This window comes from Carassius auratus, chromosome 19, assembly GCF_003368295.1.
Source record: "Carassius auratus strain Wakin chromosome 19, ASM336829v1, whole genome shotgun sequence".
Classification (NCBI taxonomy): Eukaryota; Metazoa; Chordata; class Actinopteri; order Cypriniformes; family Cyprinidae; genus Carassius; species Carassius auratus.
This window is the reverse complement of record NC_039261.1, coordinates 25,141,798-25,285,976: the sequence shown is the minus strand read 5'-3', so window position 1 is coordinate 25,285,976 and position 144,179 is coordinate 25,141,798. Positions and strand designations below refer to the sequence as shown.

General features: G+C 35.6%; 8 protein-coding genes and 1 pseudogene across 12 annotated transcripts in view; 4 read left to right on the top strand and 5 right to left on the bottom strand.

Moving 5' to 3' along the window:
• Positions 1 to 8,416, bottom strand: part of LOC113119939 (transmembrane protein 170B-like) — a 16,245-nt gene extending 7,829 nt beyond the window's left edge. The window contains exons 1-2 of one of the 2 annotated variants that reach the window (XM_026289688.1): positions 7,909 to 8,416; positions 159 to 329 (exon numbers count right to left, since the gene is read on the bottom strand). In XM_026289688.1, coding sequence (XP_026145473.1) covers positions 159 to 329; positions 7,909 to 8,182 — 445 coding nt within the window. In that variant the 5' untranslated portion in view covers positions 8,183 to 8,416. The remainder of the gene's footprint in view (positions 1 to 158; positions 330 to 7,908) is intronic. The other variant, XM_026289689.1, reaches the window with a different exon arrangement.
• A 37,085-nt stretch (positions 8,417 to 45,501) lies between these two features.
• On the top strand, positions 45,502 to 77,967 carry LOC113119937 (enhancer of filamentation 1-like). Its single transcript, XM_026289686.1, has 7 exons — positions 45,502 to 45,721; positions 59,498 to 59,869; positions 66,977 to 67,075; positions 67,152 to 67,283; positions 68,913 to 70,019; positions 70,956 to 71,045; positions 72,612 to 77,967. Exons 1-7 carry the CDS (start codon positions 45,710 to 45,712, stop codon positions 73,158 to 73,160), a joined length of 2,361 nt encoding a protein of 786 aa, XP_026145471.1. The 5' UTR covers positions 45,502 to 45,709; the 3' UTR covers positions 73,161 to 77,967.
• On the bottom strand, positions 77,856 to 82,111 carry LOC113119938 (small integral membrane protein 13). Its single transcript, XM_026289687.1, has 3 exons — positions 81,913 to 82,111; positions 80,966 to 81,055; positions 77,856 to 79,135 (listed from the first exon to the last, which is right to left on the bottom strand). The coding sequence occupies exons 2-3, from the start codon at positions 81,039 to 81,041 to the stop codon at positions 78,945 to 78,947; spliced, it is 267 nt and encodes an 88-aa protein (XP_026145472.1). The 5' UTR covers positions 81,042 to 81,055; positions 81,913 to 82,111; the 3' UTR covers positions 77,856 to 78,944.
• Positions 82,112 to 84,382: 2,271 nt separating this feature from the next.
• Positions 84,383 to 91,375, bottom strand: LOC113119936 (E3 ubiquitin-protein ligase TRIM39-like). The gene is made up of 8 exons (XM_026289685.1): positions 91,284 to 91,375; positions 90,453 to 90,527; positions 89,664 to 90,217; positions 89,419 to 89,514; positions 88,311 to 88,544; positions 88,081 to 88,219; positions 87,575 to 87,610; positions 84,383 to 87,431 (listed from the first exon to the last, which is right to left on the bottom strand). The coding sequence occupies exons 2-8, from the start codon at positions 90,505 to 90,507 to the stop codon at positions 86,884 to 86,886; spliced, it is 1,662 nt and encodes a 553-aa protein (XP_026145470.1). The 5' UTR covers positions 90,508 to 90,527; positions 91,284 to 91,375; the 3' UTR covers positions 84,383 to 86,883.
• Positions 91,376 to 97,452: 6,077 nt separating this feature from the next.
• On the bottom strand, positions 97,453 to 105,509 carry LOC113119935 (endoribonuclease ZC3H12A-like). The gene is made up of 6 exons (XM_026289684.1): positions 105,349 to 105,509; positions 104,010 to 104,580; positions 101,720 to 101,859; positions 100,344 to 100,578; positions 100,156 to 100,256; positions 97,453 to 99,588 (listed from the first exon to the last, which is right to left on the bottom strand). The coding sequence occupies exons 2-6, from the start codon at positions 104,543 to 104,545 to the stop codon at positions 98,669 to 98,671; spliced, it is 1,932 nt and encodes a 643-aa protein (XP_026145469.1). The 5' UTR covers positions 104,546 to 104,580; positions 105,349 to 105,509; the 3' UTR covers positions 97,453 to 98,668.
• Positions 105,510 to 109,748: 4,239 nt separating this feature from the next.
• Positions 109,749 to 114,928, top strand: LOC113120225 (protein OSCP1-like; annotated as a pseudogene).
• A 139-nt stretch (positions 114,929 to 115,067) lies between these two features.
• On the top strand, positions 115,068 to 117,078 carry LOC113119934 (U7 snRNA-associated Sm-like protein LSm10). 2 transcript variants are annotated; one of them, XM_026289682.1, is made up of 2 exons: positions 115,068 to 115,194; positions 116,008 to 117,078. In XM_026289682.1, exon 2 carries the CDS (start codon positions 116,014 to 116,016, stop codon positions 116,374 to 116,376), a length of 363 nt encoding a protein of 120 aa, XP_026145467.1. In that variant the 5' UTR covers positions 115,068 to 115,194; positions 116,008 to 116,013; the 3' UTR covers positions 116,377 to 117,078. The 2 variants fall into 2 exon arrangements, with proteins under 2 accessions (XP_026145467.1, XP_026145468.1); XM_026289683.1 differs by lacking the exon at positions 115,068 to 115,194 and adding an exon at positions 115,250 to 115,435.
• Positions 117,079 to 119,792: 2,714 nt separating this feature from the next.
• On the top strand, positions 119,793 to 125,266 carry LOC113119933 (protein eva-1 homolog B-like). The gene is made up of 3 exons (XM_026289680.1): positions 119,793 to 120,021; positions 123,863 to 123,990; positions 124,525 to 125,266. Exons 2-3 carry the CDS (start codon positions 123,924 to 123,926, stop codon positions 124,950 to 124,952), a joined length of 495 nt encoding a protein of 164 aa, XP_026145465.1. The 5' UTR covers positions 119,793 to 120,021; positions 123,863 to 123,923; the 3' UTR covers positions 124,953 to 125,266.
• A 1,318-nt stretch (positions 125,267 to 126,584) lies between these two features.
• On the bottom strand, positions 126,585 to 141,668 carry LOC113119931 (thyroid hormone receptor-associated protein 3-like). Of its 3 annotated transcripts, none has more exons than XM_026289678.1 (11): positions 141,645 to 141,668; positions 136,865 to 137,003; positions 135,391 to 136,164; positions 134,372 to 134,932; positions 134,098 to 134,273; positions 133,781 to 133,892; positions 133,586 to 133,661; positions 132,351 to 132,502; positions 129,763 to 130,057; positions 128,046 to 128,180; positions 126,585 to 127,854 (listed from the first exon to the last, which is right to left on the bottom strand). In XM_026289678.1, the coding sequence occupies exons 2-11, from the start codon at positions 136,984 to 136,986 to the stop codon at positions 127,627 to 127,629; spliced, it is 2,631 nt and encodes an 876-aa protein (XP_026145463.1). In that variant the 5' UTR covers positions 136,987 to 137,003; positions 141,645 to 141,668; the 3' UTR covers positions 126,585 to 127,626. The 3 variants fall into 3 exon arrangements, with proteins under 3 accessions (XP_026145463.1, XP_026145462.1, XP_026145464.1); XM_026289677.1 differs by lacking the exon at positions 141,645 to 141,668 and adding an exon at positions 139,537 to 139,802; XM_026289679.1 differs by lacking the exons at positions 136,865 to 137,003; positions 141,645 to 141,668 and adding an exon at positions 136,563 to 136,698.
• Between the last annotated feature and the right edge of the window lie 2,511 nt (positions 141,669 to 144,179).

Sequence of the window (144,179 nt, the reverse complement as noted above, 5' to 3'; positions counted from 1 at the left end):
AGCTTTTTAAAACTATGCATTAATGAATCATGCACAAAACAACCAGGGACATTTAATAATATCAATGTTATATTAATTTTAGGAACATGCACACTTATTTCTAAAATAGCTTAGACCACAAAAGCTGATAAGAAAAGCAGAAGTGAGCAAGTACTGACTTGTGATGACCCCGCCGGTGAGAGAGGCCAGGAACCCCACGCTGATGAGCACCACTGTGATGAGCCGTCCTCTCTTATGACGCTGTAGAGTCACACACATCAGCAGACCCACGGCACCGTGAACGAACAGAGACGAAAATAGACACCACAGGAAGACCCAGTACCACATTTCTGCAGACAGAACACACAGACATATAAAGAGATTAGAACAAACCGATTAGAAAGTTAGCTGGTTTCCAAAAATGCACATGAGCAGCATTTCTTTTAGGAAGCTTATGCATGACTATGTCAGCTGCGTGTTTCATTCAGCAAGTGGCAGCCAGTTAAATATTGTGTAAAACAGTTATTACTGATGATTCACACTGGAAATAGATCGTAAAACACAGCAGAGATACAGCACACTGCAAATGTAATATGGTAGAGAACAATTTTGAACAAAATCATGCATAGTTATGATTTTCTGTGTCACTGTCACATAAACTAATAACAAAATACAAGACACATTCTGGTTTCTTGTTTGTTCTTATTTCTTTAAAAAAAATAAAAAATGTTCTGCTTTCATGAGTGAAGAGGAACTGAGGAACTTTGCGGAACTGCTGCTAAAGGAACACTAATGGCTCGTTTCCACCGAATGATACAGGTCAGTACAGTACAGTACAGTACAATAGGGTATGATTGGGACCAAACACCCTGGTCCAGCTTGTGTTTCCACCGCCAACAGTACCCTTAGACTTGCGATAAAGCGTGACTATAAGCACAACTCTGCCTCTTTTTGTGAAATGTCCGTTTTAATGTACAATAATAAAATATAAGAGGCTTATATAAGAGGAAATAAAGACAAAAGCAAACAATTCCATAAAATATAGGCTAAACAGTAATTGCTGTACTACGGTGAAGTTTAATGTATATACACATACACATACACAAGTTAAACATAACTTTGTGCTCAGCCAAAGCGATATGACCAGGAACAAATAATAGATTCATGAGACTACCAATGCATGTTAATTCTACCCAATATGAATTGTATCTCATGTTTAATCTAATAAATAAAGAGCCGGCGGGAAATGTCGGAAGGACTAGCCGAGCTAAGGCTGCTCTAGGCGTATACATTTATATAAGTATAAATGTACGCTACATTTCATGACAAAATAACAGTAATATTTTGACAATTACGCGGGTTTTTGGGCAATGTCATATAATATTAAAATATAAATAACTGTATTTTTAAATACAACGCTGAATTATTGAACACTTTTTTTATAGTAAACTAGTAAAACTACACATTCTGAACAATGATAGTTTTGGGCAGTGTATTATCAGTTAGTTAGTATGCTGCACAAGAAAATAAATAGGGCACAATCTACTATGTTAATATGAAGGAATTTTCCATATTGATTTTTCACAGGTTGTTTACCTGCATTTTAAATTATGCTTTGCATTTTGTACAGGGTAACAATGGATAATGAAAAATGAAAAATGGATAATGGATTTTTTTTTACTGACAGAGTACTAACTGATCAACAACCACAGGTACAAGCTACTAACAAGGTCTATCATAAATTAACAAATCAAACATAAAGTACTTGTACACTTCATATGTTAATTTATTAAATGCAACCTTTTTGTTACATCATATTAATTTTACTGAGAAACTAAGGTTTTACTGTATTTATACACTGTTTCACTGTATTTATAATCAAATAATGAAGCCTTGGTGAGCATAAGATACTTTCAAAAACATTAAAATGTTTTGCCAAAATCCCATTAGCAATGAAGGAATGAAATAGTATCATCTGTGAACAATCTTTTACTGCGTGTCATTTTCAGTCAAGCTGTAATTTAGTCCAATTATGCAAAAAGCATGAAAATATATGTCATTGTGTATGTTTAGGATACGCAGAATGCTGGAAATTAAATTAGCCTTGGCAAGACAAAAGAATCAGTCAGTCCAAAAAAATTATAAAATGTCATTTTCTCATAATGCCATTAAACAATTTCACATGTGGTGCACATGATATATGTTGGCTAAAAAATACAAAAAAGACAGAATTCTGTATGGATATGCACTACTGAAACAAATAAAAATAAAATAAATGCAAACTGTATTAAAGTCAACATGGCCAAATATGCCAGTATTTGAAGAAGTACTTCTGAGTCTTGAGTCAGAACACATCAGAACAGAGCAGAACACCACGTACTTAAAACAGTGAAGCTCAATAAATACTCTGTGTCTCACTGTCTCCAACCTCGCTTTCTCATAAACTGTCCATTCTACTTTCATTTACTCTCTCTTTCACACTCCATATACCTCTCTCCATCTACTGTACCATGAGCTTGGAGACTGTTATTATTTAAGTGTCTTGTCCACACAGCTCTGAGGGGAGTAAATGGGCAGTTTGGCTCCGCTGATAAGAATGAGTCGGCTCTGGAGCTTTCCAGAAGATTCCAGGACATGGACGAGCCTCGTACTGTAGCTCAACCACCAAACCGATCATCACACTGTTGTTGTCATGAATTCTGGGCAATGCAGCTCCACATAAATGAGAAATGCTTGAGAAACCACACGCTTAGGCAGAAATACTGCTGACAGCCGTAATTTAACATGTCAAAGCGAACGCGTCAAATAACAAACTGCATATTTGCACTTGCAACGCTATACAGTGCTGATTATAGCTTTTGTTTACCCTGAAGCATGAAGAGATGTTATGCCATTAGATCCTTAGGATCTGTACATTTGTAAATTAACACATTTATATTATATTTACAGTACATGTACATTATCTAGTACACACATCCATTGAAACATTTGGACTTTTTTCTTTTAAAGAAGACACCAAGACTGCAAACAGTAATATAAAAAAAAACTGTGAAATAGTGAAATGTAATTAAAAAATTACTGTTTATTTTTATTGTAAAAATATTTGACTGTTTTACAATAATTTTGATCAAATCAAAGCAACCTCACTCACCTATATATCACCTATGTCTCAGTAACCCTGACACACAGACACAATGCATTGATTAAGCTATAAACTGCCATTCACATGATAAGTGAGACATAGCATCCAGACTGAGAGGCCTGTAAACCGTACATGCAGGCACACACACACACACACACACCACTATAAACAGATCAACAATAGCAACACAGAGAGTCTTCCATTAAACTGTGTTATCAGTAAACTGAGGCAGACGGACACAAAAGCCTCAGAGCCACGCTGTGCCAGGAATGAGGTGGCACTGCCTACTGCAAAAAGCACGGATAGCACACAAATACTGGACAACAGACACTTCAGCACTGAGATGCAGGAAGACAGACATTTTAGAACAAATGGACTGGAAGAGAGACTGAGAAAGACTTTAGCGCAGAGGAGTAAAACTAAAGCACAGAGATCCAAGAACAGAGAGAATAGCATTGATGGAAATAATCCAATCAATGAATGTACTACTGACCCACATTACCAGCTACAGAGACACTTAGTCATTATTTCAACACTCACAGACTCACATTTTACTCACTAAAGGATATAGAGTAAGGATACTGGGGCTAAAGGCACACACTGATGCACACAGATTGATTTAACACGGATGGAGCAATCGCTTTGTTTAAAAATCGTATAAATGACAGTCTGGGGAAAAATGCTATAGTAATAATACAGTTGCAATATATATATGATACAAGAAATATTGGATCTGATTTGTGCAGAATCAACTTCAAGGATCATCCAAATATTTTCACAGTTACACAACAACATAGACCATCAGGATATATTTGCAAGGTCATATTGTTGCAAAGAAAAAGGAGAGTTTAATGTAAAGCTTTCAGCATTTGAAAGGCCCCATTATATACCCTGGGCGCTGGTTGTGTCAACAAAGCAGTTTCCGAGGTGACAAAAAAACTCTTTTGTCAGGCTGTCAACGGTCACAGTGAGAAACATTGTTCTCCAGCATCAGCATACAGTATAATGATGCACAGCACATGCAAACAGCCAAAACTCTTCTTCTAATTAAGCAAGCGAACGAGTAAACAAGCCTACTATCATAAAGCACTGTCTTACACTGTCTCACCACAATAAACAGGACCGAATTTGAAAAACAAGATGCTAAATGAGATCACCAAATGAAAACACCACGGATCTTTACCAATAATATACTGTAGTTAAAACTTTGTTTTCATGACGGTTTAAAGTTTCTAATGTACTTCTGCAAAGAAAACTAAGCCACTGATTATTGAGACATGCTATATTAATATTAGCAGTGTCTGGCAGATGACAAAACAACAATAAACCTACAGACTTACAACAGAGAAGAACTTAACAAAGAACCCATTTACACCCACAACCATTTGTAATAGCAAATCTTTCATTCGAATTTACATCAGAAATATTTATTCTTGTAATATACACTAACATGAAATAAATATTTAATTGCATGAAATTGATCAAATGTGACAGTAAAAACATTTATAATTTACAAAATATTTATTTTTCATATAAATATTGTTCTTCAGAATTTTGTATAATCCTGGAAAAAAGAGACATAGTCTCCACAAAAAAATATTAATCAATATAACTGTCCTCAACACTGATAATAATAATAATAATAGTAATAATAATAATAATAATAATAATAATAATAATAATAATAAGTGAATCAGCATATTGGAATGATTTCTGAAGGATCATGTGACACAAAAGGCAGGAGAAATTATGCTGAAAATTCAGCAAAAATCAATTACACTTTATCATATATTAAAACAGAAAACTTCTATTTTAAATAGTAATAATATTTCACAATATTAGTGTTTTTACTGTATCAAATAAATGTAACCTTGGTTTGTAATTTAAAACTTTTGAATGGTAGTGTTTACAATATTTATTTAGTTGTAATACAACAACCTCTTATTCGCTGCCTAATAATGATGTTTTGGCTTCATTAATTGTTGACCAGTTCATAATGGTGAACTCGCAGAAGTCAAATGAATCTCCTATTTTTGACCCAGACAAACTAAAGTTTCTAAGAGTGCACTATTCACCCAAAGGCACAAAAAACTGCTAAGTATGCAGAAGTCTGTCTCCTCCCTAAACAGCAGAAGGAAATGAAATGACTAAATAGGCATGTTGCACTGACCAAAACAGGAAACGCCATTAACTTTCCTCCCAAGTGGGAATTTGTCATAATCTGATCCATTCTCTTTGAGTCTCTGTGCTTCTGCACCTGTGCTGTTCCTCCACATCAGCACAAAGAGAGATGTCTATTGCATCAGAGTCATCTGAACACAGCTGTCTCATTATCTGTTCTGATGGGGGATTGAAGCCACAGCTGATGTGCAACCTCATCCTATCATTCTTCAGCCAAAATTGATATTCTGTCATTGTTTACTCACCCTTTAAGTTTTTCCAAACCCATATACAGTTGCACAAATAGATGCGTAGTACTTTTTTTGGTGCTTGACTGTTGTGAACTGGTTTTATTTAGAAAAGAGTTACAAAGAAAGAACTTCTTCAAAATGTATTTTTTGATGACACACACACAAATAGCACACTGCTTTGGAATGGCATGATGGTGAGTAATAATGACAGAGGGGTTCGTTGGGGAGGGGTGAATTTCTTCATCAGTCCTCACATGCTACCTGTCCCGCAGTTGTCGCACAAATTGCATCATGTGTTGCGTCATGCCAGATGTCCACGAAGTTGCAGAAATGATCATCTGGCCAAATCTCGGAAGTGAAAGGGCGTGTCATGTGCCTCACGTACCGTAAAACCGGCCTACCCTTGTTAAATGCTTCATGCTGACTTCCAACATCCACTTACTTGTGGTCTGGCTTTTATATTATATCAAATTGTTCACTGCAGTGTTTAGCCAGTATTTCAGCGGTTCTCAACTCGTTTTGACCCACCCAGATTGTAAATCATATGACCTAACACAATACCAAATTTTTGTAAATACTATACTAGACATATATATATTGTGTGTGTGTGTGTGTGTTATACATATATACATTATACTATATGTCATAGAGAGAGAGAGAGAGCTTTTATATATGTGTGTGTGTGTGTGTGTGTGTGTGTGTGCTCTTGTTTTTGTGACATATCAGGACACAACTGTGTATAATGACATGGGTATGACACAGGTATTACAAGGAGAGGGTGACTTATGAGGATATAACCCATGTCCCCATTTTTCAAAACGCTTATAAATCATACAGAATGAGTTTTTTTGAGAAAGTAAAAATGCACAAAGTTTCCTGTGTGTGAAGGTTAAGGTTTGGTGTAGGGTTGGTGTAGGGCGATAGAATATACAATTTGTACAGTATAAAAACCATTACGCCTATATAGAGAGAGAGACGTATCTGATAATAAGCAAATTAATCAATTTTTAATAACATCCATTTCATATATGCACCATTGATTTCTAACACATTAAAAGAAAAAAAAAACACTTTCATACAATTTCATAGAGTTGATCATACAATTATGGGTGCTGCTACCTTATCTACGTAGAGCTCTAAAAAGGAAATGAACTAGTTTTGGTACTAAACTGCCCTATATGGGGCAGTTTTTCCATAGCAGGTTACACCCTTGACACTGAATAGATGTTTTTACACAGTGGTGTTGACTAACAGCCTGCTCGAAATCAAATATGACTGTATGTCACCAGTGTTGTGTAAAGATCAGAACAAGCACACAATCTACAAGGCAAAAGACTGTATAAAGCTGCACAAAAAAAGCCTACGAGCATGGTATCATGTGGAGACCAATATGGTGACGGCAAATACTAACGATTACTCCACTAAACAAGCAGAGAGCCGCCAGAAACGGTGCGACGACTCAAGATTAACTAAAGATTAATGAGTGGTACGATGCTTTTCAAAGCTTCACACTAGACTGGCATTAGTGCTCTACAGTCTAGACAAGCACGGCTTTTACTTCAAAGTACACAAAAACTGACACTTCACAGTCAGGTGCACGAGAAACTCTCGTTACTTTGGACTCAACTACGACATCAATACTATAGTATTCATATAGTAAATATACTTAATCTTTTGAGTACTATAAATATCACAGTATATGAAAATGATTCACGATATCCATATCTTGATTCTGAATTATACCATATTAATGTTATTTATAAAAACTGCCACTCTTATACAACATCCTTATTGCAGTACCATAGTATCACCATGTTTTATGAATATGGTCCAAGGTAAAATCCTGTTTTGTCCACATTTACTATGGTAATAATGTGTATTTTACATTACTGTGATGTAATCGATTAATATCATGCATTACTATAATAGGGTATATCAAAGTACCATGGTGCCATGGAAGAGATGTAGTTCACTGGCAAAACACACTTAAAATATAACACAACAGATATTGAGTATTGCATGCAATACTATACCTTAATACCAAAATATTAATATATTAACGTATGTTGTTTAATAAAAAACTGCCACCCTTACAAAAAGTACTTTGGCATGTTGCCATGTTTTATGAACATGCTTCAAAGTAAAATTATGGTTATACTGTATATTTTAAAATACTATGATGTTAGTAGCACAACAGATGAATATGGTAGGGTAAGCTACAGTATATATCAAAGTACCACAGTATTGTTATTTTAAGGAACTGGAAATACACACTCAATATATAATATAATAATAATTAAGTATAATGCATGCAATACTAAACACTCTGCATTATTAATTTGCCATGTAAGCACACAGTGTGTTGTGAAGTGTGACCTTGTTCAGATGGGATGCTCGTGCGTCTGCCGGTGTTGAAGAGGCGTGTGCGCGCGGCAGGATGAGACACATGAACCCGTTTCACCGGGTCTTTCTCCTCGTGTGAACGTAGCCTACCTGTAAAGTGCTGTAGGGTCGGTACCGTGCCTTGGACCCACAGGCTGAGCACTTGCTGCACCGATAGATTAATGGAATAATCCTTATTCATGTTCGCGCTGGGCGGCTGGAGCGCGGCCCTCTTGCTCAGATATCTGACCGAGGACGGGGGACACATGGAGCCTCCTCACCGGTGCCGCTGCTCGCTGGAGGAGGACGGCGGAGCGGCGGTCCGTCTGATCAGCTGCAGCTCAGGGGCCATGATGGGTACGGCTGACACACACTTACACTTACACATACACACACACACTCTCTTTCTCACTCACTCGCTCACTCACTCACACACAGGCACACACACACACACACACGCCAATGCTTCTGCATGGCTCTTAAAGGCGCAGCACTCTTAAAGGGAGGTGAACGTCACATTCACATTACGATTAAATACAGCAGTTTATGAATGAATATCATATATTGAATTTGTTCTGTGTTAAATTTAGAATTAGATAGAGAGAGCGTGCAATTCTAAATTCAATATATGCATGCTAGACAGAACCTATACAAATATAAATATATATTTGAAAGTCAATGCATAATATTACATTGTATAAATGTATATTTAAATGTCAGTAACATATTTAATATTAAATAAATACTAAAACCTAATGATAAAAATATGTTTTTAATTATGTGATATTAAATTAATATGAATAAATATATCGTAATTAATATTATTAATAATAATGCTTTGATTGTGCACAGTTTAAGTTAAACCAGATTCTATACAAAATAATATGAATTTGTATATTTAAATATCAATTAAATATAAATTATTGTTATTATTATTATTAATAATTGTGGTAATTTATATCATTATAAATAATTTAGAAATATTATATATATATATATATATATATATATATATATATATATATACTTTGAATTTTTATATTTAAAAAGCGTTTAAATTCTTCATAATAAATAGTAATTAAACATAATTTAATCATATGAATAATTAAACAATACACTTTTATTGTTATTAATATTATTGATAATAATTATGTTTAGAGAATGCATGATGTAAATTAATTCAGATTCTATTTAAAATAATATGAATCTGTATAGTTAAATATCAATTAAATATTTAATATTAAATCAGAATTGTGATGATGATGATGATGATGATGATGATGATGATGATGATTATAAGTAGCTCATACCACACATAATTAACCACATAATGTTATTTACATTGATCATCATAATTAGGTGGATTTTTTACAGTCACTGTTGAAACTGCACTAGAATATTTTCTGCTAGTCTCATCTCCTCTCGATGTTGCCTTGCCGAATGAGATAAGGTGTTGCTGTTCTGGAAAATTCTGCCAGGGTTTACATTTAAATGTTGTCTAGGAAGCGTAGACATTAAGAAGTAATATTAATGTTTTGAGCTTTCCTAAGCTCCTGCACTTCGTGGAAGAGATCACAAGCTTAAATATGTTCACATATATAATATTACATGAACCACAGCACTGAAATGTATCAAGCCAAAATGTGCCAACTATCAGAAAAGATGCAACCTCACATTAAATGTCTATTAACTAATATGTAGTATTGAACCTAAAATTCAAATGAGCCAATGAAGCAGGTTCCCAGAACAGGTTTACTGGACTCTGAGAATGAACTAATGGGATTTTCAATGGGACAGTGACATAAGCAGAGCAGCTTCTGTTCCTCAAACACACACCCAGATCATTTTTCCACTATTTATCGGCCTGACATTTAAGCCTATACGCTTGTTGTATTACCTTACAAACCCAAACTTCTCAGCTTCTGCTTTCTCATTGTAAATGCTCCATTGTAGGGACAATATCAAATAATGGCATACAGCAGGTCACGTGAGAACACCACACCAAAGGACTGGATCAAATACTCTGATGGCAAACACATGACTGACACTGGACCTTTTGTGAAAAAATCCCAGCTCCTCTAAAGGGCCAAAGGGTGTGTTTTCCTAAAGGCAGAGGGAATAATTCAGCTCCAAGAGCACTGTGGGACTGCATGTACACAAACTTAAAACCGACAGAAATTAATTCAAGCATCAGTGAGTACAGAGTATCAGTCATTCAGTTTTGTGAAAATAAGGAACAAAAAGTGTAGCTAAATAATATGTGGATAATAAAGCAATACCATTTATTACTTACATAATGTAATCATCATTTATCTCTAATAGCACAGTCAGTAATTTGGTCTTGGTCAGTTTAGAGGTACAAATTACCATAACAAACAACTATTCAATTTGCATATCACAAACACAACTCTGCCACGTGGTTCCTTTGAATTTAATGAGGTGTGCTGAAAGGCAAAATAAATAAACAACCATCATACTTTACTGTGATATTCCATGTGTCTTTTCTGACAATAAAAATTGCTTGTGGAAAATTCCATGTAGTAAAAGCAGTTGTTCGTTTTCACTGTATCCAGCAGATGGCGCTGTGAATTTACATTGTACAGATTGACCCAGTAGTTTTCCAGTGTCCAACAGGTCTGTGTAATATAATCCAAGTACGTTTATATAATAATCCGAGTACGTTTATATAATAATCTTGAAACATCGTAGGTCATTCGATAGTATATATATAAATATTTATATTAATCTGTCTGTCTGTCTGTCTGTCTGTCTGTCTTTGTTTTTTGCAAGCACTCAGTCTGACTGTAAAAGCTCTCACCCTTTCATCAGTATGGCCTCAGGTGTTTAAGTGTGAATGATTCTCGCAGGTGTTGTGTCTAAATCTGTATATGTGCATCGGCTGATGTTAGTGTGTAATTGAATCTAAGGGAGTGACATAGCTGGAAGCGTGCACTATCTATCTATTCATACTTTTTTTCCAGGTTCCTCACAATGTCTGTTTCTTGATCTCTTCATTGTGAGCAGCTCATCTGAATATTACAGCTATCAGAGTGACCCGATTCACCAGAGCAATCAAGTTCCAGCCTTAATTTCCCCTTTCATTTACATTTTTTTTCAGCCCAACCCCCACCCACCCCATAATAAAATTAAAAATACATTTAATAAAACATATTCCCTACAGTTTGACCCAAACGTATTCTTCAAAGACTCACCTGTTTCCATAAGGGACACATCAAAGCAATCACTCTCTCTGCCAAAGAGAAAAGAGAAGGATTCAAAAGTTCATTCAGAAAAGTTCAAACAGAAAGCAGCTCGCTTTGTTACTCACTGATAGGCGACATTCACGTGAGTCTCTCCTGAGGTCGTTGAACAAATAACAGGCTGAAAACGCTACTGATGTGGGACTTTAAAGCTTTAACCCTGTTTGACCTGTTAGCTTATCAGTCGTAAGATCATTCCAGATGAAATCGGTTGTAGTACAGACACCTGTGGGAGACCTGTTCATACCTGTCTGAGACTAAAACACAGGCCTAAGGCTACGGAAACTAAACCCTTTCACAGATTACTCGTTTACACTTAAACCTGCTCTAATCTTAATGAAGGGAATTTCTCATAAGACGCTGCAAGACATATCAAATCACACACTTAATAGAAAGCATCCTTTATATCCCATTTTTTCCAAGGAACTTGTTGTACATTCACTTTTGGTTTCAAAATAAGCAAGAACCGCTTACCGCTTGCGGTCTGTTATTCATTCAGACAGAAGCTAACAATACAAATCCTGTACCATTCAAAAGATTTTGAATGCAGTTAAAACATTAATATTGAGAAATATTTGTATTATATATATATATATATATATATATATATATATATATATATATGTGTGTGTGTGTGTGTGTGTGTGTTTGTATTATTTAAAGGGGGGTACAATTTTGTTTCGTGTATTCAGAGTTGTTCACGGTGTAAAAGAGATGGATTCTCATGCTAAACATGGCCGACGTTTTAAAAAAATCATTTTGACGAATGACAGAGAATATCTGTGCTGAAAATCTTACTTCTGGGTTGGTACAAGTTTCGGGTGTTTTTTTGATCATATCTAATGACATAGACAATGGTGGAACTCCTTATATGGGCATTTCTCTCAGAAAAGTGTGGCCGCGCACACGTCGACCAGAGGAGAGCGAGATCAACGTGCTTCATCGGGAAATCGTCGGATGCCCTGCATAGGATTTGTTTGAGAATGTCTCCAAATAAGTGTGTTTTTGGATGTGAGGGAAAGTTTACCTTGTTCAGCTTCCCAAAAAACCCAGCGTTACATGAACAGTTGATGCATTTTGTTTTTCCGGGGCTGCAACGGAGTGTATCACGTGCGTTTGTGTGTTTTCCTCATTTCAGTGACGGCATGCCTCCAGGAGCTCAGCTTTTTCCGGAGAGAATCGGAAAGCTGTATTTTTCTTTTATAAATATGATAAAACTTTTAAGACTTTTTGGAGATATGAAGGATGCAGTACTACTCTATAGATACTCTGTGAAACTGTGTATGTTATGTACCTTTTAAGAAAGAAGAACTAACCCCAAACTGCCTTAATTATAGTTCACTGTTATGGAATCTCATAATTACACACATCATAAAGACAACTGAATGACTACAGTGTCTTTGTTAGTCTGTTTCTTCGACAATGACCTGTCCATTTGACAAAGTGTCTGTGACATCAAACAGACCCTCCTGTCAATCAAAAATCAGCCTCCACAGGAAGCGGTGCATGGTCTAGAATTTGCTCCAGGCATCCTAGAGTTAAAATAGGAGGTGTAACTGACATTTTTTCCTGGTTCCGAGAATATCACATTAATTAGAATGATACATAGCTTTTGAGCAAGGCCTATTATTTTCTTGTCACAACGTGAAGGTGTAAGTCCTCCTGGCTTTCATGAACGGCCCCTAGGGGGGTGGATTTTCGAACGCAGAATTCCCCTCATTCAGTCAGACATGACTAAGATCCACGCACGATAGATGTCATCATCGAGGGACTTCGCAGACATCCAGTTTCACATTTAAATCACAATCATGTCTGATCTTATGTTTTGACAACTTATCCAGAATTACAGTTGACATAATATCAGGAGAGTAAAAAATGACCTGCACGTATGACGTTAATCACAAAGATCTGTCCTAAACATCACCGCTCTATCTGAGGCGCCTCTGCCTTTGATGCATTTGCTAAAACAATTTAATGATTCAATTCAGACATCTACTATAACCGCAGCTAAAACATGCATTTAAAACTTTTACTAGTTTTAAGATGGTTGCTGATAAGGTAGTTTTTTTTAGCATGTCAGCATAAGATGGTTAAGTTGTTCTGAGTGGTTGTGAACATGTCATTCGGTGTTTCATAAGGTGTTTATAATAGTGTTTAGCATATTGCTATGCAGTTGACAGGGTATTTTTTCTTGATATGCAAAGTTGCTTATAAAAGTGACATTATTTTGATGAGTATGATGAGTTACACATCAGAGTTTATTACTCAGGGTAAGGGGTTTGTTCTAATCGCTTACCGTAAGTCTGAGCAGTAACAGTGATGCTTGATTTACCAAACACACACCGTGTCCTTCAGATGGAGGTTCTCCAGTCAGCAGCTGTGATGATCACACAGGAACACGGACACGGCTGACTGAAATACCGTCAGCTCAGGTTCCTCTCATCTCAGCTCAGATGAAGAGTGAAGAATTACAAAGACAGGTTTCAAAGACATTCGTGCGAACCGAGTTCATCTGATTCTGTCGACCGGAGGGTGAAATTGAGGTGTATTTATTTCATATGGAATAACAGAACCTGTTCGTCCTCAGAATAAGGACAGATGTCCTGCCAGAATCACACATCGGCAGGTCAATTAACAATTTTGTTTCAAGGGGTTTCATGTGTTCTGGCTTCATGAGATCTGAACAAGGTTTTGCTGAAATTTAGTAAACCATAGATGATTTGAGCCACAAAAGAGGCTTTGAAACTTTCCACACGAGCAACGTAAAGTCACACATCACAAAGGTTAACTTTATTAGATATTCTACAAGTATCTTTGTAATAATCAATAGATTACACTGAGATCTCTGAACTTTGAATTCAGTTATCTTGGAATATGTAAGAACAATTTGAGAGCATGTTGAGACCTCTTCTGAAACAGATTTATGGCATCTGAAACATCTAAAGGAGACACCATACATCTCCATTTACTCTCATTGCAGCTCATTGCTATGAGAAACATTTGAGACATTAAAGAGATATTAAACATCGCACTTGTTTATTAAACATTGCATTTATGTTTCTTTTCAGGTGCCCCTGAAAATAAAATAATAAAAAGGCAAATAAATAAATAAATAGGACATAAAGAAGTGGCTAAATAAATTAAAGGCAGCTAAATAAAATAATTATTTAATTAATACATTAATAAATAAACAGCAAAAAATAAATGAATAATAAAAAATAGTACAAATTAAAAGCGCACAATTAAAAAAGCAAATAAATAAATAGCACTGATTGCAATGCAAGAAAACCTAATAAATAAACATCAAAAAAATAAACAAATAATAAAAGAATAGTACAAATTAAAAGCGCACAATTAAAAAAGCTAATAAATAAATAGCACTGATTGCAATGCAAGAAAACCTAATAAATAAACAGCAAAATAATAAAAAAAATAGTACAACAATTTAACAAATAAATATATAAAGATATAGCAAACAGTTAAAAAAATAAATAAATAGTACAAATTTAAAAGAAAATCTAAAAAGCAAATAAATAAATAAATAAATTACAAACTAATTAATTAATTACAAGCAAACAAACAAATAACTAAATAAATTGTAACTCAAATAAATACATAAATAAGCACAAATTATAAAGCAAATAAATAACTTAATTTTCTTTTTTGAGGTATCACATGGTGTCAGTGGTCATCCACAAGGCAGAAGGTCTCTTACATGCTGTGTGTTTTTGGTAATTACATGCTGGGTTGAAGGTACGAGTTCAGCGGTACTAGCTCTAGTGATAAAGTTCTGTAATCATGTCATGAAGGTTGTGTGTTTGATCCCAGATCACACTTCTCTTGTGATCTTAAACAAAACCCTTAACTTAACAAGAAGTTCCAGTGCAGTGTGCGTTCCTCACATGCGGATAAATAAATAAACCACAGAGAAATGACTCTCATACTGAGATCACATTTAGGTTCATGACAGAATGATCTGCTCATGATGAGTCACTACCATGGTATGCTCACACATACTGTATTTATCTCTTTTTAATTTGCTTTGTATTGCATCATTGCCTAATGGAACTGATACAACTTCTAGCGAAATTACCACGAAAACGGAAATAACAATTTAAGCAATCACTCTAAAACTATGATAAGTTATTATAGCACAAATGTTGTACAGTTAGCCTTAATCTTAGACACTACTATGCACGTTTACAAGAAACCCAAGCTGCAAATATTAGCACATCTGAGGAAGAACTAATCACTGGGTTAATCATTGAAGACACTGAATCTATGGAGTCTATCTTTCAGTTCATCAGTCACAAAAGATTTTATAGCACCTAGTACCTACTGATCATGCTGCATCAGAAACTGCTGCAAACCGAACAATGTCAGTAATCGCAAGGACACAGAGGAAAATGTGCTAGAGTTCGCAAAAGTGATGCTCTGTCATGTGATCAAAAGTTGCACAATTTTAAACTTTTGCTGCAAAACAGTCATTCATTGACCAATGAGAATTTCAGAGTGGTGTGTCATCTTATGTTCTATTGATATTTTGCATTCCTCCAATTTCTCTTTAAAAAAAAGCCAGGGATAAAAAGTAAAGTAAAGTAAAGTAATGGAACCTTCCCAAAAGTTCTAATAAAATAGTTAGAATATTAGAATAGTAACTGTTTAAAAGTTTGCGGTCTGCAAGGTTTTTTTTCTTCAAGTTTTTGATGTTTTAATTCAAACCAAGGCTGTGTTTATTTGATAAAAGAAACAGTAACTACATAAATATTATAAAATATTATCACAATTTAAAATGGTTGTTTTCACATTTATTATTTTTAAAAATTTAATTTATTGCAGTGATGCAATGCTAAATTTTCAACATCTTTACTCCAGTTTCTTCAGTGTCACATGATCATTCTAACATACTCTAATATTTTAATATATATTTGTAGAAACCATTATACTGTCTTTATAACAATGACATATACATTTTTTAAGGATTGTTTGATTAATAGAATGAACAGAATTTAATAATATTACTATTTAGTCATATTAAAAATGTCTTCACTGTCACATTTGATCAAATTACTGCACCCCTTGCTCATTAAAAGTATTGATTAATAATATATATATATATATATATATATATATATATATATATATATATATATACTGACCACAACTGACTGTTTAAAATTGTATTAAAATAAATATATTATGTGCACATGAACCTCACATGTTTGTTCATTGAATAATACATCGCAAACCACCATTTCAGTCAAGCGGATCCTCTCAGACAGTGTTAAAAGGTGTAGCACACCTCTTCCAGGACACAAACAAGGTCGATCAGGATGCTGCTGTCTAGATTTTCTTATCAGCCCGTGTCTCACACCCCTGCTGTGCTTATAGCTTGATGACTTCCTCGCAACTCTCTCCACCAGACAATGACCTAGTGCTTCTATCTGAGATTCTTATCAGCACACGGGACAAACCTGACCATTTCCTGTAAATAAACCCCGGCAGAAGAGACGAAACCTCCGTCTGCAGCCAGCGTATGAACCGAAGTGTTCGTCTGAGACGTTATCTTGTTTTCTAGATCGCTATATTTGAATTACTGCAGCATGATGTCACGTTGAGTAAACACGTCTGCTCACGCTCGTGTCCAGGTTTCCCTCGGCAAACAAACACACAATGACAGCACACCTGTGAAAACACTTCCGCTCAATGAACATATTCAGACTTCTCAAAGACATAACTAACTGCATAAGATAACCTGTCTTATCTACAAATAACTACACTGCTTTTCTGTGCTGGCTGGACGTTTATTTGATGGGAACAAATACATTTTCTGTCTGTTCCTCATATGAAACTATCATACTGCCTCAGACGACTTGAAATATTGTATGGACTACTTTCAGGGTTTCTATATTTCTATAATAAGCCTAAATTACATAGAAAAGAGGCATGTTTACGCTGAAGACAAAAAAAGATTTAATTGAATTACACATACTGCTGGGCTATTCCGGCTCATTTTGAGGTTGCTTAAACTGGATTGCGAGACTTTGAAGTTCTGCTACACTGTTTAGTAAATTTGCCTTGGAAGTTTATGTGAGTTTTTCATTTATAAAGAACACAGCCATTTTGTTTATTGCATCTATGAAATGCATCTCTGTTTTATAAATATTACTGTAAGCTGTGATACACCCACAGCCTGCCTCTGACTCTTTGAAACAGTCATTATTGGATATAAAACTCAATCTGCATTGAGCTTGTATCGTTTTCATCTGTTTGTTTATTAGCTCAGCAAACTAAAGACACACCTTGGCACCTGGATACCATACACAATGCTTCTATTCATGCACAATGAATTCAGGGATGCCCCCCTCTTCACGTCCGATACAATGGTTAAAAGAAAAGCACAGATTTTTCAAGATAGTAGTTTTGCTGTACTGTGACTGAGGAGTATTTATTGTGTTGCTATACTTCTCAGAAATTAATACTAAGGTGTTCTGGGACGCCACATTCTTCATTCTTCAATGCAATTTAGATTTAATGCACAAGCAATTAATAATAAACAAAAAAATATATAATTTTATAGTTTGTAATTGTGATTAGAAATGTGACTGAAATAATAAATGTGCATTTTTTTAATGTAATGTTTTTATTTTCATTTTGGTTAATGTTCTAGAGCTTGGGGTTAGTAATATTAAAAAATAAGAATGAATAAATTTCATTCATGAATGATGCATTAAATCGATCATACTATTTTATAATGTTACAAAAGATTTCTATTTTATCAACTTTATCAAGAAGAATCTGTATGTTTCCTTGTAAAATATGAAGCAGTGCATCTACTTTTTAACATCGACAATAATATCTGATATGGTATGAAATATTATATCACTTCAGCAGCAAATCAGCATATTAGCATGATTTCTGAAGGATCATGTGACACTGTAGAAATGATGCTGAAAATTCAGCTTTGATTTTTAAATAACACCAAATAGAAATCGGTTCTTTGAAATTGTAAGAATATTATAAAATATTATTGCTTTTACTGTGTTTTATTGAATTAATGCAGCTTTGGTGATCATCAGAGAATTATCTTAATCATTCCAAAAAGTTTGACCATTATGTGTTATAATTAATTTTATACACATAGTTCTTAATTTTCTCATTCCTGTGAGTGTGTGCATCTGTGTATTGTACCAGTTTCTCATTTGGTTATTCAACGTCTTGTCTACGGCTAATGTAACAATCCATCTGTGCCACATGCTAAATGTTCTGGTAAACACAATTATTCCACGCCTGAGAAAAACAAGGCTCAGTCTGGGCGCTCACGCTGACGTCAGCGGCCAGAAAAAGCACTCCAGTATCTGCATGGCTGCAAATTACAGGCTGCAGCAACCAACACTAAAGCTGGCAGGGCCTAAAGCCTCCTAAATGAAGCTCTTTTATGGCAGGGCTTGGCATGACGGATGAGGGCAAGATTCCTCTTTTCCCTTTGTGCTCCTGAAGTGCGAGCCAGGAATGAGACCTTTTGCGAGGCGTCCAACAGAAAGGTGCACAGAAGCATGCTATGTTCGTGCACGACAGTCATGCTGCAGTCTCAGCAGGCAGCTCAAACAATCCGTATATAATGTCATCATTAAAATATGAATGATTTTCTCTAATGAGACGTGTCTGTTTCATTTTATTTGAAGACTGGGAATGGTTTTCTGTTAATCTACGATGCATATAGCACTTTTCACAATGTATTCTTTCAAATGAACCAAACTTGATCTGATGGTCATCTTGAAGTCTTAAAGGCACAGTAGCATATGGACACTTACTAAAAAGGAAATGTCCTCTCAGATTCGACATTTATCTCAGAATTCTGTGTTTACATCTTGCAGTTCTGTTTTTCTGTGTCTGTCTGTCAAAGCCAATTGCAGCTTTATACAATTTCACAGTTCAGACTTCTTTTAGATTTGTGAGTTCATTTCTCAAAATGTTGACAATTTCCAAAGAATTGCAAGTTATATACTCACAATTGCAAATTTACATATTATAATTCAGACTTTTTATCCCTTAGAATTCTGAATTCACATCTGAATTCACAATTCTGTTTCTGAATTGCAGGTTTATCTCACAATTTTGAACTTTTCTCCCCTCAGAATTCTGAGTTCTCAACTTGTGATTCTGTTTTTCTGTTTCTGCCACAAAAAAAATGACAATTCTCATGCTTGTTTCTGCCATTAAATATAACAAATAAAAAGTTACCTGTGTAATTTATCTCACAATTCAGACTTTTTTTTACCTCACAACTGCAGGTTTATCTCACAATTTTAAGATTTTTTTTCTGAATTGTGACTTTAAATCTAACAATTCTGGCCCTTTTTTTCCCCTCAGAATTCACATCTTGCAATTTTGACATTTCTCAGAATTCGCTGTTTTCATCATTCAATTCTTTTCCGCAGAACAGCAAGTTATATACTCGCAATTGCAAGTTAAAAAATATTGCAATTCTGTTTTTCTGTTTCTGTCATGGAACAAAATTAAAAAGGTAATTGGAACTTTTTATCTCACTATTCTGATTTTATCTGAATTCAATCTCAGAAAAAATGTCTGAATTGTAAAATGTCAACAATAAGAAATAAGAATAGCCAGATTAAACATTGCAGTTACCTTTTTTATTATAAGAAGCTCCCATAGTAGCAAAAACAGGCCGTTTAATTCTGAATGTCAAAAAGGGTGTAAATGATTTTGGTCAGTGGGCCTGCAGTGGCAAAATCCCTTCTGAAATGTTATTCTCCTCACCTGCTATCTTTGTCCTCTCACCATGGGCTCTCTTTTTTGCTCTCAGTACCAGGTCCAATGTGCTGCTTAAAATAACCTCACAGTCTCACATCTTCAGCAGGAAGGGCATCCCAGGGGTCCGGAGTCATGGTTCTGTCGAATGTTCTCTCCCTTTCTCTCTTTGTCTCTGTTTGTCCTTGTGGTGTTCGATTGCATCCTGAAGAATAAGGATAAAAAGCACAGGGGAGAGTTGCAGAGATTACTGGATGAACTGATACTTCACCTGAAATACAAATAAATTATCTACATTTATTCATTTAGCAGACACTTTTATTTAATATCAATATGTGATTTCAGGCAAAGTTGCTTAGAAATATTCCACATTATTACATCCACAAAGCTTCACAAATCTTTGTATGTTTTTGAGTAACTTGGTTTGAGATTTTGTGACCATAGTTAATATTACGTATATTTCAAATAAATGCTGTTCTTTCTTTTCACCCCCCCCCCCCAAAAAAAAAGCCATGCTTTAAGCAGAACTACAACAAAACAATTATTTTAATAATATTTATTTCATAATATTACTGTTTTATTGTATTTTTAATTTCATTTTTTATTTAATTTTATTTTCAAATAAATGAGAAGCGCACTTACCAATCACAAACTTTTGAATAAAAGTGTAACAATGATATTCATGCATTTTTATTTGTCTACAAATGTTTTCTAATTACAACATTTTTGGAGACATTGCACTTGTGATCAGATCGTCTAAGATGGATGTTCATACCAGGTGTAGAAGGGGATTAATCAGCAAACCTCAAATATACAGTGCTGGAACACTGAAACAGAACAGCACTGTGTGTGCGTGTGTTGGAAAAAGTCATGGTGTGCGTTTTGGAACAGTAGCTCTCATTCTGGGCTGATTGATTTTACAGGAGTCCTAGCTCAGAGCTCCACACTGCTGCTCCGCATATAAAGAAAGATCCACTGCTAGATTTAAAGCAATAGCTCACCAGAAACGAACTTCTGTCACCATTTACTCACCATCATATATTTTGCATGAAGTCCAAGCTGCTCTTTGCCACAGAATGAAAGTGAATGGGTGTTATCAATCTGCAAAAAAAAAAAAAAAAAACACACAATAAAATATTAAGCAGCACAACTGTTTCTGACAGTGCTAATAATATAAGAAATGTTTCTTGGGCAGCAAGTCAGCATATTAGATTGACTTCTGAAGGATCATGTGACACTAAAACTGGAGTAATGCCTTACATCACAGGAATAAATTGCTTAAACATGCAATAAAACAGAGCGCATGCATGCCATCATCTTAAATGGACGTCAAAGATGGCACTTGCATGAAACTGTGCATAAGACTTCAAGGGTACAGCAAAGAGGAGGATTTATAGAGACTTACGGAAAAACACATTTTCATACTTTTGAGATGCTTCAGCACTGACTTGCAATTAAGTAACAAAGCTGTCAGATATCAAACACACACTAAACTCTTGGGCATGTGTGTTGGACGGTGTGGCTTGTTTCTCCCTGGCATCTGAAACGAGTCGAGCAGCCCAGTGACTCACACAGTGAAATATGAAGGTTTTAAGCAGCCCGCCACAGAGGATCACTTACACTCAACTATGCCTCATTTTTGGGAGTTCAGTATGTATTTAGTCATCCTATAAAAAAGGGAGTCGAACAGCAGTGAATGTGATTAAAAGAGAGTTTTTGCCATGTCAGTTTGGCTCAGTCGAAGAAATCAACACCATTAGGTCATTCATCACCTTCAGACAAACGTTTCTAAACACATTTAGCCAATCCATGGGAGAGGAATTCAAAGTACTATTTGTGGCCTTTTACAAGCCATCTTTGGATTTAGCTGTTCCGGAACAATCCGTGCGGTGAGGAAGAGGAGGGCCAGAGCCCTTCTCAAAGCAGAATCATCTGGACTTGGACTGTTTGGGTCTAACCAAACTCTTTCAAGTGGGGTATTCTGGTCGCTCCACACCACTGCCAGAGGACCAAATGTGCTTCTTTCAAACGGCTGGGGAAAGTAAACACATCAGAACCATATCAAAACCCATGGTAGACGAGAATTGGCTTTAGTTGTTTAGAAGGCGTCTGCAATTTGATGAGCTATTGTTTCACAGCTTGATAGATGAACCTCACCTGACAGAGACGGATGAGGAGGTTGTTTTATTGGTTTAGCAGCCGGGGCAAAAGCAAGAGACTTGGATGAAAAGATCATTTAAAAACAGAATAAGGAGTGAATAATGTGCTGACAAGTCTTTGGTTGATTGTTAATTATGCTCATTACGAGCATTGATTAGACCACACAATGATGAGATGTACAGAGATGCTCGCATACACAGATGCACACATCCACCACACCAGATGTTCACATCAAGAAACAAGAAACTGTATTTATTTTAGGATGTGAAACCAATCCAATACAGTATATGAACAACGGACACACATTTTAATAATAAAAAATAATAAGCAAATTGTTCCGCATATAGCAACTTATATGACATGATGTTCGTTTTTGTGAAAAGTAGGGGACATCCCATATAAGCGTAGTGTAGAAAATTTATATTCTATGGCCCTTCACCAACCCTACACCTAACCCTAACCCTCACAGGCAACTTTGTGCATTTTTACCTTCTCAAAAAAACTCATTCTGTATGATTTATAAGAGTTTTGAAAATGGGTTATGTCCTCATAAGTCACCCTCTCCTTGTAATACCTGTGTCATACCCATGCCATTATACTCTTGTGTCCTCATATGTCACAAAAACATGCAAATACACACACACACACACACACACACACACACACACACATACACACACCCATATATATACAGTATCCAATATCAACCAAAAACACTTTCATATTGAAAAAAAGATTTGAAAAGATTTGTTTTACAAGAACACACTATTTCAGTTTTCCTACCTTAAAATTTAGTGGTGTGTTCATTTTTAATCAACTGTGAATTTAACCAAGTTTCGAGTGAAATTATTTTCTATAACAATTTCTTCTCACAGTTTACTGATTAAAAAACAGCAATATCAGCTGATAAACAATAATTTGGTGCTTTCCTTTTTTAAATAATGCAATTTTTTTTAATTTAACAAAAACACTTATTGTAATACTTTAAACAAACAAATATTGTTTTATAAAAATATTTACCATATATTGAATTTTTAAATATTGATGATCACTGATATCAGCCACTAATCAACAAGGTCCAATTACAGCGCATCTTTAATAAGTTCCAAATTATTTAATCAAAAATAATATTAAATAGAAATACATTATTTTAATATAAAATACTTTTAAAAATAATAATGTTTTTATTTTAATTATAATAATAACAATAAATTTAATAATAATAATTAAAATTTTTATTATTATCAATGAAAAAGAAGCTAATTGAAATGAAAGAAATAATAATCAAAGACACGTAAGACCTAGACAAACTACATGCACATATACAACACACACACACACACACACTCAATAATGAGCAGATTAGACAGGATCAGGTGGTCTGTGTAATTAGTGTGAGATTAATTAGCATTTGTTCAGCAGCTTTAGCGGTTGGTGATTCTTTTCTCATTAATTTGAGATTAAACTCATTCCAAAAACAAACAAAAGTAAATATTTGTAAAGCTATACTTCCACATAAATACCATGGCATCTTCTCCAGGTCATTTGGCTCAACTGTGGAAGATCTTTCACAAAAGCAGCAGCTCCAGTGAGTCTAAGCTAGTGCTGGTTTTGCTTACGGGTCATAAGCTGCAAATGAAGAGTAACAGAAATTCACAGTCCTGAGACACATCAGACGGTACTCCAACCCAGGAAACATACAGTGACAGTAGTGTAGTTTATCTGTCTGGGATTGTAAAACAGTCACACATTACTTACTGTAAAAGCCATATGCTCACATGCATATACTGACAAATACACACTAATGTATGTGCAGTATATACCTGCAAGTCATCCAAAGTTATATCATTGTTTCTTTACTGCAGAGGAGAGCCGGTGGTAATATTTCACATGTCATTAGCAGCATTTGGGAGCTGCCGATTGGAAATAAACTGCAGTGTTCAACTAATAGAAAATGGAAAATAGTAGGACATCTGCGGCAGTTAATTTAAGTTTTCCATTCCTCGCCATCTCTGATGAATGAAGATCTGGCACTCACATTTTTTGGTATAGCACCTGCAACGACATCATCATTCAGAATTAACAGCGCAATAAATCATTTTGACAGGACTTTCCCTCAACGTCTCAAGATCACACAAACCTTTCCAATACGACGTGCCGTCCCTCCATTCCTTCAGGATGATCTAGACGTAAATCCAGGCCTCTTGTGCATGTGTTTGTTGAGTACTACAGGGCAGGGTGGAGGCCGCCATTCTGCACTGGAGTGTGAATTACACAAAACGGCATAACATGCACATCTAAACTCACTTTCTCAAAGACAAACCTGCCCTTGAGCTCATTGGAAAGCTCACAGAGAGGCTCCTCACGCACACTAGAGCAACAAAGGTGTCTTGTGTCACCTGTTTCCACAGTCCCAGAGGCCTTATGAACCCTTGCGAATCCAGGATAGAGTTCACATTGTAGAATATTCTTTTAAGTACAACCCACTGAAAGAAGCCCCTCTGTAGCTCTGCAACACGACACATTACACAAAACGTGACAAACGCATTCACACACTGACCACATTATAGCACCGAGTGTGTTTTCACAAGTACTCACAGTTGTGATGCTGTTATACTTTCACATTTTCTATCCCACAGCGGTTTAAGATCTGGCTGTTTAGATGAAAGGTTAAAGCTTTAACCAAGATTCAACCTTGAAAACCAGCCATAATGCTTAAGAAGGTGCTTGCAGTCAACAGGAAGTTAAAATAGACCCAGTTTTCCGTTTTACAGCTTTCTGATGTGATAGGCTATATTAATATAATATTTAAATTATTTCATATTTAATGTAATTCAGTATTTAATTTTATTAAATATTTAGTATGATATAATAGTTAAAAAATATGTTAAATATGTAGATATTTGTAGATTTCATTTATTTAAATTGAAATGGTTTTTAATAAAAATTTAATAAAATTTTAATAAAATAAATTTAAATGTTAAATGATTTTAAAATGAAATGAAATTAAACTAACTTTAATTTAAATTAAGTTATTGTTATTTAATTACATTTAAAAAGCAATTAATACATAATTGCCATTATTTATATTTTTTCTTTGTTAATTTGTTAAAATAATAACAGTTTAAATGCAATAATTTGATATTCTTATCATTTTACCTCACAATTAATTTTTTCTTTCAAAGGTCAGATAAATTGTTCCATTCTAAAACTTAATCTAAAGATATGCACTTTTCATGGTGTGTAAAAATAGTATAAGTATTGTGGTAGTATATCACTTTATCAATTTATCAGTGGTTATATTCTTGTGCATTAAATAGAAAAGATTAAAGCCACTGATCCAGAAAAGAAACAAAAGTTTTCCTTCCACATCCTGATTACAAAAACAGTATTATCTGATGGTCAGGAGATTTACAATGTAACTGCACATAATTTACATTTTCTATAACTCATGATTTCGCAGGAAGCCACACCAAAAGGACACAGAGGTCACGAGTGCCACCACACAGCTGATGGGGAAAATACTCCATTGCATCGGTGCAGAAAGTGAAAGAGCTAAAATTACAGCTGTGATTACACACGGCAGGTGAAGTCACTCGAATCATGTGCAATGGGAATTTTATGAGGGAAATGAAAGAGATCTGATTTTACAAGACTGATCTGGGTAATGCAAATGGATTGCGGGTAAAGTCTGGTCATGTTTTTTTAGCTCAAGTTGTTAGATATAATTCGTTTTATTTTATCAGATTTTTGTGGTGTTATTTTTAAGATCTTAAAATGTTTCCCTCATCTGGAACATGAAGGTCTATATATATACAAAAAATAAAATCCAATATAAAATTCTTTTGGGAATCAGGGCCAACTACACCAGGTGTTTTTATCATCTCAGCTGATCTGACAAAGTATATATATATATGTCTTTGGGCTGGCTGTCCTCTGCGTGTGTGTGTGTGTGTGTGTCCAGAGTGTGAGTACATGATCAAGTCTTCACGTGATCTAATGGCATGAGCAGATATCCTGGGCCTGTATAGACATTATTACACATGATGACCAAAACGCATTCTCACTGCAGACCATGCTGTCAGAAACACAACACTCACCTCTCATAACGCATGTCAGCATTATTTATGAGGATCCAAAAACTGCTCAAAGTAACTACACATGCTGCTCGAGTCATTAGCCATATGTACTACTGTAAGCGATCTTTGCTTTACAGTTGGAATACACATTGTACATTGACCAAACTACGAAAACCTCTAATGGAGAACAATAATATTGTTTATGAAAAGTATTTCTGAAAAATAAAATGTGACTAAATTAAAAGAGTAGTTCACCCCAATATAAAAAGGCATTGAAAATGTCCAAGATGTAGATGAGTTTCTTTCTTCATCTGATCAGTTTTGGAGACATTTAGCATCACATCTCTTGCTCACCAGTGAGTCCTCTGCAGTGAATGGGTGCCGTCAGATTGAGAATCCAAAAAGGCTGATAAAAACATCACAATGATTCATAAGTAATCCACACGACTCCAGACCACCAGTTACTGTTTTGCTAACTGAAAAGCTGCATATTTTTAAGAAACTAACCCATCAAGATGCTTTTTAAACCCACCATTGCTTCTGGCTAAAATATGAATCCTTTATCCATAATATTGCTTTCTCCAGTGCAAAGTCATCTTGTCTGAATCAGTAGAGAAATATGCACTGATCAAACACTGTTATAAACAAATATGTCGGTGGATTTTTATGTGGGATGACAACTGGGAATTGACTTTTCTCACTGGAGGAAGCATTTTTATGAATTATGGTGAAATAGTTTTTTGCTTCATAAGATGAGCTGGAGTCATTTTTGTGGATTACTGATGTTGTTAATCAGCTGTTTGGAATCTCATTCTGACGGCACCCATTCACTGCAGAGGATCTGTGAGCAAGTGACGTAATGCTGAATGTCTCTGAAACTCTTCAGATGAAGAAATAAACTCATCTAGATCTTAAATGCAAATTTTAAAAAAGTACCATGGCACTGGCACATGCTGACACATATTCAATTTGTTATAATTTCAAAGTTAATTAAAATAGAATTCAGATGTCTTGAAAATTACCATCGAAGTGCCTATTTTCGATAGATTTGAAGTAACACTTTGTTTTATTATGCCTGTAACTGGGATTTCTTAAACTAATTAGTTTTATATGTTTGTAGACAAAACTTCAGATGGCATGAGGAGTTGTCCTGACGTATGGAAGACTGACAAACAGCACCTGGCATGGGCCGCATTGTACGCTTGATTATCTTCAGGAAATCTTCAAATAAAGCACAATAGGTTGTTTTTGTTTCTCTTTCAACTTTCCTCCCTCCTTTTCCTCCTCCTCCTTTTTTCTATCCAAACATAGCTGAACATGGCTGTTGAGAGTATTCAGTGATTCACCACCTGTAAGTGTGTAGATACAGGTCACATATTTAAATGGCTGTAAAAACAGCCCAAAAGTGGAGTTTTTCTGCTGGCAAGATGTCAAGCGGCTGTCAGTTTCCAGAAGAGAGGCATATTTTTAGTTTGGAGCTACACAAAGCGGAGTACACAGTGTCACCCTGCCACACAGATGTGAAATTCCGGCTGTCTGTCAAACTTTAGCTGCAGTTTCCGTAACTAACTTCGCATTTCAATGATCTACAAGGTAAAAAAATAATAATAATAACAATTCAATAGAAAGAGTTAAGCAGAAGTTAGTGTATTCACATGCTAATGTGCATTGTATTATATTACATTTGCCTTGAATGCAAAAAAAAAAAAAAACCTATTTGACATCCAACCTAGACTTTTTTTTCTTTCAAAAATAAACCTAATGCTGAAAACAAAACAATATCTGTTTTCAGATATTATGCAATAAATGCAAGCTGAAAAGTAAGTAATCCTATTCTTGTGTGTTTACGATAAAACGCAACATGACACCACAGGTATAGCCTATCCTTTATCTGAGCGGAGATGTATTTCCTGACTACTGCCTTTTGTTAAGTCATTTCAAGGTTTTCAGTTTTCCATTCACTAATCTTTAACTGAACGATTAGTTTACTCGGTTTGCAAGTTTTCACCTAGCAACCACCCACAACACCCTAGAAACAACCTAGCAACTCCTAGCAACCACCCAGAACACCATGCAAAACGACTGGGTTTGGTAATGTTTCTGAAAGAAGAGCCTGTATTTATTTCATCAAATATTATATTATATATTTTTAAATATGATTTATTCCTGTGATGCAAAGCTGAATTTTCAGCATCATGACTCCAGGCTTCAGTGTCACATGATCCTTCAGAAATCATTCTGATATGCTCAGTAGCTGTTCAAGAAACATATCCTATTATTACCAATGCTAAAAACAGTTGTGCATTTATTTTAAATGGTAATGTTATAAAAGGTCACTTCTGGTCAATTGAATGCATCCTCACTCTTTTTTTCTGATCCAAAAACTTCACATGATAAAAATCAATCCTCTTGCATACTATTGATTTTCAGGGTCAGCTTACTTTCCATATTTTTGTGGTTGTACCAGCCAGATCATCTTGCATCATTCCAAATGATTATACATGTTTTACCAAGCAGTTTAAAAGTGTTGACAAAATAACTCATGATAAGGCAGACAGAGCATTAGATAAAAGTTTTTATGTCCTGTTTTAACAACACGCATCTCAACTGGTTGAATAAAACAATGTCAAGTTCATAAATCTGATTCCCAGACAACATGCAAGCTGACATGAAAATGCACTTTAATGTCTGCCATTTTTAATAAATGTGTCTAGCTTTTATTAAGAAGAAAGCAGATTACATCGTGTGGTACTTGTGATGTTCTGTCAGTGGTCCAGTCCCTTATGCGAGGCACGCAGCGCACGTTTTCCCTGGCAGTTAAAACTCATTGTGAAATTCTTGAGGAGCTCTGTATTTTCCCCACAACACAAAAAATGTCTGACAAACAGCCATCAACTATATATGGATTATTCACATGGTTTGGGGAGAGTAAAATATTCCCAATTCAAGGTCCTGCGGTTTGGCATGGGACGGGTCCAGATGAACTAAACTAAGCAGGACAAAGTGTGGAAACACAATGTTCATAAAATAGGAAATCATTGGTGACGTCTGATAGGTGGCGACTGGTCTTGAGCAAATCTCGGCTGTTTTCTTAGAGAAGAGGGGTTCAATTCAAAAGTGGTCTGTCTGCCAAATGGAACAAGCTGAAAGACCGGAGAGTGTCCGTCACCAGGGAAACCGCAGATCCGATCGAACTCACAGCGAGGGGCGAAGTCAACATGGCCAGTCTGACCCAGATTTCACGTTCCTCACAGACAGCTTTTTGGTTTCTTGCTTTTTTTGATCGGTTCGGTGAGGGGAGCAGATCCAGACATTAAGGCAGCTTTACACATATGTTTTGTCTATGCTTAAACCTCTATAGGCCTGGAGGAATATTTCAAAGCAGACTATTGGGTTATAAACACACACACACACACATACACACACAATGATCTCTGCGTGCTGCTTCCTATTTAATAGAGGAAGCAAGGAAATTTCTTTTGTTCCTGTTGTTTCCTCACTATAGAATGTGTCTGTCAATGTAAATTCATATTATAATGGAGTTGAGAACTAAACCACAGCTTCTGTTCGCTAATCTGAAAACATTCGATTAATTAACAAACACGGCCTTCAAAAGACTGGAGTTGGAAATGTATTTAGAATGTTTTTGTAAGAAGTTTCTTATGTTCATCAAGGCTACATTAATCGGATCAAAAATACAGTAAAACAGTTCTATTGTGAAATATTATTCCAATTTATAATAACTGTTTTCTATGTTAATATATTTTAAAATGTAATTTATTCCTGTGATGCAAGGCTGAATTTTCAGCATCATTACTCCAGTCTTCAGTGCTACATGATCCTTCAGAAAGCCTTCTAATATGCTGATTTGATCCAACCTTTAGCATGTTTTTCAGGATTCGTTGAGGTATAGAAAAATAGTAGCATTCATTTAAAACAATTTGCAGTCACTTTTTTATATATAAATCTAACCCATCCTAGCATAATAAAAGTATAGTATAAAACAGTTAATTAGAGTTAGTTAAACACGACCAGTCTACATTTAGTCATTTTGCAGGTGCTAAATATTAATGATTACATCACTGGTCCTGAATCAGTTCTGAAAGAGATTTCATAGTGACTGGGCCAAACTTATGCTACAGGAAGTTGCATGAAGAAAAAACAAGATCCAACATTAGTGTTCAATTTGTGTATGTCGGCTACATTAATATAGCAATTGTCTGTGTCAATAATGTGAGCAGATTTGGCGGAGGAAAGAGAAAAGCTACTTTCACTGATGGTGAGAATCATGTCTGTGCATTAATGGGTGCCTTGCTGGGTTTGTGTGTGTTATAATCAGCATATCCTGCATAATAAAGGGATTAGTTCTGCTCTGTCTTTCTAAATATTAGCTGTGAGTGTGTTACACGGAGAATTCAGTGTGATTCAGACATTTTCTCCCATGATACATTTCAAACGGCAGACTTGCTTTGTTCGAAGACTCCAGGTGCAGACATATCCATCTGTGAGTGACCTAATTCTGGGCAATCACGAGAGACCACAATCATAAAAGCACATACAAGCGCTAATGCACAAACCACAACACAGTACGGCAAACAACCAGTCTTTTTATGTGTGTTTTTACGCTAATGTACCTCTATGATTACTGTCTTTTATTTAATGCTCAAGTCTTGTATATAATCTAAGCAGGTTTTATTAAATACATAATTTTCTTGTTTCTATTTACAATTTACATAAATGTAAATAAACGTTATTTTATATATATATATAGGCTATTATATAATAGGCTCCATTTATTTAAGTATATTTGATAAAAAATATGTATTATATTAGATTATATATACATATATATATATATATATATATATATATGTTATGACGATAAAATATTTAAATTATAGATAGATAGACCTACATAGAATATTCTAAGTATATATTATATTATATTATATTATATTATATTATATTATATTATATTATATACTGTATATGGAAATTATATTTACATATTAATATATACTACATATATTTATATATATATATATATATATTTATTATATGTAAATTGTAAAATTTCAAATTCTATCTATCTATCTATTTTAGAGTTTCTAAAACATTTATTTAAACTTAAAAAAAATACTAAAATAAATATTATATAAAGTAAACAGTATATTTAAAAAAGTATTAGTATCAATATTGTATGTTTTATTCTAAAGATTACGGTATATGTCCAGCTAAGTTATGGTCCAATCGTGTTGTTTGTAACTGTAAATATTTTGTCATGACTGTAACTACTGTTTCTCCACGCTGAAGTCCCAAGCTGATGTTAGAGTGAGTACAGTAGAGACTTATCTGACCCCCCTGACCTGTTTCGATGACCTCTTAATCTGTCTAGACTCTCTCCAGCGTTACATAATGAGAATATTTCATCCTCAGACAGCTCTGTTTCTTTGCTCTTCCCTGCAAACGATGTCCAGACTACAACAAACAAAACACAGCAGCAAACACTATAAACAAACAGGGCTGGAATTCACGATGAGCCGCAGCACTACATTACGTCCAATCCAACTTTACCCTGGAGACCAAATATGGATGAGCGTCTGTATCTCCCCTTTGGCAGACATTAGTGAACAATGAAATGCGGTTTTATAAATCCTCAGTGTTCCTCAGAGAATTTCCATCTGCTGCAGGCGAGCAACATACAGACTAGGGGTGTAACGATACGCGTATTCGTATTGAACCGTTCGGTACGACGCTTTCGGTTCGGTACGCGGTACGCATTATGTATACCGAACGGTTCGTTGGAGTAATTAATTATATTTGGAAAAAAAAAAAAAAAGAGAGAGATAGAAATATAATGATATGCGTTCAACAAGGTAGCCCAATAACCCAAACAACGTAACAGGCAACGCCCCTGACACTCCCGAAGAAGAAAAAAACACCATCTTATATGTTTATGTTAGGCTACTCAGCAGGCGCTCGCTCACTCAGTACGCGCTGAAGGCTCGTTGCAAAATAGCCAATGCGTTTAACAGACTAGAAATTAGAAGATCCTCCAATAACCAACAGGTCTGGTGTTTGGGTGCACTTTGGATTCCCTTTAAGCTATAATGGTGATGGCAAGAGAGCGCTCGGGCAGAAGCGCTCGGGCTCGCTCATGAGGCGTCTGTCTTTGCTAAGCAACAATGACGTGCTCTCTCCATGAGACGCGGAAATTTCAGCGAAGGATAAATGGATTTCCTGCTCTAAAAATCGCTTGCAGTAGCTCTGCTACTAAATTTATTTCAAAATTGCAATCCATATACAACTATGATCAGCTGTTCCTTCATCTTGGCTGAGCTCTCAACCTTGTTACGGGAAAGGATGAAGCTGATTGGTTGGTTCTTGTCACATGACCCGCGGTGCGCTTGCGGCATTCTGAAAAGTTGAGATGTTTTTACATTTTGCTGTATCTAAAACGTATCGAACCGAACCGAACCGAACCGTGACATCAGTGTATCGTATCGAACCGAACCGTGAATTTTGTGAACCGTTACACCCCTAATACAGACACAAGCTTCTACTGATTTGAGATGTGCTATTTTAGTTTGAGGGTTATAGTGGAGTACACAAATGGCATAACATATCTACATACTGACGGGAAACCTTGCAGGCAGGTGAAGGGGGCACTGGAGCACAGAAGCTCAAACAAGCCGCAAGCAGAAAGCATTCTGGGAGTTTGTATTTGGGTAGTGGGGGTAAATGTGGCTCAGATCCCACTGTAGATTTGCAAGCGTCTGTTCTGCTTTTGTCTGAGCTCTGCTGAAGGAAAACTTTTCAGTTAATTAAGAAATAATAGCTGTGAAGTAACTTTGTAGCAGTACAGATGTGTTTCATTTCCTTAATTTGACATTTTGTTGTTGATTTAAATATTTAAAAAGTTTAATTATGAAGTTAAAGTAAAAAAAAAAAAACGGCATCTGCGTATTTAATTTGGTATGAAAGGTAATGAAAACAACAGAAATGTGGGATTTTTTACCACTGTCATCAACTAATCAATTGAATAGCAACACCATGTCTTAACTAGGTAAGATGCAACAGCTTTCCAATATCAATTAATATGTCTGTCCTCACTGACTATCGTCTCGTGTAGGCAACCTTCAATACAACTTAAACTGTCAAGCAACACCTACGTAAGAGACTGTCTGACCAACATGTAAAAACAGGAATTTAACTGCTTTTGTTATTAATCTGAAAGAATACAACACAATAAAAGATCTAATTGCTACTAAGTGTTTTCAACAAAACTGAGTAGACATCAAAGCCAAAGACTTCCTGCCACTAACCTGGAAATCCGGCCTTGAAAAGTATAGCTACATAAGAAATAATGGAATTCAACTGCAGATGCCTACAGTTTTTATGCTCCCTAAACATGAATTTTACATATGCATTGCAAGAATTGCATGTGCACGTCACCATGAGATAGATATGAATCTGTAAGCAACCGAGCAGCATCACACTGGTGTGCAACACTGTAACATACTGTAACCAGAAATAATCTTCTTAATCAACTGAGGTGCTAAGACTTTCATTTCAGATTTTATTAAGCTATCAACTGCATTATTTACAGAGTACTTGGCCGCATACAAACATAGCCACCAAAATAACATATTAGGCAGCCAATCAGAACATTTTAATGTCTAATATACACTTACACTACCGGTCAAAAGTTTGGAATAATTCAGATATTTTTATGTTTTTGAAAAAATCTCTTATGCTTACTGAAGTGGCAGTTGTTTGATTAGAAATACAGTAAAAAAAAAAAAAATTATATATATATATATATATATATATATATATATATATATATATATATATATATATATATATATATATATATATATATATATATATATATATATATATATATATTTATATTATGAATTAAAATAACGGTTTCTATGTAGATATTTTAACATATCTTATAATTTAATTTAATCCTGTGATATATACAGTCTTCTGTATACAGTATACAGTATACAGTCTTCTGTGTCATATGATTGTTCAGAAATCATGTTCTTAATTATTATCAGTTATTACTGGTACTCATTTATTAATAACGGTTTCAATTATTTTCAATGTTGTACATAGTTTTTGCTGCTTTAATATTTTTTTGTGGAAATCATGTTACAGCACAGTATTTATTTGAAATAGAAATCATTAGTAACATTATACGTTTCTTTACTGTCACTTTTGATTACTTTAATGCATCCTTGCCGAATAAAAAAATAAAATAAATGTTTTGGTAGTGTATTATGGTTTCCATAAAAATAAGTAGCAAAAACTGATTATTAATAAAAAGACATTTTTCTTGAGCAGCAAAAGCAATCAACATAACAGAAGGATCAAAGTAATGGTTGCTTCCTTCAAATTTTAATAATATTTATTATTAAAATATTTTTCTGTATTTTAAGATCAAATAAACGCCACCTTAGCATCAGTGACTATATTCCAAACTTTAGAAGTGTATTTGAAGTGGGTGCATACTGCATACTACAATAGAAACCAAACAATAGTCAAAAAGTCCCTTTATCTTGGATTAGATATAGCATACATGCAGACAGTAAGAGCACAGTACTTACTATCTATCGTCACTGCAGCCATATTGTTAAAACAGGCATAAAAATAAAAATATCTGGCTTTGGCACTGTGTTCTAGAATGTGGTGATAATGGCACAAGCATTAATGAAAAAGGAACAGATGGGGAATTATTCCACTGCCAAACCAAAATCATGCACACATACTATGAATATGTTTCCCTACTGTCCAGATACATTCAATAAAACACAGGATTTGGATGAAAAAAGAGAGATCTGAATTCCAGAGATGATGATTTTTTCATCTGCGGAAGGGTTTTGTATAGTTCTCCTCTCCTTTTGGAAACGCTAAGACAGCTGAGTTATGTTTCAGACCGAATCTTGTCTGGGGATTTGTTTTAGTACTTATTTTTAAATGTGGATTTCTATGAATGAATGGTTGTTGAGACAGTCTCATGCTGCTATGAGCGACAAATAATGGATGATCGTACCGTTCCACTGATGAACAGAGCGGTCGAAGGAGAGGGTTTTTATAAGTTTGGAGTGCAGGTCAGGGTTGATTTGTTTGCTCAGATGTTTTCAGATGGCAATCTGGAGAGAGAGAAAATGATCAGTAGGTGTGACAGATCAGGTGGTCAGATTTAACTATACTTCAGTTAAAAACTAAAGTTACTATGACTTCTTAATCATATAATTTTTTTTTTTTTACAGTGTCCATTTAAGGTGCTTTACTGAATAGTAATTAATGGAACATAACGAAAACTGAAGAAAAATAAAGTTTTTCACATTTATAATATACATTTTCACATTATAAATTGGGTATAATAGCTATATACAATAATAGCTGCCTTTAAATTTTAAGATGGGTTTCCTCAGGCTGATTATATTTGGGAGTTTGTGGCATCTAAAAGACTGAAAACCCTATTTCTAAAGTTATATATGTTTTTTTTTGTTGTTGTTTTTTTAAGTCATGGTAAAAAGGTAATTTCAAACATTAGCACAGCATTTGTAGGCAGGTTAATCTAAAAATTTGTTTTGGGAAACCGTTTTCCCGTACAATATGTGCTTTGAAAAGGAGACAAAATAGATTTAGTGTTATCATTTTATGGCCTTCAGATTTACAAAACAGAAAGACAGACAGCATGTACTGTCTGTTTCTCAAGCCAGAGTTCGGACTGAGAGCAACTGGAGAGAAAAAGACGTAGATTCCAGTGTAGCCCTGATCTATCTGTATGTGTGTGTGTGTGTGTGTGTGTGTGTGTGTGTGTGTAGGTCACTATTAACTGGAAATGATGAGGTCACCTATTTGTTTCCAGAGTATTGATACAGCATTGTGTGTGTGTGTTTCCAGGTAGCAGGAGTGTCATTACAGTGTCCCACTCAACAACTGAAATATTCTGAACTCAGATGAGAGGTCTTCAACTTACCTGAGCGTGTACAATGACGTTCATCTCTCTGATACGTAGCTAAAATGTGTCTCACCCTCAAATCAACTGGCTCTTCTAGTTCACTAAAAAGAACCTGTTCAAAAGAATGTGTTTGCAAACTGGATTACAAGTAATGATGTTCAGTTTCTTGCACAGACTGATCGTTTTGCTTCATAAGACCTCAATATATGGTTAGGAGTCCTCGTTATTAATTTGGTATTCCCTGATATACTTTTTTTTTTACTTTCAAAGTGATGGTAGCCACTGACTTGCATTTCATGAATCACTAAGGACAATGGTTTCAGCGAATAATCTTCTTTACTATTCTACTGAAAAGTAACCTACACCTTGGACGGCCTAAGGGTGGGTTAACTGACAGCAGCTTTACATCTTTGGGTGCTCTATCCCATTAAAACTTGCATACTTACAATACAAAACTGATTTTCAAAGCTGTCATGAGCTATTTTGCTCATTTTTAAACATCAACTCTCTTCTTTTATGCTCACTTGGCCCTGCAGAGTGTTTCACTGAACACATTGTGTTACTGTTTTCGATGGGTTTTACCTTGTGTTGAGGCCATATTGAATATCAACTGCCCCAAAAAGGGTTAATAACTTCAACCATGTACACAGCTGGTGCCAAAGAGACAAAAGTAGGTCAGTGAACAAGCCACAGCACAACCCAACACAACATTATGCTTGTCTTCAAATAATAAGGGGGCCTAATGAAAGAAAATACATTTTCAGTGGTAAGGAACTGTTTTGTGATGGTCTGTACAGCACAAATTCAGTATCATAAGAAGCATTTAATTTTGTGAAGGGTTTGGTTCAGGACTTTCAAGGTGTTTGAGTGTCCTGGTAATTCAGTGTGTACATGTGCATGCTGTTCATCCTAACACACACTGAAATATCCAGAATGCATTGCTGTCTTTCTTTAAAATGCCCCAAAGTACACCACAACCAGATGGCCCAACAGCACAATGGATCCTCTCCATGAATAACCAAACCAAAACCGCACTTCTCCATCTCGGGCCCAACATCTCTGTACTAGACATTTCCCTCAGCTCTGTCCACAAGCTCTGCTCTCAAATGGGAAAAGCAGACTAGACGCAGAGCAAAAATCTGAAAATCTGTGTTTGGCTTCCACTAATCAACAAATCATGAGAAATTGTATGTTCTTTGATGTTTTTAGATTAAAGAACTGCACTTTGTATACTTTCACAGCTTCCTCATAGGAATCTATTTAAAACAAGCTGTAAAATATAATCATTCTAAACTTCCCCAAAGTTCTGACATAATTAACTGTTCATGCTTACACATGATACAATACAAATTAGTCACAGCGAATTAAGAAAGAACCGGGATAGATATATTATTCATAAAGACCAAAAAAAAAACTGACAATTATGGTCAAATAAGTAAAAGTTGGACAAACCTTGAGTGGGTGAGAGAGTGGAAATTAGTAATAAGAAACAAAATTATTATTGTTTTGGATAAAATAAAATAAAATTACTGCAGGGAGAAAAAACTAACAAACCATAAACAAAAGATATTTTGTAAATAAATAAATACAGAATGACATCTACTGTATATCTGTATCTAGGTGGAATCTGAAGACTCTCTTCAATGTTTTCTGAAAATCTGCAGAATTTCACATTATCAAAATGGCGAAATGTTTAAACACTTTGAAATCATAATAAATTACCAAAATTATTATGATATGAACATGCAAAATTAAAGACAAAATGAAATTCTATGAATATTTCTCTGGTTCTGTGGGCACACATTCAGTATGTGCATCTCCATATCCAGCTACTTCTTAACAAAAGGTACAGTATCTGAAGGCAAAATTCATTTGAATTGTTGATGCATCAGTCTGACAGGTTTCAGGGCACTGAAAAAACATGTGGGGTTTTTGCACCAATTTCACTATGGGGGGAGGAACAAAGTGACCAGTACCAGCCAGGCTTTTAAAAATGGACCAAAAAGAGAGAGATCAGATCGGGCTCAGTGCTCATTGTAAAGGGATGTAGTGATGAAGGAAAGCCTGAAGAACAGAAGAGGGGGAAGAGCTGAGTGTGTGCAACCAGTATTCCAGACATGTAGGGCGTCTCGCACTGGAAATGGAACTGTCAACACCCCACCACACATCATCACTCACATCACACACACACACACACACACACACACACACACACACACACACACACACACACACACACGCACACACGCACACACACACACACACAGTGTTGTCCCCATTGCATTGCAATTAAAGTTCTAGAGAAAAAAATAGGGACAGAGAGGGGGATGTGCAGTGTTGTGTCCAACTAAATCTAATTTTTCTCTCCAAGCATTTATTGTTCTGTTTTTGATTTTATCCTGTGGGGATTGATTGGATCATAAAAACAGGTAGATGTAGAAGGGCTGAAACAGGGACTGGTGACATAAGCTGAAACAATCAAGTTGTTACATTGATAAAAGAAAATAAACAAGGTCAATTTTAATTTCAAGTCGACTTCAAAGATTCTGTCTTGTAGAGCATTTGATCCAGTTGTAGCTCTCAGAGGTTGACGGGATAGAAGTTATTTCTTATGAATTAAGAGGTCTAGAAATTGGGGTCAAACCAATTTGGGGTCACAAACATTAACAGACATTCACTGTGTTGTGAGAAATGTGTGTCTTGACACAAAATGCACAGGAAGTGGATGAAATGGGTGTCACAGCCCATCATGACCATTTTCATCTTTTCAGCTATATCTATTCAGAATCACGCAGACTTTCACATGACAAAAACCATCATTCAAAAGAGAGACTTTGGGGGTCTGTCTATTAATAAAAAATAATTATCTACTTTTTAAATTAAATATTAAATCTAAAATACAATATTAAAATGTTCTTTAATAAATATACAGACAGACCGGACACATTTTCTTTCTTTTATGCATTCATATAAAATAGAACCTAAAATCTTCTATTTATAATAAATATACATAAATAGTTTGATCAGATATTGAATCACATAAGAGAACCATGACCTATTCATCTGTAAAATCCAAGTTAAAAACTGATTTTTTATGCACTGCAGGGTGTCCCTTACATGTCCATCTTATCTATAGATATGATCTTCAAAGACATGGTGTTTTTTTTTTTTTTTTTGTGATAACTCTTAAGAAAACCCCTCCATCTTGGAACAGGAAAGGTTTTGTAGCTCTTCATTTCATTCCCTTGGCCTTCACATTGCCTGGATTCTGACATAATGCTCCACAGCTACAGGGTCACCAAAGGTCAGTGTGATTATAAAGGACCTGGAGAGACATATACAGGGAGAGAATGAGAGGGGCTGTCAAGACTTTGCTGATGCCACAGGAAGCTCTGCTGATTACTGGTGTTGATGGATTAGATGGGCGGAAACTTCACAGTATCCTGAAGGACCTGGGATACTAACACAATGCCTTCAGTTTCATTCTCAAGTAGAAGAGTTACTGAGAGCCAAGTTAAATCCTCATTGTGTCTTTGAACAAAGCAGTTAGCCTAGATTTACCCCTGATGAAAATGTCCCCACATGAAAATTTCATTGCTCAGAAGCTGCTCTTTTGTATAAGTATAAGTATAATCAAGTAAACCTAATGTCACAAGTTTGTCACATGGGTTAAAAAAAGAGAGAGACCCAGATGCAGAATGATCAAGGGAGTCAGGTTTTTTGACAAGACAGGGATTAATATGGCGGATGTGAGAGTCCAAACTGTAAGAAGTGGCAGTCTGCTGGTCCTTGGTCGGACCTGGACAAAGCTTTGCTGGAGAACAAAGGCGATAGAGCATCACCAGTCAGTGAGAACTCTGGAGATCAGGCAGCAGCTTGAGAAACAAGGGCTTGATACTTTGAGCAGTAGTGAAACCAGTCCAGTCAGATCACCAGGTCTTGAGAACAGCAGCCAAGAGGGAATCAGGACACAACACAGAAACACACACAAGACATAATGACACAAGACAAGACCACAAGAGAGAACAAGCGGCAGCAAAATAAGACACTGACTATACACTAGGACTAGAAAAAATAAAAATAAAAAAAGATATAAAAATTGCAGAGAGCAAATAACAAAAGAATGAACCAAAGGGCAAATTCTAGGAATCAGTGACCGGAAATAAAAACTGGGCAAACACAAAATCAAAATAAAGAAAAAGAAAAAAAAAACAGAGGCTTGAGAAAAATAAAGAGAAACAAGACTAGAGCAAAATAAATTCAAAGAAAGCCTTACAAACTTAAAGATCACTAAATGAGTAAATGAGGAATAGACTAGGACTAAACAGGGGGCGGGGTATCTTGAAACAAGGAAGCAGGCCAGGACAAGAGGAGCACATGGCCAACATAAACAAAGACAAATCCATGTCCTCAGACACAAGACAAACAAAGACAGAACAGATATGACTGTCAGGGCCGGATCCTGACACTCCAGTCCAGGAAACGTTCATCTTTAAATATTATGAACCATATAAAAGTTATTGCCATGTTTACTTTATAAAACATAAAGATTAAGACATAAGAGACGCTCGGAAGGGGGAAGTTTTAAAAAATGATAAACTATCAGTTTTACGGCAGACTGAAAACAACAGGTTTTTGAGTCAAGTTTTGATCATGTAGAGGCCTTAGAAATCTGTGTATCAAAATGATACTGTAGATTTTATCAAAGAGAAACCAAAGAGATATTGAAGAGCTCTCTTTTGTGGTTCTTCTTTCCTTAAGCTTATTGCACCAGCTGGTCTGCATTAAATACTTCTACATTTCGTCCAAACTTCCTACCTAAAACACAAACACACACAACACAGAAGGCCATGGTTTTACATTAAAATGCACCAGTGATTGTTTTCTAAAACTCCCTAAACACAAATTTCTCTTTCAGTTCAACTCACAAGACTAAGTGCAGTTCACTGACTGACTACTCATGGTAGAGGAAACATTTGTTACTCACATGGTGGTGCCTCTAGAGTCAAACAGGATGATCCCATTATACCAAACCATGTGTATTGTGAGTTTTTATTGTCGAGCCCAGCTGTTAAACACAAAAATAGTTCAAGCGTCACCCACCTTCAGTACAGAACAACCACAAATCTCTCGGCTTTGGAAACCAACGTTATGGCAACAGCTGGTATAGAACATTGTGCAGCTCAGAGTTTGCAAAAACGTATAACTTTCTTTTCCTGTTATTTCATATCTTGACTGAAACTGCAAACTAATGACTTTTGTTATACAAAAAGAGCTCTCTCGTCTTGTAAATTTTCTAACAACCAAGGCAGAAGTTATAAACAACAGAGTTAAAGTTCCCATCTAAACATGCAAATTACAGTTTTAACAGCAACGTGTCACAATTAAGTTTTTATATTTTCTAACATTGTTTATATAAGACACATAAATGTGTGTCATTTGCCTACATGCAACTTCCACTATAACACAACTTGTAGAAGTTCTATAAATTTTACAAAGTAATTGTAATTTTAATAATAAAAATATGTTAAAATGGTTAACTGTTAGTTAAAAAAAACTGTGATAGATATATTGTGACATTCCATGCAGTCTTACAGTGAAAGGTTCTAATGCGATGGTCAATGTATTATAAAGGTAAAAACTGATTTTTGTGGTATTATTTGGTATATTTACCAAATAATACCACAATATATTTATATTTATAAGCCTGCATCTCTGATGAGTGCGTGTGGCATGGGCAGCTTACACATCTAGAAAGGAACCATCAATGCTGAAAGGTATATCCAAGTTCTAGAACAACATATGCTCCCATCCAGAAGTCATCTCTTTTAGGGAAGACTTTGCATTTTCCAACATGACAATGCCGGACCACATACTGCATCAATTACAACATTATGGCTGTGTAGAAGGAGGATCCGGGTATTAAAATGGCCAGCCTGCAGTCCAGATCTTTCACCCATAGAAAACATTTGGCGCATCATAAAGAGGAAGATGCGACAAAGAAGACCTAAGACAGTTGAGCAGCTAGAAGCCTGTATTAGACAAGAATGGGACAACATTCCTACTCCTAAACTTAAGGAACTTGTCTCCTCAGTCCTCAGATGTTTGCAGACTGTTATAAAAAGAAACAATATCTTTTTTAAGATGTGTTGATGCCATGAAATTTTAAATCAACTTATTTTTTGCTTAAAATGATACATTTTCTCAGTTTAAACATTTGATATGTCATCTATGTTGCATTCTGAATAAAATATTGAAATTTGAAATTTCCACATCATTGCATTCTGTTCTTATTCACAACTTTGTACAGTGTCCCAGCTTTTTTGGAATCGGTTTGTAAATTGTTTTTAATATATATATATATATATATATATATATATATATATATATATATATATATGTGTGTGTGTGTGTGTGTGTGTGTGTGTGTGTGTATGTGTGTGTGTGTTTTTAATATATATATAGTTAATTATGTATAGTTATATAAGTTGAATACTTAGGATATAGTTATAATGTAGTAACAGTGCTTAAATATAACACTAATTAACCAAATGATTCCTAAAGTAGATAAAGAAAAAATCTCTGTTGCGTTCTAGCTCAGCCTTCTTATAATGAGAAAAATGAGGAAGTCATTTAAAGGATGTTTGTGAAGGAAGCAGGTGCACAAAAACACTGCGTGTCACAGAAAGCTCCGTCTAACCCAGCTGCCATTAATGTATGACAAATGTTTGTTTTGAGATGCATGATTGCAGATAATATGATTGTGGTCCTGGAACAAAGAGCGGGGCTCTGAGTCTGCAGGAACTTCTCAAGAGACCTGTAGAAATGAGATGCAGGCAAACATAGGCCTGTGCTTGGAATAGCATGCTACTAAACGACTATTCTGTATGGTATATATATGTATACTATATATATGCAAATGTTCAGCATGCACTGAATACCCATTTAATCAACTACATTTGTCAAAATGTGTTAAAGTAATTATATATTTCCATAATGTAATAATCTACCAGCAGGGGCAAACAAGGCTATAATTACCATCCGAACATCACTGGATGACCTGTACTACAAGGTTGACTATACATCCTTTTATCCTGGACATGAACTAGTCGGGCTTTCTAAATTGCCTAAAATGTCCAGGTTTTGGCTTCGTTTTCTTAGATTGACATGCTTTCTAAGATCTCACCTACTCACATGCCACGGCTGATCAATTTTGCTCAATGCCTGAACACTTCTGGTCAAACTACTTTTCAGCCTTACTTCAGGAAGTAAGAAAACAATAGGAAAATTAAGCCAAATTCCAGACATTTTAAGCAACTAAGAAACCCTGGCCAGAACAAGTCCAGCAAAAAGAAAAAATATGTATAGTCACCCTATACTGTTACACTTGCCAAATATCTACAGTACACTTAAAATGCATTATTCTCTAAATGCAATGCACAATTCTCTAAATGCAATGCAACTTAAACTGAAAATAATACTAGCTGCTATTTAATATCTCATTTTTAACTTTAACTTAAAAAAAAAATACTGTTAAAACAAAATTAAATTGTTTTCCATGCAAAACAACTTTTTTATTTCCAAACTGGATGCCCAAATAAACATGCAACATGAGGCCATATGACAGTAACTGGATGTTCACAACCTTACAGTAAATTAACTGAAATAGAAACTAAATACAGCAAAAGTGGAATAAAAGAGAAATTGGTTGTGCATTTGTAGTAAAGCTTCAGTGGAGTATCTAACGTTCAGTATAAACTGAAAGACCCTCATGTTCTGCATGTTTTTTAAGCCAGTATTCATAACTGCTTCAAAGCATGTGCATGCATACACTGCAAGCTCAAACTCACATAAACAGACAGTCACACCCCGGCCTACTGTTAGATCAGGCCATCCAGGGCGTTTCCTCTCACTTCTTTTCTATCATCTTTTCTTTACTGTCAATAGCTCTCTTAAACACACTGACACCCAGCATACCGGTGAGTACATTACCTCTTTTATACCTGTTTTGTGTATAAGGTTGTGTGAGGTGTGTAATGAATCTTTCTGGAAGCAGAGCATCTTTCATACAGTACATTTGATTTCAGATGCACATTTACCAAAAAACAGCACATTTCATATGAGGAACCTGAACTCAGAAATCGAACTCTCAGTCATCTCCTAGTTGTTTTAACTAAAGAGGTTGTTTACACATCAGAGTTGTAAAATCAGACTTATTATTATTAATATAGATATTAATATAAACAAAATCTGCATCGTTATCATTTCCCACAACTTATTACTTTGTTTTAAATTTAAGATCGATATGAAACATGTACAGTGAGACCTTACATATATATATATACATATTATATTAGATATTTAAAAAATATATCGGTAACATATCTTCTAAAAAATAAGCAAGCAAACAAGCTACACTGTTCATGGCTTATGATCAACCTCATTTCACAACAGGAAACCACAATATGAATGTAGTTCGTAGTTCAACTGCTAAATTTTTTTGTCTCTTAAATGACATGGCAAATTAAAAACCAGCAAAAACAAAGCGTTCATTAGCGAGAATTTAAACAGTCCAGTCAATAAAAGGTCATCTGGAACCATGTTAGTATTTAGAATTCAAGAATGACTGGAAAAAATAAACCAAAATCCTTCTTGCATCAATCCCAGCCACATCCACATTTGAATAATCATCTTGGATCTTATGTAATAGTCTCATTATTCTAGTGCCTGTGGTCATGGTTGGTACATTCACCACTCATGTAATGCCTGCCTACAGTGATGACTTAAAGTTTGACAAATAAACCTATTAAAGCTGTTTGACATCAAGGGCTAAAAGATCTTGATCAAAATCCCCAGGCAGTACATTTGTATCCATTACTTCAGGTCAAAAATGTTTATTAAAGAATTCCATGTATAAGTGTGTGTGTGTGTGTGTGTGTATATAAAACATATGGAAACCTTGATCTTATTGGTCTGGAGTAAAATCATTTACCAGGTGGTGTACAGAAGTGTTTATCAAAGTTGTAAACAAACTGAAAAACACAAAGCCAAGATGCGTTTTGGTCAAAGTGTACGTGTGTCATCACTTAATTTATCCCTTCCTTAATATCTAGGACAGTGAGCTCATACTATAATCTGTTAATAACTGCGCTGTATTATTTCCGAGGAAATATCGACGCCGCCTTTTATGGCTTATAAAAAGTTTTCACTCTTTGAATTCCGCAGCGTCTAGTCCGCTGACTGCGGTGACATCACGATCCACGAGTGGAAGGTCCTGACCAATCAGTGTGCGTTATGCAAATGAGCTCGCGCAGGTTAGCAGAGAGTAGTGCGCGCTCCTCCCGCTCGCGATAGATGAATACACAGACCCTCGAGCGCGCAGCACATTCACCGTTATCACTCCGTTCCTGCGATACACAGTGAACATGGGCATAATACGCGTCTAGTCTCGTTTAAACGCTAAAAGAAGAGTTTCTCCTGACCTTGAACACGGATTTTGTTTCTTACTGGAGTTACTGAAGAGCGAAAGACGTGTAAAAATGAAGTACAAAGTAAGTGACTGTCCATTCATGCGAGCTATTTCCGTAAACTAACGTTATAATGGAACTCATATGTTTACTAAAGTAAAATGTGTAGAGTTTACATGTTTATCAAACTTAGAAGGGATTTCTATGACTCTTTAAATGAAAGCGCAACTGTGATAGATAGATAGATAGATAGATAGATAGATAGATAGATAGATAGATAGATAGATAGATAGATAGATAGATAGATAGATAGATAGATAGATAGATAGATAATATGCAAAGAGGTATAAATTGTACATTGTACATTATGTTACCTTTATTTATATGTGCCATTATTGTGTGAATGTTTATTATACTGGGGCAAATTATGTAAATTCAATAGAGGATGTGATTAAGCATCCTTCCCTTTTAGTACCAATGGTATCTCACTAGTTAAATACTCCTCAACTTGACAACAAGGCTGGCTCCAGCTCTGAACAGCAGTCATTTGTGTGCGTAACCAACCATTCATTTATTGCATGGCTGGTATGATCCAAAAGCAAAGTGCAAATCACATCATTTATTACAACCATGACACAAAAGCACTCTTTGAGCTCTATTGTAGCAAGACTTGTAATAAATGATGTGATTTACACTCTGCATTTTCAACTCAGGTTACTCGGAGCCACTTGAGGATATATGGGGCCATTCATTAGCCCAGTCTCCAGCCCCTTTTCCAATTTGAGCCTCACTGCGATTGTGTAATGTGTTGTCCTAAAGCAAACAGCATGCATTTTGTTCAAAGTAACAGGGTTGCTGTTATACTAAGTGTTCCTGGTGGAGACAGAAAATAAAACCACTCCAGGATTTTATGTGCACGTCCATGTTTGATTTGTGCATAGATTGCCCTTTACACTGGGACTGTTTTCTGAGAGTGATTTTATAGCCGTCATTCGAAAATGATGAATAGACTCATTAATGAATTCTATATCTTTATACTTGTACTTATTCTATTGTTATTAAAATTTGATTTGATCATTTTTTTGTGTGATATACAGGATGAATATATGGCTTTAGATCACTTAGAATATTGTGCATGAGTCTTATCACTTTAATGATACTTTTATGGTGCTTATTTAATAATTTTATAGTTTGACAGTCTCAGACCCCATTCACTTTCATTATATATATATTAAAATTGACTTTTTAAGTAAAATGACCTTTTGTGTAAAACAGAACTCCGCCATACTTTCAAAGGTTTTCCCAGCTGATTTTGGGGCACTCAAAAGTGTGCCTAAACTTTGGCTAAATCTGTATTTCCAATCCAAGTGCACATTGCATGAGGGCAGATTTTCATTCAGGAGAAACTTGGCCCTTGTGTGCGATTCCCTCTCACATTTGCATAGTCTTTGAGGCTTTCAGCCCTTTGGGAAGATTTGCTTCCTACTTTGGTAGGAGGATCGAGTGGCTCTTCCTGAATGGAATGCTTTTGTCTGCTTCACACTATCTGGGGAATGTGGAGTACTTGGCAAGACACGGACTGTTAGCGCATATCAGACTGTTTGGATCCCTCTACAGTATGGCAATGAGCCTCTATTGCGATCTCTCTCAAATATGCTAACCAAAGCTGCATTTATTGTCTTTATCTGCAAGAATATATTAATAATGTGAAATAAAAATGAAAAAAAAAAAAATCATTAAAAAAATTTCAGAAGCCAATAGTCTTCAGTGTCACATGATCATGTGGAATCATTGAATGGTGATTTGGTGCTTATGAAACACTTCTTATTGTCAGTTTTAAAGTTATGCTGCTTAATTTTGTGGATATTTGAAAATTCTTTATTGAAAATTCTAAATAACTTTATTTAAAAAATATATATATATATATTGTACACTCTAAAAAAATGCTAGGTTGTTTCAAATAACCCAGTTGTTGGGTTAAATTTTTAAAATACCTTTTTTTAACCCAAAAGTTTGGTTAGTCCACATTTGACCCAAAGATGGGTTTAAACATTCCAGCATTTTTTTAGAGTGTAACATTATAAATGTTTATTTTAAAAGAAAAGATTATTTTGACTAATCTATATAAAACATGTTTTTTTAATTAATTATTATTATATATTAAAAAAAATCTATATAAATAAAAAAATAAGAACATAAATACATTAATTAATAAATAATAAATACTTATTAAAAAAGTCAGAAAGTTTTTGTGAGTTTCACCGCATAACTTCAGAGGAAGTTACATCAAAACAGATCCAATTTCCTTTCATCTCCTGTTGACACAGAGAGCTCCTTTGTTTTGCTGGCATTTCTGAAACTTTTAAAGCATCTTTGCCTCAGAGACTGGTTTACTTTGTGGAGGACTTTTACCGGAGGGAATTAGAGGGTCAGGGCCGCAGGGGCAAACTGGTCACGCTGGTGTGGTTTCTGACGCAGAACAACTGATGTACATCACCCTGAGTGACACACAGGCTGTTTTCGGTTCACGGTCTGATAACTATCTGCCAAACAGAGTGGACAGACAGCTGACAGAATAACTAAGGCCATGCTTCCTCAGTTTAACCTGTTTACTTGCACAAGCACTCTTAAAAAACAAAGGTTTCTTAACTGGTTCTTTTGGGGTATCAAGGAAGTCCCTCACACAGTCCATGAGGGGGATGTACGTTAAACATGAAGTTCTCACCAGAGCCAGTTTTCCACCTTTGGAGCAATGAAGACACTGAACAGACCTCATCTTTCAGTCACGTGGTCCATATCTTGACGTCACACATCCCAAAAGTCAGTCAAAACCAGGCCTATGTTTTCCAGCAGGTGCGCAGGTGGGAGGATATACATAACACACAAATAATCCTCAAACAAGCAGACCTGTATGCCCTCTTATTAGATTTCGGAGCTCATGCAGCCTGTTTTAACAGACATGGGGATCTGGGAACAGTTTGAGACTGTTACGCCATCGATTTTCCTTCAGGAGCACATCGAAATGAGAGCCAACCCCTCCTTCTAAACACCCAGCCACACTCAAACATCTGTACCCTGCTTTCCTGCTTTCTTTTCACTCTTATGTAACTGTGGCACAAATAGCCTGACAGGCACAAAGAACTGATTAGGTGAAGTAAACGTTCTGGGATTTGTTTTTCTTTCTCTTTTCTCTAGGCTGTAGTCTAAGTAGAGGGTTCTGTTTGGAAATGTACATTGTTCTCAATGTGTCTGATGGGAAAAAAATAGGGGGTTGCCCCACTGAAATGAACAGAAATGGCAAATGCAAGGCAGAGAAAGGGTAGAATGTGATTTTGTGAGTCTGAAAGAGAAAATTAACATCAGTGATTTTTATTTGACAGCAAAATCAAAGAAAGGAATGATCTATCTCATTCCTAGATTAAACGGAGACCACAATAAAAATTGTGCTTAAGTCTCCCTATTTTCGGAATTTAATATTTCCCTAGCAATCAAATGGTAACTTAATTTCCAATATGGAATAAAAAAAAGAAAAAAGGTAATTGCAAGTTTTTAATCTCTCTCTCTTTTTCTTTTTTTTTCTACAATTGAGAGCTTATATCTCACAAATTAGAATATTTGAGAGTTTATATAGGAATTTTCTTCTCAGAATTGTGTTCATATCTCACAATTGCTAGTTCTAAACTTACAATTTTAAGTTAAAAAGACATCATTCAGATTCTTTTTATCCTGATTCTGTTTATACTAGAATCTATACCTTGCAATTCTAAGTTTCTGAAATGAGTTACGAGTTAACCTCATAATTCTGAGTTTTTGTTTTTTGAAATATTTTTATATCTCACTTTTTTTTCTTCTCAAAGTTGCAAGAAAACAATTAGATTTGTGAGATATAAACTTGCAATTGTGAGTGAACTTGCAAATTATTTATTTTTTATTCCAATGGCAGAAATAAGCTTCCCACACCTGGTGTTTCGGAAACATTTGTCAAAATAGTCAATCAAAGTGAGAGTTCTTATATGAACTCGATATAACACATTTCTAATCAGATTTTGCCTAATTATACAGAAAACATAATTATATAGATAACCTAATTATCTTAATGATTCAATCCATATTACTTTACACTATTAACAAAAATCTTGTTTGCATTATTTCTCTAGAATTTTAGCCAACGATAAGACAGGATTGATAACGTAGCTGAGAACTCAAACTCAATGAAGAGCAATAACATTTATCTTTAGGTGTGTGGGAAGTTATTAAATATAAAGGAACTCACTGAAAGGTCTTTCAATTTAAAATCACTTCTCGTTTCCATCTATTGGAGAACACTGGAGTATGAAGACTTTTGTGTGAGTGAATGTGTGTGTCTGTATATTCATGTGTTTGGTCTGTGTGTGTGTGTGTGTTGGCCACGTCAGGGTGGTATTGTGGATAAAGAACACTTCTCAGCAGGCATTCCACATTCCCCAGGGTAAGAACAAGGGCTATTCAGAGAGCAGGTCTCAACCAGCGCTCCACAGCACAGCTCTGCTCTGTTTGAAAGGCACGGACAAAGAAAAGAGATGATTCTGAAGGAGCCGAGAACCCTCCTGCATATACGAACATGGGGGGTTGCAAAGATGCATCAAATAAGAAACTGTGAACCTTTCAGAACCGTAACCCGCAAAGATGTTAAAGAGCACACCGACCCCCAATATTCAGATTAGTGACCCATATATGAGATTCAAAAGTTTATTCATCAAGCCTGGATTGTGGGATTATATTCACAAACAAATCTTCAGAATTCAGATCATCATTCTTCCACAATTGCCGACAAACTAAGAAAGCCAAGAGTTTGTTTGCATCCAATGAAAGGTAAACTAGATTAGATTGATCCATTTGAAATCCGAAGGAGGATAGTTTGCCTTTTGTGGTGATTTAGAGCGATTATCTGCAGTCAAAAGGTGGGATGGCAAACTGTCAGATAAGAGGAACTTTGACAGCTGCTAACGAGGGAAGCAAATAAGGTTGGCGTGATAGTGTGGGACTGTTTCCCTTGAACTTTGTGACTTCTCTTTATTTGTAGTCATCACTATTTAAAGACTGACCTCATTCTTCTGGAAATATTTTAATGGATTTGTCATTCATTGTTAATTTCCAGTGTTTCATTTAGTTACTTTTTTATATTTATGTAGTTGTATTTATTTGATTATTTATTATTTATTTCTTTGTATTTAAAAATGGCAATGAAAATAATTTTTAAATATATTTTCATAAGATCTTTTGTCATCTTTTGTCCTAGTCAATACACACACACACAGACACACCATAAACTACATTTCTCTTTTAAAACATTTTTAGAATGTAAATATTTTTAGTGTTGTGAGCTCACTGCTAAGAAATAACAGGTGTTGTTTTTCTAGTGTTAGTCTCGTGACACACAGCGGTTTCTGAGGACATATGTTTTTCTGCTTCATTTAGACATGTCAGAGCGAAACAGGCTTGCCCTATTGACCCAAAATCCTTTGAAAGTAATTTACAGCGAGCTCATGTACTACTTATCTGTGCCCGACCACTACAGACTTTCACGAGAAGTGTGAAATTGAGATGACATTTCCCGCTCTTGTCCCTGCTGTGACATCATAAATCTATCCCACATCCAAGTCGCTAGCTGGTTTGGGGGGGATTATGGCTTAAACTATCTCCCACAGGATGAGTGAACCCGATTACCTCTCTGTTCATTTACACTGTCTCCTTCAGTATTTGGAGGCCTTACAAATGCAGCATTATGCAGTTTTCATTGCCAGCAGCTATACCTAATGATTAAATAAAATTACAACCAGTGAAATTTTAGTGCCTTTGGGATAGTTTTTATTAATTTGTAAAATTAGTTTTTATTTTTACATTTTTTAGTTAGTTTTTATTAATAGATGGTGAAATTACTTTATATGTCCATATTTTATTTTAGTAATTTTTTTGTAATTTTGTTGCATTTCATATTTTTTTAATTATGTATTTTAGTACACAAGTTAAACTAAATTAAAATGAGAAATGTTTTGTTGGGAATAATCTGAAATAAAATAAAATACTGTAATCCTGACATCAACAGGACATTAAGGTCAAGGTCAAGTCAAGAGCTATAGCAGTCTATTTCTCTTATATAGCTTTTTGCTTTGTTTAAATATATAGATTTTTATATTTATTTACATTTCCACATTATTTATTAATATATTCGTTTTTATTAATTAATTTATCTATTTATTTATTTATTTTTTAAAAATTAAGATGCCATGCTGAAGACAAGCTTCAAGCTGAAGGTAAAAAAATGTCTAGTTCCAACAAGTCTTGTAATGATAGAATAAAAAAGCCAAATAACTTACTGTCACTCACATTTTTGAACATAGATTTATAGTGCACGATCCAAACTTACATTTTTATAATTCATGAATGAATTGATACATTTTTGATGTACTATTTACATGGTAATGTCTGATTTCAAAATAGGTTTTAAAGGATGAATTTTGAGATTTTAAGTTTTCAGTTTATATATAATTTCTGATGATTTAAAAAATGTGACAGAGAAAAAGGCAACAAAGAAGTATTTTTTTAAAACAAAGGTCAAAACTCGTTTTATAATGTAGATTTTTGAGGGTGCACTCTTGTCATAAATTAATCTATTACTTTTCCTACATAATTTTTTTTTTTACAAAAAACATTGGTAAAATATATATTTGGGAGCCTTAGACCTTTCCAATGATATATAGTTTGTCAATATTAGATTAGATTTAATTGTAATATAGTGAGGTAAATGTAGGCATCCCGTATACGGGACGGGGTGACAGTTAAAGGGTTATTAAGACTCCCTGTGGTTTTCTTAATAAGCAGTTATGATGTAAAATTTGCATTTTATTGCAATGATTATAAGCGTAAATGTCATTACGCCCCACCTACAACAATCTGGTTCTGGTTTTCAGAAATTATGCTGAGAGGTTGCCAGTTTTTGGCAACCACAAGTCTTATTTTGTCAATGCCTACAGCATTTGAACACCAAACTAACCGTAGATTTGTGCAAATGCTCAGAAATGCTAGTGTGGTCTAAAGGTGTTAAAGGAAAAGTCTGCGCTGTATGATTCTTTGAGGTTGTCATGTTGGCTGGGCTGTGTTTGTTAGGTGGTTGGTGGGCGGGGGGTTTTTGCTGGTGTTGTAATTCGTGTTGTCGGCATTAGTGTGGGCGATCACTGATTCACAGTGCTGAGGGAAAGGGAGGGATAACTAATACTAACATCACACCACCACTGAAATGAGACAACCCTTTTTTTGTGTCTCCTGCCAGCCTTTTATTGATTGGTCAAATGCAAAGAGAAACATGGCACAACTACTACAACATAGTCAAAATATGTGTCACTATGAAATCAGCCCCCCGGTGGGAGTTTCCAGAGTGTCAGCGTTCAAACCACCAGATTTAAAGCTAATTTTACTCTCGTGCTTGGCTTGTGATCATTCTGCAGCTGCAGATCAATTTGTTGCATTTGTTTTATACTCTATCACTGCATTGTGATGAGCTGCTGTTTGCAGTTAACTGAATATTCTGTATTTTTATGCCAGAATTGTTCAATCTTTTTTTTTTATTGTCAGTAGAATCTCATAAAACCAATCAAGAACATGTCCAGATTATTTTGAAGATTGAAATTCACCATATCAGCATAGAGACTGAATTCAACATTTCGCTGCAGTGATGTTAGCTACATGGTATATGACAAATGAAAAATGACTTTAATTCACAATGTGTTATGTAAAGTTTTCTGAAAAAATCCCCAGTCTCTTTGATGCATGTTCTAGTTACCAGTTGTTCATGTGTAACTTACTGTACGTAAGAGAGCATTGATCGAGCACTCCATTGTGTTTTGGCTTCAGGCATGAAATTATCGATTAAGTTTTGCTGCTATTATTGTTATCGTCTGTTTGCTAAAGGCGGTTTAATTGCAAGTAAACTCAGCAGCTATAATTTCTGCCAAAGCATGACATATTGCATTAAGGTGTCAAGACAGACAAACCAGCTCAAGAATTACCTAAAGTAAACGCAACCCTTCATAGCCAGTCTCTCGTTCATTCAGTGCAATGGCCAAGTTGAGTCATCAGGTAGTATTAGAGTTATTATGGTAATTATCTTCTATATTTATTTGAGTGAAATTAGGGTAAAAGGTCCTGGTTCACTAGTCCTATCCACACCACCCTCCCTCCAGGGGAATGTTAAAGTGAGCTGGCCTTAATTCTCACACCACTCCATTTCACTGGAGGAACACACCACTTTTCGCAAGGTAGGGGGTTTGCTTATTGGCCATTTAATAATCTTTTTTTGCATAGTGCTTTTTTGCACCCTGAGGGTTTAGATTTCTGCAGTGTTTTGGTGACTTTGGCAGCGTTGTTGGGGGAATTGTGTTTTTTACGTGCTCATTTACCTACATAATCAGCCTTGATGATTTTACTGGGGCAAAGCCAAAAACCACCCAATGAGAGTGTTCTTGAGAAGCAGGGAGGCTTTACCATACACTAGTCATTTTTGTTGTGCAATGGTTTCAAGTTCTGTGCTGGTTAGCACGTATTCCTCAACATACAGGTTTACTATATAAACACAAACTGTCTAGCCACAAAAAATAAAAAATAGTAAAAATATTTTTCTTTAGGACTGGCCAAATGAAATTCCATTTGCATTTCATCCAATTTATAATGTAAGCATTCAGTGTTTTATCATGCAAATGTAAATTAAAAAATATATATATATATATATATATATATATATATATATATATATATATATATATATATATATATATATATATATTGATTAAAGGATCAAGTTTTCATGTTTCATGTCATTTTCAAGCGATTAATTGATCATGCTTTTATCACGGTATATGGTATTATCATGATGTTGAAATTTATTTGCAAAAAAGTGTTGTCACAATACAGTATAACTGGTTTAATAACTTTTTTTCCTTATAACAAAAATAACTGGACATTTAAATGCAATAAAGAAATATACAAAAATGTATTAAGTGCCAATGATAACAATAGCATGCATATAATTAATTATTGTTATATATCGCATTACCGAATACCGGCACATGTCTAATTTATTACAATGCATATTGTATGTCTCACTCGTTAATTATATAAAAATAAAACATTATATCGGCCATCATGCTCATTGAATATGTATCATTGGTAGATTTTAATATAATTTCAGTTTCATCATTTAAATTGAACAAGTCTGAATTTCTTTATCCTAAATCAATGTTGTTTTAGTATCATTGTATTAATTTTACAGTTGTTATAAATAATTTGAATGTTTTTCAGTATTAATTTAAAATCAGTTCTATTTTTGTTGTTAACTATAATAGCCCTTTCCTGAATTTGTGGTTAATTGTTTTTATAAGAAGGCCAAACCGTTCATGAGTCCAGAAAAATACCCTATGTCATGTAACTTTACAGCTCAATTACAAACCACTTTCTGGACGTTGTTTTAACATTAAAGGGTTGGGGCTTCCCAGACCATCAGGGCAGGTAATGTGTGTAGTGGGACAAGAATAAACCAATGATTAGATCACTTTATAATGCTTTGCATCCACAATATCCAGATACACCTGTGGTTTATATGCACGCACTGAAAAACCTAAACCTTAAAAAAATCTAATCAGAGTTACTGTTACTGCATTGATTTATCTCTGTTTGTTTAAGTCTGTTGCCATCCAATGATATTACAGATAGATTTATCACAACAAAGGACTGGAATTTTAATTTTGGATGTAGATAACATGTTTTCTTATACAGTCATCTCTGAAGTGGAAGGTAGTTGATGGCTAATTTGGTTTTACAGATCAGGGTTCATTCTAAGATGCACGTCAAATGTTTGTGAAATGTAGTAACCTACTTCTTCTAAAAGTGTTGCACTGTAGTTGTAGTGAAGTTAATTTCTTCTTTTTGCACAGAAACCTTGCACAAGAGGAAACATGTTGCCGTGATAGTGAATGCTTTGAATGGACTATTTCCAGATCAGTTCTGCTTGCAGACTTCACTTTGCATGTGTGTGTGGAGGTGATAATACCAAAAATGGCTTGAATGATTCATGTGCTTTATCTACACACCATCACATACATTTTTGACACTTTGCTTCTTCTTAGAATTGGTCTTCTGAGTAAAAACTACTTAGTGATGTTTGCTAAGGCTATCGAGAATACCATGGCTGATAATAAGCATCAGGGCTTTTTTAAAGTGTTGTTACGTGTTACTACTTTCATAACATTCAATGAAGCGCCATTTTAAGCTTTGGACACTCTACAACTAAATTTAGAAGTAAAATAAAGTGGTTATGTGACTTTCTCATCAACGATTTTCTCATGCCTTTTTTGATTTTCTGACTTGTTTCCTTTTAAGTGAACTGTTTTTGTATTATTTTTGAGCAAATAAGCCCTAAACGGGCTGAATGCTCAGAGCTGAACACAAAACGCTCCTATTAGACAATGGTGACCCTAAAGGTCATGTTCTTAAGCTCACTGTATTAGCATGTCGTGGTTTTCTCGGCGGGGGTTGTTGTCATGCCCTAATGCGGGTGACCGAGGCCTTGAATGTGAGACAATAGCCATGCGACCAGACGCCCAATCACAGATAGTGATGCTTCTCAGACAGGAAGGTTCACGTGGGAACCAGTTTACTTAGCACTGTGGAAAAGCAGACGAAGGCACACAATGTCAGCTGAGACAGAACTCAAGGAAAAGTTGATAGACGCACTGTTCAAAGCGTTTGTAGGACTGTTTGTGTTCGGCCCATGGGAGCGTTAGTGATAGACTGATATGTTGGCCAAGATAACTATATTACATCCCAAATGACCTTAGAACTGAATTATTTTCTTTTTTTTATGATTTGGATACATCTAAATCTAGTTGTAAACCATATCTGTCCTAAATATTTACAATGGTGCTGTATGATTGCCATATTGATATGGAACTTCAAAATTATATTAACCATGTAAAGCCAGAAATAAGATATAATAGGCGAAAAAAAAAACTGAAATGGAACTGTTAATTGAATCTTTAGAAAAAATATTTTGTTAAAAGTGTTGTAAAAATGAGTGTATTAAATGTGGTACAGTAGGCTTAAGTGTTATGCTATCACAATAATAAAAAATACAATTGTGTAATTTAATAAGACCATCCTTAAAAATATTTTGGTTTGCAGTAACAGTAAAATTTTTTTTAAAAAGGGTCGGTAGGTAGGTCTACATATTTTTTTTTTTTCAGATTTCAATGTAAAAAAAAAAAAAAAAAAAAAAAAAAGTTAATTTTGGTGATGGAGATTACGTAGGTATGAATTTAAACAAATTAGCATATCGTGACGTCACTGACTGTGTCTTCAACCCGTGCCTTCGGGCGCATAATTGCAAACCTCATTTTGATACAGGCTATATAGACCACAAACAAATTAGAATCTTTGCCAAAAACATGTTTATTGCATGAATTTCAGGTGAGAAAGAAAAAAATGAGGTAATGTTATACTGTTTTACTTGCATCCACCACTAGGTGTCAATGCAACCTACAAATGAGAGACCGTTTACTTTGCTTTCTTGGGTTGTCACTTTTGTGAAAAAAAATCGTTTGATTTGAGTGACAAGTGTTCATTGAATCGATTGTAAAATCGATTTTGCATGTCTAGATGCATTTTATACAGCAAATAACACCAATCCACGGACAACAGGCAGGACAAATGTAAAGACCAAGGCCGGTGACACACTGGCTGCGTGGCGTGAGCGCCGCGTGTCTGAAGCGTCCCAGAAGCGTCCCAGAAGCGTGGCGGATTCTGTGTCTTTACATACCAGAAGCGTGCCTGACGTGGCGCTGGCGCGCTGTTGCTGTAGAGGGAGACCGTGCGTTGACAGACCAGGCTCTTGTCTTCATGACAATATCAACTTTTTTTACACACCTACACCTACGCCTACTGATAAAGGACCCCGTCAAAAGTATTGACGGCGAAATAGATTGTGTTTGACAGGTGCAATATTTTAAAATCGATAATTATTTATTTATTATTTAAATTACATTTATATCTGAATTTATGTCAACCTAAGACTTTCAAATATCAAAATATCATGAATTCATATGTATTTGTGTACAAAATGACATTTAAACACATTTTCCTATTATATTTAGCCTGGAAAAGCTTCCAACACGCGTGCGTGTCGCGGTAAAAATAGGCGTCGGTTCTATTTCTAGCAAGCAAGCGTTTGCCGTGCGGCTCGAGCCGCGCCTGAGACGCGCGGCTCACGCAGGCGGTCTGTAAGCTCTAACCTGTTAACATGGGAGCCGAATTAAAAACCGACACGCCACGCGGCTGAGACGCTTGCGCCACGCATCCAGTGTGTCACCGGCCCAATATTTCTGATGATTTATTGGCGTGAAGTTACGAGCACAATGACAAACAGGAATGCAACATTCTAGAAAAACAATAAGCAGAGTGGACTGCCATAACAATGCAAAACTTAACTGCAGGCTTCAACATGGCTGTGTTTACGATTAGAAATGTCAACAACAACAAAAAAATCGCGTACGTAGGTGATTCTAGCCCGAATATCTGTAGGCATGAGTCTGAATACTGGCAGAAATCTGCTCAGAGAGAAGGCCGTTAAAATCAATTTCCTATTTTCGTTTTCTAAACTTGTGTTGGTTGGTCCAATCGATTTGTGCAATAGATTTTCGAAGTTTTAGACTAGACGGGAGAAAGGATGGAAAAAGATCTGGATAGTTTTTCCAGAACTTCGTGCCAAGTTAAAGCAGTGTCGAGCTGTTTTAATGAATTATTTTTGATGTATTATGGTGCCCAAACCCGTATGACTTTGAACAGCGACCACAAATATTTTGTTTACTGCAGCCGCAGCCATCATTACCAAGCGCGAACCGTTGACTCTGACAGTGAATGATAGCATGAGATGAAGCGAACGCACAGGCCACAGTGTGACATCCGTGTAAACATGTCACAGGGGTTTTTTTTAAAGAAAGAACGTAGTCTTCGTTTGTTTGTAGGCCTAGGCAATTTATATATTTATATACTTACTCAAATATAATTCATATTATTTTATTGCTTTTGTATTAGTTGTTTGAAGAGTAAAACTTATTAATTTCTATTTTAAATACTTTTCCTTCCTGATTTGCAGGTAGCTAGGTAGCTTTTAGCTAAAATATAATTCAAATAGGCTACATTAGACCTATGGAATATTTTTTTTCTAAAAGTTTAAACTCTAGTTTTACAAGAGAGAGTGTGATATGAAATATCCTGTGGACTGGCACAATATGAACTATATTCTGCCAGCACTGTTCTGTTTTATTTTTTTCTTCCTCAAAGTGGTTTCTAAATGATTGACAGAAAAATGGTTTTCCAGCATAGCCCCTCTGAGAAATATGTTTTGGCTATGGAGTCAGCAAGAAGATTTTATGATTATTTTCCTAGTCCAACGTGGGTCAACTCGGCCAGACGTTCAGTTTGAGTTTGAGTTATTATTGAGACGCAGTGGATGAAAAGCCTTCTTTTGAAGGTAACTCCCAGCAGGCCACCGAACTACACAGATAGAGTTACACGGATGTTTTTTAGACATCTAATTCTGATATTATAGGGAACCGTTTAATATTCCAGCCCACAAGAACCTTCTGAATGAGTCCAAAAATCACTGCTTGTAATCATATAATAAGCCTAGATCATGCCTCAATGGTTGTGATAATACTGAACATGAATATGATACTTGAGCTGGCTAGCGTTTAGGGTGAGTGTTTTCTTTTGTAAAATCTGGAATGTTTAGTGCAACAGCATCATAAATTGTTGTAACTTCATTCTTTACAGAATCTAATGGCTAAAGCGCTTTACGACAATGTCCCGGAATCTCCAGAAGAGCTGGCGTTCCGGAAAGGCGACATCCTGACCGTCATCGAGCAGAACACTGGCGGTCTGGAGGGATGGTGGCTCTGTTCGCTCCACGGCCGTCAGGGCATCGCACCCGGCAACCGCCTCAAACTGCTTATCGGACCAATGTTTGAAGGACAGACGCCTGCATCCCTCTCCCCTCCACAGGGTCACTCACCTCAAGGTGTGTACCAGGTGCCACCGTCCCACCAGAGCCCACAGGGACAGGGCATCTACCAGATCCCTCCATCTCAAGAAGTGTACCAGGTTCCACAGAGAAGCGCACTGAAAGCTGATGGGACTCCCAGCAAGGTAAACTGAACTACAGAAAAGATGTTCACTTCGCACTTTATGGTAACACTTGCACTTGCATTTTTCACTCTTACAAAGAAGTACTGTGGTAAAGTATTGGAAATACCATTGCATTTTTATATGTCAAAAGTTTGGACACGACTACTTTTTCTACGCACATTTTAGAACACTTGAAATCATCAAAATGATAAATTAACTCAAATGTAAGTATGGGGATTCCAGCTTTACACTCTTTGGAGATTAAATCATTTTACGGAAGTGCATTTTAGGATGAATTATGCATTCTATAAGTTTAAATTAAATGTTATATAACATAAGAAATAATATTCCTAGCTATTTACAGTGGCTGGTTAACCCATAAGCCTGTTTTATAGTCCAGATTAAAAGCGTCTCCATGTCCAGCCAAAAACCAGTTTGGATGGAAGTTGTGTGCACACCCTGCCCTGCCCTGCCCTCCACCGCAGCGATGAGGCTTTATGTTTAAGGGCTTTATAATGTCCTGTCGATGCATTGGGCTGCACCGGTGCACTGAATAGGAAAGCCACAGCATGGATGGAAAAATAAATAGAGGAGATCAGGCTTCTGCACATGCTGAGAAAGCATACAAAATCAAGTGTATGTCAGCAGGAGGAAAGGGATTTCGGTGTCATTATTAAAAGATCTCTGCTTATTTTCATGTAAAACTTAAAGTTGCATATCTATGGCACACCATATGGCTGCGTGATGGTCCAAAAACAAGTCATATTTGAGAAATACTGTTATATATGATAAAAATGCATATTATATTATATTATATTATATTATATTATATTATTGTTTTTAGTTTTATATACAAATTTATTTAAATTAAAAAATATGTTTAATAAAAAATATATTTGTTTTTATTATTTATTTCATACTATATAACACTGTTTAAAATATTAATTTTTATTTAAATATTTAATATTTCATTTGAAGAACTGTAGTATAATAAACATGTAAGATTTCATATTTTGGATGATAATTAAAGACGGATATTATTCAGATTCAGCTGTTTTTCCAACTATACAGACACATATCTTGTGTTCATAAACACTCGATGAAAACATCACTCAGGCAAACTCATAACACTGAGGTCATGTCTGAGATTGTCGCTTTAAAGTAGAGGTTCTGCTTCTGAAATTAAGCGTTTAGAGGGTTACTAGTCTCTGACGTCAGGGGTGTTGATGTTAAGGTTCGGTCCGTTCACCTCAAATGATCTAGAGATGGATGATCACATGGATATAGGGCTGTCTTGTCTTGTCTTCAGCGAGGTTTATCTGGCTGTTTTGTTTGGTGGGGTTCGGAGTGATAGCACACATTGTTTGTTGTTTTCCTGAGGTTGGCATAACCGTTGGCCAGTAAGAGTGAGGTAAGAGGGTGTTCCTAGATCTGTAAATGCTGTGTTCAGTTGACGTACTTCAGACATAAAGTTTGGCACACAAAGGTGTGGCATAGCGGAAAGTGCAACAAAAATAACAGTTTCCTTCCTGCTCTCGCTTCCTGTGCCGAAAAAATAAAAGTGATCCCTTTTTTCTGATCTATCGCTAAAAATGGTGATCAGAATTTTGTACGATGCAAATCCTGACTTTCACAACTTCGCCAAATCAAAAGTTTAAGTACAATACAAGTTTAAGACTAGTAAAAACACTTAATCTTTGACAAACAATTTCTTTACATTTATTATTGTGAATGACTGTTAAAAAATAACAACGGTTACACTATGTAGGTCAAAACACTCACAGTATTCCTGTTAAAAATGCCATTTTATTAAATTCAATTAATATTTAATGAGCACATGTATAGATAAAATGACCCTTGGGCTGAAAATCTTAGATTTTTTATTATATAGCCGATCAAAAATGACCTTTTAAAACTTGCATGTATCAATCAATAAGGCCTATTATCAGTTATTTCCAAAAGAAATACATAACCTATGATATTTACATTTATACATTTAGCTGATGCTTTTATCCAAAGAATATTTTGAAAGAAAACAAGATAAATAAATAAAAAAAATATGAAATGTTTGTCATAATGCAGTTCTTTAAAATTCTATATACAATTCTATATATATATATATATATATATATATATTTATTTATTTTTTTTATTTTTTACAACATTATATAGTATATAGTATTTTTTATTAAATATATATTTAAAAAAAATATCAAAAAGAAGGTTTTAGTCCAGTGCAACATCATTAACTAGCATTGTCTTTTTTTTTTTTTTTTTTTTTTTTTATCAACATAAAATTGCACATGGATCCATTTTGGCTTTTTAAACTTACCAAACAACTAATATCTAAGGACCTGAACTGCTCTGAGTTGTCATCTTGTAATTATGGTCGTGCCGAAACGACATGAACATAGTGTTTCTTACTAGGCTTAATTCTAGAACATAAAGTTCTCGAATGTTTAATTTGATTCCAGAAAGTGTCTATTTGTGCTGTAGTGCAGTTATGCTCCTGGATGATGTGTTTGTTGCTGGCACAGAGCAGGATTTGGGCACATAATGACACACTGTAAGGTTTGGTTGCTGGAGCGAGGCTCTGTCCCTGTCTGACCTGAAGAGTACAGTGATCTAAAGCTGCTCACAGCTGCACTATTCATGCCAGCCAGAGCCTGGCTCGAGCGAGGGCCGGCGAGCGAGATTTGCACAACCACACAATGTCCTTCACAGAGACGGGACTTATGGGTAGAGATGAGATCTCTCGTCCCATTGGTGCCCGAGTCTGGTTGACACCACAAATTGACGCTGTTTGTGAAGTAAAGCAGTTTTGTGACTTCATACTCGCCTTTCCAGAAAATTCTGAGCTTTGAAGTTTCCAGACTTAAGAGCAATGTTTGTTTTTAGGCGTTTTTTTTTTACGTTTCTTCATAAGTCACATTATAAATCATAATTTACTTCCCACTCAATGTGTCGAGGCTGACTGTTATCACCAGGTTTAACCAGGTTTTGTTCTCCTCCTCCCGTCTTGTTTGAGACGGCTAAGCCAGAAGTTTTTGTTTGTAGGTCTACACCTCAGTCTCCAGGAGATATTGTAAAGATTTGTTGGAAGTGTAGGCAGGTCTCATGTCACCGCACCCTTCTGTGGAAAAGTTAGAAAAAAGTAGTGGAGCATTATTTGTGTGACTCATACTTGCTAGTTTATTAGCAACTAGATTTGACGTCTTCATTTCTACTATGTATTATTTAAAAAAATATATTAATTCATTTATAATTGTATATTATTTAATAGAAAATATAAATACTTTTTGTCTAAAACTAAAAATTAATTATATTAATAAAAATAGATGACTAATATATATTTTAAAATTAATTGTACTGGTTCAAATATAATATAATATAATATAATATAATATAATATAATATCATATATCATATCATATCATATCATATAATATAATTTTTTATATAATAATAATGTAATTTTAAATTGTATGTGCATACACAAATATAACCGTATATTTTATTTTATACAGTTTATATTTAATTTTATTTTAATGTAAATATTCATGCATAAATATACACTTATATTTTATTTAGAAAATAATTTAAATAATGAAATGAAAAAATGTATGTAATTTTATATTTAATTGTATTTAAAAGTAAATATTTATTTTAGTTTTAAATGAATAAAAATAATTAAGAATACATTTTATAAAAAAAATGTTTTTAAATTTAAAGTTATGTAATTTATTTTTATACATTTGTAAAAACATATTAAATTATTTAATATTATTACAAATAAATAATATAATATTAAAAATATTACAAATAAATGTAATGTAATATTAGATATAGATTAGGTGTGAAGTTGTTCCACCTGTTTTTAGTTTGGATGTGTCACAAGCCCCTGTGATCTGACCCAGAAGAGATGTCATGACCCCTTTAGTGTGAGATGCATGGCTGTGTTTTCCCTCCTGCAGAGATAACAGGAAATGCTCAGCGGAGAGGTAACTTATTTCCAAATGACCACTGGACTCTTTCAGCACAATTCATTCCAGTTTCCGCATTTCAAGTCAGAAATCCTGTTTTTGCTGCCGCCCACTTGTTATTAATCAAGTACAAACTATTGAAATCAGGGTCACTGCTTAATTGATGCATCTCATTTAAATAATCACCCAACCCCATCTTCTCAATGCACATCTATAAATCACGGGGTGTGTATGAATGCTTCTGTGTGATGTAAAATTAATTACGGCTCCTTGCATTACGTTAATACTCCTAAATTAGCAGGAAGTCTTTGCACTTTTCAGTTTTATAGCTGTCATGTTGGAGATCCCTGAGGGTTTGACATTTAATTGCCTTCGTTGATGAGTTCGACTTATTAATAGGACAGAGCTTTTTCTGTCACAGGAACAGAACAGATGTAAAGGGACTGGAGAGAGAGAGACGTAGCAGATCAAGACGGAAGATTCCAGATGATTCTTGAGATTAGTTTTTCTATTCTTTTTATCCAGATGATAAATAAAATGATTTTCCAGCTCTATTTACTTGTTAAACGTGACTCAGAGCTGCTAAGTGAAGTCACTGTTTACTCAAACAGCTTTCGCCTAAATGCTGAACACCAAAAACTGAGGCTGGCAAGAAAAACACGCTTATGTCATGCTGCTTTTTTAGTGCTGTTATTCTCCAAGGACAAAAAAAAAGAGGCTCCTGCAGCAATCAGATCGGTCTCAGGTTCAGATGTGATCCGGTTTTAGTCACGCACTGCCAGCCAGGGTGTAACCGAATCCAGAGAAGGAGTCACCTGAGTGTTTGCCTAAAGTCACAGTTCACACCTCACACTGCCACACACTTACTCATTTCTGATTAGACGCTTCAGGACTCAAAGAAGTGATTTGGGTAATTTAGGATGGATTTATATCTTATCATATTTTCCTAAAATTAATAGAACATATAATATTAAAATATAATATAATATATATCAAGATTCTAATATATTATATGTAATAATAATAATATCTACTAATATATATATATATATATATATATATATATATATATATATATATATATATATATATATATATATATATATATAAACTATAGTATAGGTCTATATGTATATAGATTTATACTATAAGATTTCATAAAATGTTATAATATAACTTATTTCAAGATTATAATAAAGATTTAATAATAGTAGTATTACTAATATTTTTTTATCCCTGAAAACTGTAATTAGGTAAGGGGGAATATCCTAAACATGTAAGTGTGAGATTGATCAGATCACTGACGTGTCCCGTTCTCCATTTATTCCCACTTCATTTTCCCAGGATTTCTGGGATTTTATGACTGGTGATTTATGACTGACGGGAACAAGCCGGGAGATCTGGGTAATTGGTGAACTATGCTGAACCTGGAGTTCCAGAATGCTGATTTATGAACAGGAATGTCATTGATGTGCACCTAAACTCACAGAGTAAAAATGAGAGTGTGACGGTCGCACTTATAAAAACCATCTGGACGTTCCCATCTCTGGAACTCTGTGTGTCTGGAGGGGGTGCTTTATATGAGTGCGAGTCTTCGAAGAAAGACATTTTTCCAGTTTAACACAGCTTGGATAAATAGATAGGATGAGGAGTTCCCAACCTCACTTATGAAGATACCGCTGTTCATACATCCTACATGCCACAATTATTACGATAGAGAGAGAGAGAGAACTAGGATTGAGAAAATTCTTCCTCTTAAAGAGGCTTTGCTCTAAAACCTAACTTAAATCTAAACAATATTTATTGTTTTTATTATTTAAAAATATGCAATACATTTAATATATTTAAATCTGTGTTTTTATTTAATATGTATGTCATTTTAAATTAAATAAATATATGATGTAATGAAATATATAATGTGCTAATAAATAATGCAATCATAATGCTAAGAAATAATCACACAAATATATTTTGTATTAGACATTTTTGTGCTTAGAAATGAGAATCACTATTTCTTTGAGTTCCTGCCTATGAAGATCATTCCCAATCAGTCACTTATGAGGTCTCAGTTGGGCTGGAAGGCAGCTGTCTATGTAGGTGGTAGACAGCAAGGCAGCCCACTAGCTTTTGGAACAGATCTAGAGTCTCTCAGGCAGGAAGCAGTATGGTTCCCATTTTCGAGACCTGTCAGTGACCCGTGTGTGTTCTCGTGTGGTGACAGCGGTGTGCGGTGTATTAGCGGAGCGTTTGGGATGAAGAGGGGGGCGGATTTTGGAGAAGAACAAATGGAAACCAAGTACATTCCAATGATGCTTTTGTCTGTCTGATGCAGAAGATGGAAAGAAAACTGGAGGAATATAGAGAAAACTGATAGATTAAAAACGTACATGATGACACAAATATTATTTGGAACCGAGGAGGCATGTAAGACAGAGCACCCCATTAGCGTCTCTGTTTGCAGTTGCATTAATCTAGTCACGTACACAATGCACCATATTTTCACCGTAGCCATTTTGCATGTTGCCTGTTGTTTCTGAACAACAACAGCTTTTTGTGATTTAAAAGTGAGTTTAAATGAGGCATTATTATTCACTATAACAGAAAGGTTTATAATATAAATTCAAAAAAATAGAAGATTTTTTATATATATATATATATATATATATATATATATGTGTGTGTGTGTGTGTGTTAAAAAACCGATTTAAATATATTTCTCATATATAATTTTTATATAATAATATAATTTAGTAATATACAAAATATTATTTATTAATTAAATAATTAAATATTCCATTACTTATGATAAATTATGTTGTTTATATTACGCATTATATCATATATAATTTTAAATAAATAATCAAAATCTTCATATATTGAGTATGTATATATATTTATATATATATATATATATATATATATATATATATATATATATATATATATATATATTGTATGTAGATAGTATATATTTTATTAAGTAAACATTTGAATAATACTTTTTTTATTATTTTGTAGGGTGTTCTGAGCCTCAGTTTCTCCTACATGTCAAGTTATCCTCAACTAATGACGCTTTTTTATGACATATTTCATATACGAAAAAACATTTTTGGCTCTAACTTTTAACATATGTGTTCTTGTTCAGGTGGTGACCCCAATCCGTGTAGGGCAAACATATGCTTACAGTCCTGCGGCAGATACATCTCATGACCTCTACGATGTTCCTCCAGTTCGTCAACAGGGGGTGAGTGTCATGATCAATAACACACGCTCATGTAGATGTCTGCATACATGTATTTATATTTTAAACACCCACACAGGTGTACGATATTCCAGCGAGCAAACAAACTGGACCGCACGGCATCTCCAGAGCCCAGGGCCTCTACGACACCCCCCCTTCCCAGGACCTGCGATCAAAAGGACTGTATGACATACCACCAGCTTCACAAGGGGTATATAATCTTCAGCACATTATATTCATTATGATGTCATGATAATTAGCACATGCAAATTAAGAATTTGTATATATATATAATTTTTTTTATTAGCTTTAAGTTTGTTTTCTATGCAGTATATTTATTTATATATATTTGTCTGTATAGTTTAATTTTTAGTTCAGTTTTATTATTTTAGTACTGTTAATACAGTTCAGTCTTAGCTAATGTAGTTAAACTAAATTAAAACGAGAAATATTGCCTTTGCAACTCGCTGAAAAAGTATGTATATTTAAGTTTAATTCATTAAATGTTACTTCAAGTAGCAAAAAAAAAAAAAGTTATTGCTTTCGTTTTAGTTAACTTTAATAACCCTGATGCAGCCCTTGTTCTTTGTCTTGTAACCGAACGCTGTTATTTCCCAGAAATCTTACAAAGAAATAAATACTCCAATCTTTATTACTTTCCCCTGGTTAGCAAATGAAAGCCTAGCTTGCCAGTAATGTTGGAGTCAAACTCAGAGTAGTGCTCTTAACTCTGCTGAGAGGTCAAAACAGAAATAATTGTGCTGAAGCCCCGCTTATGTTTCACCGCTGATCCTGGCGAAATGTGGCGCAGCACACTGAGTTTGTTTGAAATAAACTGGATGTATGTGGAAGCTTATTATTAGAGTCCTATTTAATTAGGGTTTGAGGAAACACGGACTCGCTTTGAAAGATAGATTCTACACTTGACAGAAATCACTTACAGGCCACTGTGTTTATTTATTGACCTGTGTCCTGTTGGCATGCCCCATGTACTCCCATTACAGTCAGGTCAATGCTTGGTTTTATCCTTTAGCTAGATGGCAGGATTTTCTATGTACTATTCAGAACTTCCATAAAATGCAGAATTAGACTTATTAGACTGTCAATGGCTCATACTTGGTGCTTATTAGTGTTGTCAAGATATTGGGATTTCCAATACTATTTTCAATACCACACGGAAAAGTTACGCAATATTAAGGGCATAAAATAAACAGTATCTAATGGTTACTACTGACCACAGAAATACAAATTTGAGTAATGCATCAGTTGTGAAATGGTTCAAATGTAGCTGTAAAGCAGCATAAAAGGCAATGGTGTCATTATTCAGCTCAGTTTAGTTCGGTGTTGATTACATTTTTATTTAACAACAGTAAAGTTTATCAGTTATGAAAAGTGTCGATTCAGCTGTAAAGCAGCTTTACAGAAGACGTGAGAAGAGAAGAAGTGTGTTGTTCAGTTCAAGTCTCTGTTGTTTCAGTTCAGTTCAATAAGTGTCAACGCTAATCAACTATGAATCAATTCCAAAAGCAGCTCTACAGAATATAGTGTAATTATCCAGCTCAATTAGGTTCAAGCTTTTGTTCTCATCCGATTGGGTCAGTGAAGTCAATCAAAACATTTTCTGAACATCAACTGTCTTTTAGATGAGATGGGTATAGTAAAACCGATCAGTGGCAAGACACAAAACATTTATCACCAGTGTACGTGTACCAGTACTGCAGAAAATGATTGCTTAATCCATTTCAAATATTCAATATTGGATAAGCAATTGATGTTTTTGCCAACACTTGTCCTTATAAGCACATGCACTTCATGTTTAACCAAACTCCCTTTTCCACAGGTGTACTCAACGCCACCTTACAAGAATAACATTGCACAAGACGAAGGGAGTTACGACTTTCCACAGCCTTCGAAGCACAAGCAAGAAGGTATATATGACGTTCCACCACCGTCGCTCTCCAAAGGTTCCCCATGCTCCAACTACGACTTCCCACCCAGCTCTGAACAGATGTCCCGAAAGGGCATGAACAACAGCGCTGGCATCTACGACGTTCCCGCCAGCCAACTGGCCGCAGGTGGATCTCAAGACTTGTACGATATTCCACGTGGAATGCCGCAGAATCGACACGCTTCTTCTGAAAGAGACAGAAATAAATCAGTTTACGATATTCCTCCAGGAGACGCTCGGTTACTCGGTGACGTGACTGAAGGCGTCAACCGCTTGTCGTTTTCCAGCACGGGAAGCACTCGCAGTAGTATGTCGACTTCCTCTTCTTCCGCAGGATCGCCCGCCGAGGCCCGGCTAACATTGGATCTAGACTCTGCGGTCCAGAGGTTAAGTCGTCTTCAGCAAGGTCTGGATTCTTCAGTTTGTGTGCTGCAAACTCTTGCGGCATCGCCTCACTGGCGAACGTACAGCTTCATGGAGCGTCATGCCAACGAGGTCCGTGTTTCATTGGAGCGCGTCAAGTGTGCGCTCACAGAGTTTCTCGCATTTGGCCGTGGAGCAGCTGCGAATTGCACCACGTTGTCCGATCCAGGTTTGCACTCCAAGTTGCGACGCCAGTTGCAACGTCTAGAAGATTCCCATCAGATTCTTCAACAAACACACCAAACTTTAGAAAACAATAGCTGGGCGCTTAATATACTAGTAACGGGTGCCAAGCATCAGAACAAGACTGATGAACTGGAACGTTTTGTAATGGTGTCGCGGACAGTGCCTGATGATGCCAAGCAGCTGGCTTCAACAATAGGGGGCAGTGCAGAGCTGCTTTTCCGAAGAGCACCAATAGAGGGCATCGTTCATCCCTTTACTTGCACCCCAACGGAGGATGACAGCTACGGAGCCAAGACCAAACCTTTCCCCGTATCTCAGGACAAAGCAAACATGAACAGAGAGAAGTGCGTTAAAAGCTGGATGGAAGATTATGACTACGTCCACCTACAGGTGAGAATCATATCTATCTATCTATCTATCTATCTATCTATCTACTTTATCTATCTATCTGTCTATCTATCTAATTATCTATCTTCATATTTTAATGCAGATTCTTAAAAGCAATTAACAGGTATTTAACTAAAAAAACGAATTAATGAAATTTACCTGCACACGAATAGTTTAACCCAAAAAATTTGAATATAGAAAAACTTTTTGTTCAAAATTGGAGTTATTCATTCACTCTCATTTATAACTCACAAATTTACCAGCATTAGTTAATTTCAGTTAAATAATATTAATGACATTTTATTTTACATTTTATTTTAAGAGTAAATACATTGCATTGCTCAACTGTTTATTGTGATATTAGCATTGTTTGCTATTGTTCATGTTTTTGTGACTGGACTTTTATGATGTTTGCATAGCAGACAACACAACAAACGAAAATAAAATGAATGTAAAAACAAAAATGAATGCTACAAAATAAGGCTTAATCCTGAATGCAGAGATTAGGAATGAGATCCCTAACATTTGAGCATGCAGAAAGTGACATTTACATGTGCATTTAGCAGACACTTTTATCCAAAGCAATTTACAGTGCATTCAGCACATACTATTTATTATTTTTTTTTAATCAGTATTTTTTTTTATCAGGCATGCTGTTGGGATCCAGATCTAAGCATGTATTTCAATCTCATGCAAAAGGCTAAAAGAGGATAGATTAGATGCTGCCAGAACAGGGTTTTAAAGAAAACAAAAAGAAAAGATTGCTTATTCAGATTCAGTTCACAAGACAAATAAAGATAGACTTTCTAATTTGAATTAAAAATGGATTTGTTTAAAACCACAGTGGCCTTTGGCTGCTCACTGGGGCATTGAGGTGCTAGTTTCTGCTTTGAACCAAATTGTTTCGACTTGCTGAACGACCTTTTGTTATTTTTGCAGGGAAAAGATGAATTTGAACGTCAACAGAAGGAACTTTTAGAGAAGGAGAACATCACCAAACAAAGCAAAGTCCAACTCGAACAAGAACAGGTAAAGGACACGTGCACATAAACATCATCGGCTTGTGCATTAGTCATCAATAAACATGGATGTAGCTTAAGAATCATACAGAAATACAGAGTGACAGATGCTTTATCAACCTCAGAATGGATAAGAATAGAAACAGAAGAACACAGTTCAGTTGTGAACACATTAGGTGAAAGATCATGGTGGTGAAACCATTTGTTTCTGTTGCATATAAACTTAAGCCTAGAGAGCTGCTCATATAAACTAGAAGATATTTACACATTCTTGTCCAAATCAGCCGAAGAAATGTTTTCAGGCAAAGAAGGTTTTCTTTTTTTTTTTTGCAAAGAGTAGTTTGTATGATTTTGAGATGGACACAAACTACATAAGATATCTTCAGTGCATCTTTAGCATATTGTTTAGCATATATACACTACTGGTCAGAAGTGTGGGATCAGTAAGACTTGTAATGTTTTTTAAAGAAGTCTCTTCTGCTCATCAAAGCTGCATTTATTTGATAAAAAAATATAGAAAAAACAGTAACCTAGCTAAATGTTATTACAATATAAAATAATGGTTTCTATTTAAATATCCTTTAAAAATATAATTTATTTTTGTGATGCAAAGCTGAATTTCCATCAGCCATTACTGCAGTATAAAGTGTTACATGACCCTTTTAGAAATCATTCTAATATGCTGATTTGTTCATAGAATTATCCATGTTTGCAACAGTTGTGCTTGCCAAATATTTTTTGGAGACTGTGATACTTTTTTCAGGATTCTTTGATGAATAAAAAGTTTAAAAGAACAGCATTTATTCAAAATATAAATCTTTTCTAATAATATAAATCTTTGCTATCACTCCTTAATCATTTAACACATCCTCGCTGAATAAAAGTTTTCATTTCTTTCAAAAAAGAAAGAATAAAAATGTACTGAAACCCAAACTGGTATTGTATATTGTTAGAAAAGATTTATATTTTAAATAAATGCTCTTATTTTTTAACTTTTTATTCTTTAAAGAATCCTGAAAAAAGTATCACAGGGTTCCAAATAAAATATTAAGCAGCACAAGAGTTTCCAGCACTGATAATAAATCAGCATATTAGAATGATTTCTGAAGGATCAAGTGACACTGAAGACTGGAGTAATGATGCTGAAAATACAGCTTTGGATCATAGAAATACATTAGATTTGAATGTATATTAAAATATAAAAACTATATTTTTATCATAATAATATTTCACAATATTATATTTTTTTAATACATTTTTGATTAAATAAATGCAGCCTTGATGAGCATTAGAAACTCCTGTAAAAAAAAATATATATATATATACAAAAAAAAAATACAAATAAATAAAAAATCATTCTGATTCCAAATATTTGACCGGTAGTGTAATATAGTATTTTTATACCTGAAAATTACTATATTAGAGTTATTTATAAATAAACTATACCTATATTTTTTTTTTTCCTATTTTATTATTTAAAAAGTTCCACCAGAAAAGACATGCACTACTTACATGGATTTGTTTATGATAATGATCATTTGAAATAGCTCTAACTCAGAATGTCTTTCTCTCACAGCTGAACCAGTTCAAACAGCTCGAACAGGAAGTGATCAAACCTGTAGAGAATGACATCACCAAATGGATCTCCCACCAACATTCATCAGGCTCCTCATCTTCAGACTCCTCCTCTAATATCTCCACGGGAGGCGGCGCTCCGATGAGTTTGCGTGATCGCCAACTGTTGGGCTTCTACGCGGACCAATGCGAACAGCACTTTGTGACACTGTTGAATGCGGTGGATGCTTTTTTCGGCTGCGTAAAGGCTGGGCAACCTCCACGAATCTTCGTTGCGCATGGCAAGTTCGTCATTCTGAGTGCCCACAAACTTGTGTTTATCGGGGACACTCTGTCGAGACAAGCCTCGGCGGCTGAAGTGGCGAATCGCGTCATGAACTTAAGTAACATGCTGTGTGAGATGCTAAAGACAGTCGTGGGCGCCACCAAAATAGCGGCCCTTCACTATCCCAACACGGCCGCTGTGCAGGAAATGGTAGATCGCGTGACGGACCTCTCGCACTTGGCGCAACAATTTAAAGTGCAGCTCTCGCAGATGGCGGGATTGTGATGTCATCAGCATAATGTCACTAACTTCTGAACAAAGACTGTCATTTTAACATATATATTTATACTCCTATAGATGCATCACTGAAAGTTGTCTTTTGTAAATAGTCCTGCTTTCTGTAAATATTTGGCTCTATATTTTGTGTAGATTTGTTTTATATAATATTAATAATGCTAATAATATTAACTGAATAAATAGAAATGATTGAGACTTGCATTTGTAGAGTGACCGTTAACTTTCCTGATCGTTTTGTGTATTAGGCACCTTACAAGTTGTCCTTAACTGCTAATTATTGTGTATTGCTGAACTCCAGAACCCCCAAAATGGAAATAGTTTGTTTTGAAAATGTGCTGTATTGTGTGACAAACTCTGCCGAGAGAACAAAGTAAAATATTTCTCTGTCTTTGCTATAAAAATTGTTTCACTTGTTTTTGTTTGAATATTGTGGTAGGGGAATCTCACCAAAAAAAAAAAAAAAAAAAAATGTGTTACAGGTCATATTTTACCCCCAAATGAAAAAGAAATCTTATTTAGTTGATGCTTACTTTAGTCATTAATATTTTCTGCATTGTGCCATTTTTTATTATTTTTTACAATTAAACACTGTTTGTATTACTGTAATGCATAAAAAGGCATTTTCAGTAATGTATTATGACAAAAATAAATGTACATATACAACACATATAAAGTATTTATACATCATGGCAGTATTTGTTTTACTACTTTTATGCTTATTAAAAAAATAGTGAATTACAGTATTTTATTACAGTAAAAAAAAATCAATTAACATTTTATTAAAATGGCACAATGCAATAAAAAAAGAATCTCAATGCAGCTAAAAATAATTTTCTTCTCACAAAATGTTCCTTTGCGTGGTGAAATGTGACCCAAACATGTTTCGGTGAGATTCATTTTGCTATCGCAGCAAAGCTACCCAAGTAAACCATGTTAAACGAACGTGAAATCTGCCAGAAGCGAGGAAGATGTTTTCCCAAGAGCTTTTACCCCTCCATTAACATAACTTAATGTCCCACCGATCCATAATTCCCAAAGTATTATCACATGATCCAATTGGACAGATATAATCTGATAAAAATAAAAAAAAACCTTAGATGGATGCGAGCGTCCCAAACCATCTCTTTGGACCTTAGTGACTAATACTTTCCATTCCAGGCTGTAATGAAATGAGCATGTATCATGGCTCATGTGGGTTAGCGGCGATGATGAGGGGCCATCCAAAGGGGATTGAAGAGTAATACGAGCACAGTCTGAACAGAGTGCCACACCATATTATCATGAACATTAACCTGCTGGAACATTCGGAGCACCACATGTCTGCCCAATCTAATTTGGTAGGTTTTTTTTTTTGCCATCATTCGGGTAATTTGGCTTTTTCTCATCTAGCAATGTTTTTAACAGATGCACATGATGATTTAGTGATCATGTGGCCTGCGGTGAGATGAAGGACATTAGTTCATGCAGCAGGTGCGCTGCGGCTCTATTCAACTGTGCACCAGTTTCACCAACCATTACCAGTGGCTAATGGGCACATTTTTTGATGGATCATTCCCTGCACACTGCAGGCACATAATACAGACATGTGTTATACGGCAGAATTATATTGTGTGTGTATTTTTTTTTCTTTTTTTACATAAGAAATAATCTATATTGTGTACAAGATAATATAGTTTGCAACTGTTGCATGTTGTTGATTACCACTAACAATAATCCCAATGTGTCCCATAGTTCATGCAACTGTAGGTTTGTATTAATACTCTTACAAATGAACAAACTGCTGTAATTGTCCATTTAATCAACACTCAGAGTTAAAAGACACAGAGATGAACTGCAAAACGTCTTCAAACACCACATAAATCATCTTGCATTTACATTTCACATGCCATCGGTCATTCTTTTGTGCTTCTATCTAGAACATTCTCCCTCTTTTAGGCTTGGTAACAAAAGCAACGAATCTCGCTGGGAACCAAGCAATCTCTGTGAAACCATCAGCATCCACTGACTGGCATTTACTCATAATTAACGATTTAAACATTTTCCGCATTCAGGACTAAGTTCTCCTCGGGGAAAGAAAGAGAAAGCCTTTTTAAAAAAAGAAAAAAGTTCATTAAACATGTTGATAGAGCGGTAAATTCTTACCATCGCTCTCTCCAGACCCTTTCCTAGTGATTTATCTCCCCCTTGTAATGGCATCAGGGGGAGTTCTGCGGTCTTGGATGTGTCTTGAGTTGGATCTGCACTGAATTAAAGAGCCTGAGGAGGGAGGGATGAGTTAGTTATCCAATCCCTGCTTCACAGCTCACACTAAATAAGTCTACCAACTAGATTCACCTCGACAAGTGAACTTAATAGAGATGACATATTTCATTAAGTATTCAGGGAGCTCAAAAAGCACAAACATCATTTGCAACTTGCAAAATCCAAAATGTGACAACAGGAAAACAAAATAGTTCCTATTGATTTTTAAAAAACTCCTGCTGTGTCAATTTGACCCAGACACACTTTTCAATCTGCTTAAAACACTGGTTAACTATTTATTTCTTAAATACGTCTCTTTTAGGGTCACGAATGTGCATGCAAAGTTTGACACATGGAAAAGCTTTAGAAACACACTGTTTTTGTGTTGATTTTCATGCAACTTGCTAAAAATCAACACTTTGAGGAACAGGAAAGAGTCATACAAAAACAACTTGTCAAACACTTAAAATACTCAAAGTTGACTCCACATTGAGACTGCTCTTCTGAATCACCCATGAACAACAACAAAAAAATCAGTTTTTGTCTAATTGAGTTTCACGTCTGTCAAAGGTTATGTTTTTTGGTTGTTTTTGTTTATTAGCTCAATTACTAGACTGTTGCAGCACTGAAAAGAAGTGTGAAAAACCAATTTAACCCTTCCCAGGGCTGAAGAACCAGACGGAATAAAAAGACGGAGGAGGTACAAATAACAATAAATGTATGGCCTAAATACATAAAACAGTTAATTTGAAACATATGTTAGTCAGAGTAACCCCTAACTTGAATATTTGCACTCTGAAGCATTCATTCCAAACACCTTGCATAACTTTTACTGATGTTGACATGCAACAGCAGAAAGGTCCGTTACACTGCAGAATATGTTTGTTGTGTCTCAAACAATGGCACCACATGTTTGCAGAGATGATGTTGTAACCCTGATGCAGAAAAGCAAGACTGAAGAGAAGGGGGGAAGAGAACTGGAAGATCTGACCTGTGAATACAGTGGCGACCAGAGCAGCGCTGGCGATGTCATTTCCGTGGCTGACCACAACCATTTCCTGTGAAGTATTCTAAGGCCTCAAAATTACAGCTTCTGTGCACAGCAAAGTCTCTCTTACCTCTTTCATTTCGTAAAAGCTGCATATATTTTAATAGATTTTAAAACGTTGTGGACTGACAAAGGGGTACCTCACTTTAAAAATATATTGTTTAAAAATATAACCAAAAGTGCAATTATAAATCATTCATACATATTAATTAATTAATACCGCCCAAGCAAATCTCTATAAATGTTTAGGCCTAAATAAAATACCCTGTACAGTAATCACAAACGACTCTGATTGGTCGATTATTATCAGCGCTGGGAAAAGTCAGAGGTATGATGTGACAATGATGTTAATCTGACTCTTCCGTAGATGTACGGATATTATTTTATACCCGGGAAATGACAGTAATTAAAGTTAATAACAATATATAACGTTAGTCTTAAAATACAGGTTAAAATCGGAAAATTATTGTTTAGACTCAAGGCAGCCTCTGAGCTTTGCCTTTTTCATGAGCAGCACGTGCACAAAAGAAAGTAAGAGTACTATTGCATTTCTTAATAACACTTAATGTGACATTAAAGTATTTTATTAATAAATCTATCTGTCTATCTATCTATCTATCTGTCTATCTATCTATCTATCTATCTATCATCACGTCTTCGGTTTCTAGTGTTATTTTATTCGCATTTACTGCCACCTGGTGGACTTTTTTGTAGTGCACAAGTGTTATCCATTTTAAGTTCTAATTTAGAAGCAGTTGTTGTTATTGTTAAAGTAGTTGAAGCTCACAACTTTGAGGCCCTGCTGTGTGATTTTATTCGCCTTTTACTGCCACCTTGTGGACATTTTCAATGGAGAAGAAAAGTTTGCTGACGCAGAAAAAGGTGATTAGGGTGCTTTTGCATTTGTTAATAAATAATAATAATAATGCTATTTACTTAAAATTAATGCAATATGGTATTAAATTATGACACACCATTAATAAAAGACAAAAGCAGGCCTTACTTATACTATAATAGGGTTTTAATGTCAACACACCTACTTATATGTTAAAATATGCAGTAAATATTAATTCTGTTTCTCTCTCTCTCTCTCTGATTAAAGACAGTCAGTTTTACGCTTTACTGTGTTACTGTATTCGCATTTTACTGCCATCCAGAGGAAATGATTTGTACTACAGCAAAATCACTACAGTCGTACCAGGTAAATAAATTCGTGTGGCCACCAAACCCAAGTGTTTTATGAGTAAGTACTGATTACTGAAGTACAAAACAATACCTGAGAAAAGAACAGCAATAAGCCTCCTGAGACTATCAGAGTTACGTTTTAAAAGTATAATTAAAATAATCATTAAAAATGTGCACTGAAGTCAGAGTCCACATAAACAACTCAAATGTTTTATGAAATATATTTATTATGAAGGGAAAACATCTACTGTCATAAAAGGGACCAAAAAAAAGACAGAAAAAGACCATGTGACCGTCTACACTGGTGATCATTTCTACAGAAGCTGCCCTGTGGACAGTGTCAGGCAGTTCTAGCTCTAATGCTTCTCTAAAGATGGGAGTCTCCCAGATCCATCCGCTCAAACAGGACGACTTCAACCCAAGCCGGAGCGGAGGGGACTGATGGCTGCCATCATAAAGCACTACGCTGTGTTGGGAGCGAAGGAAATTTGACAACAACATCATCCTAATGTGCCTATTCTTAACATTGTTAGGGTGTGCAGTCCTGTCAAAATGATGATTACTTTGTGGCAAATAAAGAAGCGGTCATTGCACTTGTTGGACAAATTGTTATGGAAGCCTGTTTCAGTTATGAAAAATAAATAAATGAATTAAAAAGTAATTACGACCTGAATTTTTAAATACAATTGTGAGTTTTTTTTTCTCCACAATTTACACATTTGTCTTTTTGTTTATGCCATGAAATTCTAAAAAATTGTATGAAAATTGTATGAAAAAAGTCAGAGTTGTGAAACAAAAATGCAATTAGCATTTTTATGTAAACTGAAAAAAATAAGTAATATTTGTTAAATGTTTATATCTTTCAATTCAGTTTTTCCATCAGAATTGTGAGATAAAAAGTCAGAATTACCTTTTATTTTTACTATGATTATTCTTTGGCAGAAACAGCTTCCAGACATTGTGAACAGTAGTGCTGTTAGCTCCCAGAAACACTGGACCTTCAGTCATCAGCTTGTTTTTTTGTGAGCTTGAGTCATTAACAGATTGGTTAAACAATAACAAATACATATGGATGCACTCTCACGTAAACATACTATACGTCCGGAGTGGAGGGTAGCAGCGTGTTAGTCGGGACATGAACATGTGACTCAGCCCCTGCCTTCAGACCGACTGTGAACGAGTGTGACCATGATGAGAGGATGTGAGGGAGAGCACAGTGACTGATGCATGACCTCACGTCCAGCCTAAAACAGCATAAGGGTTCTGACGGTGAACTGGAGGAGATCTGGCTCAGGGCTCTATGTAGTGCTGTCAGGAGGGACGATCCTTTGGCGAGCGCTTTTGGGTCTGTGGCGGGGCGTCGGGGGCGAGCTGCGTTCACTCTCGGACTCGGAGGGCTCGGTCTCAGCCTGAGGAGAACCGGTGTCTCCCACCAACTCCCGCAGGAACTTAAACTTAGACAGGAAGAGCTGCCACACCACGTACCACCCTACAAACACAACACAAACATACGTTTAATGTCTGGCTGTCACTGGAACTAGGAGTGAGAGGACTCTGGTTCAGACCGAAGCATTTGCACTGACTGTATGATAGAGCACAGAGTCAGATGGGTCTTGCCAAATTAAGTGAACTAATGCACTTCAGATCCCTGACCAATCTGACTTACCTTTCATTTCACTGAGAAATGTTTAGCCATTTTTCTAGAGAGCAGTTAAAAGTTTTTGTTTTAATCCAACTGCGCTTAAATGTTACAAACTATGTAACATCAAAATTTAATAAGAATCAAATGTGAATTATCTGAATGCATTATGGTTATAAGAATTTAAGATTTTCTCAATATTACTTTTATTCAAAATAATAATTTGGTAAATTGGGTAAAATATGAAAAGTAAAGCAATTATTCAAATGAGAATAAAAAATAGAATCAAATGTAAAACATACAAACCATTATGGTATTAACACTTTACAAGAAAAATGTAAATAATACTTACGTAAATTCAAAATATCCTTAAAATCTTAAAATCACAGTTTTTTTTTTCTTTGGGAATAAATATTAATTCATAAAATAATCTGGATGCGTTATGGTAATGATAAATTGGTGGGAAAATAGCAGACATTTCATAATATCTTATTTCTGCAAAATATTTTTTTTTTGTTCCTCTTTTCGTCTCGTTGGTACAATATAAAAAGCTGAATAATTCAAATGAAAACAGAACAGAAAGTGGAAATGTAAAAAATATGGAAGATTATATAATAAGGCTTAACCAGGGACATGTAAATAATACCAGTAATAATCATGTCAATGGAAAAATATCCTAAAAATCTTAAAAACAACTTTTCAGAAGAAATATGAATTCATAATATATTTGAATGCATTATGGTAATGAGAATTTAGTGAGAAAATGCCATGCAAATAACGTCAATTTAAAATAGTAGTTTTCTTAATGCAAAAAAAAAAATGATCAAATTGTCTTTTGATTTTGGGATACAATATGAAATGATAAAAAAAAAAAAAAATCAAAAGTTGAATTTTTTTACCATTTGTTAATGTATTATGTACTAACATTATTAAGCAATGAACAATTGTCTTTTTTATAAACTATTATCAATAAATTAATGTGCTCATTGTTTAACTTTGCATTAATTGTATTGGTAAAATAGAACCTAGGTTCATTGTTGGCAGAATTTGTATTTTAATTCATAACATATTCTGACACTTTAGTTAACCCAGAAAAAGCATCTTCATCATAACTAGCAATACACACGAGTGTAGACCTTCACAGATCTGATCCAAGCCTGCGTCTGACAGGATGACACAACTTCTCCAATGACATACTGAACATTGCACACTTATGTAACAGCTGAGCACTGTCCACAGAACAGAAACCCATTTTACTGCTCCTGTGCCTTTAACAGATGTGAGTCAGTCTGAGAAACCTTGACTAAAGTCAACACTCAACTCTCAGTGAACTCTGTATCACTGACCGTCAGCAAACCTGCTCTATTTCTGTGGTCCTGACTAACCGAGCACATTCTCACACACAAGCCCATAATTCAAGGCTGTGAAGTCCCTGTAGAGAAATCCTGTAACTGAAGGTGTTGCTTTTTCCTCAGAAATGTGACAAGGATCATGACCATCAGATCCCAGAAGAAGCAACCACTGCAACAGACTTCACACAATCATGCAGTCCCTCGAATATCTAGTTTAAGATACACTACAGTGACCCAAAAGTATTCAGACAATCCAGTCAGTTAAAAATGGCATCGCATTCGATGAAGGATTGCAGGATCTTTTCTCAGGCTGTTTGTCTGTACTTACCGAAGAGCATGAAGAGGAGGACACATATCAGCGTGGCCACGATCACCAACACGGTCAAACCAACACTCTGCCACATCCTCCTCTTCTTCCCTAACAAACAAACAAACAGAAAAAAACACACCTTCACTTCTGCATGTGCTCTATAAGCTCACCATGTTCTCTATTTAATATCATAAATCCTGTAGCACCCGCATTAATTATATCTGATACATCATACATGATTTGCATGCCTAATAGAATACGCTGATAAAGATTTCAAAAATCATGTTAAAAAAAGCTTCATCATAGGATCAAATGTATCTGCTCAGAACTGCAGGTAACTTTTTTTTGAAAATGAAAACCTGTTGATATGAATGTATGGTGAATTATTGTAAATCATAAAATTAAAAAAACAGAACAGAAACAGAACTCTAAATATATATATATATTTTTTATTCAGCATTAGCTTAAATATTTACAAATATATGAATATTTTATTAACTTACAGTTCTGCTTTCTTTTAGTTTAATCATTATAAAAAAAAAAGCTAATCTTAATTTACATTTGCAAGGTCCTTGCATCATACACACACACACACACACATAAATACATAAATATATAATATGCAATGTCATACTTCACAAAGCTACAATGTAACAATGCAATCAATGTACTATGACATTAATATGTTTTAGACAGTGCCACTAATATGGTAATGCCATCTGTAACGTTACCAGATAACAGTTATGGTATCCAATGGTAATACTTTGGTACTCTGAATTATAACGTTACCATGATTAGTAATTTGTAGAAATACAAGATATTATGATTTTTTGAAATCATATAGTAATGTATTTTGTGCATGTGTGATATCAGTATTAAATGATTGTAATAATACGCAGAGTAACGTTAGTCTGTGTCTAATATGAGTCATGCAGATGAAAGTGTTTGTTTATGGTCAGACTTACAGACGTTCACGCCTCAGTCTTCAGGCCGAATCTCGCGGGACGGAGGCCGGTAGCGCATGTCATGGAGATCCTCAAATGTTCTCCTTATTTACATCATTGCGCCGTTAACAGAGAAAAGAGAAGAACAAGAAAACAGCGAACTCAATCCTCAACAACACGCTCAATCTCGGGGTGACCCGGAAGCGGTCATTCTTACCATTCCGCCGCGTGGTCTTGTGGGAATTGTAGTGTCGTGTACTGCCTTGATTTAATGATGGTTGCCAAATGAACTCTTGTGTGTGTGTGTGTGTGTGTGTGTGTGTGTGTGTGTGTGTGTGTGTGTGTGTGTGTGTGTGTGTGTGTGTGTGTGTGTGTGTATTTGGCCTCGTCCAGATTGGAGTGTGAAGAAGCATGAATAAGAAATGAATAAAAAAATATGCAATGTAATAATACATGTTCAGTGTCTCTTCTTTCTATATACTTTTTTATTGTAGAGGTATCTGCCCTTTGTTTCCCTGTCCCACAATATTTATATTTGTATTATAAACTTGTACATAATTGGTCTTCTGAATATATACAGCATATCAAGATTATCATAGTTAGATTTATTTTGATGTAAACATTTTACAGATCTTTTCATGTTGTCAGGTATCAGGTGAGAGAGAAAAAAAAGGCAAATATTTATGAAATACTGAAAAAGGTTTTTAGCATAAAATTTTTACACAATGATGTGTAATGATCAGTGGGATTAAATTTGTACCTTCATTGTGTAGGCATGGGCATATATGGATAGAGTTTTTCTGTGAAAGACAGACCGGCATAAAAGTATATATGAGAGCCAGACTCCACATCATAAAAAGAGACCAGATCCTCCTCGTAATCCACAAACACACCGATCCGCTGTGGCTTCATTGTACCTATATACAGAGGCAGATACAAATCATTACAAGCGGTGTATTTATTGCCATTCCTCAGAGCCACAGGGATGAAACACAGACTGAGAATCTGAACAAACAGACAAGTGGAGTGATACAAACTGTCAAAAGTCCCAGTACTGTTGGAATGTATATTTTAGGACTCCTGGAGGAGCAAAACAAAATAATCCAAATACATGTTAAATGAACTGAATGCAATTACGTGTTTGATATGTTGAAGATGTTTATTTTTCAGGATCATCTCCTTCTATGACTTCATCAGTTGAGTCTATAGACAAAGAAAAACAAAGACACATTTATCATTACAAACATTTCCTGTGTGTTCTTCTGTGCATGTTTCTTTTAGGATTTTGGTTGAAATGGGCCGATAAAATTCACTTTAAAATCAGTTGTCATTAACTTTTACCTTCTTCTCTTGACTCTCTTCTTCTAGAGGAACAGTGTGGTGGTTCTTGTGGTCTGTCGCAGTGCACATTGAACACACACTCGTCTGATCATCTCTACAGAACAGCTCCAGAGGTCTCTCATGTTTCTGACATATATAGTCCTCCAGATTTCTCACAGGATCCATCAGTTTGTGTTTCTTTAAACCTGCCACTCTTAAATGAGGCTCCAGGTGAGTTTCACAGTAAGAGCTCACACACAAAATCCATCTTTTTGTTCCTCTTTTTTTGTGTAGATTTTGTTGATGATTGTCCTTGACCTCTTCAAGCGTTTTCATAAAAAAAAAAAAAAAAAAAAAAAAAAAAATATCTTATTTATAAGTATAAATTAGTGGATTGATGAGTGTCAAATGAGTTTCAATGAAATCTTACCTTCTGGAGATGAATAGTTCCTTTCATAATACAATGAGTAAATTAGCACGCAAGTTGCTGTTGTACATTCCACAGTATATGCTAACTGTAAATTTTATCACAGTAACTATGATTTCTTACTGTGATTTCTATCACAGCGAATGTAAGACTACTGTTAAAAGGCATAACTGCATTAGTTTTGTGTACTGTAAATTTAAGTGACTATTTTTGACACAAAAATGACATTTATTAAAAACTCACAAAATGTTACATTTGAAAAAAACATGCATTTTATTAAATAAACATTTGCATTATTTTGTAAACAACACTATTACCCTAAACACATCCAACATCCATCTTCCTTATTTAAATAAAGCCCCATTAAAATTGCTAATTGTTAAACCGAAATTTATATCGATACAGAATTTTTTGTTCAGAAACCAAGAATGGATTTGCTCTGAAATGAAATTTTTTTGGTGAGCTGGAGTCTTCTTATAAAAAAATAGTCAATGATGTAGAAGATTGCAGGTAAAACTGATGGCTTGACAAAAATGTACAGATTATATGTTGACCAAGAAGGTAGTGTTCAGTTCACTTAGTTTAGTCATTTTGCTCCGGATTCCGGTTTAAACAACATGTTTCCTGGATACAGTATAAAATGGTGTGCAACAGGGTTTGAGATGCGTTTTCTCTTGTCTGGTCCGTGTGTCAAACATGTCAGCCCAATCACCAGCAACATGTATACAGTATATACCACGCGGTATTAAAAAGACAACTCTCACAATGTAATTAACATCAAAATAAATTCACAAGAGCAAGTATATTGTTTGCACATGTTTATTTACAACGCAAATAACTAAAATAATAAGAGTATAGATCTGGAACTTCAAGTATGTCTAAATATCATTTAATAATTGCAATTTTTTTTTGGTCCATATCCTTTCCTATAGGAAGGTGTGCTAGACTGTTTAATGTAACAAAAATACTCGACATATTTATATATTTTGCTATTGTATTATGGAGTGACACTTTCATGAACTTTTCTATACCCCTCTAATTATATAATGGTAAATATTATGTATCATAGCACAACAACAGTGATCAGCAATATTGCTAAGCCTAAAACTCACAATAAAAATAATAAAGTCATATCGATCATAACACAGTCTCGGAGGTAAGGAGTGGATTATCCTTCACCAGAAATATTTGTCTTTTCATCCTGATCACAAAAATTAGGAATCACAAATCCCTTCACTCGATTGGGATGTTCTCTTTTATTCTGGACAGCAAGGTCAGTGACTGTAACATCAGGTGTATTTTGCAGTATTAAACACCTATTTATACTGATTTCATCAGCCTCTGGAAATTCTTCAAAAAGAACACAAAGAATGGCCTTCTCAGCTGCCATAGTTGCAACTCTTGTCTCAGCAGAACAGGGTGTTCAATGCGCCAATCTTTCCATTTAAAAACTGTTTTGCACTATTTTGTTGGCACTGAACGCAGCCCAGGAATGTTTGTTGGAGCAAGGCTGGAACTAAACTCTGTAAAGTTAGTAGACTGTGGCCCTCTAGGAGCTGAGTTTAATATATTGTGGCCACAACAAATGGACCATGGTGCGTTCTAAATGGGATATTTCACCCTCCGGCCTTCAGAGTGAAAACAGTCATTGGCCGCCATATTTAAGGGTCATTCCAAAGCGAAGGTCTCAAAACTGGCCTCTTCAAAGGGCCATTCTGTCAGAATGAAGGATTTCAATGGGTACAACTGATGGACACTGCAGGCCCCCATGATCCTTTGCACAGGGAAGCTGTTTGGCATCACTTCCACGTTCCATTCGGAAGGGCTCATCCCCTGCAAACAATCCTGCACTGGCCCTTTACAGGCCCCAGTGGGCTGCCAGTGCAAGGCATCTGTGATTTTTCTCATTGGCAAAACTTTGGCCCCTTAGTGCTGGCCCTGTCTCTGGCCCAAACACACCTGAAATAATTAATTAAGATGTGAAGGAGCACTTGGAAATTACAGACAGGTTTGTTTAATCAGGGTTGGAACTGAACTCTGTGGGAAGGTATATCTCCATGAACAGGATTCGCCCCAATCTATAACAATAAAACTGTTTCACTTAAAATACATTTCAGCTACTATGGCTACTAAAGCTAAGTCTTTGGGAAAAACAGTTATTATACATCTGAAATTAATGCAGTCACCACATACTAATGTCTATATTGTCAAAAATGTACAGTAGTCAAGGGGATTTCAGTTCAGTGGATTTATTAAATACAAAAGTATATCAATGTCCAATCACTGTCCATAGCTGAAGATGGCTAATAGCAAATTATTAAACCAGCCTCTTGAAATGAAAACAATTAAGCCACATCTCTCAAACACCAGACTCTTCCTAACCAGGAACAATCAAAAAATAGTCCAGACTATGGTCTCATGTTGAATGTTAAATCCATTTTCTAAAATGGCAACAAATACACTGACACTATCTTCTGGGTCAGCCGCGCTGTAGGGATGCACTGTTTTCATTCAAAAACAAAGCATAAATACACTTAGAAAACCTATCCATGTGTCGCCGCTGAAAGAATAGCGTACGCCGTTTGCTTTCAGGTGATATAAAGTACAACTTTTATGAATTATAACAATGCAATGAAGTGAAAACAACAGCCAGTTTTTAAAGAGATTTGCTGTTTCTGATATAAGTGAATAAAATCATATTTTCCGAAGACAATATCATCGTGATTAGCTGTTCTGTCGTAATTGACGAGAGCAAATCAAATAATAGGATACAAATGGACTGATAAAGTCAGAGCAGTGATGGCCAGCTGGTCCCTAGACACGGTTCTAATAACTTTTACCTGAGAAGATTTTGCCGCTTCATTTCGGAAGATTAACTTTTCCCTTCTTTATTCTTCATAACCCGAGAATTCGGCGACACATACCTGGGGTCACGCCGCCTAAACAGTGCAGTGAAGTATAGTCTGAAAGGCTGCGCATTTGGCTGCATCCTGAGCCACTTTAGACAGTGCACCAGTAGAGCTTAAATGCACTAAAACACACACAATTATGTCAAATTTCTCAGTCTTGTTGAGTTACCTTGTAAACGTGGTCTTAAATGATTTATAAAGTCTTAAATGACCGTAAAATGTTTGGACAAAAGTTAGTCTTAGCCCCTTGCCTGCAGACATGCTCAACTTTATCTTCTTTCAAATGTTCAGGTTCAAGGAAATAAGCATCAGTATTTATGACATTTTTGGAAAAAATCATTTATAGTAATTGACAGGAGTGATGATCAATGGGCTTGAGTTATTACCCTTGTAGTTTAAGGAGGGGCTAAAATATGGATAGAGTTTTCCAGTGAAAGACTGACCAGTGAAAGAGTATATATGAGAGCTGGACTCCACATCATAAAATGAGATCAGACCCTCCTCATAATCCACAAACACACCGATCCGCTGTGGCTTCACTCTTAGAGACAGAGGGACATAAGGACCAGCACCAGCCTTATATTCATTCCCATACCTCAGAACCACAGTCCAGAATCCAGTTTTCGGACTAGCAGTGATCTTTCCCTTCCTGTTAATGGATTCACTGACCACTCCTAAATCCCATTCAGTCTTTTCCTTCACCTGCACCTCAAAATAAAATCTCCCTGAGGATAATCCCTGCTTTCCCAGGACATTTACGCATGTATCAAATCTTTCCGGTTTGTCTAGGATTTTTTGATAAACGTTTCCGTCTCTCACTTGTTTTCCATCATCAGACAGGATGAGTCTAGGATGAGCTGTATCAGGATCCAGAGTCACGTCCACTGAGGAAACAGAGAATATCAATCACAATTTCACCATACACAGATTTTGTGATTGAATATTTAATAAATCGTTAATCAGATTGTAGTGCAGTAATGAAGCTGAGAATATCTGAATGTAAAATAGTGTAGTTCAGACAACATACCTGCGTACTGCTGCATCCACTTCAGCTCTGTGGAAACTAATGACAATTAAAAATCATGAGATATTCAGGCTGTTTATTAACTATGCCTATATAAACAGCTACAGGTCAGAAATTTCACATACACTCTTTGTCTTCTGAGCAACAAATGTGCCTCTTGACTGATGTTAGATATCATGACCCTGATATCAGTCAATTAGATTTTCTAAAACATTAAAAATCTTTTCTTCAACTGATTTAATCTTACAGGTATTCACAAGGGCATAATAAAATCAGTTATTAGAAGTTAATATTAAATTATTTTTTTCTCTGTGTAGTTTCTTATCTAAACATGTTCACATATGCACTAATGTCTCATATTTGTGGTTACAGGGATGAAGTTTTTAGTACAAGATTAATTTGACATTAGAGATAAAAAAAAATTACCTGTCCTCTTTACCATCTGATAATGAGCCACAAACACGACCACATACTTCTCTTATTTCAGCTTGACATAGACTCATTCTTACCAGTTTGCGTCAGTTTCTCATCTAGAGTTTCCTGCAGTTGAGTCAGAGCTCTCCTCAGAGTCTTCAGATTCTCATGAGTCTTCACACTGATCTCAGGCCAGTTCCTGGTGTTTTTAAGACTGCGCAGGGATGAGGAAATCTACAGCAGGAGAGAGGAGAAATCCTTCAGCATTGGGAGTGTTCTGGTGTCATAAACTGCATTATCATTGATCAGAGAGATGTTGAATGACCTGTAGGAGGTGGAGGTGATCTTCAGTGTGTGAGAGCTGCTCCAGCTCAGTGTTTCTCATCTTTAGCTCAGTGATCTCCTGCTCCAGATCTTTAATGATCTCTTGCTCCTGTTTCTCTGCTGATTTCTGCTGCTCCTCCATCATCTCCAGTAGTTCAGTCTGACATCTCTCAATGGAGCGGATGAGATCAGTAAAGAGCTCAGCACAAGCTGCTTTCTCCTTCTCTGTGTTTCTCTGCTCAAGCAGTTCAATTAACAAATTATTACGTTTCTTTGCTAAAACAATAATCATTGTTACTATTGTTCATTTATCAGTGGTTTAAACACAAAACATATTATTTTGCATAAAACATTACCAATAGAATTTGTAGCTTTATATTTTATCATTGAAATGCATGCACAAATTTCACAACCTGGCACACAATTAAAGTCAAGAGGTTCCTGCTGAATTCATTCAAGACCTGATGTCCATTGTGTTGGTTAGCCAGGACTTTCTTTTTGATGCCTGAAGTTCAGTCAGGGAAGGAAACCTAAACACTTCTGGGAAACGAACCCCATGGTTAGGGTTTGTTGTTGATCAGGGACCAACGAGTGACCAGATATTACTTAAATTATAAAAACACAAAATTATATTGGTTTAAACCATAGACTGTATGAAAACACGGACATAGTGTCCGTGACGTCACCCACTTCAGCGGTAATCCACCTGTCACTCAAGTGGCCACACCCTTAATCATGCAGAACTTTAAGTCTTAATACAATACAAACGGATGAGCTACAAAAAAAAAAATCACCCCCCTCACAGTTTTCATGAAGAGAACAATTAGCTATTTAGACCAAAATAATTTTTTTAACCAGGCTATAAACTTTTTTTTTTCTGCTGTAAAGTTGGGCATTTTAACATGGGGAGTCTGTGGGACTGACTCCCCTTTTGCAGCTAGCCTCAAGCGGCCAGTCAATGAATTTAGTCACTGGCCACAGGTTTAGTAAATTCCTTATTGGCCTTATTGGAGAGAGAGCGGGAGGTTGGCGCTCGGTTTAAACCAGGAACCATGATGTCCATTCCAATGTAAGCAGAGTCTGAATGGGTTACATTTTTTTAAACTCACTTTTCTGGCTTCTGCTGAGTGTTTGATGTCTTGAATCTTCTGAATTCTGTCCTGGATCATCTGCTGCACATCTTTCTGTGTCTTCATCAGTTGAGTCTATAGATAGAGAACAAAACACACACATTTTTAACATAACAGAGATTTTCTGTCTTCTGAAGATAATTTTCAGTACGTTTACATTTTAAACTTACTTCACAAGATAAAAAAATATTTGATTCTTCAGGATATGAGACATTATAAACTACCTTCTTCTCTTGACTCTCTTCTTCTAGAGGAACAGTGTTGTGGTTCTTGTGGTCTTTCGCAGTGCACATCAGACACACACTCGTCTGATCATCTCTACAGAACAGCTCCAGAGGTCTCTCATGTTTCTGACATATATAGTCCTCCAGATTTCTCACAGGATCCATCAGTTTGTGTTTCTTTAAACCTGCCACTCTTAAATGAGGCTGCAGGTGAGTTTCACAGTAAGAGCTCTGACACACCAGACATGACTTCAGGGCTTTCAGCTTTCTTTCCTCACAGAAATCACACAGAACTTCAGGTTTTTCCTCAGGACGTTTCTGTTTATAGTGATCTACGATCTCTCTGAGTGTAGTATTAATTTTGAGATCAGGTCTTTGCTTGAATGTATATTTACAGTATGGACAGCTGCAGGTCTGACTGTTGTCCCAGCACTTATTCAGACAGGTCTTGCAGAAGTTGTGTCCACATGGAGTGCTGACTGGATCAGTGAACACATCCAGACATATAGAGCACTGAAGCTCCTCAGTCAATGGACCACTGGAGGATGACATGACTAGAAAAATAAATGATGAAGATAAATCACTCTACTTGTCAAAGGGCAAAATGTTCACAAAGGTTTCTGCATAAATAATGAAATTAATATATTAACAGTATCATTAAGTATGTACAGTCAGCTGGTCATCAACATCAGCAACCACCAGGTGATCAATAAACAATGTTAAAATAAAAATAGTTAGGAGTGTTCAAACATTTGACTGCCTGCGACTTTTGGGGTTGTATTGTCTTACCTGGATGTATAGAGTCTATACTCTTTCTCTTTGTTTCTTCAATTGATTCTGCCATTGCTCATGCCCTCTTCAAGTCTTTTTAGGACAGAAAATACACAATTTATAAGTTATTTCACAATATAAATTATGATCAATGGTCAATTATCATAAATAAAAAAATAAGCCAATTTTCTTGTGGCAATAATGAGTATGTTTTTGATCACTGAGGTATAAACAAATAAGTGAATGGATCAAAACCATTAAAAAAAGTTATCATATAAATATTGATTGTACATGGAGGAAATATAATCACGGCTCTTAAATCATCACAGTGACTCATAAAATGCTGTTGCTTTGATTAAATATTTATTTATTTATTTCATAGTATGTTAATGTGATTTTCCTACTGTGTAGCAGATACTTCCTGTTAGTCAAAGGTTTCTTAGTTTTGGCCTGTCAGGTCAATTTTCCTGCAAAATTAAGCTTCCGTCCTGATCAAACACACCTGAACAAGTTAATCAAGGTTTTCAGGATTACTATAAACTATATACAGGTTGGTGTGTTTTATTAGGGTTGACTAACTAAACTGTAAAGCAGTAAAGTGGATCTCGCTTACCACAGACGAGAAACCCTTCTTAGTCTTTAGGTTGTGCAAAAAGGGACAGAAACACCAAACTTCTCTTTGCCACCGATCAAATTACTTTTAACACAATTCTGATACCATTTCAATGCAGAAAACAGCTAGAGTATATGATTAATTTACATGTTTAAATATGATTATGTTAAACTAAATCAGACCACCTCCATTAGAAACCTATTTAGGACAATCTCTCTTATATTTCCATCACTTACCCGTGAGAGTCAGATGTGTCCACAAAGGTCTTTGGCTGAAAAAATATTCTGTTTTCTAAAGAGTTTGATCGTTTCGGGTATTTATATTGTTGTTAATCGTGTAACTTTATCTCTCAATGAACTGCAATAAGGTCACAGTCCATCTCTTATCAATATCCAGAACAAAGGCTACCCATAAAAGATCAGTATAGCAACAGCAGACTACTGGAGCATTTAGCTCCAGAATAAAACAATACTTGAAGAATAAAAACAACATTTGTTATGTCTTGTTTTGTGATCTCCTGCGCCAGCTCTTTCTCCTGTTTATTTGCTGCTTTCTGCTGCTTCTCTATCAACCCCAGCAGTTCAGTATGAAGTCTCAAAGGCAAGAATCAGTGATACGTTAATAGTCACCATAAGACTTTCAACCAAAGTATTAAACTTCATCTTGCAGCGTTTGCACTGTAGTACTCTTATTGAGGAGAGGTGTGCTATAAGTTTACTAAGAGATCAGGTAATGACAGTCATGTTGATATTCAGAACAACAGTGTGACTGCGAGTGTGACAGTATTTTCAAATCACAATTCAATAAAATGTATTCAAATAACTTGCATTAAAGCATTGGCCTAATTTGCAGATGGGATATGTGGTACCATGGGACATGTCCCCACCACTTTTTTTCAGGTTCGATTTTGTCCCCATCGCTTTTGAGAAGGCATTAAAAAAACATGCGGAAGGCTAACAATTAAAAAAAAAAATCACCTTTTGGGCTTTCAGCTTTCTTTCAACACAGAAATCACTCAGTCTTCTGTTTTCTCTTCCTTTTGTTGATGTTGATGAAGATTCTACCATTATTCTTCACCTCTTTTTAAGAAAAAAAAGCATTGTTTCTGACAAACAAATATTGACCAATAGACTAAACTGATGAACATCAAACAATTAAGGCCATTTGCTTCTTGTAATATTTTTGATTACTCAAGTGTAAATACAATTTGTCCTAACCAAGAATGAAGTTAAAGTGATAAGTGATTTTAATATTTGCGTATTCCAGACATTCCTGTCGAGAAGGGTCTGGCTGCAGACTTGCACTTGTACTCTCAGACACTTGTGCTTCCGCTAGCGACGTCACTTGCAGTCTTTATTTATTTTTATTTTTTTGTTCTATTTATTGATCAATTTTTGTTCGAATCTTTCAACATTTTACAACAGTAGCCAGGTGATGAAGACAAGAAAAAAGAAACTAAATTACAAGGTCACTTGCAATCGCTTACTTGCACACCTGTGACGTCACTTGCAATCAACATGCATGTTGCCAATGGAGACAAGACGCTGTGGTGGTGATTAAATGATTAAAACTAAATTAGTAGGCCTACTACTATACACAAAGTCTTTCGTAAAGCGTTTTCCTCCTGTAGAAAAAAAACAAAAACTTAATATGGCATAATGTATTAGGATACGTTACGTTCAATTAAAAGACCAAATTCGATATATAATTATTCACAACAACAGCTTTTGTCTCTATTGGCAACACGCACGATTTGTGTCGATTAGCCTTTCGCCGAGCCCCGCCCCCCTTAGTAACTGTTGCTACCTCCGACAAACAAATGGTCAAACACGACCAGCGCGACATATTGCCATTACGGGAAGAGGTATACCAGTGCGTGTCAGTGACCTTTTTGGAGCAATACCTATTGATTATTGTCATTTGCGAGTAGCGATTTTGTTCAAATACAAGGGCTAGCTAAACCTACATGCGTGTCAAAGCTAACTAACATTTCTCTGTTGTTTTGAGAATCAAAAGAGAAATAAAATGAAATGCATAAAATAAAATATAAGGCATTCACATATCCATTTTTTTTTATTATCTGTAATGTTCGACGCATTTAACTGGGAGTGGGGCCGTCCACACTGTTTTATCCATTGTAGGCACCGCTCACGTTGTGTTTTCGGCTTTGGGAATGGTAACGGTTGCTATGATGTCTGTTTGGACAATGGGCGTTCTGGTGGCGGGGGGGTGGGGGGGTGTTACAATGTTACAAGCGACATTGTAATTTAGTTTATTGTTTCTTGTCTTCGCCACCTGGCTACTGTTATAAAATGTTGGGAAATTCAAACAAAACTTGATCAAGTGAGTTTCACTTTCTCTGAATTTCTCACTGAACAGTAATGAGCTCCTCAGGACTAGTAGACTTTCCGTAGACTATCCTGGACTCCTCATTGGATCTGGTGCTTCATAATGTATCTGCTGCAAGTTTTTTTTTCTTTTTCTGCAATTTTCCATAATTATCAGTAAACTACTGCGAAACGGAAATTTCTCAGTGGATATGGAAATATTTGTCCTAACCAAGAATGAAGTGAAAGTGATAAGTGATGCATTCCCAAACGTGTCCAGTAGAGGCCACCGTTCTCTCGCAGTGACGGTTCTTATCGGATGTGACGTGGCCACACCTTCTTCTCGAAAGTTGTTTTTAAGAACATGACGTATGGTTATTGTTGTTTACTTTAGCACACAGGGAGTTGGACAGATTTATTATCTGTGATCTTATTTGAAAGTTGAGTATCCATTTAAGTGAATTTCATTGTTGCTTAAGTGGCAGATGGCAGAATGCTGTTTACATAAAGAGATAAGCCTAACTGTCACCCCCCCCCCCCCCCGCCTACGTTTTATATAATTATATATCACTTTAAGACCTAAAATCCCAAAATTCATCCTTTAAAACCCATTTTAAATTCAAACATTGCATTGCCATGAAAATGGTACATCAAAATCATGTAACAAAATGTTTTCAGTAATTAATTATAAAAATTTAGGTTTGTGTCATGCACATTCAAGCCTTCAAATATGTGAGTGACAGTTAAGGGGTTTTAAATTCCACCATATGTATATTACAATGATCTTCATACAACTAATACCATTATTTTATCCAAATGAAACAGAGCATGTAAAACCATCTGAGGATGAATCAGTATAGGGCTAAAATATTTATAAGCTAATATATTTGACATGACAGTAGCCTATCTGTTCATGTTGACAAAACTAGAGTAACAAACCCATTTTTAAACATAAGATTTATCCAAATGAACTATATTTCACACAGCCTCCTTTTCATTCCTGTCAATTATTAAATTGTGCTACCTTAATAGGGTGACATTTGTTGCTTCAGGCTAATCCGTCAAAGTCGCTAATGTCTAGCAAAGAGCTACAGATAAGAATCACAAATCTGAGCTTCTGACAGAATCGTTCACGTCTCTGTGCACTTGAGAAGGCCTGAATGACTCTGATTATCTACTCCTGTATGTTTATTTGCTCTGTTTGACAGCAGATTTTGAGGACAATCAAGCACAAGATAAAATCTAGAAGCCACAAAAATGCTAGTGTTGGTTTCTGCAGACACGTGTTCCTGTCTTCTGTTTGTTCTGCGCTGAGGCGAGCTCAGACTTGCATCCATGTGCAGAAAATAAAGTTATGAGTCAATATTTGAGTCAGATCAGACCATTCTGAAGCCCAGTACAGCACAGGCAGGCCAGATCCAAATCTATGATCTGCAGATAGCAAATATACATTTCCATACACTTCCATTACTTTTATACTGACCAAACTATATTTTCTATACCCTATTCCTTAACCTACCCCTTACAGAAAACCTGTTTGAATTGTTATACTTTTAGATCACAACTTATTTACTATTTTTAATACCCCCCCCCCCCCCTTGTTGGGACCACCCACAATGTCGAAAATGTCAGGGATTACTATCCTTGTGGGCACATTTGGTAATAAACAAGTACACCCACACACACACACACACACATAAGGCTATGAGTAATGTACGTAATAGTGATGCTTGCACTTTTTTTATTTGGTTTTGTCTTTGACAATTGCAAAATTCCATCCTGTGAATGTCAAAGACAGAAATGAAATAGTGGAAACCATTTAAAAAAAATTCTGTCCACCAAAACATTTTTGATTACAGAAAATTAAGATTAGTCTCGAAATGGTCTTCATAGGAAATTTCGGTACATCCCCTTCATAGTGAGCGCAGGGAGATAAGCTTGCTGTTTCATAACAATGATGTCTGATAAGACACGCAGGTGTTACTGCCTATGACTGCATATTGTTTTGCAATTAAAAAAGACAAAAATACAAACACACGCAAACGTTGGTACATGTGGTTTACAGAGATTCTCTAACGGCATAATGGTCTAAACTGTATTGCGTTTTCTATGTCCTTACCCTTAATCTATCCCTCACACAAAACCTTCAGCATTTTTAGATTTTCAACACACACACACACACACACACACACACACACACACACACACATTTATACAGAGAGAGATAGCTAGATAGATGTAGAAGTTATGTAATTGGTTATATCAATAAATTTTTACAAACTAGTAGATCTTAGTTGTGAATGGATCAAAAACTAAGTACTTAACTCACTAAATAAAATAAAAAATGAATAAAATAGCATGAGCGCTAGGTCTAAGAATCATGCATAAAAGTAATAATTAAAATAAATAAAAAAATATGTTATTTTCTACTGTTTATTTTATCAATTAACTTCTGAAGAAATCATAGTTCTGAATTGAAAGGTACATCAAACAAACCTTAGTACTCAACCAACCAATTTAACTAACTCAGTGAATAAATAAACTAGTATTAGTGCAAGGACTAAAAATCATGCAAATCAAATAAATAAATAATATAAATATTTCAAAAAGAAGTTTGTCATGTCTTTGGTTTTATTAATTAGGTCTAAGTAAAAAATAGATCTGATTTTAAAGGCTTATCAAAAAATAAGTACTTAACTAACTGAATATACTAGTAACTAAATTTAGTTCAAAATTTCTCCCAAAAGGTACTGTATGAGACTTGTATAGTCCAGTTAAAGTTTGGGGCATTTTGTATCACACAAACCAGGGGAAGTGAAACAGACAGTGTTCTACATCGTGGTATTTTCACTGCATTTTAGAGTTCCATCTTTCGGCATATGACCCCAATAGCAGACAAAAAAAGTAAGATTACAGATGAATTTCACAGTTTTGGGGAAATCCAAATCCACTGACCATGCACACTAGAGGCATGATCTGAACCACAGAAAGATGCTGTATCAGATGTCACATCTCATGAGTCATGATGGCTGTTAGTCCTGAAAGTAGCTTCGTCACATATAATATTAATAAAAAGCTTACTAAATTTAGTCAGGAAAATAATTAGCATGTTGTTTTCCCACTCAAACCTTTAATTCCTCTGAAATCCTCACCCCCACAGACCACTTCCGTTGATATCTATTAAGGACATCTACAGTACTTCCCGTAGACTGTCTTTTCTGACGCCTGTGCTGCTGTGTGGTGTGGTTTGTATTTTTCCAGTTGAAATGAAAAACGTTAAACCATAGATTCAAGAAATCCCATAGAAAAGGTATTATTCTGTAATCTAACATGTTATTAAATGCATCGTTTTTGCATTGAATTTGTTATATTATTTGTATTATATAAACAATGTCATTCTAGTCTATTCTATAATTTTTTTATAGCATTCATTAATTTTATTACATTTTTTAATACAAGTGCATGGTTTAACAAGTACCATGCTAATAATAAAAATAATTTAAAACGAACAAAAGTTAAATACTAAATAACAAAAAAAGATCTGCATTTCATGTCATTTTTTTATTTTTTTTTTATTTTGAGAATTTCACTGCAACTATACTATAGTTGTGAAGTATGCTGAACAAAAGTTGTCCTGTATGACTACTAATGCCAATTATATGTCAATAAATACCACCAGCTTTTCCAGGAGAAGAAAATTTGCCCTTTCAATATGAAATCTTGATAGATACTTCTGATGTTGGTGGATTATATCTCTACTAGGCTAATTAATCGCTGAGTCAAAATGCCTGTCATTACGTTTCTGTGGTTGGGGGGGGGGGGGGATGCTTCTTTCAAAAATGAGGCCGCCGCCTGTAGCATGAAAGCTTCTGAAGGTCAGGTCTGATCTTTATTGTCATAAACAAACGTTCATTTATGCAGAGGAACAACACAAGTCGAATAAAGGTAAAAGACTGATTTGTGTATATAAATATGGCATTTTATTTTCAGAATATGAGATACAGCATAAAAAGCAAATGCATATTTAAATGGGCAAAGAACATACAACTTAAAAAATAAAAATAAAAAGGCAAAAAAATGCCTACTTAGTATTGCCGACTCCCTTTTTAAACTCTGAACAGCTTCAATAAAAACTAACAGAGTCACCAAAAGTTCCACGACTTTCCATGTTTTCGGCAATTACCTTTGAGAACTTTGAAAAATATGTCAAGTTACAATGGTGATGCTTGCATTCATGAGGACATTTAAGTTATAGAAAAATACACCAAAGGGTGCATACTCTTCTACCTTTGTGGTAGTTCTGCTTGACAAATGTCAGTTACGGCACACGGTGCCAACACATTCAACATACACAGTACTGCGAATCGTGCAGAAACACAAAAAAAGAGTTTTTTCCACAAATAAATCTGCAATTTTGTCATTCCATTATCAGATATGATTGCATATTTTGTAAAAACTATGAAACCCAAACTGATATTATACTCTTGAGAACCACAGCAAGATAATAATTATATAATACAACAAATAGTGATTTCACCATAGTTGAGGTCAAATAACAATATTCAAAATACAACAGAAATAAAATCTTCTGAATGGCTTGAATTGAGTCCATTTCATCACAAAAATTACACATCTACTAAACTATAACTCTATTTTTAACATTAACATTAATCAAATCTTATTTCAAAATGTGCCCTGATTAGGAATCACAACATTTTTTAAAAGTCAAGTCATTTTTCTGGCCTTGCTAAAAGCAAAACGCTGTATGTCTTGACAAAAACAGCCAATCAGAACATAAAATCTGATGCGAATCGGAACATTGGACCACTGAGATTCTACTGTGGGCGGAGCTACACCACTTGCTTGACACAAACAGCCAATCAGAATATATCTGACATAGTTGCAGCTACTCTGCATTATGTGACAGACTCCAACGAAAATTATTTTTGTGTTCTCGCTAATCGAAAAAACGCTGCATGACTCAACAAAAACAGTCAATCAGAACATCTCTGATATAAAGTGGGACTGTGGACCAATGAGATTTCACTGTGGGCGGGGATACACTGCATTACATGACAGTCTCCTACAAAAAAGTAATTTTTATGTCCTCGTTAAAAAGCAAAACACTGCACAACAAAAACAGCGGGATTGTAGACCAATGAGATTTCACTATGGGCAGAGCTACACTGAATTACACAACAAACTCCAGTTTAATCACTTTCGGCTGAGAACTTATTGTAACACTTTGGTGCCAGAATCTTTGTCTTGTCACCTAGTCCTTCAAAAAAGATAAACTAAAAAGCCCCATCCTGAGACTGAAGGGTCAAAATCTCTGCGGCCAGTCTTTGTGGGTCCAGGAGATATGGGAACATGTCCATGGCTCTGTCCACCAAACGTGCATTGAAAATTGCTAGTAATTTCTTTCTTACCTGCTCCCGTTCAGAGCACTGAGGATTGTGATTGGAGGGTGACCAGTGGCCATGTCCTCTCTCTGGCAGCATGGCATTATGGGATGCTGGAGGATAGCCATCATAATGGTCAGACCAGTAGCCCCGTTGACAAGGAGGCCCTCTGTTGTGTGGAAATGAATACTGGGACATGTTAACAGGTGGGTAAACTGGACCTCCTCCATAGGAGTGATATCGGGGTTGAGTGTAACCCGGGTTTGTTGAACTGGACAGGTCCATGCTATGGTGCTGACCGACTCCACCAGTGCTGAGGGGTTGGTAAGGACAGCAACTGCAGGGTTGGCTATTGGCTGGAACGTAACGATGCCGCCCATTGTTGGATGGTTTGGACTTCCTGTGGTCGCAGTAGCGATCACAATGGGACGCTTCAGGAGAATGGCATTCGTAGGAACCCAAGCCAGAATCCAAACGCTCCTGAGATCCCCTGGGAAAGGAATCTAGACTTGTTGGCGAATGCCGACGCTCTTTTTTCAAAGGAAACTTCCTTTGAGTCGGCTGGGGGGCTGCTTTAATGACAAGGACATTTTCACTGGCGTAACTCTTCTTAAGAGATCCAGCATCCAGGGAGAGTTTCTGTTCCATTACTTCCTCCAGAGGTGGACTCTGACTGGACACTGGCTGAGGTTTGTGCGGTGTGGATGAAATTTTGGCTTTGTCTCTGAGCTCATCGGCCAGGGCACGCTGGGATTGCTTGGTTCGCTCCGGATGATGGAACTTGCACTTGATTCCATAAGTGCACTTCTTTCCTGCATTGAAAACAGGAGATTTGAATTCTTGTTCAAATAACACATGCTATCCTTGTGTGGTCAGAAGAATATGGGATATAACACCATTCAAAAGTTTGGGTGTCAATCAAAAGATATTTATAATGTAATGAAAGAGTCCTTTTATCAAATAACTGTTGCTTTTCTATTTTGTTTATTCATTGTATCATGGTTTCCACAAAAATATTAAGCAGCACAACTGTATCTAATATTGATAATAATATATAAAATATTTCTTGAGCAAATCAGCATTATTAGAGTGATTTCTGAAGGATCATTCTGAAGTTGCTGAAAATTCAGCTTTGCATTACAGGAATAAACGACAAGTCAAAACATATTAACAAAGAAAACCGTCTTAACGACCCAAAACTTGAACAGCCGTGTATATTGTTTATTAATTCCTTATATCTGGGTTATACTTTTTATATGGGCCATGGCAAATAAAAATGTCAAGCCACACCCTGATAATTACACTAACATGTTACTGCATCAACTCACTTCAATGTTAATCATTCATGAAAGCTGGAGAAAAATGTTTTTGATTCTTACCATAAGGACAGGGTTGTTTCTTAGGTATACGTGGAGTTTTCCTAAGAAAGTTGTCTAAGGTGGGTCCATGTCTTCCCAAAGGGTCATCTGGAGGCATAAACCTACATAAAAGCATTGTAAATTTAATCAAATTGGGCTATCAAACAACTTGACCTATGCTGCAAACACCAAAATGCAATGGCACTTACTTGTCATTGACGAACGAATACATCAGAAGCCTCCCCTCTATAAAACGCTTCCACTCAGGACGTTCTCCTTGTAGATCTCGGTAAGTATCATTGGAAACAATGATGCCGTCGGATTCGTATGCCAGCTTTACGATGAAACGGTCATCATAGCAAACCACTCGTTTTCCTGCCACCCTTCTGGATGGTGTGAATACCAAGAGCTTCCTCCGCTCTAATTCACGTAGAATGTGCTGATCTGAGAAAAACATTCATGAAATCTCAACTTTGTTGCTTTACTTTGTCAATTTTTACAAATCTGTACAATAAATAAACATATTTAGTCACTTAACACTTAAATGCATGTTTGCGCTTGTAGAATTAAATGCATAATAATTAGTTTTTCACACTAGTTTGACCTTGATTAAAAGTTCAATATGTTAAAACAAAACATTGAGCTATGCAATGGCTAAAGATCTTGTGCAAACCTTGGACAGAATGAAAAACTACGTTTATGTTCTTTTTGCCATATCAAATTAAATGTTTTTGTCTGCCACAATTATGTAATATCCTTAAACGTGTTTTCTAAGCAAATATTGATAAACGTAATTACTAGTATAACGCAATTAATCTGACATCACCATTGATTGACGGATCTTCTTGGAACATGGTCTCTATTCTGTTAAAAGTAAACATGGTTTTCTTGGTATTCAGTTACCCTTCGCACCAGCCGGAACAAACAGCCTGAGGGAAAAAAGATTCTTGGCCTATTCATTTGCTTGTGATTTTCATTGGACGAGTGCCCATTTACACATAGACAATTTAGCAGGAATATAAAACATACATGTTTGCATAGTTAAATGTCAACTGTTAAGACCGATCAACATCACAACTATTTTTTGGATGCTGAGAATTATCGCCAACCACATTATCCTCTAGACAGGTCAAACTTAGGAGGGTTTGGCAAACAATGCAGATCAAACAGGCTGGAACATCTTACCAGGCAAAAGCAGCGGTTGTATTATTCCACTGTGGCCTTCTTTATGATATAAGGAAGTTGCAATGGTTTTAAAAACCCCAGGTACTTGCCAATATATCTTATGACATACTTCATTCAAACAGCTACACAAATAAAACCAATCTGGGGTTTTCCCATACTTCCAGTTCTATTATTTGAGACCTGAGGTTGAAGACCAGACATAAAACCAGAAATGTATTTCCTGTATTCCAAGTGTAATTTAGTTGGACATTCATACATCATTTGGCTTCCAATATACTGCAAATCTCTTTTTAGCAGTTTTGCTGGTAAGAGGAAACAGACCTCACTTATGGGAATGTGATTCCCTCTGGAAAGCAGGAATTGTTTCTGACAGACGGTGCATGCATTCCCTGTTCCTCACCTGTTATAGGCACATCAGGTCGCGGCTGTTCTTTTCTCCAGGAAGGCACAAACACTGTGATGTCAACGTGACCCCGCTCCAGGAAGAAGTTCACCGCCAACTGAATTCCCAGACAGGAAAAAACTTCCTTGTTCCCGTGACTACAAAACAGAAAATGTTTTGTACGTGTAAATTTCAATTCGTATAGAATTTGCATAAGGAAACTGTATGGCTTGCGAAGACATTAATTTAACAGATGCTTTTGATCAAACAAAGAATATCATATCAAACTTGTTTAAGTGTTATTTTTTGGAAAATATTTTTCTAGTTATCTCTCTTCAGATTTGCTGGAAACAGTTTCTGCATTAAGATCATTATAATCACATTTGTTATGCTCCTTTCTTAGTTGAAGGTGAAAATGGGCAGGAATACACATTCCAGTTTTTGTGTTTAATGCCATTCAAGCTTCTGTGGCTATTTTCACGGCGAGATTAATTATGGCTGAATTATATCATGTTTTCACATTCCAGTGAAATCACTAAATAAAATGCAACTAAATAAAGCACCATTACTGATATAAGGCATGCAAGGTTTCTTTGATAGTTTATTTTGACATTTTAATTATAATGGTATGAAAAAAACGCACATTTTTTTTTTTTTTGTTATGCTAGATTACTGCTAAGTATTGGATTCTATCTTTCTATTAAAATGTTTTCTTTCAATAAGCAGTTTTTGTATTTCTTTTTGGAACGAACTCATCGTAGGCCTCATTTAACTGAGCTACTGCACATTAGTTTTTGAATGAACATTGCCAAAATCTTTCACAAATGAGGATGCGTATACGTTGACAATTGCCAAAGATTGAATCTAAGATTTGATTAGCATAATGACAGCTTTACAAAGATTTTTTTTTAACAGCCTTGTCATTTTTGACAGGGAACACCAAGGATTTTCGGCACCGCAAAGGAGTTCAAAATCAATTTAATTGTATGAACAAGTCTATTCAAGCCAGGATCTTTTAAAAGTGCCTGGGATAAACAGAACTGGGTGTTTGAAAACAGTCTGTTCTGGGAGGTAATTAAAAACGTCTGATTTATAGGAGCAAAAATAGCAAAGGTGGGCAGAGTTATCCAATCAGAAGCGGTGTTGCAATGCTGTCGGGCCTGTTCTGTTACACAGCGTTCTTTTCACATACATTCTCCTTTAGGATAGTAAGAGAAGGAAGGGAGGGGACGGGAAACGACGATGATTTGCATATAAGATTATTTGCATACTGGAGTGATGACCCATACAGGAGCCTGCAGGTGCAAACCTGGACTCCACTTGCAGATGCACGTGAAATACAAAGGGAGGGTTTTTAAAAGATCATTAAACACATAGGTGTTGATAAATAAGTACTCTCTCTCGCTCTCTCTCTCTCACACACACACACCAAAAAAAACCCCCCTTGTCTATCAATATAATTTGTACTGGCAACATATGATCTAACTTCTCCTAATAACTTCCTGATGTTCTGGTCTGACATTTAGAATGAATTACTCAGCAAATCATATGCGAAACATTTGAGGATAAAAATAATATTGTGCCATGGGTAAAAAGAGTTTAAGTGTATACTATAAATAAGATAAGTTGAGTGTTAAAACAAGATCCAGTCTGTCCCGTGAATAGCAAATAATGTTCCATCCATTTCTTGTAACATGAAAACCAGATATTCAGTCAAGTTGCACACATTCACATAAACACAAATCCATCTCCGTTTTCAGCAAGAAAAGATGTTTCATTTTTGGCAAAGCTGTTTCTTAAAAACAGAAAGTCTCAATTTTAAAACTCCATTCATCTATTTTACTGTAAACAAACATGCTTAACCATAACATGATGAATATTCCCTGACTGTTTTATCATCTTGTAACTATACTTGTAACTATAACTACAATCAACTGCGGTCTATTCTTGAGGTCTAAATTAACAGTTTTCTATTTCTATACATTTTCAAACATAATGTATTCATGTGATATTGAAGATAACTTTTCAGCAGAATAAGAGACATCTGTCAAAACCATTAAATCCAAATGACTCCAAATTCAAAGTTTATGTTCAGTTTTACTTTTACCAAAAAAAAGTGCTATCTTGTGATTTTTCAAATTTAAACATCTGACACGAAGAAAAAGGTCAAAAAAAACCTTTAAAGGTTAAGGACCTTTAAATTTACCGTAAACAACTTCAATAGTAAAGTGGTAGAAGACGGACTTAAATGTCACTGTAAATACTTCTTTAAAAATCTTAGAGCATGCCAGGTTTACAGTAAACTTACCTCATGGCTACATTAGACCCATCAATGACAATGGGTCTGAGTGCGTCCTCATCCTCTACCAGCTCTTCTGGAGCACCTGACACTGCTGGAACATTGTGACAGTGATTTTGGGCACTTTGGACTTTATTGGAAGCATCCCCACGTGAAACCAGCACCGTGGAGGCTGTAGGTTCCTCTCTCTCCTCTGATTCCCCAGCAGCCTGGATAAGCTCACCCAAAACCCTGTTGGTGTCTGCATTGAGGCCAAGTTTCAGGAAAGTGGCACGGATCTGTGTTTGGGAAAATCCCAGCTTGAGGAACAGGTCGAGCTGAGCCTGAAATTCAGAGCAGGGTTCTGAGGATTCGTCTGGAGTCGGGCTGGACTGGGCCGGGTCCATTATAATGCTGCTGGAAACAGGAGGGCTGTACGAAGATTTGGGTGCTGTTACCCATGCGTTGGTGGTGTTTATGTCAGAACTGTGGGATCCTATGCTGGAAGACCAAAAGGAATCCAAATACAATTGTAACGTGGGAATGGTGCTGATTTCAGCACTCATCTCTTCATCCGGAAAAACGTCTTTGTCAGTCACACCTGTTTAGAGAATGTGTAATAATAGATATGATAAATCAATCATAACTCCTTTTTTTTTTATAGCCTCAGATTACATTACAACATCTAATTATCTAAATATCACATGGCAATGTGGTTATGTGTTGTGACAATCTGGTAAATATTTCAAAAAACATTTCTGAATTTAATTATGATTTTTAAACTACGGTTCAATAGATTATTTTATTAATATTTTATTAAAATCTATAAAAAATAAAGAACTTAAACATGAATGAGTTTGCATTATATTAAAACGTATAAAATATAGAAATTCTTAAAAATATAAAAATAATAAATATGTACTAAATCGCTTCAATCTATAAACAAGCTATAAAATCAAAGTCTGCTAGTGCACAGGAAATGTAATTTCCATACGTTAAACTTTAAAATGAGCCGGTTTCATTTCTCATTTTTTATTTATAGATTATGAACTACTGACAGTAATAACAGCAACATCACATTATTTCATTGTTTCCATATTCTTTACTTGCGGCGCGTTCCCGCATTTCAGCACATGGACGAGCGCTGTCCCCTTACTGAACCTCAACACTTTGTTTACCAAGTTAAATTCAACATAAGATCACAATATAAGCAGACATTAAACCGTTTACTATCAGGTTACTAAATAAATGTCTATGTCAACTATTAGAAACGTTAATATGCCGAGACTATCGCTTGGTGCGCGTTTATGTAGGCTAGTACAAATATACAAGTAGGAAAAGTTACAAACAGAATAAAAGTTAAACGTACCTTTACTTGATCCGTTCTCTTTGTGTTTCGAGCTGCTGTCCTCTTGTGATAATGTTGATAAGATCGTAAGTTTCGCCCCAGTTGAATCCAAAGCAGCAAAATACCGGAGAGAGAATCGGCACACCTTTAAGTTTCAAACGCAAAACCAGGAAGCGTTGACGTCACGGAGACCTTTGTTTTTCAAAGGCAAACGCTATCTAAAAATAATTAACTTTAAAAATAAGGAAGTTTTCAAATGATGTTGCTACTATTTTTAGTCATGTTAGCGTTTTTATTTAACTTTTGTATTTCTATAAAAAATATTTGTTTTGGTCACAATGTACCCACTTGCGTATGTAAATACGGGTATTAAAAGAATGCTGTTGATACTACAGTACCTGTTATTTTTTCCCTTCTTAACTCGTTTAAAAATAAAAGTCCATTAGAATCAAGTGTTTAACACATCATATGAGAGCTGATGTCATATGAGAAGAACATTAAATTGTATTTCCTCTTAAATAAGCCCATACTTGATCTAAAGAAACTGTAGCCTAGTGAAACATCCCAAACTATTTTAATTTATTTATATAATAGTTCTTTATAGGAATATAAAAGTAACATAATAATAATAATAATAACAGTAACAACATTAACTTATTTATATATATTAAAAAATACGAGAAACTGTTCTAAGGATTGGTTTCTTCAATTAAACTGAAACAGGCCAAAAGTTATTGAGCATTAATTCACATGTTCTACATTTGTAAATTTCACTTCCTCTATATTCCCCTATATTTCTATATGCAGCATATGACAGTGAGAAAGGAGGGTGTACTCTTGGTGCTTTTTTAAATTCTCACTATTACTCCAGGTTATTGTTTCCTCACCAACACAGTTCACTTTATTAGCCATTTGCAGTGTAAAACCACATTGGAAAAAATGTACAAGAAGCTCAAAGTATAACGTCAAACACATAAAGGACATAACATAAAACAGACAAGCAGGCCACATATTTTCACACTGTCACATTTGGTTGCTGTTATCTTGGGATCAAGAAATGCAAATGTCAAGAAAACAAAAATTACAGAATCGTTAACATTTTGGTATGTGTTAAAAGTTATTTCTTTTGTGGTTTGCAAAAAAGGGAAACCCCTAAGTGAACACTGACTCAGACCACAGTTAGATGCATAGAGTGCAACTATAGTTTCCTCTCACCTGCCTTCTCGTTTCAGTCTTTTTTCACTTGTTTGTATACTTTATTTGACTGACAGGATGTGCTTGAGTGCTGCTTATATGTTATATATGTTGTAGTTAAAAAACTATAACTGTTCAATATTTAAGTGGTAAGTATTTATTCTATAAAGAGTTTATTCCACTTAAAGTCATTCCACTAATACTGTTTAAAGTAAAGAGGTGGATGGAGACTTGCATTAACTTTGTGGCAATTTCTCTTAATAATCGATTTTCTGGGATGTTGGCCACTTTGGGCAAGATGTTCCTCGCCCAAAGAGTGAGATTCTTGCTCTTGTGCTGAAGTTTCTTCACCTTCTGAATGATGTTCCTCATCTTCAGATTGAGATTCTTCTCGTGCTGAATTTTCTCCACCTTCTGCGGACTGAGATTCTTCTTGTGCTAAAGTTTCTCCATCTGTGGACAGAGATTCTTCTTGTGCTAAAGTTTCTCCATCTGTGGACAGAGATTCTTCTTGTGCTAAAGTTTCTCCATCTGTGGACAGAGATTCTTCTTGTGCTAAAGTTTCTCCATCTGTGGACAGAGATTCTTCTTGTGCTAAAGTTTCTCCACCTTCTGTGGACTGAGATTCTTCACCTTCTGCTTTATGTTCCCCTCCTGTGAATTAAGATTATTCTTAGCTGAAGTTTAGCCCCCTTCTGCAGACTGAGATTCTTCATTGTTACCTTAGTCACCTACAATCTGTGAACCCCTTCCATAATTTGCCAATCAATCAGAGTAGATCATTGTTAAGCCCGCCCCCACGAGAAGTTTGTGTCAAAACACCAAACGAAAAATTGTGAACCGTAAGCGAAATCTGTGGCAATGCATTCAGAATCCACGATTGAAAATGAATTTTTGAAAAACATTAACAAAAAATGAAGCATATTTGAAGAGCCTGTTAAATTTGTGCCACTGAGTTAATTTTTTTTTTCAATTTCATTGTGTTTTTCTTCTTTTGTAATGGCATATTTGTGATAGTTTCTTAAAAAGTTATGTTCGGTTTTATAACGTTTCCATAAAAACCCGCCCGCTCCCGCGAGATTTGCAGTGGGTCCCGCGGGAGCCCAAACCCAATGCACCCCTCTAGTTCCAGGTACTGATATAGGCAAATAGAAGTGTGCTATTTTCTACATCCATTTGTGACTGACATACATGATGTGACTAAGAGTTTCAGAGAATATATAAAAAAAAATATAATAATTATATAATTATATTTTCAATATATGAAAATATAATGGCACTCATATACATTACTCTCAGAATCAATCAGTCTAAATGCTTTTATGTTTGCAATATTCTTCTTACTTACCACAATGCTACTTTCATTATAAACACAGAAATGTACTGAAGTTTTCCCATTATTTTTAGTTTCAATCTGAACTTAATGAAAATACATCGTATGAGATAGATGAAAAGAGTTAATTATTTATAAAGCTTAAAATCATCTAGGCCGTAATTTGATCTTGAGTCTCTGAATATTTTAAAAGATAGCTAAAATCACTGGTAACATTTTTGAACATTATTATTGTAAAATACCAATAATCTCCTGCAATATCTCGAATAATCCAGACTTCAACAGTTCCATGTGTTTACAGTACAAGAGTTCCCTGTAAAAGTAATTTGCATTTAGCAACCATGCCAAAATAAACACACTCAACATATATTTCATATTTAGGAATGTCTTTGATCATGATTTAAACAAAAATAATTATACTTACTAGCACAATATAATTTGTAGAAGAATTAGCGTGCACTGAATTTTTCTGGCCTTGGCACCAGACAGAAAATGGTGACGTTTGCAGTCTTTACTTTTGACATACTTTACATCTTTAACTGAGGCAGTTATACAGGATTTGACTACATTTGCCTAAACAGTCAATGCAAAATGAGCCCTGAAATTGTTTGCATTCATTCATGGTGTACAGACGGCATTTGAAAATTCATTGGTCAGTTATAATATAAGTCTGTCTGCTTAAATATAATTAAAATATATTTCTAATGCAAATTTATTGAACATTTCAGAACTATATCTATTCACATGCCTGATTTGATGTTATCTCAGCTGCTGTCACAGGGGACTTTGCATAACTGACAGAATCATGTACCATGTCTAATTCTCAATTGCACTAAACTGTGCCCTGTGGTAAGACGAAGGAGAGTGAAGGAGAAGTGCTTGCTCACATGTAACAGAAATTTGGCCTTAACACAGGTTAAATGCTGTGTTGCAGGTCATTGGACAGATGATAGAAAAAGAAAAAAACTTCATTACCTTCCTATTTAGTTTGTTCCAACTATTTGATGTTTGTTACATGCAGCTTATTTGTAACAGGAAAAGCATGTGTGGAAGAATCTGTCACAGGAGGTGCGGGGATGAACAGAATGCACTACACACAGGATTTATTAATAACAAAAAGGGGAAAACAAAACCCACGTGGGGGGAAAACAACGACTAGGGAATAGACAAATAACTTAACAAGAGTTCGACTAGAAACAAACAATAAAACAAAAGACTCTTCACTCTGGTACGCACACTACAGAAAAACAATCCACAGGTCTCACAACGTTTTGTCAAAGTGTAACAATGATCCGCCCTAGACAGCGAACACAAGGGGATTGAAATAGGGAGACTAAAGATAACATAACAGGTGACACCGGTAAAGCAATAATGACAAAACGAGGATAACAAGGGGGCAGGGCAAGGAAACGAGACAACAAAAGCACATGACCCAAAGACAAGGCCATGTGCTTGCACACAAAACACGGGCCTGTCATGATCCTGCCTCAAGACTAGAGAAAATCAAGGACACGAGGGCAGAATCATGACAGAATCAGTAAATGTTGTGAAATTCTAAGGGGTTTCTTTAAGAACTCAATCACCCACACAGAGCTCGTTTTCCAAAACTAAACATTAATTGGAAAAAGTCAAATCATACTACATTTAAAAAAAAAAAATCCAAAATTAAGGTTAATATACTAATGTCTTTATTTCATAACCAAACCCATAATTAACTAATGTACAAAAATCATTTTCACATTTAAGATTTAACTCCTGCCTCAATGTTTCTGTTTTTCTTACTCATCTTTCTCATGCTCTTTATCTATGAATGATATCGTGGCCACTATGTTCGATAAGGCTTTTTAGAGGAGCCCTCCGCACAGTTTTGACACGGCTAGCACACGTCTCTATAATGCGTCTAAACCCAGCCAGCATGGATAAGGTATGAACTCGCCCTCACCTCGGGCAAAAACGATTGCGAATAACACTCCTTTTTTGTTTGTTTGTTTGCATTCATTTTTCGGTAGCACTTAATTTTACAGTCCTGTTCCTCATGTACATGCTAGGTACTTATTATAGTAATTACAATAACTATGTAATAAGTAGGTACTAACCCTGAACCTACCCCTAAACCTAACCTTACCCCATGTAGTTACCTTGTTTTACCAGAACTTTCTTAGATAAATACACTGTAAGTACTGTAAAATAAAGTGCAACCAATTTTTCTTATATTGTCAGTAATTAAATACATCATTAAAGAAATATTTACTCAGATTAAACTTAATTATTTAAAAAAAAATTAAGAAATAGTAATAATAAATGGTCTTGATTGTACAGTATGCATCAGGCTAGAAGTAGGACTGGTTGTCCAACTATTTAAAACAAAAAGTTTTTTTTTTTTTTTTTACTTGGAAAAATACATTTAGGCAACAGTTTCCATGGCTTCTTACATTTAAGTCTTGACCGAACTTAAAATGTCAGTTTGATGTGGCTTAAAGAAATTTTTGCTGAAAATTTGTTCACACTTCATCCAGTTTAATCTTATATTACTTGCTCATCAATAGACCTTTGGCAGTGAATGGGTGCTATCAGAATGAAAGTCCAAACCACTGATAAAAACATCACAATTAAGTATGTAAAACAAGTAATCCACACGACTCCAGACCATCAGTGAATGCCTTCTGTGAAAAGTTGTGTGTTTGTAAGAAACAAATCCATCAGTAAGTTGTTTAAACTGTCACTGTAACTGTCATAGTGATCCAATAAACATCTACATCTTTGATTGTCTGTGGGTGAGTAAAGCTTCAGCAATTTTTACATTTTGGGTCAGCTATCAAAATCTGCCATAGTCAACAGGTTATTAAATATGACAAAAAAAGGCAATGTAAACAAAACAAGCAAATATTGTAACTAAATCAAGTTTCATGCCCCAGTGCATGCTGGGAATATGTTGAATAAATGTTTTTTTTTTTTTTTTTTCAGTCTAGATCTGTTAAAAATGAAAAAAAAAAAAAAAAAAAAAAAAAAGCATGGTGACTTAAATTCAGACAAATCAGAGGAAATGTATTACAACTAAATGCATTACTTCAGTTAGGATTATTGAATTTATCTATGAACCAGTAGCATTTTACAACGTGTTATGCAACTATAGAACGCAGCTATTTCTACTTGTTCCAACCCAGATCAAATTACTTAAATGTAGTCAGTTACATTCAGTCATATTAAATAATATTTCTGACTTTAATAAAACCAGTTTCCGTAAGTTTGTGTTGTTGTGTTTATTGTATCTTTATGATTTCATGCCTATGCCCTTTAAGTATCAGATCGTTCTGTGTCATCTGTTGTAAAGATGCATTTTGTTGTCGTTGTGAAGAAATTCTTTATAAAATTCATCACACATCAACTTGCTTTTCTGTGCCAATGATATTGGGTTTTTTTCTAGTGCACGCTTGCCAAATTTAAAAAGCACATTTTTCTAAGGTATACACTCCCTTATCTAATGGTGGGTTTGAACTCATCCTACATATGTTGCTGGTTCTCTTTCAAGATATGCAAATCAGGGTAAGTGGTTTGTTTGTCAAGGCATATTGTCATTAGCATTTGAAATGGATCCCTGCCAGACCATATGGTTGTATGCAAATCAGTACTGAGTCATGACGCTTTTTTATAAGAACATCCAGCGCAGTCAATCTGTCATGTGCTTGTAGTGACACTTACTGATTGCATGAGATTTTGTAATATGTTCTTTCATCAAGTCTCAGTTTTCTTGAAACAAAAAATCCAGAACTTAAATGGCCATTTTGTGCTGCAGACCTCAGGGCCAGTCCCTTATGGATTTGAGGTTCCTGGTTTAATCAGGTAATGCAGATGAAGGTCAGAGGTCACAGGCTGGATCCTTATATTCTGAAAGTGAGTTCCTCATCAGTAGATTTACACTGGAAAACACAGAGGATTCATGGAAATAAGTTCACATTGTTACAGTCATACACACCCATACGCAAACAGTCACTTTGTTCCTTTAGAATTCCTTTAAACATTCTCGTCTCACAGGTCTTTCAGTGCTAAAGGCAGAGAGGCGAGGAGGACAAGGTTTCTCAGTGGAGGAAGCTACACAAGTGCTCATATGACCTCTCTGGAGACAGGGTCACAGTTTTGGGCACCAACATGTAAATATTAAAATTAGTAGTTAGGAATTATGAATAGTTTTAAAATTAATTGTTAACATGAAAAAATATATAATACATCTTTTTATGTATTACAAATATTTAATATATTTAAATTGCAATATAAAATAAAATTAACCATGTTATCTAATAGAGATAATTATTTTATATAAATACATATGTTTTTTAATCAGCAAGGATGCATTAAATTAATCAGGTGACAGTTAAGAGTCTTACATTGTGTTAGGGCTGTCAAACAATGAATGAAATCCAAAAGTTTGTGTTTACATAATATATGTTTGTACTGTGTATGTATTATTATTATATATGTATATATATATATATATATATATATATATATATATATATATATATATATATATATATACATTTATATATTTATATAATATAAATTATATATAATTATTAATAAAATATACATGTATGTGTGTGTATCTATATATACAATAATAAATACACATACAAACATATATTATGTAAAAACAAACCTTTATTTTGAAAGTGATTAATCGTTTGACAGCTCTAGTGTGTGTGTGTGTGTGTGTGTGTGTGTGTGTGTGTGTGTCTGTCTGTCTGTGTGTCTGTGTGTGTGTGTGTGTGTGTGTGTGTGTGTGTGTCAATCACAGTTTCCACAAAAATAGTAAGCAGCATAAATTAATTAAATTCTAAAATACATTAAAATGGAGTAAAGACAGTAAAGACATTTTTTCTTTTTTAAATCTTACTGACCACGAATGTTTATATGTTTCTGTGAATCTCTGTTGACCTCTGTGCAGGTACAACACACCCTCACCTAAAGAAATCTATCCATCAACTACCTCTAACAGCACCCGGAAACCAAAGCAGGTCCACCCTCACTGCAGGCATCATGCAGGATTCCAATAGTACAGCTCATTGTTAAGAGGAAAAAAGGCTACTTTTAATATGATATAACACAACACAACACAACATAACATAACAACATAATATATGCATGAAGATTTATTGAAGTTTTAGCTTTGCAACTCAATGCTGTCTGGATTTCACTGTGTTTTTGTGTAAATATCTGAACGTGTTGTGGACAGGCAGATACAACTCCCAATCCTCTGGCCACAGAGGAACTCAACCTTCTCGCTTAACTGATGGGTGGAATAGAGGTGCACAAAATCTTGAATGTGGACGCAGGTTTCAAAGTGACCCTGTTAGCCTTAGACCAGGAGGAGGACGGCATGTAAGCATTACTAATCCAGACATACTCTTGCAACAAGCCACGCACAACCTCCAAGGCATGCTGGATTCTCTATTGTACTTTTATGCTGCTTCTTTAGTCTTTTTGGATCTTGAGTGCTGGGTGAGTTGGATATTTACCTACAAACCAATATAGAAAAATAAATGCAAATGTCTTGCAAAGAATAAAGAAATAACTAACAAAATAAGTCAAGGAAGTATGTAGCTTTTTGTTTGTCCACAAAGGGCTGACTGAAAATAATAGGTAAACATTTTTTGGTATTGTAGATAACCAATCTCTTAAAATGTTTTTCAGTGGAATTTCGGAAGGAGCAGCACGTACAAGCCACGCAGGCGCTGTGTCATGCACTTTTCAAATCTGCTCATGTCCTCGACTTACTTTATTTGGTTGCCCAGGGCTGAGAATGCTACTAGTAAAATCTATACTATAATTTACTAAGAAACAGCAGCATTGCTCCAGGGCCAGCTCAATTTAAAGCTTTTTGGCATATCACTTTAATTCCAATCAAATTTAATTCACTGGAAAGTTAACATCAACAGCTAATTCAGGAATGTTTTATGAGTTTGGAATAATCTTTTAGCATTGCCTGACCTAGACACGGTTAAGTACATATAAACACATACTGAGTTTGATATTAACTCAATTTTTTACATTTGTGACACTCTCGTAAATGTACTACTATTAACACCAAACTCTAAGTGTCTGTAAATGGCTCAATATAAATAACTTTATTTTAATGTTTACCTTGGTATTCTCAGGATCAGCTGGCCAGTACTGAGCTGGCACGCTCAGCAGGGGTATTTGATGAAGGGGAAGCCTGACAGAGGGACCCGGGAACAAGGGGGATGACTTGCTGGATGAGCTCTAAAGGTCAGTGGCTGTAAACTGTGAGTCAGGATACATGTGGTAATTCTGAAACAAGGTTACAGAACAATATGGTAGGTTTGGAAATGCCTGGCATTTATATAGTCAAAAACACGATGAAGAACAAGCTGGAAGCAAAATCGCATTTTGATGGGTGGCGTTTATGATTTCCTAAACAACGTGATGTTTTAAACTTTAAACTGGTTGAAAAAAAAGTTAGAAAATAGATTGAACCTTTTAAATTTTGAGTGTTTCTTCTGTTTTCATTACATCTATAATGTACGTTTACTATATCTTATTTGATTGACGTGCAATGACTGCTTTATCTCTTTATCTGGTTTCTTTGCAGCATAATGAAAGTCAATAATTCTGAGTTCATTGGAACAGAAGGCGTTTCAGAAAACCACACACACGACATACATTCAGACAAGTGTCAACAATATCACCTTCAACATAAAGAGGATGGAATGTTGAACTGTGTTCTCGGGATATTTTATACAGGTCTGGTTGGGGCAAGGTGTCACTTATTTATTTATCTATCTATTTCTTTCTTTGGCTATTTATTGGCATTCTCTATATCAGCACAAAACTTTTAACAAATTGCATTTTAAAGTACAGCCTATGTACTGTGTACAATAATGTTTGAACGTAAACGTCTAAAGCACATAGGAAATAAGTGTGTGGAAGAACAATTATTTGATACAAATAATTAGCTACAGGTAAATCAGAAAAGTAGTTTGGTATTTTTGCATGTTATCTTTAGTTTTTCTTTTCTTTACATTGTTTCATCATTGTTTTACTGGTCCGATTATGCATTTAAATAACATAACGTTTCTGATAAATTGCATTTATCAGATGACAACTAGCCCTAGTCAAAGAGTATAGAAGCCCTATACTTCTATACACTTTGCCCTAGTTGCTCCTAACTCGCTAGAGGGAGCGCGAGCGCCTTCATCCGGAACGCATTGATGACGTCACTCTCCTCTACGACAAAGCGCAGCGCTCTCGAAACATAGACAGTAAAACCATTCCCGAAATAAACTGACATGATGTTTTGAGCGTGTTAGAAAACGCAAAGCAAGGTAACAAAACAAAAACTTTTACCTCAAGTTGAATTTATGACTTATTCCGGGTTCAAAATGAAATTAGTTTGTTATTATTTCCTCTCTGAATGAATACAAATCTCGCGTGCCTCTGTAAGGACGTTAAAGATAACGTTGCAGGAAAGCTTAATATTTGCAAATGTCTTTTCGTGATTCGTTTCGTGTTCACTGATCACCAGTGACTGTCCGTTAAGCAGTAATTTATCTTGCATGTATCTTGGTAAGTTAGTCATTTATGCTTTGCAACACGTCACTATTTCAATAGTTTATATTTGTTACTGAGACGCAGCTTGCTGAAAAACACCGCAAGCTAAACTTTGGAGCATATATAACAAGCACAAAAACACAACAAAAAGTAACACACACACACACATATATATGAAATGTAACTTATATTTGTGTAACTTTTTGATGTGTTTTTGTGCTCGTTATACAATACATCCATATTTATCCATAAAAGTTCAATTTTACTGAATTTGACATTATTGCTTTTCATTCTGTTGACAAACCCATTTTAGCAAATTTCCCATGCATTGTTGTAATTCGTCTGTCAGCAGAGCCTTGCAGAAACCTGCAAGTGAGCACATGCTCAAAAACATTTAAACAAAAATGTTTTTCATACATTTATTTGGGGCTGCCTTTTTATAATTAATTGGCACAGAATCACTTGTTTGCTTTTCGTCTTCTTTGGTGTCATAAAAAGAAATAAAAAAGAAAGTGATTGGTTGTTAACTTGCTCCCACTGTAAGACAGATGACATTGTCCACATGTTAAGGACTTCTCTGTGCACAGGTGAACATGGACGTGAGCCATTCCATTCGTGAACGCACCATCGCCGAGAACAGTCTGGTGATTCTTCTTCAGGGTCTGCATGGTCAGGTGACCACCGTTGACCTGCGAGACGAGAGCACGGCGAGGGGACGCGTTATTAACGTGGACGCTTTCATGAACATCCGGCTGGAGAAGGTTCTGTACAGGGACAGACGTGGACATGTGTCCAGTATGGACGACTTGTTCATCACGGGGCGAAACGTGCGTTATGTCCACATCCCAGACCACATGAACATTATAGAGACAATAGAGACCCAGCTTGCCAAAATACACCGCGTGCGAAACTTTGGAGCAAGCGGTGGACGCAAAGAATACTCTAAGAAAAAATAGTTTTTATGAGAAACTCATGTTTGTCTTGCAAACATATGGTTTTGTAATGGGCAGTATTTCTTTTCGTTAAGTCATGCAATCATGGAGAAAAATTTAATGCATAGTTTACTTTGAAAAGTTGCTAGTTGGTGACTGAAAGAGCTCTGAATGTCATCTCTAGGAAAAGTGTGGGAAAGTCAATTCTGTGTAGTGTGCACAACTCTGGTGGTTTGAAAAAGCAGTAAACAGTGATATAACCATTGATCAATGTGTTCCTTAAGTTGACATTGTGTTTGTTTAAACGACACATCTTTTTTACTTTTAATATTTGTTCTGTCTCTTAATTGAGATGTCAATATCTCTCAACCACAATTATATCTTAATCACATTATGCAAATATTGGTACGTTAAAGCCTTTTATTTGTGCAATTCAAAACAATGTTTTCAGTTTAATGACTGTTAATGTTTTTTATTGCTGAGGTTTCATAAGATGTCTGTAAGAGACATTCATCCATCTATGTTGTCCTCACACATAAAAATCTACCAATATATTTGTTTAGAACAGTTTTTGACTGTTTTTGCATGTAAATGGTGCTTGATCTCTGTATATTTCTCCTCTGATCACAATAAGAATACTTTTTACACTGTTGAAAGCAATATTATAGACTGAGGACTTGTTTTTTTTTTTAGTCAGAAGCAGCAGATTAAAGTGGAAAACGCCTTAATAATGGCTCTGTTTCGCATTTAAAATTTAGCGTGAAACATTCCTTTAACCCAAGCCTTCAGATTGGACTTCGAATGCTTTTGTCTCAGTTTGTGGCCAATGTGGCACCAGAGTTTACATCTTATTTTGGAGCGATATTATTTTGCTTCCAGAATGCTACATATGTTTTAGCATTGCGTACGAGGATGCAGGATTTTCAGTGACCACATAATCATCGTCCTTGCAATGACACAAACCTCATTCCTGACCGGACCCAGGAATATTCTTGTAAACAAAAGACATGGCACAACATGAACACTACACATGCTGCTTATGAAGAAGCTTGAATAGGGAAAAATAATTTTTAAGGGTTTGAATGCTGGAATGCTCAATGGGAGATTCAACTCAACTTGTATTTAGCTTTTTCCCAGCATGCACCTGCTGATGTGAGCATGCTGCCCACATCATGTCCATTTATCTCCATCGGACTCAACTTATCTAAGGAGCACGGTTCACAGGTTTTCATTGGCCTTGTGCTAAGCTTAGGATGCCTTTCGGTTAAGAGTCGCTTCAGGTGTTTAACTCTGGTCAGACGGGAACACAAAGAGCTCTTTTAATCCAGCCATAGCCTGAAGCACCAGGCACTGTGCCCACTGCAGACATTTCCTGTTCCACCCTGCAGGGTTAACCCTCAACAGACAGAGATCTCTGGCATGCTCAACGTGGCCCGTCCCAGAAGTTGGGCGGTCGGCCTTATTCAAGTCAGCACACGCTGAAAGACACATCATTTAGGGGCGTATTTGAATGTAGAAAGTGAAGACAAACAGAAACATAAAGAGGCTGGGTTCGAATTTACATTTGCCACCTATTACTTCTGAGCTCTGCATGATGTATAGGGCATTTATTTTGGCTTCCTTTATAAATATGCATACTTTTTTTTCTGAAGAAGAAGTGATAAGGGCTTGATCATGCAAAAAAAAAAAAATATCTACTGGTGTTTTAGAGATTTTTATTTTCTCAAAAATGCAAAGTGGAATTATTAATAGCATTTAAAATTACAAATGTGTTACACTAAAACTAATACTGTGAAACATTATTCCAGTTTAAACTAATTGTTTAACATATTTTGTAACAAAGTTCTTAAAGGGATAGTTCACCCAAAAATGAAAATTTTATGTCTATCTGCTTACCCCCAGGGCATCAAAGTTGTAGGTGATTTTGTTTCTTCAGTAGAACACAAACTAAGATTTTTAATTGAAACCGTTGCAGTCTGTCAGTCACATAATGTAAGTGGATGAAATCGTGGCTAAAACATACAATAAAACAAACAAAAAATACAATAAAAACATACACAAACAAAACCAAATTAAGCCCTGCGGCTCATGATGATACACTGATGTGTAAAGACACAAAATTATCTCTCAAGTGGATCATTGACACTCCTAATTGAGATTGTAGATAGTGTCAGGGTTTCATTTGGTTTTGTTTGTGTTTGTTTTTTGTTGTTGTTTTTTTTACTCTTAAAGCCGTGATTCCCATCCACTTACATTATAAGACTGATACAACAAACAAAGTCATCTATATATTGGTTGTCCTGGGGGTAAGCAGATAAACATACATTTTCATTTTTGGGTGAACTTCCCTTCAATCTTTTTCATTTGAACTGTCTTTGACGAATAGAAAGTTCAAAACAACAGCATTTATTTGAAACAGAATGATTCGCATTTACTTCTGATCAATGTAATGCATCCATGTGTTAAAAATATTAGTGTAATTTATTTTATTTAAACTTTTAACATTAGTGTGTGATTGGGAAAATTATGATAAATGTTTTTGTGTTTGTGCTTCCTTTGAAATGACTAAAAATAAGTAAGGTTTAATATTTTGTTTTATAAGCAAAATACATTCATTTAATAATTTGGTTATTATTAGAGTGTCTTAGAAAATGAGATTAAAAAAAATGTCAATTAACTACTTTCTAAAAACTTCATCATATATTAGTTTTTTAATTGAGAGCCTTTGTGAATGTTTTTAAAAACACACACATTTTCCATGCAATAAATAGTTTTTTGCTTTTGTATTGAATCTTTCTAGAGTTTTTCCCTCACCATTGTTGCATTTAGCTGCCGGTATTCTCTGTAAAACTGATTTGCACCTATATTTGTGGTGAAAAGCATTATATCTAAATTTGAATTGAGTTCTCTATAGGTTTATACATCTAACAGAACAGATAAATGTTTAAATAAGTTAGTACATCATAACATAAATACAAATTCTTTCATGTTTTCTTAATTATCTTTTCTTAAAGTATAAATGGGTCTTTAATTGCATAGCCTTCATATTACAAAGGGTCTTTCGCATAGGGAATATCATATTTTTGGATCCTAGGCATTAAAATGTATAGTGGCTACTGTATGGTGTATAGACTACAATACTAGACCATACTTACAAACTATTTGAGTTGCTACACTTAGCACAGCGTCTATAGTCTGTCTAAGCTTAAAGAAAACACGGTGTATGTTTTTCTGTGGTTTACAAACCCACACAAGACACTCAAATATACATGTGTGGACCTGAAAGAAGAGGTTTACACTGAGCTGGTGACCAGCGGGCGTGAAATGTGGCCTGGATCGCACTGCCATCCCGAGGGTGTAAATTCTCATCTCTTGTCGTTTGCCCCTCCCTGACTCTATTTTCCCTCTGACAGGAAACACCTCCCGCTGCCCAAACTGCTTTTCTATGGTCTGGTCCCAGTGAGAGAGCCGCTGTGTATGTGTGAGTGCAGACGTCTGCTGCTTCTCCTGATGTCAGGCACAGATAAGTGTGAGTAGAGTGAGAAAGATTGTGTGTTTGGAGCTAAAGCACCTCTCAGTGTTTTGTGCGTGAGGCTGCTGCGCCTCTGGATACGGGACTCTTTCCTCCACCAGGACAATCTGGACAGATATGATGGTTCGTTAGAAAAGGTAGGACATCAAATAGTTCATCTTTGTTAAAGGAATAAAACATCAAAACTATCTTTGACTTCAGAAAATTGTTCAGATATTGGATGTATCAAAAAAATGTTATGGGTGTATTAGTTTAAATCATTTTTAAATCATAAGTTTAAAAGAGCTTGCTGTTTCTTTTTAAGCAACTGGAGTTTTATTTATCTGCCACAAAATATAACCAGGTGAAATATCCCAAAGATTTACACTGAAGGAGTGACTCTATATATCAACCAGAAAACCAGAATATCACCATATAAACCATTTTAAAACCAGAATATCGCCATATAAGCCATTTAAAAACCAGAATATCGCCATATAAACCATTTAAAAACCAGACTATCGCCATATAAACCATTTTAAAACCAGAATATCGCCATATAAACCATTTAAAAACCAGAATATCGCCATATAAACCATTTTGAATGTCACTTCACTTTAAAACCAGAATATCGCCATATAAACCATTTAAAACGAGAATATCGCCCTATAAACCATTTTAAAACCAGAATATCACCCTATAAACCATTTTAAAACCAGAATATCGCCCTATAAACCATTTAAAACCAGAATATCGCCATATAAACCATTTTAAAACCAGAATATCGCCATATAAACCATTTAAAACCAGAATATCGCCCTATAAACCATTTTAAAACCAGAATATCACCCTATAAACCATTTAAAAACCAGAATATCGCCATATAAACCATTTAAAACCAGGACATCGCCATATAAACCATTTAAAAACCAGACTATCGCCATACAAACCATTTTAAAACCAGGACATCGCCATATAAACCATTTAAAAACCAGACTATCACCATATAAACCGTTTTAAAACCAGAATATCATATAAACCATATTAAAACCAGAATATCACAATATAAACCATTTAAAAACCAGAATATCACCATATACACCATTTAAAAACCAGAATATCACCACATAAACCATTTAAAAACCAGAATATCACCACATACTGTAAATCATTTAAAAATCAGAATATCACAGACTTATAAGGCCGGACTCTTTTGACCCTAGCAACTGCATTAAAAATGCCCTAGCAACCACCCCTAACATCCTAGCAACTCATTTGCAACTGCATAGAAGAAACACATTAGTAACCATCTACAACAGCCTAGAAACTGCATAGCAGTGCCCTAGCAACCACCCACAACACCATATCAACTGCATAGAAACAACCTAGCATCCACCCATAATTCTCTAGCAACTGTATATTTGTGTGATGTGCAATTAATTATTTTATCAAGCAAATACTATACATAAAAAAAGCACTGACTCTTTGCACACCAAATTTCTTACATTCTATAAAAGGCTGAATACCTAAACCTCACGGAACAGACTATAAACAAAATCACTAAGAACATGCATTAAAAACCCTTTTTGTGGTCTGAAAGCTAATGTTGTTAATAATGAAGCTATGTGATACCTCTTGAAAGAAATGTGCTTTTAAAGATTGCTGATGGGAGAATATGCAAAAAAAAAAAAAGCATGAGTTCAGCAGGTTCTGCTGCTACATGCCCTTCTGCAGGTTCACTCTTCTGGGAAAGACGCTGACAGGTGTCTGATGGTATGTTTGTGAGATGTTTTGTCCTGTGTCGAACAGTCGTTGACTCACAGCTGTGGGGCAGAACGCAGGTCATTTAACCACTGTCTGGTATGCTGTGTCACTAACAGGAATATTTTTGGAACTTGTGGCATACGTCCCACGCTAATTGGTACTTGGAGCAGGACTTGACAATGTTTACAAGCTTCTAGTGTAATCAGATATTCCCGGTATCCTAGTTCCTGTTTGTCTTTTGTTTATGTGAGGGAATGTAGATTGTGTTTGCTAATCCACACTGAGGGGCTTTACAGGACTGCAGAGAATAACAAATCTGAGACGCCACAGGAAAAGCTTTTTTTTTTAATTTAAACATTTAATTACTTCAAGTATCATGAACATTTTATTGTTTAAAATATACTCTTTGTTTAGACTGATTATATAAAGCATAATTCAATAATTATTTTATTACTATTATTACTAATTTGTTCACTAATATTTATGATCATTTTTATATTTTGTATATATTTTTCATTAAGTATTATAATGGTTACCGTTATTATAACATCAAAGTTAAAAAATTATTATTATACATAGTAATAATACTAACAATATTCATTATTAGCATTATTAGTGCTGTCAAAAGATTAATCGCATCCAAAATAAAAGTTTTTGTTTACATAATATATGCATGTGTATTGTGTATATACAGTATATATTTTGAAAATATTTTCATGTATATACATTTATATATTTATATTCCTATATTTCATATTATATATAACTATTTAATATATAAAATATTTTTTTTCTTATATAAATGCATTGTGTTATATAATTTAAACAAAAACGTTTATTTCGGATGTGATTAATCGTGATTTTTAAAATAATATTAATAAACAATTTTTTTTATTATATAATTGTAATATAATTATCATCATCTTCACCACCTCCACTATTATTATTATTAAATAATACTATATATCACATTTAATAATAATAATCAGTAGTAGTAGTAGTAGTAGTAGTATATTCAATAACACTTATATAATATATATTTTTTAATAATTAAAAATATGATTGAAAAATATGACGATAATTTGATAACGACTAATTTGGTTTTGTATAAATAATTGAGAAAATGTTATTACATGTGATCATAATTTTCTGATTTCTGAAGCAAAAAAACAAAAAACAAACAACAACAACAAATGAGATTTCACTTTGTACAGTCAACATAATGTGCTTCACTCTAGTGTATTTAAATGTGTGCCCTAGTCCTGCCAAGAGCGGCAGATAGGGATCGGGGCGGCTGAGACTTTGAGCCTTGATGGCGTTGCTGTAATTACAGGCCCCAAGAGGAAACAAACAGGAAGACAATAACATGGCACCTCTTCCGTGGTCCCGGCATGGTCTCAGCGTCTGCTGCTTTTATGGTGTGGACGCACACAGGAAGTCACCACATTTATAGCCTGATGCTTTTATTGTTTCCTCACTTGGGCCGGAGGAGATTGTGGCTCCGGCTTGGGAAATCCAGATGTTCAGCTTTAATTCTCCCCCTCCTCTTTTCCATCTCGGAGAGAGTGACACAAGCTGGATCCTTCCCAGTTTCCCAGGGAAGAGTCCCACGCAGACCCCGAGCAGCATGTGAACGTCCTCACAGAATCTCAGTTCCTGTGGGAAAAATGGGAAAGCCTGCCTGGGAGCAAAGAGTGAGACCTGGGTCAATGCAATAACAACTGCGGTTATAAATGGCCCGTGTGGAAAGAGACTGATATAATGCTGCTTAATGGCACAATAAGTGCAATTTCAGCCTCAGGATCCAAAATAAATAAGTTAGAGCCTAGTTGTCTAATTATGAATAGCAGGGCATGTTGTTTTAGCTGTCCTTGCAATGCTGAAGCAAGCATCACTGTTGGTTTTTCAAAAGCCCTAACAAATATGAAAGGTATTATAATGTTATACTAAAATTATAACAATGGAAAACCCTTAAAATAACACATAGAAAGAAAAAAAAACGTCTCTTAAGCATGCAGAATAAGTGGACTTTTAAAGATTAATTGCCACTTTGAGCAATTATGTAATTGTGGCATCGCGATTAGAAATTCGATTAATTGTGCAGCCCTAATAACACCCTAGCAACTGAAGAGCGACAGGAAGGTTCCCAACCACATCACCCAGAAGCTTGTTTTGGGGGTTTTCTTAACCGTATGTCTGCTGTTTCTGAACTATATGTACTTTGTTCTACCACAGGGGTCAAGGTGAAATACAGTAGACAAGAAAGCAAGAGAAAGGAAAGCCAGATAAAGCCAATATGAACCCCATACGGAAAGACATGGAGCTGCTGAGTAACAGCATGGCTGCTTATGCCCATATAACAGGTAAGAGCTTTCAAAACTCACCATTCATTACTGTGCAGCGTAAGATATCAAACGGTGAAAGGCAGCTGGCTAAACACTTCTATAGATTTGGGCCCCGTCTCACTCCTGACCCCAAGAAGAAAATAACAACCCATTCCATGGACTTAAGTGTTCTGTTTGATTTGGCTTCACACGTCTGACTTCATGAGAAATGGCTTAAATGTTCCTAAAGATGTTTCAAAGGTTATGATAGAAATGTAATACTTAAGCATAGGATTGGATCAAGAGGTTTTCAAGATAATCAGAAACATAAATTAATATGCATCCAAACTTTTGATTTGTACACGATGCAAGTTTTGAATACTGTATGCATGGAATTCCTGGATTTTGCCAAAAGTGCAGCATGCAACACAACACACAAGTGCATTGCATATCAAGTATCCCAATTCAAATCAGACATTCAAATTTCAATTGATTTATCATTTAGAATCCAATTTTTGATTCCAGGATGAAATGTGACTTGTTCTTGACAATTTTCCTTTTCTTTGAACACAGAGAACTTGGAGAGCTTTGCGCTGTTCTTCTTGTTGGGGGTGTGTTCAGGTCTTCTGCTGGTCATTGTCCTCCTCATACTGGGCATCACCTGCCGACCGCGTTCAAAAATAAAAACACTATCCTCACCAGACAAGAGACGACTGAAAGAGTCCAGTGAGGAGGACGAGGAAGACAAGGAAGAGGACCAAAGTGAGGAAGGAGATGACGAGGACCTAGAATTCCCAGTGGTTACTGGGAGTCCATTGAGTGATCAGGCCCAGATGAATGGAACCATTAAGAGTGTGAACGTGTTTGCTTCAGCGGAGGAGCTGGAGAGAGCCAGGAGACTGGAGGAGAGAGAACGGATCGTCAGGGAGATCTGGAGGAACGGACAGCCAGATATACTCGTCACCGGCACAGGAACACTCGGACGAGTTCACTATCTCTAGTAGTGTTTAGTGGACGCAGTTGTTTCTACAGATATTGAATGCCACAGGATTTGGGTGTAAAGTACCCTTAAAATGGGACGGATTGAGTACACTCTTAAAAATATGGCTTCCAAAGGGAGATTTTGTATTTCCAAAAGAACTTTTTTAAGAGTAGGTCTGCATTTAATCCCCATAATTCTGTTTTGAAGCCATTGCTTGTTTTCTAAATGAAATTCAAATTTTTTCATTTGCATTTTGTATATATGAATACATTTTAGCACTTAATGTTTGTGTATATATACTGTATGTATTTTTAAATAAAACCAAAGATTTTTACCTAATTCTGACACATGTTTTATAAATGAGAAAGTAGCATAACTAAACTAAACTATAACTAAAGTATATTTGAAGCCAAACCGAATGTACGGTAACGTTGTGGGTTTTTTTTCCCCAATATGCGCATGGTGCAGTTATGTTGCAGCTTTAAAACAAATGTTTAGGTTTGTGTATTTTTTACGAAATCTGAGTCGCCTATACTATACACTTCAGTGGAATTCACTGTTGTGCATTTGTTCCTTCTGTAAAGCTGTCCGCCCTTTTGCGTAATTTTATACCCAATCACCAAATATAGCTACTCACAGAATAGACGTTTTGTAGGAGCATGAGAAAGAAAAAGAAGCCTTTTATTGAAAATCATTGTTAATAATTTTTGTGGATTCTGATCTGATTGGCTATCCATGTTTTTATTGTTTATCAGCAGGGAACTACATAAATATTTCTGTGACTCCATAGTATTGCCCTTTTGACATTGTTACAGTTCTTTTATTAACTTCAATATAATAGGTGTTTTTTTTTTCTAACTTTATCATTATCAAAATAATCATTCTAGAACAGTAGGCGTCCCAAAAAATAATTTAGTCTTTTTTACAGCTCTAATACAGTTAATCCCATAGACTCCCAATGTTAAAATGGCCAACTTTACATCACAAAAAAAAACATGTACAACCTGGTTAAAAAAAAGATTTTGGTCTATATCGCTAATTTTTTCTTTATGACAACTGTGAGGGGGATGAATTTTAACCCATCCTTTTAAATTAAATGAATGCCTTAAAGTTCTGTATAATTAAGGAAGTGGCCACTTGAGTGACAGGTGGATGGCCGCAGCAGACACTGCTGTTGAGCTAGGTGGGTGTGGCTTCAGCAACCAGCTCCCGCCTTTTTGCCCATTTTCGATTCTCCGGGAGTGACATACTGCCAAGATGGCAGTACCAACTCACCAAGTACCTCACCAACTTTGAGCTTCAAAAACGCTCTTTTTTTAAACAATTTTATGGCTTTAACCCTTTACTATTAAAAATGACAATTTACTTGAAGTACTACTTACAGGTTTCAGCAGGTTGGAGCTGTTTGTACACACTGAAACTTAAAATGTATAAAGCACAAAACAGTCCTGCAGTACAGTTCGACAAATATATATATATATATATATATATAAAAACTGTGAATTTAATCATGAAACAGCTCATATCACATTGCGTAACTAGTACTACCTCTTCATAAAATCTCTAAAAGGCTCCAGCTGTTGAGAGCAGCTGTTCCCACGGATGTGTCTTGTAAGGCCAATGCAACTCAAAACAAAAACGAAAAGACATGTACCAAACAGAGGACGGGTTTTATTTCAAATTTATCATGGAGACTGAAAGCACAGTTAACAGATTATAAATGTTAAAAGAATGTTGAGTTACAGCATTACAGTACTGTCTGTCATCACAAAGCAGGAATTTCTACGCTGAAAAGAAAGCAGCCAAGTCTCCCAGTTATATCCTTCTAGCACAAGTGAATAGTACAGCGTACAGAGATCAATGGACAAAAACCACATGATCTAAACATGCAGCATGAACTATTTTACAATTTGTTTGATAGTTTAACACAATAATGCAATAAATGCATTATAAGCTTCGTCTTGCATGTTCTATTAATATCTACACTTTAAAATCTGATGAATGACCATCTAAAACTTGACAATTTTTTTTGTTGTTGTTCAAAACAGAAAAAAATACTTTTTAAATTACATTTCGCAAAAGTGGACAATTTTAGTCATCAGTGGCATAATTTAAGGGAAGAAAATTGACTAAATTGGATGTTAAATATAGCCGAGAACAAATTGGTTAGGAAGAGTGAATCTGGACATTTTAAACAGATTATTTTCTGGAGAAAATCGGCCCAGTACACAGTGTATTGGTCCACAAAGGATATGCGCCAATGAGACTAAACCGTGCACCAAAAAAAAGAAATATAAAAGATTGCAGCATGTATGAAATAATTTACATGCAATTTAAACAAAAAGGGGAAATCTACTTGGGGAAAAATATATATATATATTTTTAAAGAATCATAAAACTAGTTAAATCTAAGGCACAAGTGCACAGATTTATTGCACTTTTCAAATCAATTAAATTTTAGCCATCAGATGGTTGAATTTGTTTTTTTAATCACCCCACACAACCCCAAAAACAAATGAGAGAAAAATCAAATAAAAAATAATAGTAGATAGTTTGTTGCTATAAATGACATGACTCTACTAATTGGGGTTCTGCAGTCCAACATCTGAACACACAAAGTTGCATTTCTCATGAGGGCTCTCACCCATTTAGAGACCGTAGAGAAGAACAGACACAAACGGATACGAATCAGTCTATGGCTTGGAAGCAGCGTTTTCCTCAGACTTGTCGTCATCTTTTTGCTCTGTGCCTCCCTCTCTAATTTCTCCCTCTTCAGCACCCTGGAACATGTCGTGGGTCCACTTGGGGCTGCCGTTGCTCTTGCGAACCAGGAAGGTGCCCCTTCCACGTGGGTAATTTCCTCTGCCGCGCCCCCGAGTGTCCACCCACTTCATCTCCCCTTCCTTGTCCCGGTCATCGTGCTGCAGTTAGATGAGAGAGACGTAAATTGAAACTCTCCAACTGGCCACCATTCAGCTTATACTGTCCCAAAATTGCTCACTTATAAAGGAAGAGACTGTCTGAGTGACATGCCAAGCAACCCACCACCAGTTTTTGTTTTTAATGTGATGTTTACCGGGGGCGCGTGTATATGAGATCAATGTTAGCACACCTGGAAGTATTTCCGACTCTTGGGGGTGTATTCAGGGTCCTCATCTGGGGGTCGTGAAGGGCCACCCAAATTGGGAGGGGGGTTGTTGTTGCCTGGGTAGTTTCCCCGGTTCCACCCTCTTCCTCTCATTCTCAGCTGCAAATAACAAATACAAGACAAGAGCAGATCAAGTGAGAATTGAGAAGATACAGAGACACAGAGGAACAAATTCAGGATCATTGGAACACATTGAGACACAAATATAAAAACTCTAACGTAGACGGAATTGTGGAAACCAGTTATAAAAATAGAATATACTGTATAATTTGGAATATCACGGAATTTAGGAAATTTTACTAATAACCCATCCCTCCAATGAAAACATGAACTTCAACTTCAGAACTGCTCTGATGGTTCACTTTAACAGCATTTCACCATTTAAGCTAAAAAAAAAAAATTTTACATTCAAATTTACATTTAGATATCCACAGAAACTCAAGTCAAATCCCAAAAATTAAATTTTAAACTTAAAAAATAAAAATAACTATTGAACAGTAGAACACACTTCAAGTAAATAACACAGCTGTTGTAATTTACACAGCACACCTGAAGAGTAAACCAAATTTTCATTTGATTACATTTAAAAGTTGTTTGCATTTATTTAATTTTCACCATTTTTATACATTTGTATTAAATCATGAATCAAATCAAGAAGAATAAAAAAAATCTGGAAAAAAAAACATTATTATTATTGCTAGAATTTTTTTTTTTTTAAATAATTTAAATAAATCAAATGTTTTATGAATTAAATTGGTAAAACATGCTTTTTGATTAAAACTTAAACCATTAAAATTGTGGGAAAATAAATGGATTTCATAGGGCCCTAAACCCCGATGATCTGCATACCTAGATTTCTTTGTACGTTTATAAATTTTAGCTTAGCATTTAGCAGAGTATATGAGCGGAACGGAGTGGAAGCGGAGCGAGGAGCGGTGCAGCATGATTCTGCCTGGAGCTAGGTTGTCACTCGCTCCAAGAACGCTCCACTAACGCTCAATCACAAGCACAAATTATGCCAACTCGCACATTAAACCCAATTAGTTATCTCGACATATGTGGATCGTATACAAAGGTTAAAATGGCGATGGACGAGTGCTCAAACTAATGTGCTGCACACGGACAGAGCACACAAGCTCACACATAACGTATAAATCGTGAGCATACATTCAGGAATGAAGAAAAATATGAAAGTCACAGCATATCTTTGTTTCTGAAGTAACTACCCTAAGCTCTGCCATATGATAGAGAGAAGTTACACAAATAGGCATTTAATATAGATTATATTAAACCATGTTAAAACTATTCTTCTAGCATCATGCAATTTTTTTGTTTAATATTATTTCTGAACAGAACTTTGATTTTTCAAGCATGGTAAAATAATTTAGCCGTGGAGCAGGTTTCTATAAAGTGGAGCGAGGAGTGTAGAGCGGGTGATTATTGAATGCTTGGAGCACGGAGGGCAAACTGTTGCCCCTCCACTCCGCTAACATACTCTGACATCCGCTAACATACTCTGGCATTTAGTACATTACTGAGCTAAAATAAATTATCCTACACTGAAAAGTTGTCTGGGCAGCTTCAGAATCAACTGAGGTCTCTCAAATAAACAAATTCCATCTGTAACTTATCAATGATCAACAAGTTCAATCAATGTCATAGAGAACTGCAAGATACTTACAAACCCCCGATCGTAACCCCCATGACCTCGGTCATATCCTCCTCGGTCGTATCCTCCTCGGTCATATCCTCCCCTGCCCCTCTCATAACCCCTGTCCATGTGGCCCTCATAGTCCCGGGGGCCGCGATCCATGGGTCCCGGATACTCCCTTGACCCCAGTCGGGCCTTGTTAAAACCCCCTCCTCCCTCCATGTGCTCCTCCGGAGGGTACTCTCTCATTCTGTACTGACGAGGGGAGGGAGAGGAGGAGGAGGAAGAGGAGGAGGGAGAGCGTTCGCGCTTCTTTTTGCTTTTCCTTTAGAATAAATGAGAAAGTTAAAAGTCCTCTGATCGGTGACTGGAAAATAATGGGTCTGCAGTTAATGCCTGTTTTGAAATTAATACCTTCTTCTATTTGTCATTACAAGAATTGTGATAATACTCCGTCTTAAATATGAAGATAAATAACTAGATTTGCATTTCTTAAAGGAAAAATAAGTGGTAAAGTTAGGTTAAGGTGTTAGGCTGGGATTTTGTGTGAATTAAATCCTCCATCAGAGCCACTTTTCCATCTGTGGGAACTGTATGAGAATAAACACACAATGTAACACTATATTTGCACAAAAAAAGACCAAATTGCAATTGAAAATGTATGCAAATAAATGTGATAAAGCTACAAATAATTCAGTATGCCAAAATGGCAACATGGAAATTTAATAATAAGATTCAAATGAAGAAAAACGACCTGCATTTGTACAAAGTTTATATAAATGAATTGCACACATAACACTGAAATTAGGGATGTTCATTTTAACCGGTTAACTGTTAGCTGACCGTTAAGAATTTTGATAGATTAATATAATCAGTAAAATGGTTTAAAAAGGTAATTTATTTATTTTCAGAAATGTATCAAAATATTTTAAAAGGTTTGCTGCAAGTTTAAAATATGCTACGCATATAGTGTAAAAAAGTGTATAAAAACCATAAGTCACGTAGGATAAGCAATCATTAAATTATGTCACTCAATAATCACATTTTATTATTTTACTCAGAAATAGGTCTAATGCCGACGCAAAATGTTAAACATTCTAATAAACTGTAAACACAGTTAGGCTATTTTAGTTCCCCTCACTCCACAACAAATCATTTCATTCGAATTAATTTAGGCTAAAACGAAACTGAAACCAGCATTAGCTCTCTCATTCAACACAAATTAAAATGTTTCCGTATTCACAATGTATTTGAATGCCAAATTATTATTTATAATTGTACTTCACTCGTTCCAATGTTTTGCATAACATTACAGCGGTAACACTTAACGGCAATGATTTTACCACATATTTAAACTCAGCAGTGTATTTTTCCCCCCATATGTTTGAGTGACTGAATTTTATTATGATAATGAACAGACTACATTGTCAAGGTAGCAAAGCTTAACTGTGTGCACGCATACAGCGCAATCACTTTTTCTGGAAGCAACTCCTCTTTTTAGACATAAAAATAATCAGAATTATAAATAGTTTGCCTGTATTTGTGTACATTTACAATAAAAACAAATCTCTGTGCGTAAAATAAGCCAAAAGAAAATTAGGATGCCGCTTTCTGCCATCAGTTTCCTTTCATGCAGCACAAAAATTAACCGAAACTGCGTTTTTCGTTAATTTTCTTAATTTATTAAGCAGAAATATATTTCTTGTATAGGCCTATTTATTTGTTTTATATACATATAATACCTAGCTTTATTACGTTTTTCTCCGCTTGCAGAAGCGCTGCAGGTGATTGATGTGATATGACCACGTGAATCGCTTTTTGCACATGTAAAATTAATCCCAGGGAAACAAATGTTAGTATTTTTAACGGGTCACAGACACAGATCCTTTCTAATTTAATTTGATTCTAATTAAAACAATCTTGTCAGTTAATGGTTAATAATCGTTTAACAAGCGTTGGTTGACGGTTAGGAAAAATAACCGAAATGAACATCCCTAACTGAAATTGTCTACAAAATTTCAATAGAGTCTGTATATTTGGCTAAATTAGAATTAGAACAATAGAATCATAAAATTACAAGAATTTAAATTGTACGACATTTAAAATATAAAGTAAATAAATAAATAAATAAATAGTGCTTCCTCCCAAACACCAACTAAAAAGAGTGTTTTATGAATAAAGTGTTCCACTTTAAAAGAAAATTGTTACCGTATTTTCCGCACTATAAGGCACACTTAAATCCATTCATTTTCTCAAAAAACGACAGTGCGCCTTATAATCCGGAACACCTTATATATGGATCAAGGCGCTGTGTCATAAGGATGACATTCCCTTTAGCAAACCCAGTCAAATGCTTGACAGCAGTATCTTCTATGCGCCTTATAATCCGGTGTGCCCTATATATGAAAACAGTACTAAAATAGGCCATTCATTGAAGGTGTGCCTTATAATCCGGTGCGCCTTATAATCCGGTGCGCCTTATAGTGCGGAAAATACGGTAAGTTAAATCAACATTCAATCATCAAATCATTACAGTACAAAATGAAAATGAGCACAAGACCCAGGCTCAAAAATAATTACTATTCAAACATTATTAAGAATCACAGAGTCGAACATACTTTGATTTCTTGTGTTTGGAGGATCTCTCAGGGGAGAGGTCATGGCTGGGTGTGCGTGAGCCAGCTGAACTCTTTCCCCCCTCTCGCTTTTTACGCCGCTCAATTGCCAAGCGAAGGTCCAATGAATCACCCTCATGCCTTTTACCATGATCCTGTAAAGACACAATAATATCCAAAATAATGAACATATTTTCTTGAATCATTAGTGTAAACAACTAAAGATAAGAATTCCATCTTGAACTAGCATGTGATTTCAAATAAACAAAGCTTGAAAGGAAAGTTCATCCAAAAATGAAATTTAACTCATTTACTCTCCATGCGGTTGTTACAAACCCAAATAACTCAATTTTTTTTTTTTTTTAAGTTGATGTTTTCCGAACAATAAACATGAAGGTTGACTACTTTAATTGGACTACTTTCGTTGCGCAAAAGCAGCATGTGGGAGATGTCTTATAAACATCTGTCATTTGCACAAAAAAAAAAAGAACAGATTTCATTTTTGTGTGAACTAACCCTTTAACATTAATTTAGTATGAATATGATAAATTAAGGGTTAACCTAGGCACAAGAAGAGGTTGAGAATATCTATCACACAGATACAATACTTATGGAAATGAAAGTCAAATTCCAGCTGAAAAAATATTTGTTGGCCATCTTTAGGTATAACCCAAATTCAATCCTCATTTTATTTAGTCACCCTCTATGACTGCACAGTCTTGGCTGATGTTGTCCAAGTTTCAATGAAACCAATGAAATGTGTGTGCAAATTTAGAAAGTAATATGATGGAACATGATACACTGGACACCCACTGAAAACGTGACAGACGTCTATAAACACGTGAAACTTTAGGACAAAAAAATAAAGCACAGATCTCATGGGAAAGCAGCATGCTCCATGCTTTCCCCAATGCTGATTAGTACTGAGCCTCACTTTTTTGTTTTATAGACACATTTTTGAGGAGATATACTTACTATTGCATTGGTTAGTGGTCCAGTGAAAGGCTTGGACACAGGATCAATTGTCACTTCCTTTTCATTAGCCATTTTGTTTGGGTAAGTATGTACCCACGATTAATCATACGACAAATGCTGGAGGGTGAGAGCGTAACGCTCAGTAATACAAGACTGAGATTGGGGTTCTTGTGCATTAGCATTATACACCTCATAGCACATTTCTGCTGTTTCAGCTGGTACACATTTGGGCAGGAATTTCAGATTTGAAAACGCTCTGTCACCTTGTAGCCGCTCTCTTCGAAATCCTCAAACAGGTGAGAGTGCTTCTTAAAAGCACTGGGAGACACATCGATTCGCCTGTGGAAAAACACGCAAAAAATATATTTTAAAGAGAGGAACAAGACATCTAAATCATAATCCACAAAGCGTTCAGTGATACATGAGTAGAATGCGGAGCAGAATACAATTACACCTACCTGTGGATCTCAGGACTCTTCTTTGGCTTCATCATTTCCATCTCTGCAGCTTTTCTTTGGTATATTCCAAATCGCTCACTCAGACTCAACCCAGATGATTGGAAATGTTGAGCTACATTCATAAGGTAGGAATAAAAGTAATTTAATGCATGCCACCATTTTAAAATGTTCACACATATGAAGCCAATTTTTTTGAATTTCACAAAAAAAAAAAAAAAAAGAGAAAGGTCCTAGGTTTGCACCCTGAGGCACTTCAAAGCATAAAGTGCAAAATTAAAATGAAAGATTACACAACCACCAGCTTAGTCTGGAATTACCTTTAATATGATGTACTATGGTGACTATATGCTGCGCAAATAGCTCTGATGGGCTTCTGCGAAGCTGAGCAGACTGAATATGCTGGAAGATCGAGTGAAACTCATCATGATCTTTTTTACCAGGGTGCACAAGATCCCGCGACAAACGTCTTTCTTTAGCTAATGCACCTGATGAGCTGAGGAAAAGCAGTGAGAGTCATAAACGCATACCCAAATGTCATATATAATTTTTTTTTTTTTTTTTTAAACAGTAAACATGACTTCACATTCATACCTTTCTCCATCATCAGTGAATGCCTTTATACTGAAATTAAACTTTGGGTCTTTCTTCGCTGAGGATTTAGCTGGGGGTGAGGCCTCTCTTACAGCTGGAAACAGTGCCCTGCCTCTATTCTCTGATACTCTGGATGGCGATGGTGAGGATGGACTGATCCTGCTCTTTTTCTTTTCTTTCTTCTTGGAGGCCTTCTCTTCTTTTCTAGACAAAAGCTTCCGACTGCGATAAAGTTCCTCGTCCAGTTCCTCCTCAACATCTTCATCCCATTTCCCAAAACGTTCTTCGGTTAAGTCCCGCATTGTGACAAGAGGTTTGTCTTTATACTTGGATTCTTCCTCAGTCTTCCTGTCTTTCATTTCCTGGCGATACTCCTCTTCTTCTGCATCCAGAAATGGAAGTCCTTTGTCAGTCTTTGAACCATCAAAACCAGATTCAGACGCATCGAAAATCGCTCTCATCTTGCTGCCGCTCTTCTCACTGTCCGCGTCGCCCAAGCTTAAAGTCTCACCCCTGCCATTATCCCTGTCTGATAAGGGCTTTTTCTTTTCTGCCAAAAACCTAAAGTGAATGATCACAAATTAATCAGTTTTTTTTTCCATCAAAAATCTAACTGTTTTAGTAAATGTTTTACATTTTCAAACCAGCATAACCTTTAACATCAAGATAAGAAAGGATACTTACAATAGAAAAAACAGTTAATAAATGCGGAAACTTATGGCTCAACTTTTCAGCAATGCAGACACGACTAACCAGGATGGGGTTTCTTTTCCATACTTACATCATTAAAACTTTATCTCCTAAATTATGGGATTGCAAACAACCTCATAGCACAGGTAAATGCCCATTTGTGACATTTGAGTTTTGAAATTGGTTTCCATTATAAGCTCTATTCTTCCAAGGATCTTTGTTGCTGTACAAGGACTAAACACATTTGAGAGAATGATGATTGATTAAAAACTGCCTGGAGGACAAAAGAAAGAGGGAAAACATCCAAAACCAAAAAAGCAAAAACATACTTTTTGAAAGCGGTTGAAATGGAGGCTGATTTGTCTTCAGTCTTCAAGTCTTCCTTTGAGAAGCCCCCGAAGCCAGTTGAGCTTGACGTCTTTGCCGGTGGACTTTTACCAGCAGAGCCAATGCTTCGCCACAGAGGACCACCATTGCCAGATCCTCCGGAGATAGACACTGTGATCTCCGACAGACCACCAGAAGATGCAGCCTTGCGTTTGGGGCTGGCATCGTAGTTAGGTAAGCCTTCCCACTTGCTACTGGGTTCCTCTGGGGTGCTTCCTGTAGGCTTGGATGATTCCTTGCTGGTTCCCTTGCTTTCACTTGGTGAACCCCTTTCTTTGCGATCTTTAGAATGGAGTCGTCCAATGGTAGAGTTGCGTCGACGTGGGGATGAGGAACGGGAGGAAGAGCTGGAACGTCTGGAATGCACAGAGGATGATTTATCGGAATGGCGTGAGTGGCTTCGGCTTGCTGATCTTTTCCGTGGCGTGTGGGAACGTGAGCGCCCCCTCCTAGGGCTGTACGAGTGGTCGTACTGCTGCTGCTGCTGCTGGTGGTGGTGGTGGTGGTCTCTATGGCCGTGCCAGTTGTTGGAACGGTAACCATAGTTGCTTCCACCTCTATGGTAGTTACCTCGTGGGAAGTAGCCACGGCTTCTGCCCCGGTACTGAAAGGGTCTCCGGTAGCCACGAAAACCACGGTTATACCCACGATTGCTCTGGAAATCTCTGGAAGGATAGTTCCTCTCCCTGCTGTGTGAACGGGATCTTGATCTAGAGCTAAAGGACACGAAGGATGGAAAATCAGAGAGAGAGAAAAAGAGAGAAAGAATGCAGTTATGATTCATGAACACTTGATGGCGCTACAGAATCAATATTCACACAAATGGCATTGTTTTTGTAAAGAGCAACTTCTTTCCTTGACAAAGTGTTAAATTACTTCCTGTAAATTTTTGCAATGGATGTTACTCTGACAAGCGCTTTACCACAGACTAAAAGATTATGCTGCCTAAATGTATGCCTTCATCATGATCTTCCGAAATTACATAAACTGCAACTTAAATTCATTATCTAAATCTGGCAATGCATAAAGTTAGACGTTTAGAGCTTAACTACAGGTGCCATGGTCCAAATTTACCAGACTAAACCACACATTTGCTAAGAAGAAAATGTCTTACTGTTTGTGCTTTTTCATTGGAAAACAGTTAAAGAATAACATTTACTGACATGCATATCGACATGCTAAGCCACATGTAGCGGAAAGAGATAGTCACGACAAACAAAAGGAAACCGTTAGCCTTAGCCTAACGCACACAGGACGTAAAAAAAAAAAAGGGGGTGGTGTGTTAGAAAAAAAAAGAGAAAGGCTTAGAGGAGGAGCAACCTTCAGGAAACTATGGTATCTTATTTTAATGCTATCTGAATATTCATTCACTCTGGTTCAAGGGTACAATAAAGCACCTGCCGTATGTGTGTTTACCTGTAGCGACGCTTTCTGGACCTTGAGCGAGAGCGACTCCTTGACTGAGATCGTGTGTAGGACCTCGATCTAGACCTGGATCTGGACCGTGACCGAGAAGCAGAATTCGGGGGCTTAGACATCTTTATATTCACAGTATCTGAAAAAAAAAAAAAAAAATAACATAAACACAAAGCTGTAACACTTATACAGTAGTGTAAAAAATGTGGAAAAAAGTTCCCTAAAAATAAAACACAATTAAACCTTTATGGCATTAAACCAGACCAAAAATAAAAGAAAAACAATCAGGCCAGCTAAACAATGTGATTTACCTGTTTGTCATATGCAAAACAGAGATTTACCAATACTACTTATTTTTGTCATCATTTACTCACCCTCCAAACTTGCATGAATTTTTTTCATCTGTTGAACAACAAAATATATCTTGACTTCCATGGCATGGTTTAAAAATAATTACTATGAAAGTCAATGGAGACCAGCAACTGTTTGGTTACCAATTTTATTTTCAAAATGTCTTATTTTGTGTTCAACAGAAGAAAAATTAATGCATGGTTGGAACAACATGAGGGTGAGGGTGAATGATTATAAAATACTCATTTTTGGGTGTGAACCAACCCTTTAAGTGACCAACAACTGATATGCAGAACTGAACTTTTTTTTTTTTTTTTTTTTACTAAGTGATTAATTCAACAATGAAATAATTGTATTTATTAGGGCTATAATCTTTGTGTTTCAGTGATTTTGACCAGGAGATGATTTTCTTTTTCCTGTAAATGCTAGTTACTGTTATCACACTGGACTAAAACTTATTTCTATTGCTCACACTGTGTATAACAACTTCCCCCCAAAATAAATAATTTCTTAAAAAATAAATATTATAAAATGAAAATTTTAAAAAGAGAAACTGGCCATATTTATTAAATCTTTATGTTAATATTTATTTTTATGAGAATCTGTAAAAAGAAAATTGGACAGTAACGACACTCTATTATTCTATTTTTGTTTGTTTACGTATTTGTTTTGTAGCTTAATATACTTTTTTAAAGGTATCTACCATTATAAGCAAAGTTCACAATGATTGCTGTTATCCCTCCAGTAATCTTCAGCAGTTTTGATCATGGTCACCTGAACTAATTCCTATTAACGGTAACTGATGCAATTCCAATATATTATTTGTCCTCAAACATACTTGCTTTCCTACCTGATAAAAATTTACGGTAAGGTCTTTTTTTTTTTTTTTTTTTACCTTGACCCACTTTGGATGAATTCTGTGGACCATGTGGACTGGATAAATCAAACATTAACAGAAAACAAATCTAAAAGTATGCACCAGATAACCACAAAAAACGAGAACCAAACTGACCCGCTGAGCCAGAAAGCAGAAGGTGAAACGGTTTAAAATTCTTAAACATGCAAAAACAAACACACTCCCTTACAATATTTTGCACTAGTCACTTGCAATAGAAGCATGACACATTTAGCCACTATATTTGAAATATATACTACAGACTCTTGTTTTCATTTCTGATCAAAAGAATATATAGCTCACAATGGCTTACACCTGCTGGTTAATAATAACTTTATGAGAGGTTAAAAATCTCAAAGTGCTGCTTTTTCAGACTGATGCATTTATCTAGTAACATGAGATGCCTAGGTTAATCGATGTGCAGCATTATTCTGGATAGACATCAGGGTGTGCCATGTAGCATGAAAGACTTGTATACATAAAGTCTATGGATTTGACAGTCAAATCAGGAACAGGAAACACTGGAAAGCAATTTTCACCATGTCCTTTGGGGTAAGAGACAGTCCAGTCCAACGAGTGCAGCTAGTTTCTAATCTATTCAAGAAATACTATGGAAAAAACATTTGCATTAATCAAATTATCAGGAGAGATGACTCTCACTGGCTGTGTCTTAAAACCTTGTAAGTTCTCTAACCAGACAGCAATTTAGACTCCAAAGGTAGTGGATGGATAGTTCAACAGCCAATTTACTGAATTTAGAGACACTGTGACCCCTAAAAATGATGTCTAGGTAGGCAACAAACCTGCCTACAGGCTCAAACTGCTGACTAGGCATTGTTTTGCTGTCTAGATAGGCAGCTGAATAGATTGAGATATTATGAAAACAGTACTATTCTTCAATGCAAAAGCCAAGAACCAGCCATTTTATGAGACGCATTCAAAAACACTTTCGTTTTCACTTCTTTCACGTTAAGGGTGGAAATAAAAAACCAGTTCAGCAAAATACAGTCACATTACAATTATAACTTCGATTTAATACGATCATCTACGGTGATAGTCATTCAGGATTGTTTTAAAATGACAATTAAGGATATTTAATGATAACAAATAATATTTATCAACATCAACGTGTTCAGAAAAAAAAACATATACAAAACTAGCTGAACAATTATCTCGGGATTTACAAGTAAAGCAACCAAATGACACATTAAGTTGTCCTGTTATGCTACCAAAATACAGAATGTTATCAAAAATACTATTCGATCGCTGCGGTTAGCCATGCTAACACTAGCCCCATTAGCCAATTTCAAACGACTTAAAACGCACAAAGGCAGAATTATTGGCACCAAAATAACACGAAACAGTATTTTTAAGATAAATATCAACAGAAAATAGCGTTATAGTGTTAAAATGTGTAAAAACTCACCTGAGGGGCTAGGCTGATGTGATTAAAGCGAGCTCACTGGCCGAAGCACTGTGCGCACGCGACGGAAGAATAACCTGTACTTTACCCCAAATACTGTTCAATATACGTCTGATTTTAACTATACTGATCTCTTTCGCATATATGAGTTCAGTTAAATATGGTTTCTAAGTGATGAAATTGAGAAGTGGCCATTTGGTCTCCTGAGGAAACACAAGACGCTTCGAAGCTGCTCAGAGACCCAGAGCTTCCTGATCAACACACGCGCGCGCGCGCACAGACGGAGACGGTTAGACACGCCCCTTTCTGCTAGTCCACCTCAGTGTTCTCTTTTTATTTTCTTGAATATAAATAAATAAAAAACTATGAGAGTTGACTTCAAAATTGACATTTGACGGTTTTTATAGGCCTTATACGTAAACTGTTTTCCCATTCCAGAGTCCCTTTAGAGTTTTTACATTTGCATACTATTTTCCTTGTCTATTTTTCTTAATTAAAAGAACAGCTGCATGTTAATATAAATAAATATATGGCAATTTTTATTTCTCTGAGCTCTGCTACAGCATCAACACATGGTAAAACAGACACAGGGCCTCCATTTCAAACACCTGCTGAAAGCTTCTAGTAGTGACAGCTGTAATCACAGGCCACAAGACCAGTTCAGAGAAATGTGCTAAACACCAGGCACTGTTTCACAGAGAGAGGAAACACTGCATGAGCCAATCTCTCTCAGATGTCTGCAAAAAATACTGTTGTTACAGATGAGTGTTTCTGTAAGTCAGGACCTAATGCCTTTTTAAGCGTTCTTAATATAGCTTCTTTTTTTTTTTTAGCAAATATATGTGATCACACCACATCAATGTTTTATGAATTGTGGGTCTTACTCTGAAACGTGTGTTTCCTGAGTGTTGTTCCAGGAAGTAGTTGTTGTTCTGTGCTAATCTCACTTTCTCACATTTGTGAAGAAATAAGTAATAATTGAGAAACACATCTAATTTTACTCTTACTATAGTCTTGAGGCACATGCTCTTACATTATATGCCACTGACAATGACTTCCAATAAGGTAATCCTATAAAAAATGTAGAGATAAACATTCTTGTCTGGGTGGTATTATGACTGCTGGCAGCTGCTGTCGCAAAAATAGTCATCTGCAACAAGGCCAGAGAAAGTTTCTGGTTCAGATCTGCAATGTGTAAATAGAAATAAATAAATCATCAATCATATTATATTATTATATGTGTGTGTGTGTGTGTGTGTGTGTGTGTGTGTGTGTGTGTGTGTGTGTGCGTGTGTGTTTGTGTGTGTGAGCACAAAAGCATCAAAACTAACTTAATCATACAAATATTTAAAAGTTCTGTAATATTATCAGCATCATATTCTAAATGCCACACTTCAAACGGAAAGAAAGAACGCTGAACAGCACAGCTCTTGCAATCTTGTCTGTCACATTGACAAACTGTTTACATTCCCAAACTGATCTAGGGGGTACCTACATTGAGACAGTTTAATATTGGCTTAATTCATGTCCAATAAAGTCTTTATTTTTGGTCTGAATTCAAATAGATTAAAACCTGTTTTGCATCTCATCTGCCTGGATGCTCATACATGAACACATGCAATACAATGAATGAAAGATCGAAAGAAAAGTAGCTTTTCCATTTGAAAACCACTAGAAAATATTTATATGTGGACCACAACCAAATTTTGAGTCCATGGGCAAATTTCAATAGAATAACACACTTTCAGTGGAACGTTCTTTTTTCTTCTTCTTGTGGTTTTCCGTTACTATTTCTCCATCCTAAAACCAAGGGTGGGCTGTTTCTTTCTACCCACACTTTGCAGCTGTAAATATCTTAAAGCCACATTCTCTTTTCTGGTTTTTGTTTTGCATGCATTTGGGCTCAAAACCGATGAAAATGGCATGTTTAACACTGAAGGTTTGAGTACAGCAGGGTGCTAACTTTGTCCATTTCTAGGCCTTTACAGCTATAGTGATGCCACACGTGTGCAAAAGTATAGTTTCACCTCAAAACTGATCACATTAAATTACTCCAAACCCAATTCTGAAACACTCACAGGAGAAATATGATAAAAACAGGGAAGCCTTACCTCTGGCGTTCAGTAGTAGAGAGAATACAAGAGAAAGCAAAAGTAAACTTAGCCTGTCAGCAATGAACAAAAGAACTTCCTGTATTTGAGTAATGGAGCTACATGCTACAGTAAGTCACGTCTTGGCTAAATGAATGATACTTTCAGCTTATCTGCAGATGCATTTAGCTGGCTCTATGAAGACAACTTCAGACAACTTCAGATCTGCTCGATCCCTTACCATTCTTTACTGAAAACTCATTTCTTTTTAATGGCTTTTAATGTTCACTACACATTGTAAAATATTGCTAACATTTTATGCATGTCTTCTGTCTATTTTGTAATGCAAAATATTGTATATGCATTGTAAAGCACATCTGTCAGCTGTTGCTGTATATATATAAATAGACTTTGCCATTGACTTTGACATAATTCTAATACAGCAACCATGTAAAGTATTTATAATTGGTTTGTCTATAAGTAGAACAATATTACTATAAACATATCACTGTCACCAGGCTCTTATTTAACCATGTACCTCACAGTCAGAGGAATTAGCATAAATGTGTTCCCTATGTAGAACAGTATTGTTAAATAAACTATTAAAATGTATCCAGTAATTGAAAAAAATATGAAATAAAATAAGTTTAAGTATTAAATGGGATAAAAACTGAAATAAAAAACAATTATTGTTAAACCAAAATATAAAAAATAGTCAAAACTTAAACTAAAGTTAAAAATGTAAACTATAATAGCAATTGTAAAATAACACATATACTGATGAAAACACTAGACACAAAATAAACAAACAAAATCGGATAGACCTTCAACTATGTCAAACATTCAACAAACGACCTTTTTTAAACAAACTAAATGTTGTCTTTAATGAACACACTGTGTAAACATTAAGTGCAAATGTGAAAAAGGTCTATGAATCCTTTCTTAAAGTTGTAAAGATCCTTAAATTAAATAAAATTATATAAAATTAGTCTATATTATATGGACTGTACATATATAAAATATGCCCAATTTCTTTTTTTCTTATGAATAACAAATGAAAGAATTTAAAGTTTTAAAAGCTGTTTTTTTTTTAAGTTAAGTTTTCAGTAATGTTTCATTGTTCTATACTCCAAAGTTTTGTCCAGTAAGTTCTCTCATGCTTTGGCTTACATTATTACTATCATAAAAATACAATCCACAAAATTAACCACTAACCAGCCAAAAGAATGCAGACATATGTATTCTAGAAGCTCTAAACATCCTACAGCCCAAAGAAAAGACTGCTTTGGAAATTTATGTATACTGAATCACACGTTTCTGGAAATAATATTTTGCAATGCAGTTGCATGCAGCGCAGGTATAAAAGCCATTAAACAAAGCCACATTGTGTGAAGCAAATATGTGGCTGATCATGGAAACATGCAGCAAGACCACATTTAAAAAGAGAGGTTGCAGATAAATGCAGCACACACACATTTATCCACACATACACACTAATCAACGGCTACCACCAAAACAGCTCCACAACAAACAACCAGTACATTCTCAGTTGACTCACACCTTGCAATGACTCATGGGTAACTGTCCAATGAGGTTTTATACTGTCCATCCTGTGCACCAAGGGTTCATCATGACACAGTGTACTATTTAACAGGCCTTTAAAGGTCAAAGGTTAGAGACAAATACGCACTTTGGATCCAGAGCTCTGTCAGACACCTTGGTCAACTCAGACTTTGTAATGCAAATTTGTGTTGTGAGTTTATATTAAAACCAGTGTTGTTTTAAAACCATTTATATTTTTAGCATATTAATGTTTTGAATTGCCTTTTATTTGTATATTTTCAGTTTTCATTTTAACCTTAGTTTATTTTGTTGTGCCTTTGTCTTCTTATTATAGTATTCATGAGTTGTTGTTGTTTTTTTACTTTACTTTTAGTTTATTTAAACTTTTAGTTTTAGTCATTTTGGTACTTCACCATAAACTGATTTGATTTCAGGTGCCAGAAAAATCATAAATTCGATTTTTTTTCACTATGCTCAAATTTGAATCTCAAAAACATATCAAGAGCAAAGCTCTGTATGTGTCAGGTTTTATTTCCCCAATAATTTCAGGAGAAACATCTACAACAACAAAGTTGTAGCATGATTTCTTAAGTCTCCTGAGCAACCATGGAGCAATGGATTTTTTCCTAGGAGTTATTCAAATCAAATGCAAACATGAGACCAGTTTTTGTAGACACAGGCGGCATGCTCTGTCACTCATTAAGATCCTATTCGCTCCTGTCATGCCATATGAACTAAAACCCAGCTGGCAGCGTCTGACTTACTCATAACTCACTAAAAATAAAGGGCCTGAGACGAGCCTCAGACTATCAGGGCCAAGAACACGTCAGTGGGTGTTGTGATGGTGAAACTTCAGGTGGACGCCGCCAGAGTTAAAACCACTGGAGCAGTTTCTTTTGTTGTCTGTAGATAATATGATATGAGCAGGTAACTATGTTTTCTTCGTATGTGCACCTAAAAATAAAAAAAAAATGCAAAAAATGTAGAAAAATT

Excerpts from the sequence above, each read along its gene's own strand:
- LOC113119933 (XM_026289680.1), top strand. The coding sequence starts at position 123,924 with ATGAACCCCATACGGAAAGACATGGAGCTGCTGAGTAACAGCATGGCT. Across the intron at positions 123,991-124,524 it reads TGCTTATGCCCATATAACAG|AGAACTTGGAGAGCTTTGCG; the intron begins GTAAGAGCTTTC and ends CTTTGAACACAG.
- LOC113119936 (XM_026289685.1), bottom strand. The coding sequence starts at position 90,507 with ATGGCAGAATCAATTGAAGAAACAAAGAGAAAGAGTATAGACTCTATA. Across the intron at positions 89,515-89,663 it reads AAGAGAGTCAAGAGAAGAAG|ACTCAACTGATGAAGACACA; the intron begins GTAGTTTATAAT and ends CTCTATCTATAG. Across the intron at positions 88,220-88,310 it reads ATCACCTCCACCTCCTACAG|ATTTCCTCATCCCTGCGCAG; the intron begins GTCATTCAACAT and ends CTCCTGCTGTAG.
- LOC113119931 (XM_026289678.1), bottom strand. The coding sequence starts at position 136,986 with ATGTCTAAGCCCCCGAATTCTGCTTCTCGGTCACGGTCCAGATCCAGG. Across the intron at positions 133,893-134,097 it reads CATAGTACATCATATTAAAG|CTCAACATTTCCAATCATCT; the intron begins GTAATTCCAGAC and ends TTATGAATGTAG. Across the intron at positions 133,662-133,780 it reads AAGAGTCCTGAGATCCACAG|GCGAATCGATGTGTCTCCCA; the intron begins GTAGGTGTAATT and ends GTTTTTCCACAG.
- LOC113119934 (XM_026289682.1), top strand. The coding sequence starts at position 116,014 with ATGGACGTGAGCCATTCCATTCGTGAACGCACCATCGCCGAGAACAGT.
- LOC113119938 (XM_026289687.1), bottom strand. The coding sequence starts at position 81,041 with ATGTGGCAGAGTGTTGGTTTGACCGTGTTGGTGATCGTGGCCACGCTG. Across the intron at positions 79,136-80,965 it reads CCTCCTCTTCATGCTCTTCG|GGTGGTACGTGGTGTGGCAG; the intron begins GTAAGTACAGAC and ends TTGTGTTTGTAG.
- LOC113119937 (XM_026289686.1), top strand. Across the intron at positions 70,020-70,955 it reads ATGACTACGTCCACCTACAG|GGAAAAGATGAATTTGAACG; the intron begins GTGAGAATCATA and ends TTATTTTTGCAG. Across the intron at positions 71,046-72,611 it reads TCCAACTCGAACAAGAACAG|CTGAACCAGTTCAAACAGCT; the intron begins GTAAAGGACACG and ends TTTCTCTCACAG.
- LOC113119935 (XM_026289684.1), bottom strand. The coding sequence starts at position 104,545 with ATGAGTGCTGAAATCAGCACCATTCCCACGTTACAATTGTATTTGGAT. Across the intron at positions 100,579-101,719 it reads ACCTGATGTGCCTATAACAG|ATCAGCACATTCTACGTGAA; the intron begins GTGAGGAACAGG and ends TGTTTTTCTCAG. Across the intron at positions 100,257-100,343 it reads TATTCGTTCGTCAATGACAA|GTTTATGCCTCCAGATGACC; the intron begins GTAAGTGCCATT and ends GCTTTTATGTAG.